The sequence below is a fragment of the Oncorhynchus clarkii genome, chromosome 17 (genome assembly GCF_045791955.1).
Source record: "Oncorhynchus clarkii lewisi isolate Uvic-CL-2024 chromosome 17, UVic_Ocla_1.0, whole genome shotgun sequence".
In the NCBI taxonomy this organism is placed as follows: Eukaryota; Metazoa; Chordata; class Actinopteri; order Salmoniformes; family Salmonidae; genus Oncorhynchus; species Oncorhynchus clarkii.
Window position 1 is genome coordinate 54,723,972 of NC_092163.1, and position 144,179 is coordinate 54,868,150.

Here is a 144,179-nt window from a genome sequence, read left to right on the forward strand (position 1 = left end):
AACGTCGGTGAACTCAGATGGAGCCCTTGGAAAGATGGTAAACAAAATTATTATTTTCGGATATAAAGACGACGCTGTATCATCAAAAAACAGATTGCAACTTGCAAAACATCCGGGAAGAAAATTACAGACGGAGGCGCAACAACTTCCAACTTTGTTCGACATTTGAAGTTGCACAAAGAACAGTAAGTCATGGCTATTATTACTTTACTAGTGTATCATGTAGGCTAGCGTAACGTTAAATAAATGAGCCTCCACATAGTCAGTCAGTGCGGGAATGTGATCATTGCACCCAAGATTGAGCTACAACCGGCTAGGCAGTTGGTAGCCTAAATCCTGCCTGATGTTCTTAAAACAAGGTTGGGCGATTGTGTACAAGCCTACATCGCCCATAGCGATCCTCGATAGTCGATCACTATTGGGGTGTGGGGGGGTATTTCTCATGGCTATATATGGAAATGGAAATATAAAGTATATTTGGAAAGTAATACATTTATAGATATTTTTAAAAGCATTCATGATTTGCGTAAATGTAATATACTAACTATTACTCTTGTTAAAAATATGAAATTGTATTACATTTGGTGAAGAGCACATTATGAGTTGTTTAAGACTCGAAATTCAAAGTTAACTTGACTTGATACTTGACGGTCTTGATGTGAGACTTGTCTCAGACTTGCCTGTCTTGACTCGGGACTTGACTTGGGACTTGAGTGCTAAGACTTGAGACTTGCTTGTGACTTGTAAAACAATGACTTGGTCCCACCTCTGCTACCTAGACTAGCCTACAACACCACAATACAATGATCGTACCTAGTCTAGCCTACAACACCACAATGATCCTTCCTAGTGTAGCCTACAACACCACAATGATCCTACCTAGACTAGCCTACAACACCACAATGATCCTACCTAGACTAGCCTACAACACCACAATGATCCTACCCAGTGTAGCCTACAACACCACAATGATCCTTCCTAGACTAGCCTACAACACCACAATGATCCTACCTAGACTAGCCTACAACACCACAATGATCCTACCCAGTGTAGCCTACAACACCACAATGATCCTACCTAGACTAGCCTACAACACCACAATGATCCTACCTAGACTAGCCTACAACACCACAATGATCCTACCCAGTCTAGCCTACAACACCACAATGATCCTACCCAGTGTAGCCTACAACACCGCAATGATCCTACCCAGTGTAGCCTACAACACCACAATGATCCTACCCAGTGTAGCCTACAACACCACAATGATCCTACCCAGTGTAGCCTACAACACCACAATGATCCTACCTAGACTAGCCTACAACACCACAATGATCCTACCTAGACTAGCCTACATCACCGCAATGATCCTTCCTAGACTAGTCTACAACACCACAATGATCCTACCCAGTGTAGCCTACAACACCACAATGATCCTCCCTAGACTAGCCTACAAGACCACAATGATCGTACCTAGTCTAGCCTACAACACCACAATGATCCTACCCAGTGTAGCCTACAACACCACAATGATCCTACCTAGACTAGCCAAACAACACCGCAATGATCCTACCTAGACTAGCCTACAACACCACAATGATCCTTCCTAGACTAGTCTACAACACCACAATGATCCTACCTAGACTAGCCTACAACACCACAATGATCCTACCTAGACTAGCCTACAACACCACAATGATCCTACCCAGTGTAGCCTACAACACCACAATGATCCTTCCTAGACTAGCCTACAACACCGCAATGATCCTACCTAGACTAGCCTACAACACCGCAATGATCCTACCCAGTGTAGCCTACAACACCACAATGATCCTCCCTAGACTAGCCTACAAGACCACAATGATCGTACCTAGTCTAGCCTACAACACCACAATGATCGTACCTAGTCTAGCCTACAAGACCACAATACAATGATCCTTCCTAGACTAGCCTACAACACCACAATGATCCTTCCTAGACTAGCCTACAACACCACAATGATCCTACCCAGTGTAGCCTACAACACCACAATGATCCTCCCTAGACTAGCCTACAAGACCACAATACAATGAATAATTGCATTCTTGTTTTTAAGTGAGTACAACAATCTAGCCTACTCTAGATTGCTGTGAAAAATAATTTAATTTGAGTGTAGATGTAGCTGTTGATTATAATAAGGTGACACCCGAAAGCCAGATGGAGATGTGTAAATTAGACATGCATTCAGTCCTTATATTACTGCAGCATATGCTGCAGCAAATGTATGGTCCACAATGGAAATAAGTCCCCGACTTCATTGTGCAATCCCAGGAACTTTCAAAATGATTTGTGTATATATGTATTTTTTTTAACCTACAGATAAAATCAATCAATCAATCCAAACTGTACAGAGTAAATTTGATGAATGGAAAGAGACATCTGTTACAATACACCAAAATGATATTCAAAGATTCAATAGTGGGCAAGCCTACAAGGTAGGGAGGGATGTGCCTACAAGGTAGGGAGGGATGTGCCTACAAGGTAGGGAGGGATGTGTTTTCTGTTTGTCAAGATTTACATAGTCTATTTATTGTGGTGTTGAAAACGCAAACCATGTCAGTATGTTTTGTTCATTGGTTGTGTGATGCATTGGCACAGAAAAATGTTGGTGGAAAATCTGTTGCATATATTTTATAGAATTCCAAATATGGCACCAAAATGTTGAAAATCTGATTTCCCCTAGCTGATCATTTTCTTCAACCGGCTCTGATCTTTATGTAATGAAACAGACACGGAGAGGGAGCTCCTGTCTGGTGGTCGGCCCTCAACCTTCAACCTTCTGTCCCGTAGCCCTGCCATTGACTGTGCTACAAAAGCAAAGTAGATATCCAACTTTATAAACACAGGGTCTCTACAGTTATTGTTATTTATGGTCGTAAACATTATTTGAGTTAATTATATCAAATCAAAGTTTATTTGTCACGTCCACCGAATACAACAAGTGTAGACCTTACAGTGAAATGCTTACTTACAGGCTCTAACCAATGGTGAAAAAAAAGGTGTGTGTGTGTGTGTGTGGGGGGGGGGGTAAGTAAAGAAATAAAGCAACAGTACAAAGACATTTGAAAATAAGAGAAGCAAGGCTATATACAGACACCGGTTAGTCAGGCTAATTGAGGTAGTATGTACAGTACATGTAGGTATGGTTAAAGTGACTATGCATATATGATGAACAGAGAGTAGCAGTAGCGTAAAAAGAGGGGTTGGCGGGTGGTGGGACACAATGCAGATAGCCCGGTTAGCCAATGTGCGGGAGCACCGGTTATTCGGGCCAATTGAGGTAGTATGTACCTGGATGTATAGTTACAGTGACTATGCGTATATGATAAACAGAGAGTAGCAGCAGCGTAAAAGAGGGGTTGGGGTGGGGGCACACATTGCAAATAGTCCGGGTAACCATTTGGTTATCTGTTCAGAAGTCTTATGGCTTGGGGGTAAAAACTGTTGAGAAGCCTTTTTGTCCTAGACTTGGCACTCCCGTACCGCTTGCCATGCGGTAGTAGAGAGAACAGTCTATGACTGGGGTTGCTGGGGTCTTGGACAATTATTAGGGCCTTCCTCTGACACCGCCTGGTGTAGAGGTCCTGGATGGCAGGCAGCTTTGCCCCAGTGATGTGCTGGGCCGTACGCACTACCCTCTGATTATAGACCGAGTCACTGGTGCTTCTTGCTTTAATTTTTGCTTGTAAGCGGGAATCAGGAGGATAGAGTTGTGGTTGGATTTACCAAATGGAAGGCGAGGGAGAGCTTTGTACGCATCTCTGTGTGTGGAGTACAGGTTATCTAGAATTTTTTCCCCTCTGGTTGCACGTTTAACATGTTGATAAAAATGAGGTAAAACTGATTTAATCTTTCCTACATTAAAGTCCCCGGCCACTGGGAGCACCGCCTCTGGGTGAGCAGTTTACTGTTTGCTTATTTCCTTGTCCAGCTGACCGACTGTAGCCTTTGTTAACTTAAGGCTAGGTGTCGTGCTAGCGGAACAACTTCTGGTGAAACTAGAGGCCGCGCAATTCAAATAAATAATCCATAAAAGTTCTGGATATTACATTTATTGGTAGAACTGATTTAAGTTTCCCTGCATTAAAGTCTCTGGCCACTAGGAGCGCCGCCTCTGGGTGAGCGGTTTCCTGTTTGCTTATTTCCTTATACAGCTGACTGAGTGCGGTCTTAGTGCCAGCATCTGTTTGTGGTGGTAAATAAATAGCCACGAAAAGTATAGCTGAGAACTCTCTAGGCAAGTAGTGTGGCCTGCAGTTTATCACAATATACTCTACTTCAGGCGAGCAAAATCTAGAGACTTCCTTAGATTTCGTGCACCAGCTGTTGTTTACAAATATGCACAGACCGCGCCCCCCCCCCCCCCCCCCCCCTTCGTCTTACCCGAGTGTGCTAGTCTATCCTGCCGGTGAAGCGTATATCCAGCTAGCTGAATATACATGTCGTCATTCAGCCACGGTTCCGTGAAACATAAGATATTACAGTTTTTTTGTCCCGTTGGTAGGATATTCGTGATCGTACCTCGTCTAATTTATTGTCCAATGATTGCACGTTGGCGAGTAGTATTGACGGTAATGGCAACTTCCTACTCGTCTTCTGCAGGTCCTGATGAGGCATCCGCAGAGGAGGAGGGTGTTCAATTTATTTCACAGCACAAGGGGAGGGTCATGTGAAAATATTTTTTATGTTGTGGAGGGGGTTCATTATTTTACGACACCTTGAATTGGAACCCCCCACCGTCCAGTAAATGTCGATCTGTCCCTAAGAGAGGGAAGAGAATGAGGAGGACAAAGGAGATGAAGATAGAGAGCAAGATAGAATAGATTGGAAAGAGGGAGAGAGAGTGGTAAGCAATGTGTATGACTGATTACTCCGTCAGGTTGTGTTAGTGTGAGTAAAACACTCCAGCATCACTCTGCATCTGTGTGTGTGTGTGTGTGTGTGTGTGTGTGTGTGTGTGTGCGTGTGTGTGTGTGTGTGTGTGTGTGTGTGTGTGTGTGTGCATGTGTGTTAGTATGTTACGCAGATTCCTGCAGGTTTTTAATGAGGAGGAAATTGCTTCGCACGCTGCCTGCGCCTCTGTAATTTCTGACGCGCTGAAAGAGAGAGAAAACAATTGTGTAGCGTGCAAAGTAATATTGCCTCTCTGGCGTGAAACGATTGTGAATTGTTGACTGCTTATTTCAGAATATAGACACTATGTTCCTGTAGGAATAGCCAAGTGCTGATCATTGATTTGGATTGAATTTAGCAACCTCTATTTATAATACATAAGGCTGATTTACTTCATTGTTTTCTCTCCACATTTACATCAGGATAGATATAGAATAAAAAGGAGACCAGAGAGGAAGAGAGAGAGAGGATTGCTATACCTCTCTGGGATAACAGAGTAGAATATCTCCATAAAAACAAAATTACATCATTTTAGCAGTCCTGATCAGGCAATTGTTCTCCAGGGGATCATGCACCTACTAGTTTAGAGGGGGCACGAAGTATGTGAGGATGGAGGGGGGGTGGTTGGAGAATTGAGAAAACACCTGAAACAGCTTTTCCCTGTAATCTAGAGCCATAATCACTATGCCTTATTCTATAAAAAAAATATGAACATGTTGATGCATAGGTTATCTAAGCTTACCCATTTTAACTTTTCAATTGTCATTTAAATGAGGGTGTCATTCTGACTCTTGTAAATCGCACATCTCAATATACTGCACTAACATGCCTAGGATATTACATCCAAATTACAACACTGTACATGGGATCATAACACACATTAATACAGGCACATATCGTGGCATCATAATTAATACACAAATAATATAATGTGCCACATTCCATTTTAAAGAACTGATTGGGTCTCTGCTTGACACCAACAAATGCCCCATAATATCTGGCCCTGTGCCCTCCCTAATTCCAGGCATTGAACATTTCAGCAGACTTTTAGCACTTCATAACTGGCTACCTGACTATTGTAGCTCTTTGGGTGTAACATTCATTAAAAATGTTAATACCTTCTGGAAACAAAGGTCATATTATAAAGAGGATGGGATCCACCCAAATCTTTTGGGTTCCTGGATGCGTTCACATCATTATAAGGCTGTGTTGAGACAATTACTTATCAATGACCCAAGCCCATCTCAGCTAATCCCTACCATTGTGTCGCTGAGTTGTCATAATGCTTCAGCAAATGTACATTATCCCATGGGCGTTGGTAGATGGTTTGGGATGAGTCTGGCTGCAGAGTGAAGGAAAATCAGCCAACAAGAGCTCAGCATATGTGGGAACTCCTTCAAGACTGTTGGAAAAAAATTCCAGGTGAAGCTGGTTGAGAGAATGCCAAGCATGTGCAAAGCTGTCATCAAGGCAAAGGATGGCTATTTTAAGAATCTCAAATATAAAATATACTTTAATTTGTTTAACACTTTTTTGGTTACTTCATGATTCCATATGTGTTATTTCATAGTTTTGATGTCTTCACTATTATTCTACAATGTAGAAATTAGTAAAATATAAAGAAACCCCTTGAATGGGTAGGTGTTTTACCGGTAGTGTACGGGAGAATGCTATTCATTGACTACAGCTCAGCGTTCAACACCATAGCGCCTTCAAAGCTCATCAGTAAGCTAAGGATTCTGCAACTAAACACCTCCCTCTGCAACTGGATCCTGGACATCCTGAAGGGCCACCCCCAGGTTATTAAGGGTAGTCAAGCTGATCCTCTACAATGGGTGCCCCTCAGGGGTGCATGCTCAGTCCCCTCCTGTACTCCCTGGTCACCCACGAATGCATGGCCAAGCACGACTCCAACACCATCATTACGTTTGCCGACGACACAACAGGTAGGCCTGATCACAGACGATGAGGCAGCCTATAGGAAGGAGGTCAGAGACCTGGCAGTGTGGTGCAAGAACAACAACCTCTCCCTCAACATGATCAAGACAAAGGAGATGATCGTGGACTACAGGAAAAGGAGGGCCGAGCACGCCCCCATTCTAATCGACAGGACTGTAGTGGAGCAGATTGAGAGCTTCAAGTTCTTTGGTGTCCACATCACCAATGAACTGTCATGGTCCAAACACACCAAGACAGTCGTGAAGAGGGCACGACAACGCCTATTCCCCCTCAGGAGACTGAAAAGATTTGTCATGGGTCCTCGGATCCTCAAAAAGTTATACAGTTGCACCATCGAGATCATCCTGGCTGGTTGCATCACCGCCTGGTATGGCAACTGCTCGGCCTCTGACCACAAGGCACTACAGAGGGTAATGCATACGTCCCAGCACATCACTGGGGCCAAGCTTCCTGCCTTCCAGGACCTCTATACCAGACGGTGTCAGAGGAAGGTCCTAAAAATTGCCAAGGACTCCAGCCACCCTAGTCATAGACTGTTCTTTCTGCTACCGCACGGCAAGCACCAAGTCTAGGTCCAAAAGGCATCTTAACAGCTTCTACCCCCAAGCCATAAGATTCCTGAACAGCTAACCAAATGGCTACCCGGAATTCCCCAGGGCAGCTGTATAGGCCCCTTATTTTTTTCAATCTTTACCAATGACATGCCACTGGCTTTGAGAAAAGCCTATGTGTCTATCTATGTATGCGGATGACTCAACAGTATACATATCAGCTACTACAGCAACTGAAATGACTGCAACAATTAACAAAGAGCTGCAGTCAGTTTCAGAATGGGTGGCAAGGAATAAGTTACTCCTAAATATTTTAAAAACTAAGAGCATTGTATTTGGGACAAATCATTCCCTAAATCCTGAACCTCAACTAAATAATGTGGAGATTGATTAAGTTGAGGTGACTAAATTGTTTGGAGTAACCCTGGATTGGTAACTGTCATGGTCAAAACACGTTGATACAACAGTAGCTAAGTTGGGGAGAAGTCTGTCCATAATAGAGCACTGATCTGCATCCTTAACAACACTTTCAACAAGGCAGGTCCTACAGGCCATAGTTTTGTAGCACCTGGACTACTGTTCATTTGTGTGGTCAGGTGACACAAAAATTGTCTCAGAACAGGGCAGCACAGCTGGCCCTTAAATGTACACAGAGAGCTAACATTAATAATATGCATGTAAATCTCTCATGGCTCAAAGTGGAGGGGAGATGGACTACATCACTATTTGTTTTTATAAGAAGTGTTGACAAGCTGAATGCACTGAGCTGTCTGTTTAAACTACTAGCACACAGCTCAGACACCTATGCATACTCCTCAAGACATGCCACCAATGGTCTCTTAACAATCCTCAAATGAAGAACAGACTATGGGAGGCTCACAGTACTACATAGAGCCATGGCTACATGGAACTCTATTCCACATCAGGTAACTGATGCAAGCAGTAGCATCAGATTTGAATACTGGTATTACAGAGAAAAACAAAACATGTTTGTTTTATTTACTAATCAAGACTGAATCAATAACCTACATAGCTTGATCAAATTAATTTACAAAAATACCTCCTGTGAGTCCTGCCCATCACCGGGAGCTAAAATCAAATCAAACACTGTGTGTCACTCATTCTGCACTCTATCTCCTCCTCCACTGACAATATTGTCTGCATGCACTAGAGCCCTCAAACTCAACTCTGGACCTCGAAGCCACAGTTCCACTGCCTTTGTGCCCCCTATGAGCATGACGCCTCTGATTGTTCTACTGCTGAAGGATATGGACACACACACCTCTCTGTTTATTTATCTGTCTGTCAAAGCCAAGATTCTGCTCACCTGGAGTGAGCTCACCTGATCTGAATCAATGTCTGAAAAGAGAGGAAGAATGAGAAACAGATCTCAAGGCCCAGATTGGAGAAAGGGCCTCAATATCAGACCTGTTACTAGTGGAGCAGTGACATCTCCTGGCTGAGCTACATACTGCAGATCTATCTTTTTACTGTGAAAAGACTGACCTTTCAACGTCACATAATCACCTTACCGATCAACACAACTCATATGTGAACAAATCATCCAACACAAACCAATAGATTACAGAGGTGAATTTGAATTGATGAAATATAAAGCCAGACAATGTTGTACACAGGTGGGTCATTTCACCAATCAGATGCCTTTTGAGCAGTGTAACCTAATTTCTTTAATAACATTTCTTATCTCACCTAATTGTAACAGCCTGTCATAAAGAGCACATGTTCAATTTAATAAAAATAAATAAAATCCCATCTCAAGAGGTTAAATTTAAAAAAGGACTATAGTAAATGCCTATTAAGTGCCAAAAAAGTAACAGGGTTGACGATTTCATCAAAAAAAATCGACCACAAATCCCCATGTGACAGGGAGAATGGAAGCTTGTTTTATACAACAGAGAGAGGCAAATGAATGCAAGCTCACTAATCACATGAAATAAATCATAATCTTCAGAAATGACTTTGCCAATGTAACAAAATAACAAGGGAGTTACAATGATGGTGAAAACGTGGGGTGTGTTGGGGTTAAGTGGTTTAAAATCTTCACAGAAGTCACAGAGGATACACAGAGGGACATTTCCAAATGCTGAATGTTGCCACTTAAGCAAGCCTTTAAGGCTTTTAAAATGCAATATTTGTGCACAATCTCTACTTAAAATATCAAAAGAGCGTAAAAGGCACTCATTTCGTGGAACAACCCAGGTATAGTGATAAGAACACTTGTCCACTGACTCCATTTGGCATGGGAGTAATATATCAGTGTGCAGCTCCCAGACGTCTAGACGCATCCTATTGAGTTGTGAGGCTCTTTGAGCGGCTCGTATCAAAGACTCTGCGTATCCCGTCACTTCTTAGTCTTACACGTTTATCTCTTCCTGAGATCCATTCTCCCTCAAAACTACTGAGAAAAACTGGGCAGTCACTGCAGTTCTGGGCGGACGGAGGCTCAGATCACTGACAAGGGTTTTAATGGTTTTTGGTTTGAGATAAGGGATGTCTAATAAAACGGCAGGCTTATCACTGTACCACAGAGTTGGATCCCAGTCCTCACAGCCACAGCCTCTAATCCAAGCCGGAGAAATAGTCAGAGATAGGGTTGATCCCTTTGTCTTACAGAAACCTACACACTCCCATCACTTACCAAAACAAGGACAATGTAGGCCTACAAAAGCTGACACACTAAGGGGATTGAAAAGAGATTATGTTGGTACTGTTTATTATTTTAGAGACACTAAAAAACACTCTACGGGTTTAAATCTGTAAAATGTAACACTGATCTTGATTTTGTTTCATATTACATTTTTCAGAACACAATATCTACTATATCTTTGTTTTTGCTTGCTAGACTTACAATGTATAAAACGCTCTGAATAATTCTCCTTCTCTTATGTTACTGCTATGTGTTCTGTTCCTCATTGGGAATGTTTGGTTTTTCCTTCTGGCTTTCATCCCTTTTCCGTGAAACGCTGTGTGTTCTCTATTCTTCAGCTCGCTGTTCTGTTTGTTCAGATAACGAGCACACAGCCACTCACATCCTGCCTACAGAGACACACTGAGGGATTTTATTCTGAGACTACTACGTGTGTCCCAGTTTTAGCAATATGGCCTATTTGTGTACAGCAATCTCTCACTGCAACAACTCGCCCCAATGCTTGGGTTATTTTAAACAATGCATGTGTTGGTCCCCTGGAGTGTTTTTATCAGCACGCACATGTGTCGTGTGTTTGTGTGACGCGTTGCCATGGGAGGCCAACCCTCGCTACACTAATTTGTCAGCTCTGTGGGTTGCATATCTGTTTGTGTGTGTGTACGTGTGCGTGCATGCGTATGTGTGTGCACAAGTGTGTGTAGATGTTTGTGTAAACAGTACATTTTAATAAGTTGAAGTAAATGAATGCTTGTTGGATACTCTCTGAACTGTCCCATGATGCACTGCTGCTCCCGTATTTCCCCTACCTGTCACTTCTCCATTCTCTCTCTCCTAGCTGGCTGTCTCCTGTCACCTATCCAGGGAGCTGCCATCTGTCTATCTGTCTGTCTGTCTGTCTGCCATCAACATCTGAATGCCCTCTCCCCTGGGACTGAGCCACCTCTGGCTGCCTGTGAATGAGCAGAATGGCAGCCAACAGATACAGGGTAGAAAATCCTCACTTGGTCCACAGACTAGAATCCCCATGCAGATTACAGTTACTTACTGCTGGGCTAAAGGCATTTAAAGGCCTTATCTGACATGTTTTCACTTGCTTTCATCTCCACCTTCATTGTCTTGGACCCGGCATTCTGCAGCTACTATAATCTTCTACCCCCATTCATATCTCCATGAACCTTCAAAACACTCCTTTGAAAAACAACTCCCCCTCCTTAATGAACAAATTACCATACAAAAGCCTGGTACCACCCAAGACGTCACTACACTGCATCTCATCACAGGCTTGAGATTGCCAAGCCTTTCTGATTCCACTTTGTTCGGCTCCATGATCAAAGCGGAACAGGGCAGACAGTTAGCGAGACGCCCCCAGACAGAGAGACTTGCCTGGGGCACACTCTGTTCTGTGCATGGGTAATGTGTTCTTTGGTTCTCTACTCTACAGTGTGTGTGTGTGTGTGTGTGTGTGTGTGTGTGTGTGTGTGTGTGTGTGTGTGTGTGTGTGTGTGTGTGTGTGTGTGTGTGTGTGTGTGTGTGTGTGTGTGTGTGTGTGTGTGTGTGTGTGTGTGTGTGTGTGTGAGACGTGTGGGGCTGAGAGTAATGCTCTACTTTCCTTCTCCTCAGTTAAGCTCGAAAAAAAAACACACAGATGGGTCTCAGTTTAGAAACACACAGAGGGAGTTGCTATAAAAAATAACCATATCATGACATTTGATTCTTGGCCAGTAAATTAACCCTCATTGAGTCATGCAAGACTGCCATCAGCATTGATGCCTAGACAGCAATGGGATTGAATGGGGTCCTGTTAGCATGATAAAGTCAAGTGTAATTGCATCAAGTGTAATTGGGTGAATCATCCCTCTTACTGAGAGATGTGTGTGTGGGCGATACTGTAGTTATTCACTCCACAGGAGTTCTACTCTCCAGGCCTCAGTTCTGGCCGATGGATGAAAGAGAGTGTTGTTTTGACTACCCAATGATGTTGCCTCCCACCATTGATCCACAACACTAAGTGTGAGAGGTCCCAACCAGACACAACCACCTCCTAGGCACTTCATGTTGATCTGAAACAATTTGATAGCTATATGGTAGTTGCTGCATTTTCCCCTCCAGAATCTACAATGTACCTTTGGGCTATGGGCTATTTCTGGATGGGGCCTCTCTCTCCCATCATGGTGGATGACAGTGTGATACGTGTGTGTGTGTGTGTGTGTGTGTGTGTGTGTGTGTGTGTGTGTGTGTGTGTGTGTGTGTGTGTGTGTGTGTGTGTGTGTGTGTGTGTGTGTGTGTGTGTGTGTGTGTGTGTGTGTGTGTGTGTGTGTGTGTGTCAGTGGCGATAGGTGCCGTTCAAGATTTGGGATGACATTTTTTTGTGTGAGCATGGCCTTACAGTATTTCTATCACAGCATATTGGATGACTGTCATTCATATTCCATTAGCCCAGCTTAATGTATACAACATCGATAGGTTTAAGCTACAACATGATACTCGAATTTGCCCTATACCCATCGTAAGGTTGTTAGTTGATCTGATCACAGTTCACTTACATACCAGCCACATACAGCTTCAGCCTTGTTCTAAAATAGATTCAATTATTGTTTTTCCTATTCAATCTACACACAATACCCCATAATGACAAAGCGAAAACAGGTTTTTAGAAATTTGTGCAAATGTATAAAAAAAACAAAAACAGCAATACCTTATTTACATAAGTTTTCAGACCCTTTGCTTTGACTCGAAATTGTGCTCAGGTGCATCCTGTTTCCTTTCATTATCCTTGAGATGTTTCTACAGTACAACTTGATTGGAGTCCACCTGTGGTCAATTCCATTGATTGGACACTTGACAATGCATGTCAGAGCTAAAACCAAGCAATGGGGTCAAAGGATTTGTCCGTAGAGACAAAAGACAGGATTGTGTCGAGCCACAGATCTATGGAAGGGTACTGCAGCATTGAAGGTCCCCAAAAAAAAACAGTGGCCTCCATCATTCTTAAATGGAAGAAGTTTGGTACCACCAACACTCTTCCTAGAGCTGGTCAACCGGGCAAACTGAGCAATCGGGGGGAGAAGGACCTTGGTCCGGGAGGTGAACAAGAACTTGATGGTCTGATCTACAGAGTTCCTCTGTGGAGATGGGAGAACCTTCCAGAAGGACAACCATCTCTGCAGCACTCCACCAATCAAGCCTTTGGTAGAGTGGTCAGACGGAAGCCACTACTCAGTAAAAGGCACATGACAGCCCACTTGGAGCTTGCCAAAAGGCAGCTAAGGACTCTCAGACCATGAGAAACACGATTATCTTGTCTGATGAAACCAAGATTGAACTATTTGGCCTGAATACCAAGAGTCACATCTGAAGGAAACATGGCACCATCCCTACGGTGAAGCATGGTGGTGGCAGCATCATGCTGTGGGGATGTTTTTCAGCGGCAGGGACTGGGAGACTAGTCATGATCAAGGAAAATTGAATTGAGCAAAGTACAGAGAGATCCTTGATGAAAACCTGCTCCATAGCACTCAATACCTCAGACTGGGGCGAACGCTCACCTTCCAATAGGACAACGACCTTAAGCACACAGCCAAGACAACGCAGGAGTTGCTTCATCACCAGTCTCTGAATGTCCATGAGGGTCCCAGCCAGAGCCCGGACTTGAACCCAATCAAACATCTCTGGAAAGACCTGAAAATAGCTGTGTACCGGCGTTCCCCATCCAACCGGACAGAGCTTGAAATGATCTGCATTGAAGAATGGGAGAAACTCCCCAAATACAAGTGTGCCAAGCGTCATACCCAAGAAGACTTGAGGCAGTAATCACTGCCAAACGTGCTTCAACAAAGTACTGAGTAAAGGGTCTGAATACTTATGTAGATGTAATATTTCCATTTTATTTCAATTGTTCTAAAAACCTGTTTTTGCTTTGTAATTATAGGGTTATGTGTGTAGATATATGAGGGAGAAAACTATTTAATACATTTTAGAATAAGGCTGTAATGTAACAAAATATGGAAAAAGTCAAGGGGTCCTAATACTTTCTGAATGCACTGTTCGTACATATCCCAACCAGAAGCCATGGATTACAGGCAACATCCGCACTGACCTAAAGGCTAGAGCTGCCTGTTTCAAGGAGCGGTACACTAATTCGGAAGCTTCTAAGAAATCCTGCTACGAACTCAGACGAGCCATCAAACATGCAAAGTGTCATTACAGGACTAAGATCAAATACTACTACGCCGGCTCTGATGCTCGTTGGATGTGGCAGGGTTTGAAAGCTATAACGGATTACAAAGGGAAACCCAGCTGCAAGCTGCCCAGTGACGCGAGCCTACCAGACGAGCTAAATGCCTTCTACGCTTGCTTCGAGGCAATCAACACTGAACCATGCATGAGAGCATCAGCTGTTCCAGACGACTGTGTGATATCGCTTTCCGTAGCCAATGTGAGTAAGACCTTAAATTAGGTTAACATGGTCGCAGGGGCCAGAAGGATTACCAGGACAAGTACTCAAAGCATGCACTGATTAACCTTTCCCTGACCCTGTTTGTAATACTTACATGTTTCAAGCAGACCACCATATTCCCTGTGCGCCAAGGTAACCTGTCTAAATTACTATTGCCCCATAGCACTCACATCTGTAGTCACGGAATGCTTTGAAAGGCGGGTCATGGCTCATATCTACACCTCATTCCAGACACCCTGGACCCACTCCAATTTGTATACCGCTCCAACAGATCCACAGATGACGCACCCTCTATTGCACTCCACACTGCCCTCTCCCACCTGAATAAGAGGAACAGCTATGTGAGAATGTTGTTCATTGACTACAGCTCAACGTCCAACACCATAGTGCCCTCCAAGCTCATCAATAAGCCCAGGACCCTGGGACTGAACACCTGCCTCTGCCACTGGATCCTGGTCTTCCTTACGGTCTACTCCGTAAGTTCTCTGATGACACAATGGTGGTAGGCCTGATCACCAACAACAATGAGACAGCCTATAGGGAGGAGGTCAGTAACCTGGAAATGTGGTGCCAGCACAGCAACCTCTCCCTCAACTTCAGCAAGACAAAGGAGCATGATCGTGGACTCCAGAAAATGTGAGCTGAGCATGCTGAGCACAGCCCCCTCCTCATTAACGGGTCTGTAGTGGAGTGGGTCGAGAGCTTTAAGTTCTTCTGTGTCTACATCACTAAGGAATTAAGTGAAGAAGGCGCGACAACGTTTCTTCCCCCTCAGGAGTCTGAAAGGTTTTGGCATGGGCCCTCAGATCCTCAAAAAGTTTGACTGCTGCATCACCACTTGGTATGGACACTGCTTGGCATCCGACCACAAGGCGCTACAGAGGGTAGTGCGAATTGACCAGTACATCACTGGGGCCAAGCTCCCTGCCATCCAGGACCAATGCACCAAGTCTGGAACTCATAGGACCCTGAACAGCTTCTAACGCCAAGTCATAAGACTGCTAAATAGTTAACCAAATAACTACCCGGACAATCTGCATTGACCCCCTTTGCACGAACTCTTTTGACTCATGACATACGCTGCTGCTACTGCTTATTATCTATCCTGTTCCTTAGTCTACCCATACCTATATGTACAAATCTATCTCCATTACCTCGTACCCCTGCACATTGACTCTGTATTGGTACCTTGTGTATATAGCCAAGTTATTGTTACTCATTGTGCATATATTCCTTGTGTTATTATCTTTCTATTATTTTTCTATTCCTCTTTGCTGTGTTAGGAAGGGCCCATAAATCAGCATCTCACTTTTAGTCTACACCTGTTGTTTACAAAGCATTTGTTTACGAATCAAATATATGTGTACAATCACGCAGTACAGTGTACAGCAAGAAGTTTAGCAGTTCCACCGGTGGGCCCCGGAGCCAATACATTAATAAAACCAAAAGCTTACCTTGACTTGGAATAGTTGTAGTGTTGGATAGCCTTAGCCAGCTAGCTAACATACATAGCATTCCTCTCTGTTTGAGTCAGGTTGTTGAGTAGACTAAATGAGCTGCATTAGCTAGCTAAGTAAGTGAAAGGTAAACTAAGACAAAAAATATACAAAATATAGCTAGCTCTCTCTCTTCTGCATCTTATTTTTTAAAGAAATGTATTTGTTCAAAACTGTTGCCTTTCTCTCTCTTTGAGTCATCTTGAGTCAGCTAGCAAGCACTGCAGTGTGGTGACACTTTATGCACTGCAGTGCTTGCTAGCTAGCTGTAGCTTATGCTTTCAGTACTAGATGTAATTTTCTAATCCTTTGATTGGATTGGACGAGATGTTAGTTCATACTGCAGGAGCTCTGATAGGTTTGACAACGTCCTCTGGAAGTTATCAAATTACTGTGTAAATCTATGGAAGAGGGTCAGAAGAACCACGAGCCTCCTAGGTTTAGTATTGAAGTCAATGTTTGGAAAATAGCTGTCTTCCGGCTACACCATGGAGCTACCCTAGATGGTGCTGTTGAGGCTACTGTAAATTTGCAAAACAGTACATTTTAATCAGTTATTTAGTGACTTCCTCCTCTGAGGGGCCTCCATGTGTGTGTGTGTGTGTGTGTGTGTGTGTGTGTGTGTGTGTGTGTGTGTGTGTGTGTGTGTGTGTGTGTGTGTGTGTGTGTGTGTGTGTGTGTGTGTGTGTGCGCGCGAGTGTGAGCGAGGAGGCAGGAATAAAGATAGAGTGAGGAATAGTACCATTAGCAGGTTAGGTCCCATGCGGCCCTCCAGATAGCAGAGCAGACAGAATGAGTCCACTTGTTTAACTGTGAGTATGTAGGACACACTGTTCCATCATACATAACTGGAGGGAGGGAGGGAGGGAGGGAGGGAGGGAGGGAGGGAGGGAGGGAGGGAGGGAGGGAGGGAGGGAGGGAGGGAGGGAGGGAGGGAGGGAGGGAGGGAGGGAGGGAGGGAAAGAGACAGAGAGAGAGAGAGAGAGAGAGAGAGAGAGAGAGAGAGACTCAACATGTTGTAATTACTTGATTTGAGTAATTAAGTACAGATGAACAGAAGTGTAATTATGAGGAAAGCTTTGAGCTTCATGATGTAGGCCTGCTGTAAAGTTGAGAGGCATTCCAGATCAAGAAAATGTTGTCTGGTTACGCATCCACATCGCTCCAGCCAAATAACGTTTCTTCTCCATGATGAATGTATGTAGCCATAGATCAGCTGAAATGAAAGGAAAATGTGCTTACAGAGTACATTATGACACAAATAAAGAGTTAAATCAATGGCACTGAACTGATGCACAGAAATTGACAGAAAAAGTTGACAGTTAAACAGATAAACAAAAACAAAAACAAATGTTGGCTATGAGATTGAAATGAATCATTCCAGTAGGCCCTACTGGCATGTCCTGAGTTGCCTTGAGGGGGGAAACATTCAATTCTCAATGTTTATTATGACAATAAACATCAAACAGAGCTATATACAGTGGTGACCTGTCATTCAGGGCAGTTTGGTCAGAGCCCCACCTGTTATGAGCCCCACCTGTTCAGCAATAAATAAATAAAAATTACAACAAAAACAAAAAAACATATATATTTATATATATATCTTGATGTCTTCACTATTATTCTACAATGTAGAAAATAGTTTTTTTAAAATAGAAAACCCCTTGAATGAGTAGGTGTGTCCAAACTTTTGACTGGTACCGTATATATGACTGTTTTTCTTGCCTGTTTTGCATGTTATTTTGGCATTAATACGTGTCATTGAGTTAATAAAGCCACATACAAATATGGTCTCTTTTTTGCATTCTTGAGTAAGGCAGCTCCAAAATGTAGGTGTTTCAGCCAAGCTCAGTGTTTTCTGTGGTCATGGAGCAGCCAGCGGAAAATACGGAGTGTAGGGGTTGGTAATGTTCTCTAGCTGCGTCGTGAATGGCTCAGTGTTCTGTCACTCATGGGGACAATACGTCACAACAAATTCTACAGGGAGAGCTAGAAAATTCAAGCGCCTTGGGTGATGCCATGAATTTACATTAGAAGTACCCATCCAAGAGGGCTCAAGGTCATTGCCACAGATTAAATTACGTCAAATCACATTATATCTACCATAGCTTTCTTTGGACTGATCATATCAACGTCATACTTTCAAAATCTTAGCTATCAAGCTAGACAAGCAGTCATCATCATGAATCAAGTCGACAATCTACTGGCAAATCCTTTTCATCCTTGTCACATGAAGAGAAATTACATATAAAATGTATCATTGCTCATCGGCCATTGGACATAAACATTAAACATCAGATTGGAAATTGTATGCTCTCTCTAATTCTCTCTTTCTTTCTCTCTCTCGGAGGACCTGAGCCCTAGGACCATGCCCCAGGAATACCTGACATGATGACTCCTTGCTGTCCCCAGTCCACCTGACTGTGCTGCTGCTCCAGTTTCAACTGTTCTGCCTTATTATTATTCGACCATGCTGGTCATTTATGAACATTTGAACATCTTGACCATGTTCTGTTATAATCTCCACCCGGCACAGCCAGAAGAGGACTGGCCACCCCACATAGCCTGGTTCCTCTCTAGGTTTCTTCCTAGGTTTTGGCCTTTCTAGGGAGTTTTTCCTAGCCACCGTGCTTCTACACCTGCATTGCTTGCTGTTTGGGGTTTTAGGCTGGGTTTCTGTACAGCACTTTGAGATATCAGCTGATGTACGAAGGGCTATATAAATACATTTGATTTGATTTGATTTGATTTAAATTCAACAATGAGTGGTTTGGAAGGAATCAGTGACTTACTGCAAGCTGGTCATCCAACTCGGAATTCTAAGTCAGGAAGTCAGGCTTCTTTCTAGAGCTCCGACCTGAAGATCACTAACATCATGATTCAACCTTGTTTTTTTTCGGAGTTCCCAGTTGTTTGATGACAAAATATGCCCACAAGAAGGACCGCGTGCCACCTTCCTGTTCAAGTGAGCACAGCACAACAAGGTGAGTCCAAAAATAGGCATAAGGCTTGTATGTCTTGTATGCTGCTACATAAATAATGTAATATGCTAGGGAGATATGTATACTCTAGTTAAGAAAGTAATACTAAGTGTATGTTGTGTAGTAAGATGTTAGTAGCCCATGTGCCTCACCCTAATAATGTGGTCCCTTTTCCCCTCATAACTTAGGCTACTGTTCTGACTTGGTGGTGCACGTGTAGCCTATAGCCTGTTTTTAAAGAAATGTAATCATTGAATATTGCCCCCTTTATTTATCCTACGGTTCTGACTTGGTGTACATGGAGAATAGTGTAAGAACTGCCCATGTTCTGAATTATGTCAGTGTCCATTTCAAAACTGCTGAACAAATAGTTATATTGACCACATCCATCCTAGCCCGCTCATTAAGGTCTTAATCGAAATTACGGATTGCCTTTTATCTGCTCGTCGTTCCCTTATGCCATAGTTTGTGCATATCAACTGTCAGTAGAAATCAGATTTGATTAAGCAAGTCCGCCATATCAGCTATGTTTTTTTAAAAGGCAGTAAATGAATGAACTGTTTCGCTGCAAGTCGAGGCTCAGCTGATAGCCAGGTGTAGCAGTGGCAAGGATTCACTCCATGGTGCTGAAAAGAAAGCTCTGCTGTTGGGAAAGCTTTATGTAGGCACCGTGCACCGTGCATGTATTGTTTAGTGTTGTGTAGTGGCTTTGCTGGCATGCATCCCCCCAAAAATTAGGTGTTTGCCCCACCAATATGTACATGCCAAAATCCCCACGCGCTGTATGTACTCACTTATAAAACATTTATGAAGGGAAAAACATTTCAGTGATTTTCTTTGTATGAAAAATGGCTGTTAGGCCTACAATTAAAAGGTGTAAAAAGTGTGTCAGCGTGTGTCAGAGTGCGATGTGGGTTATCGGCATGGCACAGCGGCCGACCCTCCTTATTCCACAATTCATGTATGAATGACAACCAGTAGGCTACGGCGAAATCAGAAATTCCTATTTCAAGTGTGACCCACATAATGACGAAGGATGGAAGTGGTTGGGCTTATTTGAACATACATTTTTAGAGTGCGCTACTACCAGTGCCTGTTTTACTGCGAAAACACACTGCTAAACCAGCGAGAAGAGAGGAAGGAGGGAGTGTCTATTTCTCGGGTGGATTATTGCACTGAAGCTTCTCTCTCCATCTCTCAGCCTTCCCAGCAAAGACGCAGACGGAGAGAATATCTGGGAGAAATCGGACAGCGTGAAGATAGAAAAGTAAGTGAGAAGGATTATTTGAAATATTGTCGCTTAATGTGACCGACCTGTCATTGCAAGCGCCGTGTCCGCTTTGTGTTTAACTTTTCTGAGGCCAGTGTGTGTGTGTGTGTGTGTGTGTGTGTGTGTGTGCAACCTGGACTCAGGTGTAGACTTAACATAGTAAACGTGAATCCGGGACACTCCAATTAGTATGATATGTTATGTTTGGTATGGTTTGTATTAATTTGTGGATGTCGATCATCCATTTCTTATGATATGTTACGAATTCCAATGTGTTGTGGCTAACGTTAGGTATGTGGCTACGTGGCTAACACTAACGTTAGCTAACCTTAGCTAGGCTAGGAGTTAGAGATTGGGGTTAAGGTTAGGGTTAAGGGTAGGAGAGCTAACATGCTAAGTAGTTGCAAAGTTTGGGTTGCTAGATGTTGGCGTTATATGCCCGCCCGGTAAATAGTTGCCGGTGATGAGATTCGGACACGCAACCTTTGGGTTGCTAGACGTTATACGCCCGCCCATCATCATCATCCATCCATCCCGACCAACCTACCCACTTTATCTTTTTCCTTAATTAACCTTCTGTCTTATGTACCCATACCAAAAGTAACATATACTAATTTTAATTTCCTGTATTTCTGTGTACTATGTTACAGCTAGTTTATGTGACCATGCTGGTGAGTGCACCTCAATAAATCACAGATAAGTGTGCGATACATACAGTAGCTTATAAACCTATTATTAATTGCACTAGACCTATTATCTCTTTTCCAGTTCTAACTTGTTATTTTTTACAAGTGGTAAGATGATGATGATGATGATGATGATGATGATGATGATGATGATGATGATGATGATTGTGGTAGTAGTGACGAGGTTGGTGTTGTTGTTGGTCATGACTGTACTCTTGGTAGTGATAAGGAGAATAGTGCTGAAAAGGAGAATTAATAATGACTCATGCCATTTTCAGTCTGAAAGGTAATTTGTATGCTGACTGGCTGGCTGTGTAACCCGGACTCAAACACACGCTATACAGCTAGCAGCAAGGCTGGGAGATCTGGGTCACCCACTGAGTTGAATAGCGACTGAAATCCTCTCCTCTCTTTACTTCTTCTCTCCATCCTCCACTCCCATTAGCATCTATTAATTACCTACAGTCATGAATGCCCTATAAATCAATGGACCTGTGCATTGTGCATGGAGATACTTGTGGTTCATGCTAAATAAATACAAACAATTTTGAGGCCATTGTAAAGTTGCTCTGGGTAACTCTCCTTATTGAAGACTGAGGCCCATGACCACTCTGCCAAAGTTAACAGCTCTGGAGTTTGGCCTGTCAGTCTGCTACCTCTCACTGCTGGGAGCCTTGGCAGTCCCCTTCCCCCTCACCCCTCTCTTTTTTGTCTCTATCTTGCTGGCCCAGTCAGCACAGCAGAGAGTGACACAAGAGAGTCACGTTCTGCTGACACGGGAGAAATAGTTAGACTGGTTCTGTAGGCTCTCTTTCTTTCCCCTTATTCCCCCTCTCATTCTCTCTCTCTCTCTCTCTCTCTCTCACACACACACACACACACACACACACACACACACTCACACACACACCCCCACACACACACACACACACTCACTCACATACACACAGTAGTAGTAATTAAGTATAAAATCCTATAGGGGGTACTGTGTCCCTGGCTCCCCTCTGTAATAGAACTACCATCGATACCTCTACTTGTTCTTCCATCCCTTTATTGCTCTATCAGTCATCTCACTCTCATTCTCTACCTTAGCAATACTCCATCTTTTATCCCACTCCTACTCAATACTCCCCTCATCTCTCTTTCCTTCTTTCCCACTCTCTTTACTCTCGCTCTTTGCCCTCTCTCTTTCTGCGCTCATGCCTTTTCCAGGCTGCCACATTGGCATTTCTAATGGTTCTCCCACCCAGCAGCCAGTGTGTACTGACTGAGTGTCTGTGTGTTTGTGTGTGTTTGCAGGAGTAGTGTACAGTGCAGTAAGCCTGCAGTGTTTATGTTTTATTATTATTTCACCTTTATTTAACCAGGTAGGTCAGTTGAAAACAAGTTCTCATTTACAACTGCGATCTGGCCAAGATAAAGCAAAGCAGTGCGACAAAAACAACACAGAGTTACACATAAACAAACGTACAGTCAATAACACCAAAATAGAAAGATCTATGTACAGTGTGTGCAAATGTAGAAGAGTAGGGAGGTAGGCAATAAATAGACCATAGAGGTGAAATAATTACAATTTAGCATTAATACTGGAGTGATAGATGTGCAGATGATGATGTGCCAGTAGAGATACTGGGGTGCAAAACAGCAAGAGGGTAAGTAATAATATAGTAGTCTGAGGTAGTCTGGTGTGCTATTTACAGATGGGCTGTGTACAGGTACAGTGGTCGGTAAACTGCTCTGACAGCTGATGCTTAAAGTTAGAGAGGGAGATATAAGACTCAAGCTTCAGATATTTTTGCAATTCATTCCAGTCATTGGTAGCAGAGAACTGGAAGGAAAGGAGACCAAAGGAAGTGTTGGCTTTGGGGATGACCAGTGCAATGTACCTGCTGGAGGGCATCCTAAGGGTGGGTGTTGCTATGGTGACCATTGATCTGAGAGAAGGCGGGGCTTTACCAAGCAAACACTTATAGATGACCTGGAGCCAGTGGGTTTGGCGACGGATATGTAGCGAGGGCCAGCCAACGAGAGCATACAGGTCACAGTGGTGGGAAGTATATGGGGCTTTGGTGATAAAACGTATGTCACTGTGATAGACTACATCCAGTTTGCTGAGTAGAGTATTGGGGGCTATTTTGTAAATGACATCACCAAAGTCAAGGATTGGTAGGATAGTCAGGGTATGTTTGGCGGCATGAGTGAAGGTTGCTTTGTTGTGAAATAGGAAGCCGATTCTAGATTTAATTTTGGATTGGAGATGCTTAATGTGAGTCTAGAAGGAGAGTTTACAGTCTAACCAGACACCTAGGTATTTGTAGTTGTCCACATATTCTAGGTCAGAACCGTCCAGAGTAGTGATGCTAGTCAGGCGGGAGGGTGTGGGCAGCGATCGGTTGAAGAGCATGCACTTAGTTTTACGAGCATTTAAAAGCAGTATGTCTGACTGAGTATAAAGTCCATTGGTCTGAATAACAGAATGCCTGCAGCATGTGCTGTGCTGTGATTTTTTAATTATTTTTATTTAACCTTAATTTAAGCAGGGAGTCATGCTGACACCACAGTCTCTTTCACAGATGAGATCTGCATGAACAAATCAATAAACAACCATGACACTATACATACTGCATTTATATACACAACAATTACACAAGGATGTTTGGAGATTTTTCTCCACATTTGATGCTCATAAAAACTAAAAGCAGATTTACCTAACTCATGGTGATTGAAGGGATCTCCAGGGTTAGCCATCCCTGAGACCGTGTCTGGTAACTTATACGTCATGATGATTACATCATATATATCTATACAGTAGCAGCTCCAGTGTCTTCCATTCTTTGTCTCGATGCCTACATATATGAAGACTATATCTGTTTGGCCAACGTTAAACATGGGCAACAGGTAGCCTAGCGGTTAAGAGCATTGGGTCAGTAACTGAAGGTTGCTGGTTGAAATCCTTGAGCTGACTAGGTGAACATTATTTTGATATGCCCTTGATCAAGGCACATAACCCTAATTGCTCCAGGGTTGCTGTCAATAATGGCTGATCCCTGGCCTTGACCCCACTCTCTGAGGGTGGCTCAGGGGGTATATGATATGAACAAATAATATACAATTCACATGCTTATAATACACACTTGTATATGTGTGAAATAGGACAAATGCACCTATCTTATAATTAAAAAGGAATATTAGCTTATTGTTGGGATGGGTGTCGGGCCTTATATTCATTTATAGGGACATGTTCTAGTCTAGAGACATGTTCTAGTCTACAGTGGTCTGTTATTTGGCAGATAGGGTGTCATTCTATCTCAGCTTTTGATATTCTCAGCTCTCATTGTGACATCATCACCTCTTGGTCATTCCGCCTTGCATCCGCTTGTGCAGCCTGTATGCATGCTGCTGGGTTGCTATGGAAACAATTGGTCTGCTTTTACAGCAGCTGTTTACCGAAAAGCATGCGAGCGAGAGAGCACATTTACTCACACACAGACAGCACACAGACACACACACATACACAAACACATGTGCGATGCCAGGAGGGCGAGACAGACAGCGCCTGATTCTACATTGTAAAAACAAATATCCTGTTGTGTTTACTAGCAGCCAGTTACCTGTAAGTAACTGTAAGAAAAGGGTATATTAAGTTACCATACATTTTTACAGTAATTTACAGGTACCTGGCTGTCAGTAAGTTACTGTATAAACAGCAGAGAGAGAGAGAGCTGACTTGGCCTCCTCTCATCGCTGCCATTGTGTATTGACCCAAGGCTCATCAGGTCAAACCCCCTGAGTGAGAGAGAGACAATGAGCTGTTAGATATAATTAGTCATGTGGATAATCACTTAGTGGCCTTTAATCTAGCACCACTAACACGCCTGATTCTACTAATCAACTGCAGGGCCTTGATTAGCTGAATTTCTGTGTGTTAGTGATGGGCTGTAACAAAAGTCTGCACACCCTGTAGGTGTCCAGGTACAGGGTTGGTGACCACTGCCCTTCACTGAGTACAGTAGCTCCAAGAGATGCATTTCTCATTGTTATTGATTTGCTGTTTGTGTGTCAGTTGCTGATACAAATGGGAAGATGTAGCTGAAAGTCAGTGTGTTTCTGTGTGTGAACATACTGTACAACAACAAGTATTGAAAGAAAGTTATTGCCTCAAGCTAACAGTGGAGACATTTAAACCAAACATCTAGGTTGTTGTTCTTGTCATCGTTTTCATTGAAAACACATTTTCTATTATCAGGAAGCAGGAGAGCATTGCGGATACTAATGAATGCAGGCAGAACCGAGTGAGAGGGAATAGACGAACACTGAAATTCCTTGATACAACTTTTGTAGTGATGAAACATGAGGATGAGATTTTGTAATTCCTATATTTGTCCCTGTGGAGAGAATGTTTCTCTTGCTCTTCAAATAGTTCTAAGCCGTAACGGTAGCCTGCAGGGTGGGGTGACACTGTGACTACCTTCTTGCACTGTACTGTGCTGTAACTCTGTAAACAAAGAGTAATAGCATAAGCAGTATACTGCTGTATAGCAAGTCCCCAGGCTGATAAAACACCAGTGTAGAACTGCAGTCCGGAGTAGTGTATTAAAAGATACTACATGAACAGTTCTACGGTAGGTTTGTATATATCTGGATCTCGTCTCTGTCTGGGTCTCATGGGGCCAGCACCGTTATTGTACTGTGTTGCAAGTCAGTGAGTCATCCACCTTAGTGTGGACAGCCTTGTATGAGTGGAATAAAGCCTTGTTGGACTGTGTTTGTGCTGCATTGAATTGGATTTGATGACGACGTTAGAGCAGCAGTTTTATAGCCCTAGCATTGATTGGCTCTCCTGGGTGTCCGTTTATTTAAACCCAACCCAGCATGAACACTGTTGTTGGAACTGCTGTACGAGGGGACAATTTGTGGATATAAAGGGAACGAGCCGAGGGAGACTAACTAATTAAAAGTTTGGAAAGAGATGCATGCTGATTGTGAACGATTTACGTGGGTGCTGGTGGAACTTCTGTTGATCTCAAAATGTTCAAGCAGTTAATTAAAGAAAGATGTGGTGAAGCAAAATCGGTTACAGATTGCAATTAACATGCTCTGCAAGGCACAACAGGAGAAAGCAATCCTGCCTCGTTAACAAGACTCTGCCTGCCTGGGTCAGAGTGGAGAACAACACCACTGCTTTTATTTTCTGTTATGCTTTTCTTTAATCCATGATTAAAACCAAACAATATACTGACTGGGTGGAACTCTGTACCCTCACAACAACACATGTCACTGTTTCTATGGTAACCCATCCCTGCACTCAAATGTTCCAAAGAGAATAAAAAATATTCTAAAGAAGTGTCTCTCTCTTCCTTTTATTTGTCTGTTTGCGATTGGAAGAAAGGTATGACAGCCTGACGAGAGAGAGAGCAAGAGAGAGAGAAAGAGAGAGAGAGAGAGAGAGAGAGAGAGAGAGAGAAAGAGAGAGAGAGAAAGAGAGAGAGAGAAAGAGAGAGAGAGAGAGAGAGAAAGAGAGAGAGAAAGAGAGAAAGAGAGAGAGAGAAAGAGAGAGAGAGAGAGAGAGAGAGAGAGAGAGAGAGAGAGAGAGCGCAGACAAAGACAGAAGGAGGGATGAGGGAGAGACAGAGAGACAAAGAATCTGTCTACTGCATATACACACTTTGACAGTAGTGGGAACTCTTTAGGGAATATAGTGCATATACACACTTTGACAGTAGTGGGAACTCTTTAGGGAATATAGTGCATTGTGGTCAAACAGTGAAAATGGATGGAGAGACTAACTAAACTTCCGTTGTTGAATGTGCCAAACCCACACAAATTTGTACTGAAGTAAGCCAATTATGTTTGAGTGACCAATTATGTTTGAGTGAACATCCAATCTGTTCAAAAGTAAATTGCTGTAGGCAGTGGCAATTTTAGCATGGAAATGTTGGTGGGGCCAAAAAAATAACAAGTGGGATGCATGCCAGCAAAGCCACAACACTAAACAATACATTAATTGCACTATAACGTTGACAAACGGTGCCCACATACTGTTAGGACCTACATAAAGCTGTCCCAACATCAGCCTTGTCTGGCAGCGAAACAATTCATTCAGCCTCATTTACTACCTTTAAAAAAAACATAGCTGTTATGGCTGACTTGCTTAAACAAATGTGGTTTCTAATGACAACTGAGATGTACAAACTATGGCATAAGGGGAAGACAAGAGGATACAAGGCGATCTGTAAATTCGATTAAGACATTAATGAGCGAGCTAGGACGGACGTAGTTAATATAACTATTTGTTCAGCACTTTTGACATGTACAGCGACAGAATTCAGAACATGGGCCGTTCTTACAGTGTTCTCCCTGTACACCAAGTCAGAACCGTAGGATAAATAAAGGGGACATAATAAGCAGACAATGAAAGCTCTTAGAATATTCAATGATTACATTTCTCTAAAACAGGTTGTAGGCTACATGTGCACCACCAAGTCAGAAAAGTAGGTGAAATTAAGAGGCGTAAATAGACCAAATTATTAGGTTGAGGCATATGGGCTACTAACATGTTACTACACAACATACACGTAGTATTACTTTCTTAGCTACAGTATACATTTCTCCCTGGCATATTACATCATTTATGCAGCAGCATTCAATACATTTTTGGACTAAACTTGTTTTGCTGTGCTCACTTGAACAGGAAGGTGGCGCAGGGTTCCTTCGTGGGCAAATTTTGTCATTAGAGTCTGGCATTCTTTGGATTTATGGTGCTTTCAAAACAACTGGGAACTCTGGAAAAAAACAAGGTGAATCATGATGACGTCATTGATCTTCAGGTCGTAGCTCTAGAAAGAGGCCGGATTTAGATTTGGATTTGGATGACCATTCAAAACGTATTTTCCCAGTCGGAGCTTGTTTATTCCCGACTTCCCAGTTGTCTTGAACTCACTGTCAAGTTTTTGCAGTTCCGAGTTAACAGTCGTTTTGAGCGCGGCACAAATCATGCTTCATTGACAGGATGGGTAATGTTGAATGTTTATCATTTTAAACTTGGAAAAGAGCCCCTTAATCCCAGATTTGGGATCACAGCCACTCCACTGAATAGCAGGCTAGTGATTGCTATGCAATGCTTGCAGTTAGCCACTGTCACTGATTCCTTCCAAACCACGCATTGTTGAATTTGCGATTTCCAACTTGTGTAATGTTTATGTCCAATCGCCGATGAGCACCGATACGTTTTATCTATAATTTCTCTTCATATGACAAGGATTAAAAATGATTTTCCAGTAGATTGTCGACTTGATTCATGATGATGACTGAAAGTATGATGTTGACATGATCAGTCCAATCAAAGCTACTGTACATATAACGTGATTTGGCCAATGACCTTGAGCCTTCATGGATGGGCACTTCTAATGTAACTCTATGGCAGCACCCAAGGGGCTAGAATTTTATAGCTCTACCCTTAGAGTTGGCGGTGACGTAGTGTCCCCATTAGTGACAGAACACTGAGCCTATCACGGCGCAACGCTCCATATTTTCTGCTGGCTTGCCCCACCACCATATAAAGCACTGAACTAGGCTGAAACACCTGCATTTTGGAGCTGCCTTACTCAAGAAAACAACAAAGAGACCATGTTTGTATGCGGCTTTATTAACTCAATGCTATTTTTTTTTTTTTTTACATTGTTTACAAACTGATATGTGACTCGTATTAATGCCAAAATAACATGCAAAACAGGCAAGCCAGAAAACAAGTGAATGACCGGTCGCCACTGGCTGTAGGTTGCTTTGATTAGAAGCATCTGCTCAATGACCATATAATGAGTCATTGGGAAATTAGATGAGGCCTCTTTGTCCTTCCTGTTCCAAACTAACCATCCCTCTCTCTCATTTCCTGCAGGACCCAGTCTGAGCCAGTAGTAAACTCCAGTGGAAGAGCCTCTGCCTGGGCTTTGCGGACCTTGCTTTACCCCCTATCTTTCCACCTGGGTCACTGGATCTCCTGACAACACCACTTTCGTAGCTCTTCCCCAAGACAGGGCTCTATACCCTGGGGTGCTAACCCTGTCCATCTCCCTCTGGTTCCCTGGACCCACTTCACCCTCACCTCTCCCCCAGCAACCCTTCCCTTCCCTGGGCTGAGATAGAGATGTCTGTGCCCTCGGCCCATGAGTTTCACTGGCAGAGCCTGGCACGGCTGCCCAGCGGGCGTGTCTACCACTCCCTGGCGGAGGTGGGGGGGCAGATGTACATGCTGGGGGGCTGTGATGCTGCAGGGAGGCCCTCCCCAGCCTTAGAACTCTACTCTCCAGAGGTAGGTTGGCGCACACACACACACACACACAGGATTAAACAAAGAACACACACAGTTCAAATATAACAGGTCTAAACAACCATGTAATTACACTTTATTGATTGTTGTTATCAGGGGGACCGGTGGCTGAGCCTTCCCCCCATGCCCACCCCTCGGGCAGGTACAGCCGTGGCGGTGCTGGGCAAGCAGATCCTGGTGGTGGGCGGTGTAGGGGATGACCAGCGCCCTCTGAAGGTGGTGGAGGTGTACAACACAGAGGAGGGGAGGTGGAGGAAGAGGAGCGCCCTCAGAGAAGCACTGATGGGGGTGGCCATCATTGTGAAAGGTGTGTAGGGTGGGGGTTACTCACTGTTCATAGTTAGTTGCACATTCTATACATGACCAGAAACATGTTTTGGCTCAGTTTTTACCTCCTCCCCTCCCTCCTCTCTCTCTACCCCCCTCTCGCTGTCTTTGTCTCTCTTTCTCTCTCTCACCTCTCTGTAGATGGACGTGCGTTGGCTGTAGGGGGTATGGGTGCAGACCTGCTCCCCCGTAGTATACTGCAGCAGTATGATATGAGGAAGGACGTGTGGGCACTACTGCCCCCTATGCCCACACCGCGGTATGACGCTACCGCACACCTGCTGGGCAACAAGATCTACGTGGCAGGTAAGGAAAGGGTGTGTGTGTGTGTGTGTGTGTGTGTGTGTGTGTGTGTGTGTGTGTGTGTGTGTGTGCATGTTTGCATGTGTAATGGGAAGGAGGAAAGGGGATACCTAGTCAGTTGCACAATTGAATGCATTCAACCGAAATGTGTCTTCCGCATTTAACCCAGCCCCTCTGAATCAGAGAGGTGCGGTGGACTGCCTTAATTGACGTCCACATCATCAGCGTCCCCAGAGTATACTAAGTGTGTGTGTTCTCCCTAGGTGGGCGTCAGTGTAAACGCACGTTGAAGGTCTTCGAGGTATACGACTCAGAGACACGCTCCTGGACTACACTACCCAACATGCCGTGTAAACGTTCGTACGGGGGCATGTTCTGGGACAGTTCGGGGAGGCTGTGTCTGCTGGGGGGGCTGAGGAAGGGAGGAGGCCACCAGAGCTCCAAATTCACCAAGAACGTCAACATCTTTGATACTAACCAGGGTATAGACCACCAAGAACACACACACACAAACATACAGTGCCTTGCGAAAGTATTCGGCCCCCTTGAACTTTGCGACCTTTTGCCACATTTCAGGCTTCAAACATAAAGATATAAAACTGTCTTTTTTTGTGAAGAATCAACAACAAGTGGGACACAATCATGAAGTGGAACGACATTTATTGGATATTTCAAACTTTTTTAACAAATCAAAAACTGAAAAATTGAGTGTGAAAAATTATTCAGCCCCCTTAAGTTAATACTTTGTAGCGCCACCTTTTGCTGTGATTACAGCTGTAAGTCGCTTGGGGTATGTCTCTATCAGTTTTGCACATCGAGAGACTGAAATTTTTTCCCATTCCTCCTTGCAAAACAGCTCGAGCTCAGTGAGGTTGGATGGAGAGCATTTGTGAACAGCAGTTTTCAGTTCTTTCCACAGATTCTCGATTGGATTCAGGTCTGGACTTTGACTTGGCCATTCTAACACCTGGATATGTTTATTTTTGAACCATTCCATTGTAGATTTTGCTTTATGTTTTGATTCATTGTCTTGTTGGAAGACAAATCTCCGTCCCAGTCTCAGGTCTTTTGCAGACTCCATCAGGTTTTCTTCCAGAATGGTCCTGTATTTGGCTCCATCCATCTTCCCATCAATTTTAACCATCTTCCCTGTCCCTGCTGAAGAAAAGCAGGCCCAAACCATGATGCTGCCACCACCATGCTTGACTGTGGGGATGGTGTGTTCAGGGTGATGAGCTGTGTTGCTTTTACGCCAAACATAACGTTTTGCATTGTTGCCAAAAAGTTCAATTTTGGTTTCATCTGTCTTCCACATGTTTGGTGTGTCTCCCAGGTGGCTTGTGGCAAACTTTAAACAACACTTTTTATCGATATCTTTAAGAAATGGCTTTCTTCTTGCCACTCTTCCATAAAGGCCAGATTTGTGCAATATACGACTGATTGTTGTCCTATGGACAGAGTCTCCCACCTCAGCTGTAGATCTCTGCAGTTCATCCAGAGTGATCATGGACCTCTTGGCTGCATCTCTGATCAGTCTTCTCCTTGTATGAGCTGAAAGTTTATAGGGACGGCCAGGTCTTGGTAGATTTGCAGTGGTCTGATACTCCTTCCATTTCAATATTATCGCTTGCACAGTGCTCCTTGGGATGTTTAAAGCTTGGGAAATCTTTTTGTATCCAAATCCGGCTTTAAACTTCTTCACAACAGTATCTCGGACCTGCCTGGTGTGTTCCTTGTTCTTCATGATGCTCTCTGTGCTTTTAACGGACCTCTGAGACTATCACAGTGCAGGTGAATTTATATGGAGACTTGATTACACACAGGTGGATTGTATTTATCATCATTAGTCTTTTAGGTCAACATTGGATCATTCAGAGATCCTCACTGAACTTCTGGAGAGAGTTTGCTGCACTGAAAGTAAAGGGGCTGAATAATTTTGCACGCCCAATTTTTCAGTTTTTGATTTGTTAAAAAAGTTTGAAATATCCAATAAATGTCGTTCCACTTCATGATTGTGTCCCACTTGTTGTTGATTCTTCACAAAAAAATACAGTTTTATATCTTTATGTTTGAAGCCTGAAATGTGGCAAAAGGTCGCAAAGTTCAAGAGGGCCGAATACTTTCGCAAGGCACTGTACATGTAAGTGCACTGATTCCCTTCTTCAGGAAGACAATAAAGTCCTATTCTATTGTAAAAGCCACACTGCAAATCTGAGAGAGAATTAGGAGAAAGACCACTCTCTACATGTAGAATTTAGAACACACATACAAAGACAAACAGTGTGTGTGTTTATTTTTATTTTTTTTTACCTTTATTTAACTAGGCAAGTCAGTTAAGAACAAATTCTTATTTTCAATGACGGCCTAGGAACAGTGGGTTAACTGCCGCCCCGTGTGTGTGTGTGTGTGCGTGCGTGCGTGTGTGTGTGTGTGCTGCACACACACATCTCATATTCCTGGAAAAAATGAATTATTTTTCGTCTCACAGAAAGAAATCTCTGAATAACAAAATATCAAATTGAGAAGAGACCAGGGAGAAAACATCGATAAGTCATTTCAGACAGCAGGGTGTTTTGTCACGCATTTTCTATTTTTGTATTTTTCCCAAACAAAGTCAAATGAAAGGAGCAGTAGGAGTCTGAATACTAATCTAACACCTCAGTGTGTCTGTCTGTCTGTCTGTGTTTTACTCCAGATATATTATACATTCATTTACTCTACCCTCCTCAGACACACACATACACACACATACACACACAGACACACACACATACAGACACACACACATACACACACATACACACACATACACACACAGACACATACACACACATACACACATACACACACAGACACACACACACACACACACACACACACACACACACGGTAAACAATAAGACCCATTCACACCCCCTCCCAATCTAATCTAAGTGGAGATGAGATGGGAGACCAGCTATAGCTAGGAGGGAGATGTTTCAATTACAGGATTCAGAAACAGATTGCTTTATTATCTTTCCCCACAGAGTCTACAACTCACACACAGGGAATCTGGGATATTATACCCTGTATCACAATCATGGCTATACTTATCCATTCTTTAATGTCCTTAGAGAATGTTGACTGAAAACCAGTGTGCAAAATAGCAAAAACAATCAGCATCCCCTGGGGTGCCCAGGTCTAAGTTTGGGAAACGCTGTACTATGGGGAAATATAATCACGTACCAAGCTGACCCCAAAGGAAATGAAATTAAACGGCACATGGCCGAACTGAACTGACCACCCAGAACTGACCCCGCCAGATGCATCAGTCTGGGTGTTGAGCACATGGCCGAACTGTACTGACCCCGCCAGATGCATCAGTCTGGCTGTTGAGCACATGGCCAAACTGAACTGACCCCGCCAGATGAATCAGTCTGGGTGTTGAGCACATGGCCGAACTGAACTGACCCCGCCAGATGCATCAGTCTGGGTGTTGAGCACATGGCTGAACTGAACTGACCCCGCCAGATGCATCAGTCTGGGTGTTGAGCACATGGCCGAACTGAACTGACCACCCAGAACTGACCCCGCCAGATGCATCAGTCTGGGTGTTGAGCACATGGCCAAACTGAACTGACCACCCAGAACTGACCCCGCCAGATGCATCAGTCTGGGTGTTGAGCACATGGCCGAACTGAACTGACCACCCAGAACTGACCCCGCCAGATGCATCAGTCTGGGTGTTGAGCACATGGCGCGCTGCCTAGTGACTTTCCCCTGTCGCAGCCGTAAGAACAGCTACACTGGGAGAAGTGACATCCAAGAGATAAAACCTCACAAAAGATCTCCATAATCCAGTGGGAGAGGCGCTGTTTAGAGAGCGCCCTGCCGCGAGCTGGATTAGCAAAACAGACAAAACCTTGATCACATAACCGGATATCCTGGGTCTGTTCAACGTACCTGCGTAAAGCTCGCACCGAACACAGGGCATGTAACCTCTGTTGCTCTTCAGACCCCTAGACCTTTCCCACATTTTGTTACGTTACAGCCTTATTTTAAAATGGATTCATTTGATTTTCCCCCTCATAAATCTACACACAAAACCGAGACGACGTACACCTTTCAGGAACCGCACCACCAGGGGGTGAGCCCCCAGTGAGGTTCCATCAATTCCCACATGACACGCCGATACAGTGCACATGTACACTTTTAAAGTGGAGAATGCTTGTAAAGCCCCTATAAGAACATAAGTATGCCCCTCACAGAGCAGTGAAAAGTCCTTTATCTTGGCACCAGAGCTCAAACGCTTGTCACTGATACACATACAGCCCTCTCGTGGAGGGCGCCCTTGCAGACTGAACGCTAGGAATAACATTCAGAGGTAAACCTCGAGCCATCAGATTAGGCCCATAGGAACCCAATCTCTAGCCTCGCTTGACAAACAGGGACAACAGGTCCCTGGGACAACAGGTCCATGCGCAACAGGAGTTTCCACGGGTCCCCACCTAAAAGGCGAATGATCTCCGTGAACCAAGGCTGCCTGGGCCAATGGAGAGCCACAACAATCAATGGTAAACCCTTCCGGGGGACCCACTAAGGAAACAAATAAAGGAGGGTCTGGGGCCACTGGTGTGCCAGAGCGTCGGTTCCCAACGGGGCACTCATGTCCTCATCAAGAAAAACAGATGACACTACGCCAGCACTCAGTGCTGGTTGGGCCTTATCAACAAAAGCCTCATGGGAACAACTTCCATCACAGAAGCCATCATCCCCAGCAGGCATAGGCACTGGTGAAAACGCCCTGTGACCGAGACAAAATTTGTCTAAGCAGAGCCGGAACCCGGACACCGTCCGTGAGTCTAGCTCGAGACCCAGAAACAGAATGCGCTGAGTCAGACAGCTCTTTTTCTAGTTTCTTATGAAGCCTAGAGACTGAATACGGGACAGTAGCTCCCAGTCAATCGCTGTAATAGCCGGCAGCTCGTGAACATTCTGTTTGTAGATTCTGGAGATGCTTGTTGAGGGCACATTCTCTAGAATGAGACACAAAGTCCCCTTTTCGTAACCAGGAGTACCGGCTGAACCAGCAGTCCCAGATCTTCAACACAGGAACCACTCAGATTGCCTGCTTCTGGAGATGGAGGATATTTCCTCCCTCAAAACGGGCACTGAGGCCTCGGGAACAGTCGACATGACAACGCTGCAGAAGTGTGGGGGACGCACAACCAATTGTAGCCTGTACCCTGACATCACTGTTCACATGATCCAGGGTGACACTGCGCATGCCAGCCATTGGTTGGAGCTGACAGTGAGAATCCTGTGTAGTGTCATCTGAAGTGACTGGGAGAGATTGGTTCTTCTTTCATTCGCACCACTCTTGACGACCATGTGACTGAACTTAGAGAAGGAAGACTTCATCTAACTCACATTCAGGAGTTAGATGAAGTGTTTATGTGCCAAGGTTTGCCTACCGATCGTCCCACTCTGGGTCCGGTGACCAGTGACATACCTCATTGGTTTAGGCGGTAAGATGCGTTCCGGTAACCGGCTGGCACCCAGCACTGGACCGCATGCATTAAAAATAGACCCAGAAAAAAAACGTTATCATGGAGGTTACCCTACCGACCAGTCATAGGTATTGGCGACAAAGCGCCTTGTAACCTAGCTGGGAAAGGGACAGACAGCTCTGAAACAGTGAACCTTTCTATTTTAACAGGCAGCTCATTTGGGGGCTCATATGAACCCCAGAGACTGTGTGTGGGATAATAGCATGGTCGTGTCCAACCCTCCTCGTTCCCGCGACTCCGCTACCAACAACTAAATGCCTACAGAGCCAATAACCTGTATCACTAGACACCTCATAGGGACTAGTGAGGTACAGACAGGAATCAGCAATGAATCACAGTAATGAGCCACCTATGGAGGAGGGGCGCCCCCTTGTGGACAGTGTCCCATCTTGTCACTTACCCTGGGGAGATTGATATTCCCCTTGAACCCTGTGAATACTGTGGAAGGCGGGGTAACAAAGGGGGCAAAAAAAAGTGTTAAACAATTCAAAATATATTTTACATTTGAGATTCTTCAAAGTAGCCACACTTTGCCTTGATGACAGCGTTTCACACTCTTGGCATTCTCTCAACCAGCTTCACCTGGAATGCTTTTCCCACATATACTGAGCACCTTTTGGCTGATTTTCCTTCACCCTGCGGTCCATCTCATCCCAAACATTTCAATTGGGTTGAGATCGGGTGATTATGGAGGCCAGGTCATCTGATGCAGCACTCCATCACTCTCCTTCTTGGTCAAATAGCCCTTACACTGCCTGGAGGTATTGGGTCATTGTCCTGTTGAAAAACAAATGATAGTCCCACTAAGGGCATACCAGATGGGATGGTATATTGTTCCAGAATGCTGTGGTGGCCATGCTGGTTTAGTGTGCCTTGAATTCTAAATAAATCACAGACAGTGTCACCAGCAAAGCACCTCCACACCATCACACCTCCTCCTTAATGCGTGAACCACACATGCAGAGATCATCCGTTCACCTACTCTGTGTCTCACAAAGACATGGCGGTGGTAACCTAAAATCTCACATTTGGACCCATCAGACCAAAGGACAGATTTCCACCGGTCTAATGTCCATTGCTCGTGTTTCTTGGCCCAAGCAAGTCTCTTCTTGTTATTGGTGTCCTTTAGTAGTGGCTTCTTTACAGCAATTCGACCACGAAAGCCTGATTCATGCAGTCTCCTCTGAACAGTTGATGTTGAGGTGTGTCTGTTACTTGAACTCTGTGAAGCATTTATTTGGGCTGCAATCTGAAATGCAGTTAACTCTAATGAACTTATCCTTTGCAGCAGAGGTAACTCTGGGTCTGCCATTCCTGTGGTGGTCCTCATGAGCCAGTTTCATCATAGCTCTTGATGGTTTTTGCGACTGCTTCATGGCATTTTCCAGATTGACGGACCTTTGTGTCTTAAAGTAATGATGAACTGTCATTTCTCTTTGCTTATTTGAGCTGTTCTTGCCATAATATGGACTTGGTCTTTTACCAAATAGGGCTATGTTCTGTGTACCAACCCTACCTTGTCACAACACAACTGATTGGCTGAAAAGCATTAAGAAAGGAAGAAATTCCACTATTTAACTTTTAACAAGAAAAACCTGTTATTGAAATGCATTCTAGGTGACTACCTCATGGAGCTGGTTGAGAGAATGAGTGTGCAAAGTTGTCATCAAGGCAAAGGCTGGCGACCTTGAAGAATCTTGTTTAACACTTTTTTGGTTACTACATGATTCCATATGTGTTATTTCATAGTTTTGATGTCTTCACTATTATTCTACAATGTAGAAAATACTACAAAGAAAGACAAACCCTTGAATAAGTAGGTGTGTCCAAACGTTTGACTGGTGCTGTACATTAACTGCACCACTTACTATAATATCTCCAGTCCCTGCTAGTTTAGCTATCTGTTGTAGAGCAACTAAACTCTCTGTTCTGTCTTCCTGCTAGTGTGTTAGTGTGTTCCCCTCACTCTGAATCTGAAGGGAACTTACTTACTGCTGAATATGATATGTTTAAAACAAGTTATTTAGAGGAAGCCCCTGAGAGTGCCAGCCAGCCACCACATCAACAACAAAGGCCTTGGCAGAGGAGTGTGCCCGTCGCCAGCTGTGCTCTGCCTTATTCCCTTTCAAGTTCAAGTCTGGGCTGGCATCAAAACAGTTTATTAACACAGTGCTTTTATATGCTGGTTCAGTTTCTCTCTCTCCCTCTGTCTCTCTCTGTGGAGCTGTGGAGCTGATTGTGATGCCAGAAATACTTAACGTCCTACAGACAGATGAGGCACAACATAAAGGCTTAAAAAGAGGACTTGAAAAACGCACTGTGTATCCTCCCTATTTGCTGTTTCCCTGAAATAGTTTCACCGTCTTTAGCCACACAAGTGTTTCCCTAAGTAGAAGTGTAAATAATATGCAATTTTACTCCAAAGGTCACCTCCTGCCAGACTGCAGGAGGGAATAATCTGTTTTTTCTCCTTTGAAGCGATTAAAATGTACCGACTTGTTGGTTTCATAGTGAAATTGTCTCTTTCTTCTTATTTCCAATATCTTGGGCCTTGACCTGATAGTTTGGTGTGTGTGCGTGCATTGTGCCCAGGTGTGAGTGCGAGGACATTTGTATTCATGGTGAGCACAGTATTACTGAGTTGTGATGCCACCAGTATTCAAGAACACCAAATTGTAGCTTGCAGAATCGGCAGAACAAAGAAACATGTTTTCTGCAGTGGTCAGAGTGGATTTTACAACACTTCAATGCCTCCACTATAGAAAGTGGTTGACACTTGCACACAAAAATGTTAACATCCTCCTCTTCTGTCCCCCCAGGGTCATGGCTGAAGTCAGAGGACACGGTGGCCATGAAGACTAAGAGGGCTGACTTCGCCTCAGCTTTCCTCAGGGGCAGGATGGTTGTAGCAGGAGGACTTGGTGAGGGAGGGAGTGTGAATGTGCGTGTATATGTGCCTGTATTTGTGTGTTTTTGTTGACACCTAGTTGGTCTTGACAATGTGTGATGGCCGGGTGTGGTCCCCAGGTCACCAACCCTCAGTTCTCGACACGGTGGAAGCCTTCCACCCTCAGAAAAGGAAGTGGGAGAGACTGGTTCCTATGGCAATGCCACGATGCTCCGCCTCCTCCATCGTCATCAGGGACCGCCTGCTGGTGGTTGGAGGAGTTAACCAGGTGCTGGAATATTGCTCTGCATGTTGTCACACACATAACATTAACTAACTCGCTTCTGTACATCGCGCTGGTTTGTACAATTGACCTTATTTTAGCACCCAAAAAATGTAATACTCCCAGCTCAACTGTAATATCAATACCATTGTAAAGCAACATTTTCCCCTTTCCAACAAAATCAATGACAAGACCTTCATGATGCCCATCTCCACATGATCCCATATGGCAATGAGCTCCGTCGGGTCTCTTTAAAAATGGCGGTTGGGGAAGCGAATCCTCTTCCGTGATAGTGAAAAGGACAGATGCGTATTTCACCCGATCTGTCCAATTTATCACCTCTAAAATGTAAATAAAACACTATAAAGAGTTTATGTAATGTGTCATTACATACCTATTTGAAGGTTTGTGTCGAATTTGAATCTGGTTTTTAGGGCGCCACTAAAGTTATCTTCAGAAGTAAACAGTGAGAGTCATGATGGCTTGTAAGTGATGAAGCAAAAAATGACTAGATATCCGCCGTACCTTGTCCCGGTTCCTTTTCTTGTTTTTAATCTGAGAGAGAAGTGCTACCCCTGGTGGAGAGAGGCTGTACGACACAGAATGAGTTGCATTGTGCTTCACGTCATGACACGTCACAATTTAACGTTCAGCGTCAGTCTTTTCCTCCGCAGATTTGTACAGAATGGGGTTAGTCACCGTTACACACACTTGTTTTTTTGACTGTCTGTCTCTGTCTGTCTATAAGGTCCCTAGTTCAGCCCATGAGATCCTGTACGTAAAAGAGGAGGAGTGTCTGTAGGCTCAAGGACATGCCCCTTACATGATGATTGACAGCAGGATGACAGCAAGAAGATTCCTGGAACATTCTATTCAAGATCAGTGGCTCCAGTGCTTTCAGAACGGCTGTTGACCTTGGACAAGTGCAATACTTTACAAAGATCTACAGCAGAATAGTAAGGAAGGGGAAGTCATGCCACAAACACAGAACATTGCTCTCTGCTGGGTTGTCTATACACACTCAAACAAACACAGATTAGATCCCACACACAGAATTGATCCCAATAGTAATCATACTGACTCACAGCATCCAAATATACTCTACACAGACGAGGAGCTGGCTTTCTCTGTAAATAAGTTATATATACGAGTTTTAGTAATGAGAAGATTCCTCTGCACTGTGTGTGTGATATCCCTTTAAGGCAAGGCTCTCCAACCCTGTTCCTGGAGATCTACCCTCCTGTAGGTTCACTCCAACCCTGTTCCTGGAGATCTACCCTCCTGTAGATTCACTCCAACCCTGTTCCTGGAGATCTACCATCCTATAGGTTCACAACCTACAGGACGGTAGATCTCCAGGAACGGGGTTGGTGTTAACCTACAGGACTACAGGACAGGGTTGGTGTGTAGATCTCAGGAACAGGGTTGGTGTGAACCTACAGGACGGTAGCTCTCCAGGAACAGGGTTGGAGAACCCTGCTTTATAATTATCTTAGAAAGCTTAGAAAGGTCTTCAATATTTTTAAACTTTTACATATATTGTTGTAGACTTACTGATTGCCTTGCATTAAATGTTTTCGACAGGAAATATAGATGATATCTTAACAGTAAGTAAAGGCTAAAGTAAGGTAAAACAGTTTGTTTTGTTACTTAGAGTTCTGTATATATATATATGTTGTATAGGAAATGTGTGCAGTTTGTCAACAGTTTGCTGTTCATACTGTAGATGCAAATGACCTCATGTCAGTGTCCACCCATTTCTAGGGCCTAAAGTACAGTCAACTCCTGACGTACAGTATGCAGTTGCTTGGACTGGCATGAATATTAGCACTGTTTCCAGCTCCACTTAACTGGAGCATGCCGATATCCTGAGCCGATCCAAATCATGTATCTGAAAAACTACCCTGTACGGAAACAGAGTGCAATTATCCAAAGTTGACTGTTCCACACATTTGATAGTGTAGCCTTTGTATTGGCTATGGCAATATGAATTCTATTGGTGTGATATCATACTTTCATATATTAGTCAATGAGTATATAGTGTATATATCAAATGGTGTATATTCAGTTGTGTTATTCAATCTTATTTAGGTTTTGTTTGGGAGAAAGAGCTCTTTAACATCCCAATATTAGAAAATATGTTATACTCATAGCTGCAATAATAATCGTTGGTTCATATGTTAGGGTTTGTCATTAGTGCACTGTGTATTGGCAATTGATTGATGTGAAATATCATTCATGAATAGCTTCATTCTCAGGATGTGATTTAATAAGCACAAACTAGTAGATGGATACTTCTACAGTCAGTATGGGTTCAATGAGATATTCTTCTAAATTGTTTAGAAAATAAAACAACAGAAGTTTAAAAAAAACAATCCATAGAGTGCATCCAGTTCCTACCTGTATCTAGTGTGCTTATATCTATATCATTTTTGTTTAATTGTTATCAATTCTCTGCATCTGGTTGGTGTTGAAAATGGCCTTGCAATCTCACTATTCACCACTAGATGGCAATTAAACAACATATAAACTATAAATTGTGGGAGATTTAAAACATTCTAAACAGGCTTACAATCCTCACAGTGTTGGCACCATCTACATAGCCACCATTTATGGTGTACGTATCCTTTTGTTCAACAGTCGTTGTGGTTTGACAGTATCAATAGGCAGTGGTGGATTTACCATTAGGCAGAAGAGGCAATCACATCATCAAGGGGTCTCGTGAAACTATACTAGTAATGTTTGTTTTTTCTCCGCTCGAGGCCCTGCCATGCTCCGTCTCAAGGCCCACCAACTGCTGCTGCCCCCACCCTCCTGACAGAGTTCTCGTGCATTGTTCCACATGATATGATTGCAAATGGGACTTTCATTGAAATTAACATGCAACAATGAGGTGTTTTCAGAGCGGAGCCAAGAAAATAAAAATGTCATTTTCATTTTAACAGAAGAATGACCTAAGTTAATACATTTCTTTAGTAAAAAAGACAGCTGCTGCTGATAGAACATGTGCAGCCCACGTATCTGATGCGGTCAGGTCATAAAGAGTATGGCATGTCATTTGGCCAGACAGCATCCAATACATGGGCTACATATAGTAAGACAGAGGGTGCTGTTTTGCTCACTCTAATTTTTGGATACTGGAATTATTGTGGGTGAATGTGAGAAGGTAGCCTACTTTTGAAGTGATTTGTTTGACAATCAGATGAAAACCTCATGATTGTGTTCATGGCACATTAAGGGGGGGGGGGGGGGGGGGGGGGGTCTGGGCTCAGGCTGGCCTTTGCCTGGGGCCCCTGGCAATAGGTCAAAGCATGATAAAACAAATGATCCAAGTTCACACTAACTATGCAAACACACGCTCAGTTTTGTACCTTCTCCCTCAAACTCAATGACCCAGTGAATTTATAACTGCGCCCTGAAACACTTGTCTTTAGAAAATACTAATTCCTCACCAAGGTGAGAAAAATAGGCAGGTTGACATTTACTGGGATGAGTCTTGTCCTGGAGGCAGAACTGAGCAATTCCCGCTAGATAGGCCAGCTGGAACATAAAAATTGGCTATATTGTAAAAATTCTAAAAATCTTAATTTAAGGCTAGGGTTAAGGTTATGGTTAGGTTTAAAATCAGATTTTCTGACTTTGTGGCTGTGCCAGCTAGTAAACTTTCTGCAGAGCTGCCTCCTGAACAAGATTCATGATGAAAAATGCTAACCTGGGAAAAATAGGTGGAACATAAGCATTACTCTTACATTTTTAAGCCACTGATTTACAAGCCCTGTTTGACACACCATCGATTCAAAAGCAAGAGTTCTAGAATGTTGGAATGAACCATTGTAGAATGTTGGAGTGAAATTGAGTTTTAGAATGTATTGTGAACAGTTGAAATAAACATGTTATAAGCATCAATTACATTTTTTATTTATTTATTTATTTATTTCACCTTTATTTAACCAGGTAGGCAAGTTGAGAACAAGTTCTCATTTACAATTGCGACCTGGCCAAGATAAAGCAAAGCAGTTCGACACATACAACGACACAGAGTTACACATGGAGTAAAACAAACATACAGTCAATAATACAGTATAAACAAGTCTATATACGATGTGAGCAAATGAGGTGAGATAAGGGAGGTAAAGGCAAAAAAAGGCCATGGTGGCGAAGTAAATACAATATAGCAAGTAAAACACTGGAATTGTAGATTTGCAGTGGAAGAATGTGCAAAGTAGAAATAAAAATAATGGGGTGCAAAGGAGCTAAATAAATAAATAAATAAAATACAGTAGGGAAAGAGGTAGTTGTTTGGGCTAAATTATAGGTGGGCTATGTACAGGTGTAGTAATCTGTGAGCTGGTCTGACAGTTGGTGCTTAAAGCTAGTGAGGGAGATAAGTGTTTCCAGTTTCAGAGATTTTTGTAGTTCGTTCCAGTCATTGGCAGCAGAGGACGGGAAGGAGAGGCGGCCAAAGAAAGAATTGGTTTTGGGGGTGACTAGAGAGATATACCTGCTGGAGCGTGTGCTACAGGTGGGAGATGCTATGGTGACCAGCGAGCTGAGATAAGGGGACTTTACCTAGCAGGGTCTTGTAGATGACATGGAGCCAGTGGGTTTGGCGACGGGTATGAAGCGAGGGCCAGCCAACGAGAGCGTACAGGTCGCAATGGTGGGTAGTATATGGGGCTTTGGTGACAAAACGGATTGCACTGTGATAGACTGTATCCAATTTGTTGAGTAGGGTATTGGAGGCTATTTTGTAAATGACATCGCCGAAGTTGAGGATTGGTAGGATGGTCAGTTTTACAAGGGTATGTTTGGCAGCATGAGTGAAGGATGCTTTGTTGCGAAATAAGAAGCCAATTCTAGATTTAACTTTGGATTGGAGATGTTTGATGTGGGTCTGGAAGGAGAGTTTACAGTCTAACCAGACACCTAAGTATTTGTAGTTGTCCACGTATTCTAAGTCAGAGCCGTCCAGAGTAGTGATGTTGGACAGGCGGGCAGGTGCAGGTAGCGATCGGTTGAAGAGCATGCATTTAGTTTTACTTGTATTTAAGAGCAATTGGAGGCCACGGAAGGAGAGTTGTATGGCATTGAAGCTTGCCTGGAGGGTTGTTAACACAGTGTCCAAAGAAGGGCCAGAAGTATATAGAATGGTGTCGTCTGCGTAGAGGTGGATCAGAGACTCACCAGCAGCAAGAGCGACCTCATTGATGTATACAGAGAAGAGAGTCTGTCCAAGAATTGAACCCTGTGGCACCCTCATAGAGACTGCCAGAGGTCCGGACAGCAGACCCTCCGATTTGACACACTGAACTCTATCAGAGAAGTAGTTGGTGAACCAGGCGAGGCAATCATTTGAGAAACCAACATTAACATTCCTCAAAATAATATTCCTCCTCTTCATCCACCACAGAGGTGATTTGTTGTGAATGGAAACCTTAGTCCTTTTAATTCTAATGCTGTAACTTAGACTTCCTGTTTGTGATGACTGCTGGTGTCCATTTTTGGTTTAAATTCACCCCCTGACCCCTCTTTGCCCCTACACACACACACACTGAGTCACCACTGCCTAATGGATTGTTTGCTTTCAGAGGAGAGAGTTTGCGTGTCCCAGGCTTGACTGTTTTCTGTGACCACTGTATTCTCCCCTGTGCTTTTTCCACATTATTAACTCGGGGTAAATGGCCTGCCTCTATGGCCCTGCCCTGCAGCAGTGAGAGAAGGAGACATTATGATGGACAGTGGGACAGCTTCAGTTCAGACTAGTCACATGTTTAACTGTTCATTCGTGACTGCTGCCAACAGGCCATGATATGGGTAGTATCCATAACTGCTGTATCCTTTCAATGGATCACAGTCATATTCTGTCAGCCCTAGGCCCCTAAATGGCTATGACATTGTCTTTTGTCAGATTGTGAAATTCTCAGTCAAAAGACTAGTATCTCATAGGAGTGATGCCACCTGTCGAAAGACAATGTGGCTACTGAGGATATGGGGAGAAAAGTGGGGAAGGAAGGAAGTCATGGCTTCACCTTCAGCTCGTCTGTGTCAGAATATGATTGGTTGAGAGCATGTGACCAAGGCAGGAAGTAACAAAATGATCAGAGCATCACAGCCATCCTGCCATGAGGAATTCAATGTAACGTTACTAACAATGGTGCCCAGGGCCGGCCCGCCCACTAGGCAGGAGTAGACCGCAACCTAGAGCATTGCTGCGCTCAACCAACACTCAATCAAAGTCATCTAACATACACTGACTGGCCAGTTTATTAGGTACCACCCCGTTCACGAAAATGGATTGTTCCTACAGACAGTGAGTCGAGTGGCCGTGGCTTGCTATATACTGTAAATCAAGCAGACAGGCATCGAAGCATTCAGTTACTGTTCGATTGAACGTTAGTATGGGCAAAACGGGAGACCTAAGCGACTATCACAGAAACCGCTGCCCTACTGGGCTTTTCACGCACAACAGTCTCTCGGGTTTCCCCAGAATGGTGCAACAACCAAAATGCATCCAGTCAGTGGGAATCCTGTGAGTGAAAACAGCTCATTGATGAGAGAGGTCGAAGGTGAATGGCAAGAATTGTGCAAGCTAACAGACAAATAACGGCGCAGTACAACAGTGGTGTGCAGAACGCCATTTTGGAACGCACAACTCATAGATCCTTGTCACGGATGGACTATTGCGGCAGACGACCACACCAGATTCCACTCCTATCAGCTAAAAACAAGAAGCGGCTCCAGTGGGCACACAATCACCAACACTGGACAATTGAGGAGTGGAAAAAGCCCACAGGGCAACCGAATTTATGACATGAGACAGACACTTTTTACATCATGTGTGTTTCCAATCAAATAGCCTAAATGGCGCCATAGAAAATACACATTTGCATCGTTGTGAATATGAATTAACATGTTAACAAACACACCATATCCTAAAAGCAGGACAATAGCCTATGGAATGAAATTAGGCTACTCATGACTGCTGTCCCGGAGTTTCAGTCATTGGGCTAAACTGTCATGATAATTAGACTTAATCATCCATTTCTTAGCTGATCATGGCGAAGAAGAAAATACGAACCGCATTTTCCAAGACAAAGTGATGCCTGATAAACTTGGGTGGGCCAATAGCTGACATACAGTAGGTGGCGTGACACGTGAGTTCCATGTTTGGGGAAGCTAAGAATTTATTCTACCATTTCTACCATCTGTGTGACAGTTTCATTTCAAATATACGTTTTTTTTCTTCTCAAAATCGTTGTTACGTGGTTAATAAAACAAATCTGAATGAAAATGATAAAAAAATCTAAAAGTTAAAATTCAACTAATGCGAGAGCACCAGCCTCTGCCTTATGGACACATTGATAGGTCTAAACCACGAGCTATTGGAAATGAGTGCACGGGACTCAGAGATAGCCTATTGGCCAAATCATCAGTAGGCGGAAAACTTCCATTGTCAACTAAGTAAAAATACATAAAAACAGTAGAAAATATCCTGATGAAAATTCAGGTTCTGTCAATCACATTCATCTGTCTACTCCGCCTGTCTGCCTCCCTTTCTGTTGGTCTTGACTTGAGCTATTGCTAGTGATGTGCAACATTGTATCAAATCAATCAACTGGCTAGCGACCTTGCAACATTGTATCAACTATTTTGGACCCTCAGAGTTTCCACACCAGTGAGCTCAGGACAGAGCTGTTTTTACACAAGGGAATAGTGTTCAAGCATTTTATGATGTTTTAACTGGGTATATGACATTTTGCTATTTCACACTGAGGCTTGGTGATTATTGAGGGGGAATGTGTTGGAAAGATTTTTCAAATACTGTGAGGAACTATTAGCTTATCATTCACAGTGGATGTAAAAAAAAAAAAAAGAGGATTTGTTGACTTACTGTGTGAGGTGAAGAAAACAATGACTGACAAGCTCAGCTTATTATTAGTGGTGGTCAGATATCAGACAACCCCAAATGGGCTCTTTCTAACATTTGCGCACAGCAGGCCAGGTAGCCTACTTTATGCTTGCTCAGGCATGCACACTGTTGACATTAACAGGACAGAGAATCAAACCAGACACAAAACCCATAGGGCCTAAATAATGCTATGAAATAAACCAAAACGCGTTTCTCACAAGTGTAGCAGGTTGTGAGCTCTGCAAACAACGTTTCCACTCTGAGAATGAGAATGGTAAATGACTGTGATTAATACATTCATTTACAGAAATACATGCATTTTTTAAAGAAGCTAATGATCCTCTGGGGCTAAGTCATGCTCTCTGGGGAAGTATTTTAATGATCCTCAGGGGCTAAGTCATGCTCCCTGGGGAAGTATTTTAATGATCCTCTGGGGTTAAGACATGCTCTCTGGGGAAGTATTTTAATGATCCTCTGGGGCTTAGTCATGCTCTCTGGGGAAGTATTTTAATGATTTCATTTTTTTCTGTAAAGACGGCGGCATATAGACCAGGACCGGGATTGTGTTGGTGCCCATCCCAGATCTTCAGGGAAGTGACAAGAATTACTTTGTTTCAACTGTTTGTTGTTTTTCATTAAATCACATTTTATTTGTCACATGCGCCGAATACAACAGGTGTAGACATTTGCGTGAAATGTTTACTTTCTGTGCTGTCTGTGGATATCTGAATATTTTGGTCTCGTCTGTTCCTGGGTCTTTAAACTTTCATCTTAACTTTGTCTTCTGCCTGACAAAGGATTTCTGACTGAAATGCATTGGTCTTTAGTAATACTGTATTTAGTAGAGCTGTCTACAGTACATGCACTTGTATTGAATTCCCATTGTCTCCGGGAGTCGTTGAACATTTTTAGTAGTCAGTTTGCTCCTGGCTCTTTGAAAAGATCAGAATTGACCAGAATGTCAAATAGACATGTTGCATCATTATTTTAAAAGTGAAATTATAAACCCATATCTGGGGCATTTCCTGATAGAATTCTGAGACCCTCTGAGCTGTGTGTGTTTGTCTCACTTCCAACACACCGACAGCGTCATTGCGCAAAATAGTTGCAGCATCATCTGGATATGTGTGCAACAAAAGTTCAACAATAAGCTTTTGCTACCGTTTCTGTCAAGCGGTCTACCACCGACCTCACTGCAACTGCCTCTGCAACGCAACGCTGCAAGGCAAACCCAGCGTTTCATTGGAAATGAATGTAATTCTGGTGTACCAACATGCAATGATGCTGTCGGTGTGATCTAAGCATCTGGGTAAAGTACAGACTACTGTCTATAGACCTCAGAGACAAACAATCCCCTTCACAAACATACTATCACAAACTCAGCAAAAAAAAGAAACGTCCTCTCACTGTCAACTGCATTTATTTTCAGCAAACAGCTGAGACAAAAGGAACAAGTTCCACAGGCATGTGACTAACAACAATTGAATAACGAGTCCCTGAACAAAGGGGGGAGGTCAAAATCAAAATTAACAGTCAGTGTGTGGCCACCAGCTGCATTAAGTACTGCAATGCATCTCCTCCTCATGGACTGCACCAGATTTGCCCGTTCTTGCTGTGAGATGTTACCCCACTCTTCCATCATGTTCCCGGACATTTCTGGGGGGAATTGCCCTAGCCCTCACCCTCCGATCTAACAGGTCCCAGACTTGCTTAATGGGATTGAGATCCGGGCTCTTTGCTGGCCATGGCAGAACACTGACATTCCTGTCTTGCAGGAAATCACGCACAGAACGAGCAGAATGGCTGGTGTCATTGTCATGCCAGAGGGTCATGTCAGGATGAGCCTGCAGTAAGGGTACCACATGAGGGAGGAGGATGTCTTCCCTGTAACGCACAGCGTTGAGATTGCCTGCAATGACAACAAGTTCAGTCCGATGATACTGTGACACACCGCCCCAGACCATGACGGACCCTCCACCTTCAAATCGATCCCCCTCCAGAGTACAGGCCTCGGTGTAACGCTCATTCCTTCGACGATAAAAGCGAATCCGACCGTCACCCACGGTGAAACAAAACCGCAACTCGTCAGTGAAGAGCACTTTTTGCCAGTCCTGTCTGGTCCAGCGACGGTGGGTTTGTGCCCATAGGCACAAGGTGTTTTTCAGAGTGAGTAGAAAGGTCTCTTTAGTGTCCTAAGTTTTCATAACTGTGACCTTAATTGCCTACCGTCTGATAGCTGTTAGTGTCTTAACGACCGTTCCACAGGTGCAAGATCATTAATTGTTTATGGTTCATTGAACAAGCATGGGAAGCAGAGTTTAAACCCTCTGTGAAGTTATTTGGATTTTTACTAATCATCTTTGAAAGATAGGGTCCTGAAAAAGGGACGTTTCTTTTTTGCTGAGTTTATATACTGTATATGCATAACTGTTTAATCACAATTTGCACCGTACAACATCCCACCTTAGCTGGCTATGGAACATACAGTATGAGATCTTCTTGATCAGATCAACCTTTACCGTTGCTTCCATCTCTGTGGTCTCAACTGTCTAACAGCAAAAGCTAAAGCACCATCTCCCCTCCTCCCTCTGTGTACTGTACCTGCCCTGGGTTTACATCTGCCAGGTACATGGTAGCCCACACCTGACCCTGAAACATGGGTCAGATACAGAAATACGGGCCAGTCAACACTCATCCTATACATATGCAACAAAACGTGTTCTACATATTCCCTGGGGTTATACAGAAGAGAGGACATTCATGCTTGAGTGAGGGCAGAGTGTGTCCTCATCCACTAAGGTTAAGGATCACACCCCTCCACCCCCTAGGACCAACCCCCTAACGGTCATCTATGATTCTGCTTCCTTGATGGTAAGAAGATGAATGGTTATGAGATGCATAAATTAAGTTCATTCACTCACACACACACACACACACACTCACACACACACACACACACAGAGAGAGGTGTGGTGGTTAATGGGTGAGGTTCCTTGTTAATCTCTTACATGATGCAGGTTGACAAACTGCATCATTTCCTGTCAGTGAGTTTGGTGTGAATGAGTGATGTTGTCCACTGTAAATGTTTATCGCTGACCTAACTCTAAAGTACATTATAGACATAACCACTTTCCAAGTTTCCATCTTGACTAACTGACTGGCTGACTGATTTGTAGATCCATCAGTTACGGTACTGTGCTCTGTATGTGGTTGGTGATGAAGTGGCCTGGGTTGCTTGAAATTGTGATGTTTTATGCTAGCTAGTTTTTAAGTCGTGTTCAGATTTGAATGACTGTACATTTTTACCAGGAAAATCAAATAAATCTATCGTATTACAGTTTTTTCCAACTGCTTACACAAGTTTTTAAAACAATCTCCTTTTTTTCAAAACTCTACACACAATTCCCAAAACTGCACACACAAAATGCAAAATGCCCCACATCTCATTCAAAATGTAACACTGTATTCAAAATGCCATAAACACATGTCAGAGTGAAGCATTTGCATCAAATGGCAAACACTGCTTTCATAATAGTACATTTTTGGATATACCATGTAAACACTGTTGTTCTAAATCTAAAGCTCTTTGGTCTTTCATAGGCTTATATCTACATTTCAATACAATGTTCTACAGTGAAAGTAATCTGCTGAGAGGGGTAACAAGTACACTGTAAACACCAATGCAATGTTCTACAGTGAAAGTAATCTACTGAGAGGGGTAACAAGTACACTGTAAACACCAATGCAATGTAGAAACAGAAAATATTTATTAGGCCAAACATTACTGTTGTATACAGTAGCATACAACAAAACCATAAACAGATGTAAACAAAAAGTATATTCTTTAGAATACAGTAAAGAACACAATTGTGTGTGTGGGGTCCCGGAGGGGGCAGTCCAGGAATTGGTGGTGGTGGGGGGGGGTGTCACCAGTGCTAAGCTACGCTTCATCTCTTCTCCGGCCTGGGTCTGGACACAATACTTCGTCCACATCACAAGATACGTTTTCTCTTGCCAAACATCAAGGGAAGTATCTCCTAGCGTGGCGTATCCAACCTTGGACAGAGGCAACCTCTATGTCCCCACATGGAGGGAAGTATCTCCTAGCATGGCGTATCCAACCTTGGACAGAGGCAACCTCTATGTCCCCACATGCGTCCTCCATTGCCTGGAGAAGCGGCATGCGGGCATAGGGTTGGCGATCATTCACTTTCCAGCGCCAGGCTGAGAATAATTCCTCTTTGGGATTTAGAAAAGGTGAATATGGGGGTAGGTACAAAACTACAAATTGTGGATGGGTGGCAAACTAGTTTTGGACCAGAACAGCCTGGTGAAAACTAACATTGTCCCATAAAACCACAAATATAGCAGGCTCCTGATCTGGATCAGGGACAAGCATTGTGTAAATTGCATCCAGAAAAGTGAGCATATGGCCGGTGTTGTGTTGTACGGACCCAGTGTGGCATTGTGATCGAGGACCCCGTTTTGAGTGATGGCAGCACACATGGTTATATTACCCCCACGCTGTCCAGGGACATCGATAATGGCCCTCTGTCCTATTACATTTCTTCCGCGGTGCCTGGTTTTGGTGAGGTTGAAGCCAACCTCATCCACATAAATAAATTAATGGCGAATTACATGGGCATCCAGCTCCAATACTCTCTGTAACAGACAAAAGGATATACAGATGAGTAAATATGGTACTGGAAGTAGTGTTGCATACATACCTCTACAAAGTCATGTCGCATATTCTTGACTCTCTCAAATGGCACCTTGTAAAGTTGTTTCATCGTCACTCGGTGCCGTTGGAGGATGTGTTGTGTGGTCGACAGGCTTACAGCATTGATGTTGTTAAATATGGTGTCATTATTCAAGATATGCTCTCTTATCTCTCGATTCCTAATTGCATTGTTGGCCAAAACCATATTTATAATTGCAGTCTCTTGTACATCTGTAAACAAGCGTCCTCGTCCTCCATGATGTCTTTGCCTTTCCACTCTGTAAAGAATTCAAACACAGTATGTGTTCAGCAGAGGAACTGTAAACAATGTAAAAAAAAAATGTAGTACAGCATGATAACCAACCTCATTCATTCAATGCAGTAAATGGATGGCTTAGAGTTACAAATGTTTATGCAATACTATGCAGTCATACGTATTTTACAGTACATTACTGTAATGCTAAAATAGTCATTAGATAGTTGCATACCTGTTCACATTTCTGAAGGTTCGAATTATGGACGCCACTGTAAATCGAATCAAGTTGGGCTGGACTCTCAAACCGTGGTTGATCACATGATCAACAAGTGTTGCCCTAATCTCATCAGAGATGGCTCTCCTTCCTTCTCTTCTTTGCTTTTGCCCTCGTCCTCTTCTTCCTCTTCCTCTCCTCCTACTTATCTTGCTCTCTGTCCATTGTTGTCCAGTTGTTCAAAACAGGTAATCTGACCTTTGACCTATTTATAGGCCTATACTACAGTAAAGCAGTGATTGGTTAGTGATCAGTTAAGCTATTAGTGTTTGCACATGTGAGGAGTGTGTGTGTGACCTGGTGAATAAGTGTAGCATTTTGATTGGTTGTGTTTGGAAAAGGAAAGCAAGTCACTTCCTGTTAGATTTTTGTGTTTTAGGTAGAGAATTGTGTGTCGTGTTTTGAAAAAAGTGTTTTATGCAATTGACAACTGAGTCAAAGGCTGAGAAATAGCTTATGGTTTTGGATATTTGGTGTGTAGTTTTGCACTTTGAGTGAGAGGTTTAAAAAAACGTGTGACATGAAAAGATTTTGTGTGTAAGCAGTTGGAAAAAACTGTAAGTGATTCCTTTTAACAAAGTTACAGTGAAGCGGCAGGTAGCCTAGTGGTTAGAGTGTTAGACGGTTAGAGCAGGTAGCCTAGTGGTTAGAGTGTTAGACGGTTAGAGCAGGTAGCCTAGTGGTTAGAGTGTTAGACGGTTAGAGCGTTGGGCGGTTACAGTGTTGGACTAGCAACCGAAAGGTTACTATCTAGTGATTCAATTTCTATGGGGCCTCCGAAAGGTTGCAAGATCGAATCCCCGAGCTGACAAGGTAAAAATCTGTCATTCTGCCCCTGAACAAGGCAGTTAACCCACTGTTCCTAGGCCGTCATTGAAAATAATAATTTGTTCCTAACTGGCTTGCCTAGTTAAATAAAGGTTCAAAATTTTTTAGAAAATGTAACTTTGAAAGAGCACAAGCAAATATGTTCAGCCAGATTGTGCAGTGTGAGACAAAAAATATCCACAAACCTGATGGTTGAATTTGCTTATTTGGGCCTCTGAACTTTTAAAGGAGGTAGTGAAGGGGGGGGGGGGGCAGGTCAGCGGACAGCTATTCACCAAGGCCCAAGGGAAGGTTCCAAATCTCCCCTGACATTCTTCTGGGCTCAAAGAAACACAGGGACAGAACTGGCACAGAACTGGCACAGACTGCCCCCCGGTTGCTACGGAGAAGCGCTTTCCTGAAGCTTTGCCAGGGTGAATGCTGTTTTTTGTCCCTTTGCCACCTCACTTCCTGTTGGAGAATATGGAGGAGACAAAAGAAGGAAGAGAATCATTAACCCTCTGAGTGCCCCTACTGTCCAACCAGAACCCCCCAGCAGTGCCAACACCATCTCTACAGTCTCACCACCCACTTTGGTTACCTATTTCTGTCCTCCGGCAGCAAATGTCATTATTTTTAGCTGTACTAAAACAAACATTCATACACCAGTGTAACCGGGCAGACAGAGGGATGGCGCAGGTTTTTGAGTAATGGAGGCTTTCAAGAAAGGAAAAACTCCTGCATACCTCCAGTAGTTGTATTGACTGGTTAACAGACTGACCCGGGCCAGATCTTTCCATACTCTCTGTGTCTGATCGGAGAGCTTACACTCTCTAACCATGACCCTGTGGTGTCAAGATATGTCCTCAATCCACCGGGCCTGTGGCTGATAGGCTAGGGAGCAACAGCGATGCAATTACAGGAGGCCCCATAGAAATTGAATCACTAGATAGTAATTAATGATAGTAATTAATAGAACAGTAATTATTTTATATTAGCGGCCCACGACTTCACATGCTGGAACTCCAGACAGAGACAAATGTATCATTTGTTAACATGATGTTTCATGTACATTTCAGTGGCCTATAATGGCCTATATTTGCCAATACAGTCAGATCTACTCTACTTTACCCTACACCCAACCTCCCAATTCCTTTAACACTCAGAATTTCAAGAAAGGTGTCTGATGAAAGCTCAGAAGTGGGAGAATGTGACCATAATTGTAGTATGAAATAAATGTCATGCTCTAAATCCAAAGCTAAATCATTTTAAATGATTAAGGGAAACCCTGTGAGTTTCCATATTCTCTGAAATCCTGCAAGGACTCAAATGTGTGTCAAGTAGGTCTATCAGGCCCCCATATGCCTGAATACATTCCAAATGGAAATCTACTTGACTGAATGAAGTCTACAGATGCACATTCACCCCGGATACACCCACACCATTGATTGACCCACACGTTGAAGTTTAATTTCTGTATGAGAGACACCCCACTGGGCACACACTGGTTGAATCAACATTGTTTCCACATCATTTCAACAAAATTACGTTCAACCAAATCAAATAAAATGTTATTTGTCACATACACAGCAGATGTTAATGCGAGTGTAGCGAAATGCTTGTGCTTCTAGTTCTGACAATGCAGTGATAACCAACAAGTAATCCAACCTAACAATTCCAAAACTACTACCTTATACACACAGTGTAAAGGGATAAAGAATATGTACATAAAGATATATGAATGAGTGATGGTACAGAATGGCATAAGCAAGATGCAGTAGATGGTATCGAGTACAGTATATACATATGAGATGAGTAATGTAGGGTATGTAAACAAAGTGGCTAGTGATACATGTATTACATAAAGATGCAGTAGATGATATAGAGTACAGTATATACATATACATATGAGATGAGTAATGTAGGGTAGGTAAACATTATATTAAGTGGCATTGTTTAAAGTGGCTGGTGATATATTTTACATCATTTCCCATCAATTCCCATTATTAAAGTGGCTGGAGTTGAGTCAGTATGTTGGCAGCAGCCACTCAATGTTAGTGATGGCTGTTTAACACTGATGGCCTTGAGATAGAAGCTGTTTTTCAGTCTCTCGGTCCCTGCTTTGATGTACCTGTACTGACCTCGCCTTCTGGATGATAGCGGGGTGAACAGGCAGTGGCTCGGGTGGTTGTTGTCCTTGATTATCTTTATGGCCTTCCTGTGACATCAGGTGGTGTAGATGTCCTGGTGATGCGTTGTGCAGACCTCACTACCCTCTGGAGAGCCTTATCGTTGTGGGCGAAGCAGTTGCCGTACCAGGCGGTTATACAGCCCGACAGGAGGCTCTCGATTGTGCATCTGTAGAAGTTTGTGAGTGCTTTTGGCGACAAGCCAAATTTCTTCAGCCTCCTGAGGTTGAAGAGGCGCTGCTGCGCCTTCTTCACAACCCTGTCTGTGTGGGTGGACCAATTCCGTTTGTCCGTGAGAGGAACTTAAAACTTACTACCCTCTCCACTACTGTCCCGTCGATGTGGATAGGGGGGTTCTCCCTCTGCTATTTCCTGAAGACCACAATCATCTCCTTCATTTTGTTGACGTTGAGTGTGAGGTTATTTTCCTGACACCACACTCCGAGGGCCCTCACCTCCTCCCTGTAGGCCGTCTCGTCGTTGTTGGTAATCAAGCCTACCACTGTAGTGTCATCCACAAACTTGATGATTGAGTTGGAGGCGTGCATGGCCACACAGTCATGGGTGAACAGGGAGTACAGGAGAGGGCTCAGAACGCACCCTTGTGGGGCCCCAGTGTTGAGGATCAATGGGGTGGAGATGTTGTTACCTACTGTCACCACCTGGGGGCGGCCCGTCAGGAAGTCCAGTACCCAGTTGCACAGGGCGGTTGTCGAGACCCAGGGTCTCGAGCTTGATGACGAGTTTGGAGGATACTATGGTGTTACTATGCTGTAGTCGATGAACAGCATTCTCACATAGGTATTCCTCTTGTCCAGATGGGTTAGGGCAGTGTGCAGTGTGGTTGCGATTGCATCGTCTGTGGACCTATTGGGGTGGTAAGCAAATTGGAGTGGGTCTAGGGTGTCAGGTAGGGTGGAGGTGATATGGTCCTTGACTAGTCTCTCAAAGCACTTCATGATGACGGAAGTGAGTGCTACGGGGCGGTAGTCGTTTAGCTCAGTTACCTTAGCTTTCTTGGGTACAGGAACAATGGTGGCCCAATGGTGGAATAGACGTTGACTTGACGTCCAGTGGGACACCAATTTTATAATAATGTTACAACTCAGAACTCCCTCGTAGTGTGTGTGTGTGTGTGTGTGTGTGTGTGTGTGTGTGTGTGTGTGTGTGTGTGTGTGTGTGTGTGTGTGTGTGTGTGTGTGTGTGTGTGTGTGTGTGTGTGTGTGTGTCTTGCCGGTCGGGCCAGTCTCTGCTTCCTGTCCCACTGCTCTCAGCTCAGTTCAGCATGTCTAGACTCACTGACCCCCTCCTCTGCCCGTCTGCCTCTGTCCTTCTCTCACCTCAGACGCACCACAGATTCTGATTAACCATTGTGGTTTTTCTGGTTTTACAGATATGGGCACGGCTAGTCTTTTTGACAGGGTTGTCTCGTACAGCACTATCATTGTGAGAGAGGTCACACAACCCCCCTTCACAGAGTCATTCATTCAGCCCCGGCTCGCACTTGCACACCACAATAGAACAGGCTCCTTCCAGAGCACAGCACACATACAACAGACTCACTATGGACAACAGGATCAGCCATCTTCTGAGGACACACATCTGTGTTAACCTGTGTGACGTGGAGCAAGTGAGCATACAACATCTCTGCACAAGTATAATATCATCTCTCTCTCTCTCTCTCTCTCTCTCTCTCTCTCTCTCTCTCTCTCTCTCTATCTCTCTCTCTCTCCCAAACACACAATGCACAGAGAGCATAACTAGCCTGGCAGATTTGGCAGAGGTAATTGACATGTGACATGATGACATCGCATCAATGTGTCCCCAAGCAGCCATCATCCAAACCACAGAGACACCCTGCTCCTGTTTCTCTAGTCCAGGGATGGCAACTTTGATTTGGGTGGGGCCACTAAAAATCTGAACTCATCATGAGGGGCTGCGGTTGCTCATGGGTCTGCGTACCCACATTTAGCAGCCCCCCTCTTGACAGCGGAGAGAACATTTTTACATTTTAGAATACATTTTGTGCAATTCTACACATTTTGCCATTAGGCGTAGAGACAATGTTGCAGCTTCTAAGCAAGCTTGATGCAATTCTACACATTTTGCCATGGGGCAAAATTCTAGGTTTTAACACACCTCCAGTCTGTGTACGGGCAATTTGACCAAGAAGGAGAGTGATGGAGTGCTGCATCAGATGATGTGGCCTCCACAATCACCTGACCTCAACCCAATTGAGATGGTTGGTAATGAGTTGGACCACAGAATGAAGTAAAAGCAGTCAACAAGTGCTCAGCATATGTGGGAACTGGAAAAACATCCCAGGTGACGACCTCATGAAGCTGGTTGAGAGAACGCCAAGGGTGTGCCAAGCTGTCATCAAGGCAAAGGGTGGCTACTTTGAAGAATCTATAATCTAAAATACGGTTGAAGTCGAAAGTTTACATACACCTTAGCCAAATATATTTAAACTCAGTTTTTCACAATTCCTGACATTTAATCCTAGTAAAAATTCCCTGTCTTAGGTCAGTGAGGTTCACCACTTTATTTTAAGAATGTGAAATGTCAGAATAATAGCAGAGAGAATGATTTAAATAAGCTTTTATTTATTTCATCACATTCCCAGTGGGTCAGAAGTTTACATATACTCAATTAGTATTTGGTAACATTGCCTTTAAATTGCCATTCCTCCTGACAGAACTGGTGTAACTGAGTCAGGTTTGTAGGCCTCCTTGCTCGCTCACACTTTTTCAGTTCTGCCCACAATTTTTCTATGGGATTGAGGTTAGGGCTTTGTGATGGCCACTCCAATACCTTGACTTTGTTGTCCTTAAGCCATTTTGCCACAACTTTGGAAGTATGCTTGGTGCCATTGTCCATTTGGAAGACCCATTTGTGACCAAACTTCCTGACTGATGTCTTGAGATGTTGCTTCAATATTTCCACATAATTTTTCCTACTCATGATGCCATCTATTTTGTGAAGTACACCAGTCCCTCCTGCAGCAAAGCACCCCCACAACATGATGCTGCCACCCCCGTGCTTCACGGTTGGGATGGTGTTCTTCAGCTTGCAAGCCAAACAGTTCTATTTTTGTTTCATCAGAGCAGAGGACATTTCTCCAAAAAGTACAATCTTTGTCCCCATGTGCAGTTGCAAACCGTAGTCTGGCATTTTTATAGAGGTTTTGGAGCAGTGGCTTCTATCTTGCTGAGCGGCCTTTCAGGTTATGTTGATATAGGGCTTGTTTTACTGTGGATATAGATACTTTTGCACCTGTTTCCTCCAGCATTTTCACAAGGTCCTTTGCTGTTGTTCTGGGATTGATTTGCACTTTTCGCACCAAAGTACGTTCATCTCTAAGAGACAGAACATGTCTCCTTCCTGAGCGGAATGACGGCTGCGTGGTCCCATGGTGTTTAGACTTGCTTACTATTGTTTGTATATATGAACGTGATACCTTCAGGCGTTTGGAAATTGCTCCCAAGGATGAACCAGACTTGTGGAGGTCTACAATATTTTTCTGTCTTTGCTGATTTCTTTTGATTTCCACATTGTGTCAAGCAAAGAGGCACTGAGTTTGAAGGTAGGCCTTGAAATACATCCACAGGTACACCTCCAACTGACTCAAATTATGTCAATTAGCCTATCAGAAGCTGCTAAAGCCATGACATAATTTCCAAGCTGTTTAATTAAAAACGTCTTATCGCTGGGGGGCAGTATTGAGTAGCTTAGATGAATAAGGTGCCCAGAGGTGCCCAGAGTCCCTGCTCCTCAGTCCCAGTTGATAAGGTATTATCAAGTATTTTTGGATAGATAACACTCTGAAGTTTCTAAAACTGTTTGAATGATGTCTGTGAGTATAACAGAACTCATATGGCAGGCAAAAACCTGAGAAAAAATCAAACCAGGAACTGAGGTTGGTCAATTTTCAACTCAGCCCCTATTGACGTTACAGTGGGATATTGTTCATGTTGCACTTCCTAAGGCTTCCACTGGATGTCAACCGTCTTTAGAAACTTGTTTGATGCTTCTCCTATGAAGGGGGGCTGAATGAGTCAGAGGTCTGCCAGCAGTCATGCGCTGGTCACGCACATTTCACATGAGAGGTATCTCACGTTCCTTTGCTTTTCTGAAGACAAAGGAATTCTCCGGTTGGAATATTACTGAATATTTATGTTAACTACATCCTAAAGATTGATTCCATACATAGTTTGACAAATTTCAAAATTCAAAATTCTGTAACGGAACTTTTTGACATTTCGTCTGCAACTAGTGAACGCTCTTCGTGGGTTTTGATTTGTTTACCAAACGGATAACAAAAGTAGCTATTTTGACATAAATTATGGACATTATCGAACAAATCAAACATTTATTGTGGAATTGGGATTCCTGGGAGTGCATTCTGATGAAGATCATCAAAGGTAAGTGAATATTTATAATGTTATTTCTGACTTCTGTTGACTCCAACATGGCGGATATATGTATTTGTTCTCTGAGCGCCGTACTCAGATTATTGCATAGTTTGCTTTTTCCGTAAAGCTTTTATGAAATTTAACACCGCGGTTGCATTAAGGAGAAGTGTATCTAAAGTCCATGCATAACACTTGTATTTTCATCAACATTTATAATGAGTATTTCTGTAAATTGATGTGGCTCTCTGCAAAATCAACGGATGTTTTTGGAACTAATGAACAAAACACGCCAATGTATACTGAGATTTTTTTATATAAATATTAACTTTATCAAACAAAACATACATGTATTGTGTAACATGAAGTCCTATGAGTGTCATCTGATGAAGATCATCAAAGATTAGTGATTCATTTAATCTCTATTTTGCTTTTTGTGACTCCTCTCTTTGGCTGGAAAAATGCCTGTGTTTTTCTGTGGCTTGGCTCTGACCTAACATAATCGTTTGATTAACAACAAGATTACCTTTAAAATGGTATAAGATAGTTGTATGTTTGAGGAATTTTAATTATGAGATTTCTGTTGTTTTGAATTTGGCACCCTGCACTTCCACTGGCTGTTATCATATCCATCCCGTTAATGGGATTTCAGCCCTGAGAAGTTTTAAAGGCACAGTCAACTTAGTGTATGTAAACTTCTCACCCATTGGAATTGTGATACAGTGAATTATAAGTGAAATAATCTGTCTGTAAACAATTGTTGAAAAAATGACTTGTCATTCCCAAAGTAGATGTCCTAACCAACTTGGCAAGTGATTGAAAAAAAACTAGTTCTAATGACTCCAACCTAGATGTATGTAAACTTTCGACTTCAAACTGTATATTTTGATTTGTTTAACGTTTTTTGGTTACTATATGTGTTATTTCATAGTTTTGATGTCTTCACTATTATTCTACAATGTAGAAAATAGTAAAAAATTAAGAACAACACTGGGGTTCAATGGCCGAGCAGCTGCACACAAGCCTAAGATTACCATGTGCAATGCCAAGCGTCAGCTGGAGTGGTGTAAAGCTTGCCGCCATTGGACTCTGGAGCAGTGGAAATGCATTCTCTGGAGTGATTGTCACCGCCATTCCAGGAGATGGTTTGAGGTGGTGTGTGTACACTGAGGCATACAGGCTGCCAGGCAGCACCATTCCAGGAGATGGTTTGAGGTGGTGTGTGTACACTGAGGCATACAGGCTGCCAGGCAGCACCATTCCAGGAGATGGTTTGAGGTGGTGTGTGTCCACTGAGGCATACAGGCTGCCAGGCAGCACCAGCAGCACCAGAGGCCTGAGATGTGATGATAAACAGTATGCCTTCCTCCATCATTCCTGCTGCTGCTAAGCCCCCTGATCCCTGTGGTGCTACTAGTTTGGGGAACTCATTAGCTGGGCACCCCTAGGGAGGGCAAGAGGGAGGGAAGAAGGAGGAAAGGTGGGAAGTGGAGGCAAGTACAGTATGTCTGCCTCTATGCCCGCATCTCTCTCTCTCTCTCTCTCTCTCTCTCTCTCTCTCTCTCTCTCGCTCTCTCTCGCTCTCTCTCTCTCTTTTCCCCTCCTCAACTTGTTTATACAGCACTCAAACCCTCCCATGGGATTACACACTGTCTACTACACAGATCTTGAATCAGAAAAATGTAACCACTGTCTTCAATCAGTTTGTGGAAACTCTTACCTGTGCTTTCCAAAGGTTTTAGCACTATGCTTCACTAACTTAAATGAAAACTCCACCCCAAAACTATCTTTTTGTAATTGTTTCAGTAGTCTATTGTTGACATAGTCCCAAAATGTTTTGCTTGTCAGCACTCAAGTTTCCAAGATATGTGACTTTCAAAATACAGAAATCATCCCTGTATGATGCATTTTGCCTCTTATGATGCAAAAACGCAGCATCACATGATAAAAAATGCATCATAAGGGGCTGATTTCTGTATTTTGAAAATCCAACATAATTTACAAAAGAAGCATTCATGAATTGGACCATTTTCCTGTCCTGCTAAGCATTCAAAATGTAACAAGTACTTTTGGGTGTCAGAGAAAATATATGGAGTAAAAAATACATTATTGTCTTTAGGAATGTAGTGAAGTAAAAGTAAAAGTTGTCAAAAATATAAATAGGTACAGTAAGTAAGGTACAGATACCCAAAAAACCCGACTTAATCAAATACTTGTTCTCCCCACTGTACAATACTGCGAACATGAAGGCTGCTTGGTCTAAAGTGGAGTAGTCATACCCTCACATCACACCCATTGGCTGTGCTGCTCATGCATTGAATCTGCTCCTCAAGGTCATCATGACACTGAAAACAATAGATACACTCTACAAGAGAGCCAAGGAAATGGTTAGGTATGTGAAGGATCATCAAGTTATAGCAGCAATCTACCTCACCAAGCAAAGTGAGAAGAGTAAGAGCACCAAATTGAAGCTACCCAGCAACACCCATTGGGGTGGTGTTGTCATCATGTTTGACAGTCTCCTGGAGGGGAAGGCATCACTCCAAGAAATGGCTATATCACAGTCTGCCGATATGGACAGCCCTATCAAATCAAATCAAAATGTATTTGCCACATGCGCTGAATACAACAGGTGTAGACTTTACCGTGAAATTCTTAGCCCTTAATCAACAGTTCAAGAAGAAGAAAATATTTACAAAGTAGACTCAAATAAAAAGTAAGAATGAAAAGTAACACAATAAGAATAACAATAGCCATCGAGAGGATCCTCCTGGATTATGTATTTTGGGAGAAAGTGGTAAGCAGCCTGAAACTCCTGAAATCTATAGCAGTAGCCATTGCATGGATTGAGGGAGACAATGCCATCCTGTCTGATGTTCAGACTCTACTTGCATATGTAAGAGAAGAAATCCGTACTGCCTTACCCACTTCACTGTTGCTCCAAGCAGAGGAAACTGCAGTTCTGAAATATATGAAAAAGTGTGAAGACTTCTGCCTGAAGCACATACGTATGTTGGACCCCAAGTATGCTGGCAAGAGCATCCTGTCTGGTGCAGAGATCAACAAGGCCTATGGTGTCATCACTACCATGTCTCGCCACCTTGGCCTGGTAGAGGGCAAGGTTCTTGGCAGTCTGGCGAAGTACACTTCCAAGCAAGTGCTTTGGGATGGCGATGCAAATTATGGCAGTCGTGCCAACTTATCTAATCAGCAACCTGGTGGAAGGGAATTTGTAGATCTGAGGCTCTTTCCCCTGTTGCCTTCATCATCCTCCAAATCCCACCAACATCAGCCACCTCAGAGCACAACTGGTCCTTGTTTGGGAACACACACACCAAAGCACGCAACAGGCTGACCAATACAAGGGTTGAAAAATTGGTGACTATCCAGGCAAATTTGAGGCTTTTTGAGCCTGATAACGAGCCATCCTCAACAAAGTTGGAAAGTGACAGTGAAGATGAGGTCTCAGAGTCAGATGTTCAAGAGGTGGACATTGAGGAGGTCCAGGGAGAAGACATGGAATCCTGAGAGAAAGTCAACCAAAGCTTTAGTTTCTAGACTATAATTTTACAGATGTATGTTGAAAACCTTTTTGGGAGATGCAACGGATCATTGGGGATCATTCAATATTCCCTTTGTTTTGTTGTTTAGTGAAATAACCCCGTGTGAATAGTCAACTCATTTAATTAGTTCAATCCGTAACTAAATTGTTTTATTTATTTATATTGGAAGGAAATCATTTGCAATTATGTCTACTTATGATAAGGTAAAATGTTTGTTTCTGTCTCCATATGACATGGTAAACATATACAACGCAAAAAAACATCTACATTTAAATGGTATTAATATTCATTTGCATATATTTTCATTAATTCTCATATATTCCCGTTAATTCCCATATATTCCCGTTAATTCCCACGGAAAGTTTCCACCTCTGAATATTCCCCAAAATGTGCAACCCTAACTGTAGCTAACACTTTATGTATTTCTTGTTACATCTCCAACCTGGTACAACCCCAACTTCAATCTGAAAACGAGTCAGTTAGCAAACGACAGGAAACAGCACTTGGCCCCTGCCTGCCATTGTGAAAACCCTGAGTGTAATCCAGCACTAACACCTATATGGGCTTTAGCGTTGTTTTTTTGCATTGTATATATTTACCATGTCATATGGAGACAGAAACATAAACATTTTGGGTAAATGTCATCTTGAGTGAAACAGATGACCCAAGATCACTACCTAGTCAGTCCACTTGACATTGGTGAAAACAGGTCACATTGGTACCTTGACCTGAGTCACATAGTTGATATCTAGCCTATCAGTTGCTGAGGTCAAATTATAGTTGATGTAATTCTGTGAATGCCTAAGTTTTAGCTCACTTTCAAGGTGTTGGAAAGTACAGATGACCTGGGCTCAATACCATTTCCCCTGTGCTATTGTCTATGATCTCTACTAGTGTACTATAAAGATATTAGAATATCATCCTAATCATGTATTGTTTATGTGTACTTCTGAATGAGCATGGTGATGACCAATCCAGTTATATAAGGATGTGTTGGTGAAAGGGTTATCTGAAAGTCCACTTCAGATGCAATGAAGAATCCAGTCTATAACCATCCCAACTCTTCGCTCCATGGGTGTTATTGGCAGGGATAGATCAAATCACTTCCGTGCTTTCGGACAGAGACGTGGCTCAACCGTTCATGGAGAAAATATAAACATTAATTTATAAACAGGGAGAAGCAGGAGGGGGCTCTCACGCACACGTGCTCACGTCATCTCTGGTGGACCCGCCTTGTGATTTCCTATGCCAGGATGTGGTTTATACAGTAGATGCGCATGTAGAGGCTCGCATGGTTCTTCTGAATGGAACAATGTGACGGTCGGAAAGTGACAGCCTTAACCACTCGGGGTTAACGATTAAGCCTGGTACGGGCCGTTACCGTACATAAGGCATGCACACCTGCGCCCACACAGGCTGCAGCACACATTATAACCGAGTGCAGGATATGAGACAACCGTTGTGTGGCGTTCAGCAGTGCCCTCTGTTCTGCTTCTGTTTTGAGTTCTCTCGTCTCCTCTGTGGATCTACGCGGTTTAGGTAAAGAACTGTCTGTTATACCTGATGTGCTGGTACCGATCCAGACCTATTGGATGGGGATGCTGACCAAAGACTATTTTCATGTTTTATTACTCATTGCCCCCCCCCCCCCCCCCTCCCTCTCTCTCTCTCTCTCTCTCTCTCTCTCTCTCTCTCTCTCTCTCTCTGTGTGAATAAATGTTTATTATCGGTAAGGGAATATTTTTTGTTGTTGTCATGGCCACTTCAGAGAATATTTCCTGCCTCATGTTAGCGTTATGTTATGGCTAGTTTATCTGTCAAGCCAGTTGCTTGAACTATTTCATTAGACATAACTGGGCTGGCTACACTTTGAGAGAAAAAATCCACATGATCTGTCATTTAATACAGCGATCGTGTTGGAATTATTACTAAAACAGGAGGGTTCCCCCTATTCAGCTACGACCAAGCTTGTACTAATTTACGCCTTTGCCATGTTGGGCTGCCGGGTATTGGTCTTGACTACTAAACAGAGCAAAGGATTGTTCCCGGACCAGGGGGGAAACCAAATGCGCACTGACGTTTCAGCGTATCCTCTACGGATGTCATAACATGCTGGGAGAGAATCAGCGTTAGAGGATGTACACCTTGATTGAAGGCAGATTATTTATAGCCGGTCAGAGGAAATGACATGTTTGGCGCTGTATCCTGTATATATCCCCGTTTGTAAACGTTCCTATAGGCAACCCCTCTTCACAACGCCAAACAAGAGTGTAAAAGCGTGGAGAGGTGTTGGCACAAAACACCGCTTTTAACGGTTAGCCGAACCTTAGTAAACTCATCTTGAAGTAGACAGCTGAAAGTAAACGCTGATTTAGGTGGGCTAGAGCCTAAGTGTTTAAGGGTTCTGTTCATCCATAGATCATGATCATGTCAAGAAATTATGCCGCTGTGGAATTAGGTAACAATGTAGGCCTATTGATATGGACATCACCCGTTTGAGGATAACATAGGCAAACAGCCTAAAATTGTATTTTTAAATATCTCACCAGTGCCTACCAAATACATTCAGTATTGCCATGACCATTCCATTGGACATTTGCGCGCAATAATGCCATTTAAAGGCAAATGGCTACAAAAGCCAATAAAACAGTTTGAATCAATTTTGTAAAGCTAATATTTCATGTGAACATGTAGCCTATGCATAAACGTTATTCTTAATCTCTTCTCTTTCAGGAGAACCGTGGCCAGAGCGCTGGAGGATAAGTACTTTTCCGCAGTTCAGTAACCCTATCCGTGCTGCAGATCTTTAAATACTCTTCATAAAATCACCACGTGGTGTAAGGTGAGACCTTCCCAGCCCCGGACACCGACTGGCGCGAGCTAGTCTTGAGAGAACTGTCAGAGTGCGTGCAGGACTGGACTGCGCTCTTGGATGACTTTCTGAAAATAACAACTGGACCTAGGCTACTTCATTTACCTTTTAAGACCAACTTTTCAATACCCTTTGGCTACCAGACGTTATTGACCAGATTATGCTATCAGATAACATTGACCAGATAACAATTTGTTTGTTTCTTTGTTTTTGATATATTTTTGGAAAATATATGTTTCATTCTTCTATCCATCTGCATACCTTGAGCACGCAGTGAATGGAGAACATACTCGAGCTTCTCCCGAAGCACCGGCAAGAGGGTACGCACGCCTGGGGGAGAGCGGCGACTCACACCTGCCTTTGCAGACGCAAGAGTAGCCTAGTTGCGCCCTTGAATCGTTTTTTTATTACCACATAATTTCGCGTTCGTGACCACACCTGAGTGCCACTCACTAGCATTTTTTAATGGGATAAATTATGTTGTGAGATCAGGTTATTAAAAACCGATCAAGGGAAATCTAAACTCAATTAAACGTCCCACACCTTTTGGCCATAGCCTATATTTCTCATTCAGTCTACTGTCCCCAAAAGCTTCCGCATGGTACTTTGGTCGAAAGATCAAGACAAACCGTTGGACACTGACATGTCATCGGGGGCGATAGAGATGAAGAAGGAAGTGGTGCCACCAGCATACCTCCACTCCAACGGTTCCGTTCACCCAGCCATCCTCACCGAGGACCCCGAGGAGATGAGACCGGAGGAGAGGGGCGAGTACGAGCTCACGGAGGTGACATCCGTCGCTGACAGGTCTGGTGAACCAGGAGATGAGGACCGGGAGATAGTGGTGATAGACTGTAGGGCGAATGCCAAGGGCCAGCGCGAGGAGGACGCTCTCCTGGAGAACGCCAGCCAGAGCAATGAGAGTGACGACATAAGCACTGACCAGAGCCCAGAGCCACCGGCGCCATTGAAGGAGACCTCCTTCTCTATTGGCCTCCAGGTAGTCTTACCGTTCCTGCTGGCCGGGTTCGGGACAGTGGCGGCGGGTATGGTGCTGGACATCGTTCAGGTGAGGAGAGACTATTTTGATGTTTATTGCTAATCGGGATGCTTGGGACGACCTAATTCCGACGTCACCCCATTGAAGAAGACATTTTAAACAGTTAAGGTAATGGTTAGGGTTTAGGGTAGGGTTGTCCCTAGGATTCTGATTAGTGTCTACCCTGTTTTGATTCACACCAATTTATTTCTGATGTGACAGGTAACATGGTCAGATAAAAACTCCTGAACCTACTGATTCAATCTGCAGTATGGACTAAGAAACAGAATGTTGAGACATAGTTCTTTTCCACCTGTAGGCTATAGACAACACTATTCCCTGTGTCAGGAACTGTACTGTAATGTGCTTATGCTACCTCATCCACAATCTAGTAGTCACTACAGTCCCAGTCCTATTAAGACAATAAGGGCCCAGTGTTCAGCCAATTGCTACAGTTGGGTTGTTAGTCATGCTTGTCACTGACACAAGGGAGGGAGGAAGTGGAATAGACACTGTTGCCTGTCTGATTGATTTAGTCACATATATTATTATATTAGTATGCATAACTAAACCTAAACTGAATAGCATTGCAATGTTTGGCCTAAGCTGCTGTCATTGTGTGATGATGAGCGATGACTACTAAGGGGCTGGTCTTGGGCATGTTTCAATGAACTGCTTGGTTCGAGTCAGATTGGCCCAGCGCCCGTCAATCCCTTTCCTGCCAGCCAATGTGACAGCTCAGCTCTGATGATGGACAGAATGGGAGGTTATCGGAGACCATGGGAGTATCTACGTAACATATGACCCCTTCACCCCCCACCTGGCACATGTTGGAACACAGTCTGTTCTTGGAAGGGGGAGGGGAGGTTGAGGAGGTTGAGGAGGTAGAGAGGACAGCTGGGCCGTTTAATAAAGACTTGTCTGTTGATTTATCTGACATATCTGTGAATACTGCTGAGACAGAGACTCAAACACATAGGTTTATCCTCATGGTTCCGATTAAAAAGAATATAGCAGAACAGAATAGAATAACACATAGAGTGGAACAGAGGATAGTATAGTGGTTATTTCAGCCACTGTAGCTGACTGTAACCCGAAGGAGACCAACAACAGAACCGCTGGGTTCTGAGAGCCACAGGGAAAACAATTCAACTAACTTATAATTACTCTCCTTCCCACTTTCCTGTTGACTTGCCTGGTGTAAACTGGGTGTGGGTGTTATTGTTGGTATGTGTGTGTGTGAACACATGGTGTGGGTGTTATTGTTGGTACATGTGTGTGTGAACACTTGCGTACAAGTGTGTACAGTGTAAAAATACAGTCCTGGGCACCTGGCAGGTCATATATTTCTTTAAGGTCAGCCTCTGCTACAGATAAAGCTGGAGGTGCCTGGTTGCTGGGAGACCAAGCGCTGGCTCCGACTACCCATTTTGATGCCAACATGGTGTACCCCAGGAACTCTGGACAGAGAGAGAGAGAGAGGGGGAAGGAGGGAGGGAGAAGGAGAGGAGAGGGGTAAGTAGGGAGTGGAATGAACACACAGAGAGAGAGAGAGAGAGAGAGAGAGAGAGAGAGAGAGAGAGAGAGGGAAGGCAGAGAGGTGGGAAGGAGGGAGGGAGAAGGAGAGGAGAGGGGTAAGTAGGGAGTGGAATGAACACACAGAGAGAGAGAGAGAGGGAAGGCAGAGAGGGGGAAGGAGGGAGGGAGAAGGAGAGGAGAGAGGTAAGTAGGGAGTGGAATGAACACACAGAGAGAGAGAGAGAGAGAGAGAGAGAGAGAGAGAGAGAGAGAGAGAGAGAGAGAGAAGGCAGAGAGGGGGTAAGGAGGGAGGGAGAAGGAGATGAGAGGGGTAAGTAGGGAGTGGAATGAACACAGAGAGAGAGAGAGAGAGAGAGAGAGAGGGTGAAGAGGTAGAAAGTGCCTACCTGTGAGGTGGGAGTGGTTCTAGTGTTATAACTGTTGTTATAAGGACAGATTACTGCCTTACTGTGGTTTAAAGCCTGCACTCTCATGCCGTTAACCATGTCATGCCCTCTAATCAGGAATTGTTCACTCAGGAATTGTTCAACCAGCGCTCAGGAATTGTTCACTTCAGAATTTCTCTCTCTCCTTGTCTGTCTACCTCTCTCATTTTATAATTTGTTCATATCATGCTGATTCATCTAAGCAATTGTTGATCTCAGAGTCAATAACAACAGAAAGATAAAGATAAGAGAAAGTTATATCATTCCCTATGTGAAGAGACATAGTAATGACAATGTTGTTCAGTATAGTAAATGGTTCTAGAAGCTTGTCTAGTAGATTCTATCACATTCTAATTCCTCTCCCTTGACACTGCTAACTGCTAACTCAGCTAATCCCCTTCTGCCCTTGCAGGACGCAATTCTCTCTCTCTCTCTCTCTCTCTCTCTCTCTCTCTCTCTCTCTCTCTCTCTCTCTCTCTCATTAATTAAGCAAGCTGGCTCTGACTCAGATGTATGGTAGATGCAAAATATCTCATCCCCTCAGTGTGTGTGTGTGTGTTGCCCCTTGGCTCAGCTTCTGGAAAGGTAATGGTGGCCCAGGGTGATGCATGTACATGTTCTCAACAGCGTTCTCTACCATGTCTGTGTAAAATGTGACCCACCTCTTTAACTTCACTTAGTTTCCCCCTTTACACACAAACACACAAACATATGCACACACACCCTCTAGCCCAAATCCGCCAGAGTTGCCCAGGATAGACAACACAGGACAGTGTGGAAAAGGAAGGGACTGATTTATAAATACACTAGATGATTGATAATGGGTGCTGTGTTGAAGCCGAAAATGACTCCATCTTGCCACTCCCCCACCATGGCAAAAAATATTTAGAAATATAGAAATAGAAATATATTTATTAATATCTACATTAGTTTTTGCCACATTTACAGTGGGAAGAAAAAGTATGTGAACCCTTTAGAATTACCTGGTTTTCTGCATAAATTTGTCATCAAATTTAATCTGATCTTCATCTAAGTCACAACAATAGACAAACACAGTTTGCTTAAACTAATAACACATCAAGCAATTATATGTTTGCATGTCTTTATTGAACACACCGTGTAAACATTCACAGTGCAGGTTGGAAAAAGTATTTGAACCATTGGATTTAATAACTGGTTGACCCTCCTTTGGCAGCAATAACCTCAACCAAATGTTTTCTGTAGTTGCAGATCTTGTGAATAGTAAACTCAAATGTTGTGAGTGTTTTTTATGGGGCAGGGCAGCTCTAACCAAAATCGCCAATCACATCTCATTGATTCGACTCCAGGTTAGTTGACTCCTGACTCCAATTAGTTTTTGGAGAAGTCATTATCCTAGGGGTTCACATAATTTTTCCAACCTACACTTTTTCCAACCTGAATGTTTAAATTATGCATTCAATATAGACAATAAAAATACAATAATTTGTGTTATTAGTTTAAGCAGACTGTGTTTGTCTATTGTGGTGACTTAGATGAAGTTCAGAACAAATTTTATGTCAAATTTATGCAGTAATCCAGGAAATTCCAAATGGTTCACATACTTTCTCTTGCCACTGTATTTTATTACAGCCACCTTAATGCATACATTTCAATTATATTATGTGTGCTAAACATTAAAAAAGAACATAAAAAAACATAAAACATGAAAAAAAACATAAAAAATATCAAATCATTTTCCTTAAAGTATAATTTTGAGAGATTGGGAATGTTACTGTCCCCACTAAAACAACAACAATACTTAAATACTTGAATCATTTCATTTAAATACTATAGAATTCCATGAATTACTATGGAGGACAGCTCCTACTGGGGGGTGCCAATATGGCCGACTCGTGGCTTTAAAGCCTTTCAATGGCCAAAGTTTTGCATCAACAAACCATGGTTTATAAACGTCATTGGTTCAGTACTGTCTTTCAACCTCAAGACACAGTGTCCCAAGACTGTCTGTCAATGCCAATCCATGAGCAGTGGGCTTGCTGAAATGGCCCTAGCTGAAATGGTCCTCTGAAATGGACACTTACTGTCAGTGGTAAAAATATTTGGAAGTACTTCTTAAGTACTGTAGTTTTTTGGGCTATTTGTACTTTATTTATTCATATTTTTGACAATTTTTACTTTTACTCCACTACATTCCTAAATACAATATCTACTTTTTACTCCCATACATTTTGCCTGACACTCAAAAGTACTCGTTACATTTTACACAATTTAGAACGTTTTCCACCACTGGTTACTGTAGGTCATTGAGAGGACTGGTCACAGATTTGTTCTTCGTTGGATGTGATTTTTGTGTTTACATTCCTAGGTATGTCAAAGGTCAAGACTGGTGCAATGGTTGTTTTTATGTTTGTCTGGAAGGAGGGTGATGCTTCCAGTAGAAAGGGAGAACACCCCACCCCAGATAGTGTTAGACACAGTTTATTGACATTCACAGATTAAATAGTGTAAATATGTGTGGTAACTTGTTTGTCTGCTGGTTTGTGGAATTTATCCTAGCTATCTGTCTCTCATCCGTCTTTCTGTCTGCCTTACACTGTGGCATCGGATGACGTGCAGATGACCAATATAAAACAGCAAGGCGAGACGTGGGTTCAGCCTCAGTGCCTCAAAAACAGACAAACAATCTAAAAATATAGGAAAACGTAAACAGGAAAACACAATCAACACAAAGGCCTCACAACAGCCAAGCCCTTTCTGCCCAAGGGAGGCCATTTTCGGTCAACCACATCCAGGGTTTCTACAGGAGCCAGTGTGAAACCAGAGTGTGGTCTTGGTCGCCTGTGGGAAACCAGAGTGTGGGCTTGGTCGCCTGTGGATCTGATTTAGCCTCATAATCTGGTAAATCCAGCGGTCTCTCTCATTTTAATCTGGAATGTTATCCACAGAAGATAATAAAGATATAATCTCTATGGTGCTAACAGTCATTTAATTGATCTGCTAAGCTCTTGTCACACACACTATCATGAATGACAAAATGGATGTCTCTCATCACCTCCCTCCCTTCACGTGCTTTCCTTATTTCCACTAAATATTTGCTTTAAACTTACATTTTCTGCCAGATCAGAGATCATTGAGGAATGGGCACAAGGAAAGGAAGCTTGTTTAGTTTATTGAGATCGAGCCAGGTTAGAGTGCAGTGCAGCACCGTCCCACAACTCCCTGCTCCTCTCCAGAATGGATCATCTGATACATACAGTGGGGTCTGACATTATTGACACCCTTTTTAAAGATGAGCAAAAATGACTGTATAAAATAAATAATTCAAACACTGAGCTATATCGTGTGTTCAAAAATATTGGTAAATGATGTTATTTTATACAGTGCCTTGCGAAAGTATTCGGCCCCCTTGAACTTTGCGACCTTTTGCCACATTTCAGGCTTCAAACATAAAGATATGAAACTATTTTTTTGTGAAGAATCAACAACAAGTGGGACACAATCATGAAGTGGAACGACATTTATTGGATATTTCAAACTTTTTTAACAAATCAAAAACTGAAAAATTGGGCGTGCAAAATTATTCAGCCCCCTTAAGTTAATACTTTGTAGCGCCACCTTTTGCTGCGATTACAGCTGTAAGTCGCTTGGGGTATGTCTCTATCAGTTTTGCACATCGAGAGACTGACATTTTTTCCCATTCCTCCTTGCAAAACAGCTCGAGCTCAGTGAGGTTGGATGGAGAGCATTTGTGAACAGCAGTTTTCAGTTCTTTCCACAGATTCTCGATTGGATTCAGGTCTGGACTTTGACTTGGCCATTCTAACACCTGGATATGTTTATTTTTGAACCATTCCATTCTAGATTTTGCTTTATGTTTTGGGTCATTGTCTTGTTGGAAGACAAATCTCCGTCCCAGTCTCAGGTCTTTTGCAGACTCCATCAGGTTTTCTTCCAGAATGGTCCTGTATTTGGCTCCATCCATCTTCCCATCAATTTTAACCATCTTCCCTGTCCCTGCTGAAGAAAAGCAGGCCCAAACCATGATGCTGCCACCACCATGTTTGACAGTGGGGATGGTGTGTTCAGCTGTGTTGCTTTTACGCCAAACATAACGTTTTGCATTGTTGCCAAAAAGTTCAATTTTGGTTTCATCTGACCAGAGCACCTTCTTCCACATGTTTGGTGTGTCTCCCAGGTGGCTTGTGGCAAACTTTAAACAACACTTTTTATGGATATCTTTAAGAAATGGCTTTCTTCTTGCCACTCTTCCATAAAGGCCAGATTTGTGCAATATACGACTGATTCTTGTCCTATGGACAGAGTCTCCCACCTCAGATGTAGATCTCTGCAGTTCATCCAGAGTGATCATGGGCCTCTTGGCTGCATCTCTGATCAGTCTTCTCCTTGTATGAGCTGAAAGTTTAGAGGGACGGCCAGGTCTTGGTAGATTTGCAGTGGTCTGATACTCCTTCCATTTCAATATTATCGCTTGCACAGTGCTCCTTGGGATGTTTAAAGCTTGGGAAATCTTTTTGTATCCAAATCCGGCTTTAAACTTCTTCACAACAGTATCTCGGACCTGCCTGGTGTGTTCCTTGTTCTTCATGATGCTCTCTGCGCTTTTAACGGACCTCTGAGACTATCACAGTGCAGGTGCATTTATACGGAGACTTGATTACACACAGGTGGATTGTATTTATCATCATTAGTCATTTAGGTCAACATTGGATCATTCAGAGATCCTCACTGAACTTCTGGAGAGAGTTTGCTGCACTGAAAGTAAAGGGGCTGAATAATTTTGCACGCCCAATTTTTCAGTTTTTGATTTGTTAAAAAAGTTTGAAATATCCAATAAATGTCGTTCCACTTCATGATTGTGTCCCACTTGTTGTTGATTCTTCACAAAAAAATACAGTTTTATATCTTTATGTTTGAAGCCTGAAATGTGGCAAAAGGTCGCAAAGTTCAAGGGGGCCGAATACTTTCGCAAGGCACTGTATTAATACAGTTGCTCAGAGAAAGATATCTTATTTAACAAGAAATACTTATTTTTAAAGCTAGGGGTCAAAATTATAGATTGTAGATTGTTTGTCTGTTTTTGAGGCACTGAGGCTGAACCCACGTCTCGCCTTGCTGTTTTATATTGGTCATCTGAACATCTTCCGATGCCACAGTGTAAGGCAGACAGAAAGACGGATGAGAGACATATTCCTTAATTAATTGTTTTTTCTGTTTTTTTCTGAAAATTGCATTGTTGGTTAAGGGCTTATAAGTAAGCATTTCACTGTAAGATCTACACTTGTTGTATTCGGCGCATGTGGCAAATAAAATTTGATTTGAGGCCTGACATTCTCCTGTAGAATTCTCTGATACAGAGCAGAATTCATGGTTCCTTCTATTAAGGAAAGTCGTCCAGGTCCTGAGGCAGCAAAGCATCCCCAAACCATCACACTACCACCACTACGCTTGAATGCTGGTATGAGGGTTTTACTGTAGAATTCAGTGTTTGGTTCTCGCCAGGCATAATGGGACCCATGACCCCTAATCCCAATTGAGATGTTGTGGCAAGACTTGAAACGAGCAGTTCATTCTTGAAAAGCCACACGTGTTGTTGAGGTAAAGCAGTTCTGCATGGAAGAGTGGGCCAAAATCCCTCCACAGCGTCGTGAGAGACTGATCAACAACTACAGGAAGCGTTTGGTTGCAGTCATTGCAGCTAAAGGTGGCACAACCAGTTATTGAGTGTAAGGGGGCAATTAGTTTTTCACACAGGGGAATTGGGTGTTGCATAACTTTGTTAATTCAATAAATGAAAAAAGTATCAATTTTGTTTATTTGGTAACTTAGGTTCATTTGATCAAATATTTGGTTTTGGTTGAAGATCTGATAACATTCAGTATCAAAAATATACAAAAATAGATACAATCAGAAAGGGGTGAAGTACTTTTTCACAGCACTCTATATGCACAGCGGTTTCATTTAAGCAACAGTGGGCAAACGGGGCTGCATTACCTAACTCTGCAACCTGACCCCTTGGACGGCATACCACAGCCTGTATGCCTCTGATACATCATGATACTGACTGTCCACAGAGTTCGCAGAACTGGGGCTGGTCATTGGGGAGTGAGGGGGTTGTTGGCTGGGCTCCACTGTTCCATTGGAGATAACAACATATATCACAGCTGGAGAAGAGAGTAGAGAGAGGAGGAGAGGGTGAAAGGTGGGTAAGGAAAGGAAAAGGGGGTTTATGGAAGAGAGGCAGAGAGAGAGAGAAGTGGGTTTGGGAAGATAGAGAGATTGGGGAAAAGATTGTGGGTAGATAGGAAGGGAACGAGAGAGTGAATTGGGTTAAAGGGTAGAAATGACATGGGGGGGGGGGGGGTCTAGGGGCACGAGGGGAATCAGAGCTGGGGTGGCAGAGTGCCAGGAGGTAGGGTGGTGGGGTCCCTGCGGAGTCGGCTGCTTTAAAGAGCCCAGGCTGCTGACCGACAGAGAGCAGCGGTGTTAACCTCCCACTGGGCACAGACAGTTCAACATATATTTTGGATTTACAAAATAGATGTTCAACTAACATGAATTCAATGTGAAATCAACCAAAAATTGCACCGTGTCATTGGATTTAGGTTAAAAGTGGGTTGAAAAACAGATGAAATTCCCTTAGGTTGATGACTTTTGGCAAATTCAATCAGTGTTCACATCAAATTATTTTGTTAATAAATGTGGAAACGACATTGATTCAACCAGTTTTTGCCCAGTAGGCAGGACAACGTCATCTAGGTATTATTCCTCTCCTCTTTTCTCCTCTCCATTCTCTCTTCTTCTCTCCTCTCCTCCTCTCCATTCTCTCTTCTTCTCTCCTCTCCTCTCCTTTCTCTCTTCTCTTCTTCTCTCCTCTTTTCTTTTCTCCTCTCCATTCTCTCTTCTCTTCTTCTCTCCTCTCCTCTTTTCTCCTCTCCATTCTCTCTTCACTCCTCTCCTCCTCTCCATTCCCTCTTCTCTTCATCTCTCCTCTCCTCTCCATTCTCTCTTCTCTTCTTCTCTCCTCTCCATTCTCTCTTCTCTCCTCCTCTCCATTCTCTCTTCTCTTCTTCTCTCCTCTCCTCCTTTCCATTCTCTCTTCTCTTCTCTCCTCCTCTCCTTTCTCTGACAGCCTCTCAGTATTGATTAAACTGTGGGCTGGCTGGGCTGAGCTGTAAGTGCTGGGGGCCAGTGGGACTGGCTCTAAATATCAGCACTTTCTCTGTTGATGGATCAATGTTCAGCCCCAACCTTATACCCCAGACTTATACCCCCGTCCCAGCCTTGGCTAACCCAGCCCATCCCTAGCTATTTACCCCAAACTCATCCTCATACCCTAGCCCCACTCTGCTTCTCCTCCCATTGCACTGGGCTAATGGAGAAACACCAGAGATGTACTTCACCCCACCCAGTCTTTTGAAAAAAATATATATATTTAACTAGGTAAGTCAGTTAAGAACAAATTCTTATTTACAATGAAGGCCTACACCGGCCAAACCCAGACGACGCTGGGCCAATTGTGCGCCGCCCTATGGGACTCCCAATCACAGCCGGTTGTGATGCAGCCTGGATTCAAACCAGGGTGTCTGTAATGACGCCTCTAGCACTGAGATGTAGTGCCTTAGACCACTGCGCCACTCGGGAGCCCAAAATCATTAGTTCAGGGACTCATAGAGACCATCTCAAGGGCTGGAAAACAGCCAAAGAGGGGGCCAAAGTGGGCCAGTAATCAACTCCAGTACCACAGAGTCATCCACTGAATTTACATTTGATTCTATAACACCTTAGCTGCGTGAGCACATGCATTTGTGTGTATGATTTATTTATTTCCACAAGCCTAAATTACCTTTCAGATTGACACTGAACAAAAATATAATGCAACATGGGACAAGTGTTGGTCCCATGTTTCAGGGTGCTGAGGAGTATTTCTGCCCTTTTGTGGGGGGAAAACTCATTCTGATTGGTAGGGCCTGGCTCCCCAGTCGGTGGGCCTGGCTGCCAAGTGGGTGGGCCTGGCTGCCAAGTGGGTGGGCCTATGCCCTCCAAGGCCCACCCATAGCTGCACCACTGCCCAGTCATTTGAAATCCATAGTTTAGGGCCTCATTTATTTATTTCAATTGACTGATTTCCTGATATGAACTGTAACTCACTAAAGTCTTTGAAATTGTTGCATGTTGTGTTTATATTTTTGTTCAGTATAGCTGCTCTTGCTCCTGGCTGACTTTGCCTCAAGTTGTTCGCTGTGGAAAGGTAGGGTAATTGTGCTGAGGCAGTGAGGTAGCAGGCAGATGGAGGGTTACATTAAAACACTGTGGGTTGCAAGTACTGTACGAAAGGTGATAATAAAATGTCCTCTTGTCCACTGTTGTTCCGCGGAGAGAGAGAGGCTGGTGGAGAGAGAGAGCAAGAGAGAGAGAAGGCGCGGGTGGAGGTTGAGAGAAGAGAGGGAGAGAGAAGTGGCAGAAAGAGGGTGGTGAATTGCTGTAGTGTGAGGTCAAAATGACCTTGCTCCTCTCCAGAGTGAATAAGATCATATGATCCCAACGCAGTCTCGACAAATAGAATATTATTAAGATGAGACAGAGATCAGGTTTCAGATTGAATCAATATCAAACTCAATATCAGCAAGACATTGTCGACCTCAGCAGTGTCCAGTGTGATCCGCTGTTGGGTTTGTAATATAATGAGATATTGTAGCATGAAAACTCAGTGATAACTGCATCACGATAACTGTTTTATCACAATCGAAATCAGACTTTATACTAATTTGTAGGTCAGTAAAGGTTATTTTGTTGTGTAGGTGGCGTGTTGTATTGTGCAGTAGTGGTGCGTTGGTAAATTCCCTGGGGAAGACAAGCCAGGAAAAAAGCCATATTGCAACCTGTTGTGATAACTGCATTGTTTGTGCAATTAACCTTTCTAGGACTGGGGAACCCCTCGCCAACAGCCAATGAAATTGCAGGGCGCCAAATACAAATCAACAGAAATCTCATAAATCAAATTTCTCAAACATACAAGTATTAGGCACCATTTTAAAGATACAATTCTCGTTAATCCAGCTACAGTGTCTGATTTCAAAAATGCTTTACAGCGAAAGCTCCAAAAACGATTATGTTAGGTCACCACCAACTCACAGAAAAACACAGGCATTTTTCCAGCCAAAGAGAAGAGTCACAAAAAGCACAAATAGAGATAAAATGAATCACTAACCTTTGATGATCTTCATCAGATGACACTCATAGGACTTCATGTTACACAATACATGTATCTTTTGTTCGGTAAAGTTCATATTTATATCCAAAAATCTAATTTTACATTGGCATGTTATGTTCAGTAGTTCCAAAACATGCAGTGATTTTGCAGAGAGCTACATTAATTTACAGAAATACTCATTATAAATGTTGATGAAAATACGTGTTATACATGGAAATATACATAAACTTCTCCTTAATGCAACCGCTGTGTCAGATTTCAAAAAAACTTTACGGAAAAAGCATAATCTGAGTACGGCGCTCAGAGCCCAAAACAGCCAAAATATCTGCCATGTTGCGCAGTCAACATTAGTCATAAATAGCATTATAAATATTCACTTACCTTTGACGATCTTCATCGGAATGCACTCCCAGGAATCCCAGTTCAACAATAAATGTTTGATTTGTTCAATAATGTCCATCATTTATGTCCAAATAGCTTATTTTGTTAGGGCAAATCCAAACGCTTGTTCAGGTCCAGTCGGACGAAAAGTTCAAAAAGTTATATTACAGGTCGAAGAAACTTGTCAAACTAAGTATAGAATCAATCTTTAGGATGTTTTTAAATGTTCAATAATGTTCCAACTGAAGAATTCCATTGTCTGTAGAAAAGCAGTGGGAATGAGAGATACCTCTCATGTGAACACGCGTGACTGAGAACGAGGCTGCTGCCAGACCCCTTAGTCAAACAGCTCTCATTCGCTCCCACTTCACAGTAGAAGCCTGAAACAACGTTCTAAAGACGGTTGACATCTAGTGGATGTCGATAGGGGCCGAGTTCAAAAACTACAAACCTCAGATTTCCCACTTCCTGTTTGGATTTTTTCAGGTTTTTGCCTGCCATATGAGTTCTGATATACTCACAGACATCATTCAAACAGTTTTAGAAACTTCAGATTGTTTTCTATCCAATAATAATAATATGCATATATTAGCATCTGGGACTGAGTAGGAGGCAGTTCATTCAAAAGTGAAAATGCTGCCTCCTATCCCAAAGAAGTTAACCCGTTTGTTCATACGCCACTGTCATATACAGTACAATAAGGCAGAGACAACAAAAAGACAACAGTCACACAGTGGCGGAATAAATTCAACCACACATACATTTGTTTCATCACAAAACCGGAGAGCAACATCCGTCTGCTGAAGTTCACAATAGCAAGTATTCCATCTAACAAAGAGTGGTCAAGCAAGTTAATATTTCCGACAGTTTACTAAACAATTACTGATTTAGAACCACGGGGAGTTACAGCAAGTCAGCACGAAGACAACTGGTGCACTTCCTCTGCCATTCCAGAACCATTCCCACTGGGCAAAAACTGTTTGAATGAACATTGTTTCCAAATCATTTAAATAACAAAACATCAATGTGATGACGTTGAATCCACGTGGAAAACTGATTGGATTTGCAAAAAGTCATCAACGTCAGGGAATTGCTTATTTTTATCACCCAACTTTTACATTTTACATTTGTGCCCAGTTGGTTTCAACTTAAACGTAATCAAATCAACTAGGCTATATATACTTATCCTAATACAGTGAAAACAAACTTAAACACACCAAAGACAATTTAGTCCTATCAACTAGACTGGCTGAACTCCAAAGCAATTGTCCTCTCTTTTATGTTGCCAAAATGGTCTATTACTGTCAAACAATAGTACACACTTTTAGTTTTAGCCAGCTAGACTAGGCTAGCTGGCTAAAACACTTGCCAGGCCCCTGACTTCCTTGATTTGGCATGAACCAGTTAAGTTAGCTGCGTCAGGACCACCCACAGTTGAGCTCAGCTGAACACTGATTGGATAATTATTTTATATATTTTTTTATGAATGAAGGTCAAATGCTGGAATCAATTAATGAAATGCTACGGTGGCAACATGTCATACTATTTTTGTCGAGACAGCATCATATACTTGGGCTACACATACTGAGATAGCGGGGCGCTGTTTCCCTCGCTCGGATGATTTCTCCGGTGAGAATTGAAGGACAATTATGAAAAGACAGAGAGACGAAAAATAAGTTGTTATATAATAAAAATGGTTTTAATGATCACATTTTTGGGGAAGCCTGGCTTCCCTTGGCATCCATGAATACACACCTGGTATTGTGTTGTGTGTAGTTGTGTAATTGTGTGTTGTTGTGTTGCAGCACTGGACGGTGTTTACGGAGGTGACAGAGGTCTTCATCCTGGTCCCGGCGCTGCTGGGGTTAAAGGGCAACCTGGAGATGACATTGGCCTCCAGACTATCAACAGCAGTGAGTGTGTTTTGTTGTGGTCTCTACATTTGGCAACCATTGTGTTGCTATACTGTTTGGATTAATCAGGCGCAGCAGAGTGTAACACTAGAAACCATAACATTATCATAATGTTCTTGTCAGATTAATCAGGCGCAGCAGAGTGTAACACTAGAAACCATAACATTATCATAATGTTCTTGTCAGATTAATCAGGCGCAGCAGAGTGTAACACTAGAAACCATAACATTATCATAATGTTCTTGTCAGATTAATCAGGCGCAGCAGAGTGTAACACTAGAAACCATAACATTATCATAATGTTCTTGTCAGATTAATCAGGCCCACTGGTTTTAACAATACAGTTGTGGCAAAAAGTTTTGAGAATGACACAAATATTAATTTCCACAAAGTTTTCAGTGTCTTTAGATATTTTTGTCAGATGTTACTATGGAATACTGAAGTATAATTACAAGCATTTCATAAGTGTCTAAGACTTTTATTGACAATTACATGAAGTTGATGCAAAGAGCCAATATCTGCAGTGTTGACCCTTCTTTTTCAAGACCTTTGCAATCCGCCCTGGCATGCTGCCAATTAACTTCTGGGCCACATCCTGACTGATGGCAGCCCATTCTTGCATAATCAATGCTTGGAGTTTGTCAGAATTTGTGGGTTTTGGGCCTCCCGGGTGGCGCAGTGGTTAAGGGCGCTGTACTGCAGCGCCAGCTGTGCCATCAGAGTCCTGGGTTCGCGCCCAGGCTCTGTCGTAACCGGCCGCGACCGGGAGGTCCGTGGGGCGACGCACAATTGGCCTAGCGTCGCCCGGGTTAGGGAGGGCTTGGTCGGTAGGGGTGTCCTTGTCTCATCGCGCACCAGCAACTCCTGTGGCGGGCTGGGCGCAGTGTACGCTAGCCAAGGTGGCCAGGTGCACAGTGTTTCCTCCGGCGCATTGGTGCAGCTGGCTTCCGGGTTGGATGTGCGCTGTGTTAAAGAAGCAGCGGCTTGGTTGGTTGTGTATCGGAGGACGCATGACTTTCAACGTTCGTCTCTCCCGAGCCCGTACGGGAGTTGTAGCGATGAGACAAGATAGTAGCTACTACAACAATTGGATACTACGAAATTGGGGAGAAAAAGGGGTAAAATTCAAAAAAAAAAAAAAACAAAAAAAAGAATTTGTGGGTTTTTGTTTGTCTACCCGCCTCTTGAGGATTGACCACAAGTTCTCAATGGGATTAAGGTCTGGGGAGATTCCTGGCCATGTTCCCTGAGCCACTTAGTTATCACTTTTGCCTTATGCAAGGTGCTCCATCATGCTCCATCATGCTGGAAAAGGCATTGTTCATCACCTGTTCCTGGATGGTTGGGAGAAGTTGCTCTCGGAGGATGTGTTGGTACCATTCTTTTTAGTCATGGCTGTGTTCTTAGGCAAAATTGTGAGTGAGCCCACTCCCTTGGCTGAGAAGCAACCCCACACATGAATGGTCTCAGGATGCTTTACTGTTGGCATGACACAGGACTGATGGTAGTGCTCACCTTGTCTTCTCCGGACAAGCTTTTTTCCGTATGCCCCAAACAATCGGAAAGGGGATTCATCAGAGAAACTGACTTTACCCCAGTCCTCAGCAGTCTAATCCCTGTACCATTTGCAGAATATCAGTCTGTCCCTGATGTTTTTCCTGGAGAGAAGTGGCTTCTTTGCTGCCCTTCTTGACACCAGGCCATCCTCCAAAAGTCTTTGCCTCACTGTGCGTGCAGATGCACTCACACCTTCCTGCTGCCATTCCTGAGCAAGCTCTGTACTGGTGGTGCCCCGGAAAAGTTTGTTATTTTAATCACTCACTTGGAACCTCTCAAGTGATTGTTCAACAGTCAAAAGTCATAGGTCATGATTGCTAAATGTTATTTATCTTGGGTTGTGACCTGACCTCTGGCCAACATTCCACTCCCCTGCTCTACTGATCCAACACAGCTATCTGATCCAGCGTCAACCTGCCCTAGGTGTATGGGAGTGTGTAATCAGTTTGGACACCTGTTGACCTGTCTCCTCTCCAGACGTAACAATGTCTGAAGGATTGTGTCAATGGGAAAATATTTTCAGAAGGGCTGAATATCTCACACATACACTTTATCAACAACAACACTTACCAACCTGACAACCAAGTGTTGTTTTGCATTTTCTCGCTAGACTTTAGTCAGTTGAGTTTTGTACTGTATGTTTCTGGTTTCGTAAGACATTTGACAGGCTAACTAACCGTAACAGATCCCAGCTTTCCTGTTATTTCTCTGGTTTAAACTGATTTCTCTGATTTTGCTCAACGTTTAACGCCATGGGTCTGTTGTACCTGCCACCAGGCAAGTGTTTAAATCTCTATTAGGCTCTTAGATCATGAGCTAACACTCAGCTAACCACACCATTAGAACAACACAACACTATTGTCCATTGTAGGCAGCAGGCAGAGGGGTCATTGGGACACTGGTGTTGTTAACAGGAGGCGCTAGCTAGCCTAGCCTCCTATCCCTGGAGCTATGTGGTGCTAAATGCGAATTAGTCCACTGCTGCTCTTAAGTACACCAATCCACACATTCCTTCCATTGGCTTGTGGGAAAACAGGCTGACAAACACAGCAGAATGTGATAAGCTTTTCCAGTTCTTTCCTGTCCTGATTATTAAAGACATGCACCGGAATTTTGGCGACTAGTGAGTCATTTTTAAACCTCCCGCTTTGGACAGGATGTGTCTATGAGCAGAATTACTGTTTTATGTCAATTAGCAACACAATCCCTAGTTTGAAAGCAACTGTTTACTGGAAGCTGTACAGTGCCATTTTACACCACATGGGTCCTTAGCAATTGAAGTTCCAGTGAATGAGGTTCAGCCCATCTGCATTTGAGTGACAGCTAGCAAGATGCACAAACAGTTGAGTGAGAGAGAGAGAGCAATGATGTGGTGCACATATCTGCACATATACAGTATGACGTAGTACGCAATTCATTATAGGGTTTCTTAAGAAATCATGGCATGTGTTTATTGATATTACTGTGGTGGGTATACGTACCCCGTTCCAGGATGAGAAGCTTCTCCATTGCGTTTCCTGGCTGTTTCCTTGTCGAGGCTATTTCTTTGCTGAGGCTTGATGACAAGGGAGCTTAGTGTGTATTGTGTGGCAGGTGACCTGAGTATGTAATGTGTATGGTATGATAGACTCCCCGTATATCCCAGAGTTATTATTTTTCTTTGAGGATCTTGGCTGGCCCCGGTCGGCCACGTTTCTTTCCATGGCATTACTAATTATCAGCAGATTAAGCCGACTGTAAGTTTCCTAATGCACTTATCAAATAAAAAAGAACCCCCAGGGGCTAAGGCAGAATGCCATACACATGACAACGCTTCTCCTTGAATTGCTTGTTATTTTGGTCTGCTGTAACTTGTCATCTTTGTTTAAAGAGTAGGAGAGAAAATGAGGCTAGTATAATTCTCTCTCTCTCTCTCTTTCTTTCTTTCTTTCTTTCTTTCTTTCTTTCTTTCTTTCTTTCTTTCTTTCTTTCTTTCTCTCTTTCTCTCTCTCTCTCTCTCTCTCTCTCTCTCTCTCTCTTTCTTTCTTTCTGTCTCTCTTTCTGCCCCTCTATCTCTCTCCCTCCCTTTTTTTCCTTCTTACAAACATGTGTTTTTGTAACTCTCTATGATCCTTGTTTGTGACCCTAATTGACTATAAGTATTGGAATAATCATATTTAGTGAATGACTGCAGGCATGCATAATCACATTAGCTACCACATAGTGTTGAGAGCCAGCTTACTGCATCATGTCATCTGTCTTTTTTTACATAGCTGGGTAATCAATGCAAGGATTAGTGGAAGAGAGGAAGGAAGGAGAGATGGGTTTCAAAAACAGCTGCTGACTCAGTCTTCCTCTTATTAACGCTCTGCCACACACACACTCGGATACTCACAGGCACACACAAATAAAAATACTGCCATGCTGATACTGAGGCAGAGTTGCTGTAACTGAATCAGGATCACATGAGTGGCAGTAGTGTTTAGTACTAGCCCCATATGTGTGTTCACATTGGGAACAGAAGCTCAAGCTGAGACCTAGATGCCAATGTGGTCTGGCTCTGAGCCAACTTCTCCATTCAAACTCTCTCTCTCTCTCTCTCGCTCCCCTCTCTCTATCTCTTTCATCTCTCGCTCCCCTCTATCTCTCTCTCTCTCTCTATACTCACTTTCACTCTCACTCTTGCTCTCTGCTCTCTCCTTCAAACATGTTCTTTTCTCTCCTTCCAAAGCATTCTCTCTGTTTTTGGCAGTCATATGGCTAGTCACTAGAGCTTGATGTAGTGTTGGGGGTGGGGGGGAGAAGATACTCAGCATTTCACCCTGTTTGAATACTTAGAAAAAGCATCCTTCCTTCTGCCTTTCAGAGGAGTAGCCTAATCACAGATCTAATATGATATTAATTAATTTGCATAGCTCATCCAGTTGTATGTATAGTTGTGTAACAAATCTGTAAAGAGCATCCACAGTAACGATCAATTTTACATCATGCCATCTTGTTTCCTACATAACTGGGTAATCAATGGAAGGATCCGTGAATGAGAGGAAGTAAAGAGAGATGGGTTTCAAACACAGCCACTGACTCAGTCTTCCTCTATCAGCTCTCTGCTACACACACACATACACACCTGTCCTGCTACAGCTCTAAGGGCCTTTTCCCCGACACATTAAGCCTAGTCTTGGACGGGGAAGTATTTTCATTTGAGATCCTCCATTGATAATGCTTCTTAGTCCAATCTTAGGAGCTAGGGTTAAGGTTAGGGTTAAGGTTAGGGTAAGAGTATGGGTTAGGTTTAGGGTTAGGGGTTAGGGAAAATAGGATTTTGAATGGGACTGAATTGTGTGTCCCCACAAGGTTAGCTGTACGTGTGTGTGTGTGTGTGTGTGTGTGTGTGTGTGTGTGTGTGTGTGTGTGTGTGTGTGTGTGTGTGTGTGTGTGTGTGTGTGTGTGTGTGTGTGTGTGTGTGTGTGTGTGTGTGTGTGGAGAGAGATGAGATAATTGGAGTCGGCCACAGGGTGAAGGGGTCAGAACTCCAGAGCTCCTTTGTCCAGAGAACTGACTCCTGATTGTTCTGACAGAAGCCAGGGCCAATGGCACAGCGCTCACACACACACATTGACACACACACATACTCAAACACACACGTGTTCATGTACACTTTCACACTCAGGCGAACACATTCTATGTTTTTGAAACATCATGATTCTGGTTACCTTTTCTGGATTCAAACCGTGGCCAGTCAGATGGTAGTGTGTTGTGGTCGTGGACTCATGGTCTCCTGTGTTATAGTTGTGTTATGGTTGTGTTGTGGTCATGGTCTCATGGTCTCCTGTGTTATAGTTGTGTTATGGTTGTGTTGTGGTCGTGGACTCATGGTCTCATGGTCTCCTGTGTTATAGTTGTGTTGTGGTCATGGTCTCATGGTCTCCTGTGTTATAGTTGTGTTATGGTTGTGTTGTGGTCATGGTCTCATGGTCTCCTGTGTTATAGTTGTGTTATGGTTGTGTTGTGGTCATGGTCTCATGGTCTCCTGTGTTATAGTTGTGTTATGGTTGTGTTGTGGTCATGGTCTCCTGTGTTATAGTTGTGTTATGGTTGTGTTGTGGTCATGGTCTCATGTGTTATAGTTGTGTTATGGTTGTGTTGTGTGTATGGTCTCATGGTCTCCTGTGTTATAGTTGTGTTGTGGTCGTGGTCTTGGACTCATGGTCTCATGGTCTCCTGTGTTATAGTTGTGTTATGGTTGTGTTGCGGTCATGGTCTCATGGTCTCCTGTGTTATAGTTGTTTTATGGTTGTGTTGTGGTTGTGTTATGGTTGTGTTGTGGTCGGGGTCTCTTATGGTCTCCTGTGTTATAGTTGTGTTATGGTTGTGTTGTGGTCGGGGTCTCATGGTCTCCTGTGTTATAGTTGTTTTATGGTTGCGTTGTGGTTGTGTTATGGTTGTGTTGTGGTCGTGGTCGTGGACTCATGGTCTCATGATCTCCTGTGTTATAGTTGTGTTAAGGTTGTGTTGTGGTCATGGTCTCATGGTCTCCTGTGTTATAGTTGTGTTATGGTTGCGTTGTGGTTGTGTTATGGTTGTGTTGTGGTCGTGGTCGTGGACTCATGGTCTCATGATCTCCTGTGTTATAGTTGTGTTAAGGTTGTGTTGTGGTCATGGTCTCATGGTCTCCTGTGTTATAGTTGTGTTATGGTTGTGTTGTGGTTGTGTTATGGTTGTGTTGTGGTCGGGGTCTCATGGTCTCCTGTGTTATAGTTGTGTTATGGTTGTGTTGTGGTTGTGTTATGGTTGTGGTTGTGGACTCATGGTCTCCTGTTTTCTAGTTGTGTTATGGTTGTGTTATGGTTGTATTATAGTTGTGTTATAGTTGTGTTGTGGTTGTGTTATAGTTGTGTTCTGGTCGTGGTCTCTTATGGTCTTCTGTGTGTGTCTCTCTGTGCAGGCTAATGTTGGTCAGATGGACTCAGCAAAGGACATGTGGAAGATGATCGTTGGAAACCTCGCCCTCATCCAGGTACGAAACACTATGGAACATCCCACAACACCTAGATGGAACACTGGGGAACACAGAACAACATTCAACATTTTCCCAAACAAAACAGGTCACAGATATAAAACAAAATATGCCCAATCATTGTGTTACCATACATGAACAGTGTCAGATGTAAAAGTGCTGAATCTGTGGTTCATGGAACCCCTCAACCCCAGACTTTGGATCCCCAACAGTCACGTAACCTGCTAGATGGATCCCTGCGTGCTGGGTCAGCTCACCAGGGGGTTACAGGAAACTGACACACACACACACACACACACACACACACACACACACTACAGTTTACAGTAACCCTTCCCTCCCTTTCTCTGCCTCCTAGGTCCAGGCCACAGTAGTAGGGTTCCTGGCATCCATCGCAGCAGTGATCTTTGGCTGGATCCCAGAGGGGAACTTTAGACTGGGACATGCTATCTTGCTGTGTGCCTCCAGTGTGGCTACCGCATTCATCGCCTCTCTGATACTAGGTACCACTAGGAGGATAGGAGACAATAATCTTTAATACTGATTGACGTTTTTCAGACTGTAATTATTCATAGGCACATGGTAACCCTAGATACGATTTGACAGCGGAAAATTGATAATATCAACTCAGCAAAAAAAGAAACGTCCTCACACTGTCAACTGCATTTAATTTCAGCAATTTTTACGAATTATCTTTGAAAGACAGGGTCCTGAAAAAGAGACATTTCTTTTTTTGCTGAGTTTATGTTACAAATTCCATAAAACTGATTATGATTGGTGGGTTTAACATTAAGCCCCTCTTTCTGTCTGCAGAGATCATTATGATTGGTGGGTTTAACATTAAGCCCCTCTTTCTGTCTGCAGGGATCATTATGATTGGTGGGTTTAACATTAAGCCCCTCTTTCTGTCTGCAGGGATCATTATGATTGGTGGGTTTAACATTACGAACCCTCTTTCTGTCTGCAGGGATCATTATGATCGGTGTGATCATTGCAGCCAGGAAGGTGGGCATCAACCCTGACAACGTGGCCACGCCCATCGCTGCAAGTCTGGGAGACCTGATCACCCTCTCTCTGCTGGCTGGCATCAGCACAGGATTGTACAAGGAGCTAGGTACGACACACACACACACACATACACACACGAAAGATACAGCAACAACACACACACACACACTTGTGATACAGATACAAACACAGACACACAAACACACACTTGTGATCTCAGAATTAAATAGAACATGTATATATAGTGCATAGTATCGCTATGCTTGAGATACAGATACACACACACTCAAACACACTCATCACAAACACCCACTTTACGTTACACCAGGGGTGGGCAACTCCAGTCGTCGAGGGCCTGATTGGTGTAACAGTTTTGCCCCAGCTAACACACCTGACTCCAATAATCACCTAATCATGATCTTCAGTTTAGAATGCAGTTTGATTAATCGGCTGTGTTTGCTAGGGATGGAGAAAAAGTGTGACACCAATCCGGCCCTCAAGGACTGGAGTTCCCCACCCCGACTTTACACCTATCTGTCTCACCCCAGGGTGTGAGTGTGGCAGTAAAAGTCCCATTAGAAACACTTTAACTCACCCCTTAATAACTGCTAGACTCTTAAAGTAAGGATCTTATTTTAACATAGGCCTACTTGAGGTTTGGCTCCACCACTAACCTCACAGTGGTAGGGGATGTATGTATGTCTGACTGTGTGATCCCATAGCTACAGTGAGGGGAAAAAAGTATTTGATCTTTTGATCTGCTGATTTTGTACGTTTGCCCACTGACAAAGAAATGATCAGTCTATCATTTTAATGGTAGGTTTATTTGAACAGTGAGAGACAGAATAACAACAACAAAAATCCAGAAAAACACATGTCAAAAAATGTTATAAATGGATTTGCATTTTAATGAGGGAAATAAGTATTTGACCCCCTCTCAATCAGAAAGATTTCTGGCTCCCAGGTGTCTTTTATACAGGTAACGAGCTGAGATTAGGAGCACACACTTAAAGGGAGTGCTCCTAATCTCAGTTTGTTACCTGTATAAAACACACCTGTCCACAGAAGCAATCAATCAATCAGATTCCAAACTCTCCACCATGGCCAAGACCAAAGGGCTATCCAAGGATGTCAGGGACAAGATTGTAGACCTACACAAGGCTGGAATGGGCTACAAGACCATCGCCAAGCAGCTTGGTGAGAAGGTGACAACAGTTGGTGTGATTATTCGCAAATGGAAGAAACACAAAAGAACTGTCAATCTCCCTCGGCCTGGGGCTCCATGCAAGATCTCACCTCGTGGAGTTGCAATGATCATGAGAACAGTAAGGAATCAGCCCAGAACTACACGGGAGGATCTTGTCAATGATCTCAAGGCAGCTGGGACCATAGTCACCAAGAAAACAATTGGTAACACACTACGCCGTGAAGGACTGAAATCCTGCAGCGCCCGCAAGGTCCCCCTGCTCAAGAAAGCACATATACATGACCGTCTGAAGTTTGCCAATGAACATCTGAATGATTCAGAGGACAACTGGGTGAAAGTGTTGTGGTCAGATGAGACCAAAATTGAGCTCTTTGGCATCAACTCAACTCGCCGTGTTTGGAGGAGGAGGAATGCTGCCTATGACCCCAAGAACACCACCCCCACCGTCAAACATGGAGGTGGAAACATTATGCTTTGGGGGTGTTTTTCTGCTAAGTGGACAGGACAACTTCACTGCATCAAAGGGACGATGGACGGGCCATGTACCGTCAAATCTTGGGTGAGAACCTCCTTCCCTCAGCCAGGGCATTGGAAATGGGTCGTGGATGGATATTCCAGCAAGACAATGACCCAAAACACACGGCCAAGGGAACAAAGGAGTGGCTCAAGAAGAAGCACATTAAGGTCCTGGAGTGGCCTAGCCAGTCTCCCGACCTTAATCCTGTAGAAAATCTGTGGAGGGAGCTGAAGGTTCGAGTTGTCAAACGTCAGCCTCGAAACCTTAATGACTTGGAGAAGATCTGCAAAATCCCTCCTGAGATGTGTGCAAACCTGGTGGCCAAATATAAGAAACGTCTGACCTCTGTGATTGCCAACTAGGGTTTTGCCACCAAGTCATGTTTTGCAGAGGGGTCAAATACTTATTTCCCTCATTAAAATGCAAATCTATTTATAACATTTTTTGACATGCGTTTTTCTGGATTTTTTGTTGTTATTCTGTCTCTCACTGTTCAAATAAAACCTACCATTTAAATTATAGACGGGTCATTTCTTTGTCAGTGGGCAAACGTACAAAATCAGCAGGGGTTTAAATACTTTTTTCCCTCACTGTATGCCGTCTAGTGTTAGCTCATCACCACACTCTGCGGCATGTGATTCAGAAAAAGGTGTTTTTTATTGCCCCCACGAGCACACATAAATACATGGAAACACTCACGATTTCCCATTCACACCCAGTCTGAGTTTCTATATTGAGCTGATGAAGTGTGTGTTATATAGCATAGCGATGATGTTAACCCCTGTGTGTGTGTGCGTGTTCTCTTATAGAGTTTAACGACTATGCCAACCCGTTGGTGTGTGCTGTGTTTGTGGCAATGACCCCTCTGTGGGTGCTGATCGCTCGGAGGATCCCGTCCACCAGAGAGGTGCTCTACTCAGGCTGGGAACCTGTCATCATTGCCATGGCAATCAGCAGGTACAAGACCTATGTTGAGCCACTCTCTCACCTGTGTCTCTTGTGTCTCGCCCCTTCTCTCCTCTCTCTGTGCCTAACTTTCCTCTCATCTGTGTATCTGTTCTCTAACCTGTCTCACCCACCTCACATCTGTGTCTCTGTTCTCTAACCTGTCTCACCCACCTCTCATCTGTGTCACTGTTCTCTAACCTGTCTCATCCACCTCTCATCTGTGTATCTGTTCTCTAACCTGTCTCACCCACCTCACATCTGTGTCTCTGTTCTCTAACCTGTCTCACCTACCTCTCATCTGTGTATCTGTTCTCTAACCTGTCTCACCTACCTCTCATCTGTGTCTCTGTTCTCTAACCTGTCTCACCCACCTCACATCTGTGTCTCTGTTCTCTAACCTGTCTCACCTACCTCTCATCTGTGTCTCTGTTCTCTAACCTGTCTCACCCACCTCACATCTGTGTCTCTGTTCTCTAACCGGTCTCACCTACCTCTCATCTGTGTCTCTGTTCTCTAACCTGTCTCATCCACCTCACATCTGTGTCTGTTCTCAAACTTGTCTCACCTACCTCTCATCTGTTTCTCTGTTCTCTAACCTGTCTCACCTACCTCATCTGTGTCTGTTCTCCAACTTGTCTCACCTACCTCTCATCTGTGTCTCTGTTCTCTAACCTGTCTCACCTCTCATCTGTGTCTCTGTTCTCTAACCTGTCTCACCCACCTCTTATCTATGTCACTGTTCTCTAACCTGTCTCTCCTACCTCTCATCTCTTCTGTCTCACCCGTGTCTGCTCTGTGTCTCTGCTCTGTTCTCTAACCTGTCTCACCCACCTCTTATCTATGTCACTGTTCTCTAACCTGTCTCTCCTACCTCTCATCTCTTCTGTCTCACCCGTGTCTGTCCTGTGTCTCACCTCCCCTCCTCTGTGCTCTCCTTAGTGTTGGGGGTCTGATCCTAGATAAGACTGTGTCCAACCCCAACTTTGCTGGTATGGCTGTCTTCACTCCTGTTATCAACGGTGAGACTCCTGGCATTGAAATACCCAGCACATAACCACTCATACACAACCACTGATACGAGACCCCTCATAGACTATGCCTGTCTGTCTCATGCGTGTACTGTGATGTGCTCTGCCAGGTGTGGGAGGTAACCTGGTTGCAGTGCAGGCCAGTAGAATCTCCACCTATCTGCACATGAACGGTATCCCAATGGGAGAGCCTGACCCGAACCCCAGAAAATGCCCCACTCCCTGCACCTCCTTCTTTGGCTCACGTGAGTATTGATTGGTTTTTATGTTAAGGGTAAATGTTTACTGATGCAAGATTGCAATCAAAATGTTGGTTTGTTGAGTGTTATTATGTAAACACGTCTTTCTTGCCCCTCTCTCTCAGATGTGAACTCTCGTTCGGCGCGGGTGCTCTTCCTCCTGGTCGCTCCAGGTCACCTGGTCTTCCTCTACACTATCAACTCCATGCAGGGAGGACACACCACTCTAACGTCCACATTCATTGCCTTTTATATGGCAGCTGCTCTACTGCAGGTACACGCACACGCACGCACCACTCACTCACATGCACCCCCCCCCCCCCTTCCCCTCCCCTCCTCACCACTCTCCCTCTCTGTCTCTAGGTGTTGATCCTGTTGTACCTGGCTGACTGGATGGTCCACTGGATGTGGAGTAGGGGGATGAACCCTGATAACTTCTCTATTCCTTACCTGACGGCCCTGGGAGATCTGCTGGGGACCGGCTTCCTGGCCCTCTGCTTCCATGTCCTCTGGCTCATTGGAGACAGAGACACCGACGTGGGAGACTGAACACACACACACCTGGACAGCATACATACACAACGGAACTGTACAGTATCTCCCTTTAAACATCTGAACCACAGAACAGCTGAATGACTTTCAGACCCAGACCTAACCCCTGACCCTTTGACCCCAACCTCCTCCCCCCTCCCCTCACTGGGTCTCAGACTACTCAACTCTTTCTTTATTTGACTAAATAAGAGAGTTCTACTACTATTGTTTTTTATTATTATTACTACAATGATTATGATTATTATTGGTAATAGTGAATTTGATATGAATCTATATCTGTTTTATCTTTGGGCAGATTAATCCTCATTATTTTCAATGGGGACATTCTCCCTTGGGCCAGTCACGTTGGCCACATTTGTAAAGATGAGATATATTTTAAAGACTTGGGAAGACAGACAGCAAAAAAACTCACACAAGCCTAGAATGCTTTATCACCAAGTGCTATATATATATATATATAAAGAGATGAATTAATGATGAGATAAGGGGCCGATTCCGATCCGAGTTACGCGCCTGTAAATGCAAGTGAATTCCCTTTTTATGCACTTTTCTCTGTACGCGTATTCTGACCTTGAATTTAAGCATGAGAATAGCATGATATTCACCCGCTATTCATTCAGGGTGGAGATCTAAGAAATGCAGGTGTGGTGGAGGTGGAGGACACTGTATTCTGACCTTGACTTAATTCCACCACCTTTACGCGCAAGGAAACCAGGAGTAAGATTGAGCGAACCTGCCGGTTCCAAGTGGAAAAAGCGTCTACTTTCTTTTTCCCAATAGAAATAACAGCTTTCTCCAATAACTATACATTGTAAATTGATAAGAGTGGTTGATAAGAGCTAGATAAATGAGTAATCCATTTGGAGAAGGGGATTGTAAATACACACAGCAATTGTTTTAGATGATTCTTCCTTATGATCCGTGGAGACGAATATGAAACCAAACTGAAAATCATATCAACATGACATGTATTGTGGCCCCTTTTAGGCTATAAATAGATGTGCTGTTATTCCACAGTTGTATTGTGTGCCTGTAATGGTCTGGGTGTAGCTGGTGCAGAGTCAGGCGCAGGACAGCAGAGATGAGTAACACAAGTAACTTTACTCAAATATTCGTAATACTGAGCCCACAATAACGTACTGAACATACATAAAACAATCACGCACAAAAAACATGGGGAAAACAGAGGGTTAAATAATGAACATGTAATTGGGGAATTGAAACCAGGTGTGTAAAACAAAGACAAAACAAATGGAAAATGAAAGGTGGATCGGCGATGGCTAGAAGGCCGGTGACGTAGACCGCTGAACGTCGCCCGAATAAGGAGAGGGACCGACTTCGGCGGAAGTCGTGACAGTGCCCTCATAATTTGCGTAGATTAAATTTGGAGACCCAAGCTTTAGGCTTCTATAGGGCTGAACCTGCCCAGTTGATATAAGCGCTTTAAAATGTTTTAATTATATGCCCTGGCTTTTCTCCATTTTATTTTACAATTTGTATCATGTTAAATATTAGCCACTATCGGGAGCCATCATCAGTAATACACACATACATTTATAACTGTCACTTTAGTGCTAGTTCTTCAATTTGTACCTTACCCTTTGCATCATTCCAATCCGTTTACCTTTCCTTCCTCTGTCACATCCGTGAAGTTGTTCCTGAGGGTCGCTAGCATTACTGGATCATATTAGGTTAATGCTGTCCAATAATTAGGGACATGTAGCCTATTTGAATCATTATGGAACTCGGACCACACGTAGCAGTTTGACCATTGTCATACAGTTCCAATATTTGTTATTAAATTATTTATTTATTTTTATGTTACCCCTTTTTCTCCCCAACTTTGTGATATCCAATTGATAGTTACAGTCTTGTCCCATTGCTGCAACTCCGGTACGGACTCGGGAGAGGCGAAGGTTGAGAGCTGTGCGTCCCCCGAAACACAAGCCAACCCTTGACACAATGCCCGCTTAACCCAAAATCCAGCCGCACCAATGTGTCATAGGAAACACCGTACACCTGGCGACTGTGTCAGCGTGCATTGCGCCCTGCCCGCCACAGGAGTCGCTAGAGTGCGATAGGACAAGAACATCCCTGCCGGCCAAACCCTCCCCTAGCCCGGACGATGCTGGGCCAATTGTCCCGGTCACGGCCGGCTGCGACAGAGCCTAGACTCGACCCAGGATCTCTAGTGGCACAGCTAGAATCACAATGCACTGCCTTAGACCACTACGCCACTCGGGAGGCCACCTTCCAATATTTAATGGATTGTACTTGATTCAGGATAAATTAAACTACTGTATTTTTGATTCATCAATATGTTTAGTGTGTAAAGGCTCTCCAAACCATTTTTTTCCTTATGATTCATACATACTTTCCTAACCCTAAAATGTGCCCAAATAATCTACACAATCACAGTATTTCTAAATCTATCAGTTGGTGCTGAAAAGGAGACGAATATGCATATACACTTCCGGTCAAACGTTTTAGAAGACCTACTCATTCAATGTTTTTTCTTTATTTTTACTATTTTATACTTTGTAGAATAATAGTGAAGTCATCACAACTAGGAAATAACACATATGGAATCATGTAGTTACCAAAAAAGTGTTAAACAAAACATATTTGAGATTTGAGGTTCTTCAGATAGTCACCCTTTGCCTTGATGACAGCTTTGCACACTCTTGGCATTCTCTCAACCAGCTTCATGAGGTAGTCACCTGGAATACATCTCAATTAACAGGTGTACCTTCTTCAAAGTTAATTTGTGGAATTGATTTCCTTCTTAATGCGTTTTAGCCAATCAATTGTGTTGTGACAAGGTAGGGGTGGTATACAGAAGATAGCCCTATTTGGTAAAAGACTAAGTCCATATTATGGCAAGAACAACTCAAATAAGCAAAGAGAAACAACATTCCATCATTACTTTAAGACATGAATTTCAGTCAACAAGGAAAATGTAATAACTTTAAACATTTCTTTAAATGCAGTCTCAAAAACCATCAAGAGCTATGATGAAACTGGCTCTCATGAGGACCACCACAGGAATGGAAGACCCAAAGTTACCTCTGTTGCAGAAGATAAGTTCATTATAGTTACCAGCCTCAGAAATTGCAGCCCAAATAAATGCTTCACAGAGCTCAAGTAACAGACACATCTCAACATCAACTGTTCAGAGGAGTCTGTGTGAATCAGGCCTTCGTGGTTGAATTGCTGCAAAGAAACCACTACTTAAGGACACCAATAATAAGAAGAGACTTGCTTGGGCCAGGAAACACGAGCAATGGACATTAGACCAATGGAAATCTATCCTTTGGTCTGATGCGTCCAAATTTGAGATTTTTGGTTACAACCGCCGTGTCTTTGTGAGACGTGGTGTGGGTGAACGGATGATCTCCGCATATGTGGTTCCCACCGTAAAGCTTGGAGGAGGAGGTGTTATGGTGTGGGGGTGCTTTACTGTTGACACTTTCTGTGATTTATTTAGAATTCAAGGCACACTTAACCAGCATGGCCACCACAGCATTCTGCAGCGAAACACCATCCCATCTGGTTTGGGCTTAGTGGGACTATCATTTGTTTTTCAACAGGAAAACGACCCAACACACACCTCCATGCTGTGTAAGAGCTATTTGACCAAAAAGAAGAGTGATGGAGTGCTGAATCAGATGACCTGGTCTCCACAATCCACCGACCTCAACCAAATTGAGATGGTTTTGGATGAGTCGGACCACGTGAAATAAAGCATCCAACAAGTGCTCAGCATATGTGAGAACTCCTTCAAGACTGTTGGAAAATAATTCTAGGGGAAGCTGGTTGAGAGAATGCCAAGAGTGTGCAAAGCTGTCATCAAGGCAAAGGGTGGCTTTTTGAAGAATCTCCAATATAAAATATATTTTGATTTGTGTAACACTTTTTTGGTTACTACATGATTCCATATGTGTTATTTCTTAGTTTTAATGTCTTCACTATTCTACAGTGTAGAAAATAGTAAAAATAAAGAAAAACCCTTGGATGAGTAAGTGTTCTAAAACCTTTGACAGGTAGTGTATTTAGATGGCTTTCTTTCATTGATCCCTTTATTCTGAACCAATGTATTCTAATGAGTTGGTTGACAAAATTCAAATTTCAAATACCCCGTATTTAAGGGATGTCTTAAGACAAATGTACTGAAAACCGTATTGATTGAAAACAGCACAAGAAAATCTGTTGGCCAACTAGCGGTGGGGTTTTTAGCAGTTTAATTAAATGTATTTAGCATGCTCAAGGGAACCACGTCTGCAAAGCCCGTTTCGTACCTGCATAAGGTAAGTCTGAATACCAACTACTGAGCAGTGCGTATCAAAGGCATTCATTTCCTAAGTCGGAATCGGTCCCTATGTGAACAATGTTTGATGAAGGGGAGTGCACAGGGCCTTAAATGACCATCCCAATTTGCCTTGCCTTTAGAGTAGTGATTCAGTGGGGTATGCTGCACAGGGACCCGGATCAGAATGTATAGACCTGAATCCACTTAGGTAACAACCTTCCATCCCAGTCAGTAGACTGAACACTAACCTGAACAGAAACAGGAAGTGTTAACATCTCTGGGTAGAAGTTGCTTTTTAAGCACAGATCTTGGATCAGCTTACCCTTCCCAAATCCTAACCTGAACCATTGGGGAGAGATGAAAACATACCTAACCATATATCAGCAGTGAGAGGCAACTTCAAACTATTCTGTGGACAGAGGTCACTAACGTGGTGCCAGGTCGTAAGGTCAGGTGCCAGGAACCTCTATACACAATCATGTTTCACACTCAGTTGGAGGGTTGTTTCTTGAATTAAAGTCAGCCCAGTTCTTGCCAATCCTGTCCTTAGTGGTCCCTGGGGCGGCAGCGCCCCACAACTAAGTGTCAACACTTCCTTGTTCTCCCCTAAATCCCCCCAAAGGGCTATGATAGTGAAATGTCTTAAATTAGATTGTTGTTTCTTTGTTTACTTTTTTTGCACACAAACACTTAGCCCAAATTTCTGTCTCTATGTTTGTCCGGCCTGCCGAAGTTTCTGGCAGGATGACGGTTATGCACAAACATAGCTGCAGGAAGTAGGGGTGCTGAGGGTGCTGCAGCACCCCCTGATAAATCTGAGAAAACTAAAATAATATTTATAAAAATGTTAATGTGTCTTCGTTGCCTCCTCCCCCTGTCAACAAGCACCCCCAGCCCAAAACATCTTCCTGCGGCCATGCACACATAGGTTTCACCGAGGTTAGAGTGGCCTTACTGGGAGGCCAGAGAGAGACCAGAGAGGGTAGAGACAGCTCTTATTGAGAAAGAGGCCTGTCTAGGTGAAATCTGCTCTCCTAATTGTATGACATGTTTTCCAGCGCAAGAAATTAGGAGAATCTGTAAAAAAAGATGGCTTTACTTGTTTGGTGTGTTCTGATTGGAAGACTTAACTGGGCTTCAGTGGTGAGTGAGGAAAGACAGGATGTCAACTGATGTGAGATGAACGTTATCAAAAATTGAAGTTTGTTGAAGGATGATTTGTCAAGCCAATATTCCCACCATTATGGATATCATGTAACAAAATGTCATGTCTCTCTCTCTCGATCTCTCTGTTAGGGATATCATGTCACAAAATGTCATGTCTCTCTCTCTCTCCGATCTCTCTGTTAGGGATATCATGTAACAAAATGTCATGTCTCTCTCTCTCTCTCTCTCTCTCTCTCTGTTAGGGATATCGTGTAACAAAATGTCATGTCTCTCTCTCTCGGTTAGGGATATCGTGTAACAAAATCTCATGTCTCTCTCCCTTTCTCTTTATCATGGGATAACACACAACGTCACACACAATGTGCAGCTGACCTACAATATCTGACAGATAGACGCCATGCTTCAAAATGGTCTCTTATCCAACCCTCATCTACCTACTGTCAGTATAGACACTAATTCTCTACGCAGCAGAGCCCAGCTTGATGGTGAAATGCATGTGTTATCATCTGATGTTTATCAGGTGCTTGTTAGATTTCTATGATTTTAAGGGGCCAGCAGAATGCATGTGCAGGGCACATAATATGAATATGCAAAACTTGTGTGTCATGAATTAAGTTTCCTTCTCTTTAAAATTATAATTTTTTCCTGCTTAGTTTTGTGACCCATTTTACAAAGTAGAAGTTGAGTCTGTTAGATTTTTATTTATTTTTCCTAATCCTTCTGTCATCTTGTGTGTTGGTCATAGAGAATGATTATGTCATGTCTATAATTGAGGCAGCCCCAGTGGATTATAGTGTCACTGTGTGGAAAGTACTGTAGTATACACATAGACACCAGATGGAGAGATTGTCATACGTGTGAATATGTCATGTTGCTGATCGCCTCTGTGCTGATCGCCTCTCTGTTCACCATTCCCTTCATCTAGATTCTAGAACCTGTATCCAAGATTCTGATCTAGGACCTGTGTTTTCTAGATTCTAGAACTTGTATCTTCTTTTTTCTAGAACCTGGGTATTCTAGAACCTTTATCTTTGGTTGTAGAATCTATACCTTCTGAATACTAGAAAATGTATCCAAGATTCTATTCTAGAACCTTTCCTCTGGATTCTAAAACCTGTATCCTTGATTATATAATCTATACCCTCTGGATTCTAGAAGCTGTATCCAAGATTATATTCTAGAAAGTCCTCTGGATTCTTGAAGCAGAAGCCTGGATGTTAGTGAACCTGTGCCAGCATTCTGCCCCAGCACGGGTCAGAGGTTGTGAATACTTCTTCAGGGGAAGGAATGCTTTGTCTATTTATTTTTAGATGCACACAAAGCAAATTGTACATACTATATTTATTCTATAAATAAGGTGTTTATTTTTAATTTCCTTTTGTCTCAGTTCGCCGTTTTTGTAATTGTTTATCACATTTTCTTTTCGTTTTTTGTTAATTCTTTTTTCTTGCCTCGGGCCAGTAGAGCTTCAGCGCTAACCGCGGTAGATTAGCGGCTAAGTTAACGAACAGAACAGCGTGGTGCCTAATATCTCATGAACCTCACTGAGGGCAGGGGCCCAAACATAGGTGGCCTTAACCAATCAAGAGCCAAGCTCAAGACATAGTAACAAATCAGGAGCCAGGCTTACCACAGAGTAGCATCTCTTTAATTAGCTTTGAGTAATAACTGATGTATGTTGATTTGATGTTGTTGATTTGATGAGTGAATGAGCAGTCTAAGAGAGAGGCTGCATGGCTGTAAAGGCTGCAGTGTTTGGGAATCACTGGGGCCAGAATCTTCTATTTAGAACATAAATGAATAGATGGATATTGTAAATAGAAGGTGCTGACTAGGGCAACTCTGGGTTGGGTTAGGAACAGACTCAGTGGTGGGACGACACCGAAGTTTAGAAAGTATAACGGACTGATCAACCTTCCCCATAACCCATACCCATGTGGGCAACTCTGGGTTGGGTTAGGAACAGACTCAGTGGTGGGACGACACCGAGGTTTAGAAAGTATAACGGACTGATCAACCTTCCCCATAACCCATACCCATGTGGGCAACTCTGGGTTGGGTTAGGAACAGACTCAGTGGTGGGACGACACCGAGGTTTAGAAAGTATAACGGACTGATCAACCTTCCCCATAACCCATACCCATGTGGGCAACTCTGGGTTGGGTTAGGAACAGACTCAGTGGTGGGACGACACCGAGGTTTAGAAAGTATAACGGACTGATCAACCTTCCCCATAACCCATACCCATGTGATACACTACACTGTATCTTCAGAAAGGCATAACACACACACACACACACACACCATACATACTGTACATGCATACAGATATACACACACAAACACACACATACCTCCACTCTCTCTCTCTCTGTAACCCCATGACTGTAGTGGGGTTCTCTCTCTGCAGTACTTTCTAAATGGCTGGAATTAAAGGACTATATCATTTCGTACCACTCTTCAGTAATCCTATGGTCTTCTGTGAATCCCTCTGTCTTTGTGTGTGTGTGTTATGCCTTTCTGAAGATGCAATGTTATGTATGACATGGGTTATTGAGTGTCCTTGTGATAGAGGGGAGTAGCTCGCTCTCTGACACACACACACAGATGTTTGGTGCTGTCATCTAGTTCACAACCAAACACACACACTGGGTCCTGGTTCTCTTATCAGAGATACAACTGTCTCAGTGCAATGTATCAGCTCAACACTGAATCTTGGAAGACAACTGTTTTTTTTTAGAAATTTAACCTCAGTAGATATGGATTTGAAAAGTGAAAGAAATGACCTAGCCTAGAGCACCATACACATTTTATGATGTTTATTTAGGAATGTAATTCTACAATAATTACAATAATATATTACATTTAGTTCCCTCATGTGAAAATTTGTCGTCTCCATGAGATAAATAATGAATAAAGAGTATGAACTCATTACTGCACCTGATGTTGAGTAAGCAGTGTCTAATGTCAATCAGAATAATACAATACACACACTAGCGGTGTGCTCCTCTACAAAGCTATGAACTAGACTGGCAAAACATGTTGAGTCTGACCAAGAACACAGAAAAACCAAAACAACATTTGCATAGCTAATCCTTCTTGTCCAATATAAGTATAAGTATATAAATGTGTCTGTATGATAAGTGCCATGTTGGTAACAAACACAACAGAATAGAGTAATGGCTAAAGCTTCTGTGTAATACAGATTAAAAACCAGGTAGTTTGGGTCCTGGATGCTGAGTGGCTGAAACAGCATTTGAGCCATGTGTTTACTGTATCAGACACCACGGGTATGAATCAAAATACTTGTTTACTGTTCTATTTATGTTGGTAACCAGTTTATAATAGCAATAAGGTGCCTCAGGGGTTTGTGGTATATGACCGATATACCACAAACGCTCTGCTTTATTTACATGTTTGGTATGTTTTATATAAAAAGCCTAAGGGCTGTTCTTTTTTTTTACCCCCTTTTTTCTCCCCAATTTCGTGGTGTCCAATTGTTAGTCGTTACTGTCTTGTCTCATTGCTACAACTCCCGTACTGGCTCGGGAGAGGCGTAGGTCGAGAGCCATGCATCCTCCGAAACACAACCTAGCCGCACTGCTTCTTAACACAGCGTGCATCCAACCCGGAAGCCAGCCGCACCAATGTTCCTGAGGAAACACCGTACACCTAGCGACCTGGTCAGCGTGCACTGCGCCCGGCCCGCCACAGGGGTCGCTAGTGCGCGATGAGACAAGCCCTGCCGGCCAAGCCCTCCCTAACCCGGACGACGCTAGGCCGATTGTGCGCTGCCCCATGGGCCTCCCGGTCACGGCCAGCTGCGACAGAGCCTGGGCTCGAACCGAGAGTCTCTGGTGGCACAGCTAGCACTGCAATGTTATGTATGACATGGGTTATTGAGTGTCCTTGTGATAGAGGGGAGTAGCTCGCTCTCTGACACACACACACGGATGTGCCACCCGGGAGGCCCTAAGGGCTGTTCTTAAGCACCAGTTTACAGTTGAAGCTGTTTCCCTTTTAGCTATAGCTGTAAAAAGTGTTAGTGGCCTCAGACTATTTAGCTAGCTCGAATCAGCTAATCTGCCATGATGGATATCAGAAATTGGCTTTGCCAAAGTACCCAAACAAAGGAGAAGGAGAGCAATGAGCAGCAGCAGCAAACCACTGAGGCCACTGCAAAGCCCAACAGTGATAATTCTGCCAAGCTCCAGCTAGTTCTGTGTGCAGAGCCTACCCATCCTTTTACAAACACCGCCATAATGGCTCACAGTAGCCTCCACCTCTGACTGTTCCTGATTATCTTGGAACAGAGGAGCCAGCCCAGGTTAGCCTAGAATCATACCCTAGCCGCAGGTTCTGTCCAAAAACACTAATTTAATAGAAACTGCTTCATAGGAAGAAAGTGGCAGTAATACTCAGATACTGCATATGCTGCATTTCGTTTCACATGTGGTAAGTTCTGTGTTGGGTCCAATGATAATGCAGACAAGGCCTTCACCCAAGATGGGTATTCTAACTGGAAGAATTCTATTGATAGTACCAAAGGATTTGCTAGGCACCATCAAGCAAGGACCGTTTGAAATGCACTGCGGAAAGAAAAACCTAGTTTGAAGTGCTTGGGAATATTGGTGTCAACACTTGTTAATGATGGGCAGCTGGAAAGAAATCACATGTATTTGTCGGCAATTGTGGACATCATTGAGTTCCTTATTTCAAACCAGCAACCACTGAGGGGGACATTGGACGCGTTAGTGTCAAGAGGGCAGTAGACGTTTTCTGTCTATGATGTTATATACTCTGAAAGACAAGGAACTTGCCACGGTGTTTAGCCCCATGCCCCACAATGCCTCATACATGTCACATGATATTCAAATGACATCACTCATGAGAGATATTGTCACTGAGGAAATAGTTAAAGAAATCAGAGAATCTTGGTACACACTGATGGTAGACGGGATCCTACTGGATGTGAAAATATAGCCATTGTCACTCATTACCTGGTTTAAAACAATAACATGTGAGAGAGGCTGCCAATATGTGAGAGATGTTGCTTCAATATATCCACATCATTTTCATACCTCATGATGCCATCTATTTTGTGCAGTGCACCAGTCCCTCCTGCAGAAAAACACCCCCACAACATGATGCTGCCACCCCCGTGCTTCACGGTTGGGATGGTGTTCTTCGGTTTGCAAGCCTCCCCCTTTTTCCTCCAAACATAACAATGGTCATTATGGCCAAACAGTTCTACTTTTGTTTCATCAGACCAGAGGGCATTTCTCCAAAAAGTACAATCTTTGTCACAATGTACATTTGCAAACTGCAGTCTGGCTTTTTTATGGCGGTTTTGGAGCAGTGGCTTCTTCATTGCTGAGCGGCCTTTCAGGTTATGTTGATATAGGACTTGTTTTACTGTGGATATAGATACTTTTGTACCCGTTTCCTCCAGCATCTTCACAAGGTTCTTTGCTGTTGTTCTGGGATTGATTTGCACTTTTCGCACCAAAGTACATTAATCTCTAGGAGACAGAATGCGTCTCCTTCCTGAGTGGTATGACAGCTGCGTGGTCCCATGGGGTTTATACTTGCATACTATTGTTTGTACCGATGAACGTGGCACCTTCAGGCGTTTGGAAATTGCTCCCAAGGATGAACCAGACTTGTCAGGTCTACAAATTTTTTTCTGAAGTCTTGGCGGATTTCTTTTGATTTTCCCATGATGTCAAGCAAAGAGGCACTGGGTTTGAAGGTAGGCCTTAAAATACATCCACAGGTATACCTCCAACTGACTCAAATGATGTCAATTAGCCTATCAGAAGCTTCTAAAGCCATGACATAATTTTCGGGAATTTTTCAAGTTGTTTAAAGGCACAATCAACTTAATGTATGTAAACTTCTCACCCACTGGAATTGTGATACAGTGAATTATATGTGAAATAATCTGTATGTAAACAATTGTTGTAAAAATGACTTGTGTCATGCACAATGTAGATGTCCTAACCGACTTGCCAAAACTACAGTGTGTTAACAATAAATTTGCAGAGTGGTTGAAAAACGAGTTTTAACGACTCCAACCTAAGTGTATGTAAACTTCCGAACTTCAACTGTATTTAGGATGAACCATGACTACACTACAGTGTATACATATAAAGTGGGTAAAACAGTATGTAAACATTATTAAAGTGGCTAGTGTTCAATGACTAATTACACTGAATAAAAATATAAACGCAACATGTAAAGTGTTGGTCCCATGTTTCATGAACTGAAAGATCCCAGAAATGTTCCATACCCACAAAAATATAATTTCTCTAAAATGGTGTGTACAAATTTGTTTACATCCCTGTTAATGAGCAATTCTCATTTGATAAAATAATCCATCCACCAGGCAGGTGTGACATATCAAGAAGGTCATTAAATAGCATGATCATTACACAGGTGCACCTTATACTGGGGACAATAAAAGGCCACTAAAATGTTTCGTTTTGTCACACAATGCCACAAATGTCTCAAGTTTTGAGGGAGCATGCATTTGGCATGCTGATTGCTGGAATGCCTACCAGCGTATTTACCAGATAATGTAATGTTCATTTCTCTATATGCTGGCGTTGTGTGTGTTGGTGGTTTGCTGATGTCAGCGTTGTGAACAGAGTGCCCCATGCTGGCGATGGGGTTATGGTATTGGCCGGCATAAGCGGACAACGAACACAATTGCATTTTATCAATGTCAATTTGAATGCACAGAGATACCGTGATGAGATCCTGAGGCCCATAGTCGTGCCGCCATCACCTCATGTTTTAGCATGAGAATGCACGGCCCCATGTCTCAAGGATCAGTACATAATTCCTGGAAGCTGAAGATGTCCCAGTTCTTTCATGGCCTGCATACTCACCAGACATGTCACCCATTGAGCATGTATGGGATGCTCTGGGTTGACCTATACGATAGCATGCTCCAGTTCCCGCCAATATCCAACAACTTCGCACAGCCATTGAAGAGGAGAGGGACAACATTCTACAGGCCACAATCAACATCCTGATCAACTCTATGAGAAGGAGATGTGTTATGCTGCATGAGGAAAATGGTGGTCACACCAGATACTGACTGCTTTTCTGATCCACGCCCCTACCTTTTTTAAGGTATCTGTGACCAACAGATGCACATCTGTATTTTCAGTCATGTGAAATTCATGATTAGGGCCTATTGAATTTACACTGAACAAAAATATGAACTCAACATGTAAAGTTGAGGGACTGGGCAATTGGCATGCTGACTGCCAGGGAATTGAATGTTCATTTCTCTACCATAAGCTGCCTCCAACGTCATTTTAGAGAATTTAGCAGTACGTTCAACCGGTCTCTTAACCGCAGACCACGTATAACCACGCCAGCCCAGGACCTCCATATCCGGCTTCTTCACCTGCGGAGTCGTCTGAGGCGACCGCGTAGCCATTTTGTGGTGAAAAATGTATTCTTATTGGCTTGACCTGGCTCCCCAGTGGATGAGCCTATGCCCAACAAGGCCCACTCATGGCTGCACCCCTGCCCAGTCATGTGAAATCCATAGATTTGGGCCTAATTCATTTATTCCAATTGACTGAGGTCCTTCTATTAACTGTAACTCAGTCAAATCTTTGAAAATGTTGCATGAAGCATTTATATTTTTGTAATAGGGCAGCAGCCTCTAAGGTGCAGGGTAGAGTACTGGTTGGGATCCAGCTCGTGCTACAGAATCCTACTCATTAGGCTACTCTACGTGCTTAATTTACATCCCCTTTGCTTTTAGCCGACTTTGCTGTAGGCCTCCAGCTCATGCCCTGGGGGCAGCCCGGTTTCAAATCCAATGCAATCAACACTAACACGGTTCCCTTAATTGCCCGGGCATTAATCAAATCCCATCATTCATTTCCTCGCTTCCTTTTTCAATTTAATGTATGGACAATAGTGGTTAGAGTGTTGGACTAGTAACCGAAAGGTTGCAAGTTCAAATCCCCGAGCTGACAAGGTACAAATCTGTCGTTCTGCCCCTGAACAGGCAGTTAACCCACTGTTCCTAGGCCGTCATTGAAAATAAGAATTTGTTCTTAACTGACTTGCCTAGTTAAATAAAGGTAAAATAAAATACAAAATGTGTAACAACATTCAGGTAACCTGAGTTATATTAGCTAATTATCAAGGTCAATGTTTTTATTTTAAAAGTAACTCAAGTAACTATTTCAGTACTCTTTCCACCCCTGCTAGGAGAGCAGTGGAAGTTGATAAAAAAACATTTATTGATTGATAAAACCAATGGGTTTTATAGATAGAAAATCCATTTTACAAACCAGGTTTCCATCCAACCTTTTTATGCGAGTAAAGTGCATGTCTGATAAAAAAAATCATGACAGGCCTGATGGAAACAAAATATATGTTGTTAAACTTTCCACGTGACAAATCAAAATACGCCAAACAAGGTGGGATCTTTTTATGTTGTTAAATGAATTCTGCTCCATTCCTGCCATTATTGAAAGAGATCGTGATACCTCGCATCTCAAAATAGGGCTAATTAATGTTAGATCCCTCACTTCAAAGGCAGTTATAGTCAATTAACTAATCACTGATCACAATCTTGATGTGATTGGCCTGACAAACATGGCTTAAGCCTGATGAATTGACTGTGTTAAATGAGGCCTCACCTCCTGGTTACACTAGTGACCATATCCCCCGTGCATCCCTCAAAGGCGGAGGTGTTGCTAACATTTACGATAGCAAATTTCAATTTACAAAAAAAAAAAAAACCTTTTTGTCCTTTGAGTTTCTAGTCATGAAATCTATGCAGCCTATTCAATCACTTTTTATAGCTACTGTTTACAGGCCTCCTGGGCCATATACAGCGTTCCTCACTGAGTTCCCTGAATTCCTATCGGACCTTGTAGTCATAGCGGATAATATTCACATTTTTGGTGACTTTAATATTCACATGGAAAAGTCCACAGACCCACTCCAAAAGGCTTTCGGAGCCATCATCATCTCAGTGGGTTTTGTCCAACATGTCTCTGGACCTACTCACTGTTACAGTCATACTCTGGACCTAGTTTTGTCCCATAGAATAAATGTTGTGGATCTTAATGTTTTTCCTCATTATCCTGGACTATCGGACCACCATTTTATTACGTTTGCAATCACAACAAATAATCTGCTCAGACCCCAACCAAGGAGCATCGTGCTATAAATTCTCAGACAACCCAAAGATTCCTTGATGCCCTTCCAGATTCCCTCTGCCTACCCAAGGACTTCAGAGGACAAAAATCAGTTAACCACCTAACTGAGGAACTCAATTTAACCTTGCGCAATACCCTAGATGCAGAAGCATCCCTAAAAACTAAAAACATTTGTCATAAGAAACTAGCTCCCTGGTATACAGAAAATACCCGAGCTCTGAAGCAAGCTTCCAGAAAATTGGAACGGAAATGGCGCCACACCAAACTGGAAGTCTTCCGACTAGCTTGGAAAGACAGTACCTTGCAGTATCGAAGAGCCCTCACTGCTGCTCGATCATCCTATTTTTCCATCTTAATTGAGGAAAATAGCAACAATCCAACATTTATTTTTTATACTGTCGCAAAGCTAACAAAAAGCAGCATTCCCCAAGTGAGGATGGCTTTCACTTCAGCAGTAATAAATTCATTAACTTCTTTGAGGAAAAGATCATGATCATTAGAAAGCAAATTACGGACTCTTTAAATCTGCATCAGTTTGTTATATCTGGAGTACTTCTCTTGTCTTATCCGGTGTCCTGTGTGAATTTGCTCTCTCTAATTCTCTCTTTCTTTCTCTCTCTCGGAGGACCTGAGCCCTGGGACCATGCCTCAGGACTACCTGGCATGATGACTCCTTGCTGTCCCCAGTCCACCTGGCCGTGCTGCTGCTCCAGTTTCAACTGTTCTGCCTGCGGCTATGGAACCCTGACCTGTTCACGGGACGTACTACCTGTCCCAGACCTGCTGTTTTCAACTCTCTAGAGACAGCAGGAGTGGTAGAGATACTCTGAGGTGCTGACTTGCTGCACCCTCGACAACTACTGTGATTAGTATTATTTGACCATGCTGGTCATTTATGAACATTTGAACATCTTGGCCATGTTCTGTTATAATCTCCACCCGGCACAGCCAGAAGAGGACTGGCCCACCCCTCATAGCCTGGTTCCTCTCTAGGTTTCTTCCTAGGTTTTGGCCTTTCTAGGGAGTTTTTCCTAGCCACCGTGCTTCTACACCTGCATTGCTTGCTGTTTGGGGTTTTAGGCTGGGTTTCTGTACAGCACATTGAGATATCAGCTGATGTAAGAAGGTATATATATATAAATACATTTGATTTGAATTATGCGAGAAATGTCAGTGGAAACGCTTATATGTGCAAATATTGCTATAATAACCGTCATATCAAAGTAAACTTGGAGTCACTCGACTACATGTTGTGTGACACTCCCATTACAACTTGTCTTGAATGTATGCAGTTTATTAGGCTACAGATGAAATAAGTTATGATGAAAGTATAAATATCGAGGGTCTCATTCTGGTGACATGATCATCGATGCTTGCTGCCTTTTAACAAATAATAATAATCTAGCTCTTTTGCCAAAAATAATCTCATCATGTATGTAGGCCAGGGTTACCCAACTCCCCAACTTGTTGTATCCCCAGACAAACTCACCTGATTCAACTCATTGAGGGCTTGATGATTAGTTGACACGTTGAATCAGGTGTGCTTGTCCGGGGCTACAACAAAGATGTGTGCTGTTGGGGGTACTTAAGGACTTGACTTGGGAAACACTGATGTAGGCTATACCCGCAAGGTGTTGGCTAGAGCGTACATGCCAGCCAATACCAGGGTGTGAGCTATATAACTCAACATTTCTTGTGATAAAACCATAGTAGAGTTGAACATGCAATGGAAACCCACTTAACTTGTATTTGTTATTCTGTACATGGGAATTCAACCTCAAAAGGTATTTGTATGTGCACTACGTCATCACGCACAGCCTTTTATCTGTAACAAGTCAGTTTGATAAACTCATCTCTGGTGGGAAAATGCACATACTGTTTTCATGCAGATTTTAGAATATTCATATTAAAATCTGTTCCCAATTGAATGGAAACCTAGCTACAGACAGAAAAATGGATAAGGCTTTTATAGATTTCAAAATGGCCTCCTATGAGTTCAAGGTCCAATAACAATGGGAATACAATTTTTTAAATTGTGATTGCTGAATGAGTTTCCTTCCCTCAGTCATGACTTGTGACACTATAACTGAAATGAGCTTGAGTGAGCCTAAATTAGCAAATATTTAGGGTATACATTATTTGTTTTACACCCTATAAAATATATTGAATGCCATTACATTGCTGGTGCTGGTATTCGACTGGTATTTGCATTACAGCACTGACACACTCTGACTAAAATTGGTACTTCTAATCATATTGAGAAGAATAGGGGGCGCCCCAGACCAAGTTATTGTCAATGTCTGGGACCAATCAATAGGCCTAAAATGTTGCTTAAAAACAATTACATGTTTCTTCCTGATCAAAAGTAGATCCTCATTCAAGGTAATGAATTTCGCCTTTCTCATGTTATTTGATAATGACTCTTTGGATATGCATACACCCACAGAGTTTATTTGTCACAATACCGAAAAACGAAAACGGCTACTCTGACGCTCTTCGACTCCACTCGGACAAACTCGGGCTTAGAAAGTTGGCATGCTCCCTCCCAGTCCGCCGGTTGCTCGGAGCTCGCGGTTATGCGCGTCTAGCGTCGGATGATTACGCGAGGGCGGTGCCAAGTAGGAGATAAGCGACGACGAGAACCTCACCGGTAGTTGCATCCTTTGCTTTAACCATTTATAAGCACCTTGTTTAGCTACCGTTAGCTGTTTATACCAACCAGCTCACAAACAATTGCTGTTGTTGTTTTTTGTATGTCCCGAATTACATTCATATCTGTCAAGAATTCGAAACGGAAAATAAACCACATTATGGAGACAGAGATACACGTGCCTGTGGGGTCGCCGGTAATTCGAAAAATCCCGATTTTCGTGGAGGAACATAACGTTACCGATGGGGCAATGAAGCTGATAAAGCAGCTTCGGCCAGCGTGGGACATAAACCATGTCAAGACCAAGGTAAGTTCGACATCTCTCCACTGAATGATGCGCCAACGCCATGGCCCATCGTCACTAGCTAGCTAACTAAAGTTAGCATAACTATCAGACCAGTCCAGGGGCCTTGATATATTCCTCGTCCCGTGCATACATTTAAAACATCTATTTCGTGCATCACACTGGCTTTTCTTGCATTTAGTTACTTCGTTTGTAGTTATTCAAGCTGAGTTCTAAGCTAGTGGTGTTAGCATTTAACTAGCTGTCAGTCACTACGCCGTTCTTGGAGACTTAAGTCGAATCAACAACGAATGTTCATGTCTGTATTCTGTGCTCCATGGATATGTTGACAAAAAGGTCATACGTCTCCCTTCGTGTGGTTTGCCGGCAGACTAGACGCTTTGTTGCGTATTGCTGCCTTTCACAGTTTGGAAAGTGCATTACACATTTGTTCACAAAAAGAAATTGCACCGCCGTCTAACTGTATATACTATACTACCAGTCAAAAGTTGACACACCTACTCATTCAAGGGTTTTACTTTAGTTTGACATTTTTTAAAACATTGTAGACTAATAGAGAAGACATCAACTATGAAATAACACACATGGAATCACATAGTAACCAAAAAAGTGTTAAACAAATCAAAAAATATTTTATATTTGCCTTGACAGCTTTGCACAATCTTGGCGTTCTCTCAACCAGCTTCATGAGGTAGTCACCTGGATTTCAATTAAAGTAGCAGGTGTGCCTTGTTAAAAGTTCATTTGTGGTATTTATTTCCTTAATGTGTTTGAGCCAATCAGTTGTGTTGTGACAAGGTAGGTGAAGTATACAGAAGATAGCCCTATTCGGTAAAAGACCAAGTCCATATTATGGCAAGAACGGCACAAATAAGCAAAGAGAATCGACAGTCCATCATTACCTTAAGACACGAAGGTCAGTAAATCCTGAACATTTCAAGAACTTTGAACGTTTCTTCTAGTGCAATCTCAAAACCGTTAAGCGCTATGATTAAACTGGCTGTCATATGAGGACCGCCACAGGAAAGGAAAACTCAGAGTTACCTCTGCTGCAGAGGATAAATTCATTAGTTACCATCCTCAGAAATTACAGCCCAAATAAATGCTTCAGAGTTCAAGTAACAGACACATCTCAACATCAACTGTTCAGAGGAGACTGCGTGAATCAGGCCTTCATGGTCGAATTGGTGCAAATAAACCACTAAAAGGACACCAATAAGAAGAAGATACTTGCTTGTGCCAAGAAACGCAAGCAATAGACAGTAGACCAGTGTAAATCTGTCCTTTGGTCTGATGAGTCCAAATTTGAGATTTTTGGTTTCAACCGTGTCTTTGTGAGACGCAGAGTAGGTGAACGAATGATCTCTGCATGTGTGGTTCCCACCGTGAAGCACGGAGGTGTGGTGGTGCTTTGTTAGTAACACTGTCAGTGATTTATTTAGAATTCAAGGCACACTTAACCAGCATGGCTACCACAACATTCCGCAGCGATATGCCATCCCATCTGGTTTGTGCTTAGTGGGACTATCATTTGTTTTTCAACAGGACAATGACCCAACACACCTCCAGGCTGTGTAAGGGCAATTTGACACAAAAGGCAAGTGGAGTGCTGCATCAGATGACCTGACCTCCACAATTCACCGACCCAAACCATCTCAATTGGGTTGAGGATGAGTTGGACCGCGGAGGGAAGGAAAGCAGCCAACAAATGCTCTGCATACGTGGGAACTCCTTCAAGACTGTTGGAAAAGCATTCCAGGTGAAGCTGGTTGCGAGAAAGCCAAGACTGTGCAAAGCTGTCATCAAGGCAAAGGGTGGCAACTTTGAAGAATCTAAAATATAACATATATTTTGATTTGTTGAACACTTTTTTGGGGGGGGTTACTACATGATTCCATATGTGTTATTTCATAGTTTTGATGTCTTCACTGCCATTTTACAATGTAGAAAATATTACACTAAAGAAACCCTTGATAGGTGTACTGTGTGTATATATACTACTATCCCTAACACTACTTGGCCCCAACAGATCTTACACCAGGCCTTCAGCCTGGGAAGCTAGAACCCCTTCTGTCAAAACCCCTTGTAGTTTTTCTGCATTAAAACTTCTTGGCGCACCCATCCCTTTAGCGGGATCATTTTCATCAACACCCGCTGAATTGCAGCGCGCCAAATTCAAATTAAATTACTAAAAATATTTAATTTTCATGAAATCACAAGTGCAATATAGCAAAACACAGCTTAGCTTTTTGTTAATCCACCTGGCGTGTCAGATTTCAATACAGCCTTTCGGCGAAAGCATAACAAGCGTTTATGTAAGAACATCTCTCTCCTTAGACAAAATATTACAAACACTAGCAGCCAAGTAGATTGGTCACGAAAGTCAGAAGAGCAATAGATTAAATTGCTTACCTTTGCTCTTCAGATGTTTGCACTCACGAGACTCCCAGTTACACAATAAATGTTCCATAAAGATTACTTTTATATCCAAAATACCTCCATTTGTTTGGCGCGTTATGTTCAGAAATCCACAGGCTCGAGCGGTCACGACAACGCAGACGAAAATTCCAAATAGTATCCGTAATGTCCACAGAAACATGTCAAACGTTTTTCATAATCAATCCTCAGGTTGTTTTAAAAATATATAATTGATAATATATCAACTGGTACTGTCGCTTTTTCAATTCGTAGAGGGAGAGACAATGGCTGCCCCACTCTGTACCGCAAGCAAAACTCTGCGAACACCCTCTAATAAGAACATCTAATAGTCAAAGGTTAATGAAATACAAATGGTATAGAGGGAAATAGTCCTATAATTCCTATAACTACAACCTAAAACTTCTTACCTGCGAATATTGAAGACTCATGTTAAAAGGAACCACCAGCTTTCATATGTTCTCATGTTCTGAGCAAGGAACTGAAACGTTAGCTTTCTTACATAGCATATATTGCACTTTTACTTCTCCAACACTTAGTTTTTGCATAATGGGGCGGCAGGGTAGCCTAGTGGTTAGTGTTGAACTAGTAACCGGAAGGTTGCAAGTTCAAACCCCCGAGCTAACAAGGTACAAATCTGTCGTTCTGCCCCTGAACAGGCAGTTAACCCAATGTTCCTAGGCCATCATTGAAAATAAGAATTTGTTCTTCACTGACTTGCCTAGTTAAATAAAGGTTAAAAAAAATAATAAAAATTAACCAAATTGAACATGTTTCATTATTTACTTAAGGCTAAATTGATTTTATTGATATTTAGTTAAAATAAGTGTTCATTCAGTATTGTTGTAATTGTCATTATTATAAATAAATAAATGTCGGCCAATTAATCGGTATCGGCTTTATTGGTCCTCCAATAATCGGTATCTGCGCTGAAAAATCATAATCGGTCAAACCTCTACTCTGAACCAATTACATTAATTTGGGGACATGTCGAAAAGCATTAAACATGTTTGCTATTTTACCTGAAATGCACAAGGTCCTCTACTCTGACAATTAATCCACACATAAAATGGTCAACCGAATCGTTTCTAGTCATCTTTCCTCCTTCCAGGTTTTTTCTTCTTTGAACTTATATGGTGATTGGCATCTAAACTTTCATAGTATTACCACGACGACCGACAACACAGTTCGTCTTTCAATCACCCACGTGGGTATAACCAATGAGGAGATTCACGTGGGTATCTGCTTCCATAAACTAATGAGGAGATGGGAGAGGCAGGACTTGCACCGCGATCTGCGTCACTAATAGAACTGACTTCTATTTTAGCCCTTGGCAACGCAGACGCTCGTTGACGCAATAATTTAATAATATAGATTCCAAAATGTCTTTTGCACGATCGCGCACAGGACGCGAGCGGTGTAGTCAGGGTATAACACTCAAACTCACCCCAGTTATCACTTCTTTCAGTGGCGCTCTACTCCGGAGATCAAAGCAGGACACCACTTTTGTCCAGAGACTCGAAACGAATAGCACCCTCTCCCTCTGCGCAGCAGGCACACCTCTGGGTACTTTGACCGAATTGACAGACCCCAACTTGTTCTTCACCCAGCCTGATACCACAAACAAATCAGCCAAAAGGCATGGATCCACTTTCTCTGTGAATCGTATTCCCACTGGGCCATAGTCGTCTCAGGCATTTTCCTGATCATTTGGGTGGCTTGGAAGCCTTCACCTCACCTGACGACGTAGGTTCTTTCTCCTCATTTTTGTCAGGATTAATTTCAAGTTCACTCTGTCGACTGGCCAGGGTCTTCTGGTGCGTAAAATGCATTTTTCTCTCCTGTACTTGATCCAAAGGAGAAAGTACTCTGCTTATATTTCAGTCAGTTCGGGTTTGGACCTCGTGCCTTTTTGCCTCACTTCTACTTGCCATCCACCCATTATTACCTCGCCTGGTCCTCGGACATGACTTCCATCTCCGTTTGGGACTTCAGGAAACTTAGTATTGAGTCGCCCACTGATGCCATGCTTGCTCATCCAGACGTCGTTCCAGAACAACTCCATCTGAGTGAAGCATCATTCATACCTTTACCTTTCAAGATGTGGCATATTTTAAGAACATGTTTGAAGGACACAGTTAATTTATAGCAAAGATGGCTACTGATGGGTCGTTATAAACATTGCTTTTAGAACTGAACAGATTCCAAATGAAACAAGACACTCAGATGCAGAGTGCATGTTTCATGTCTGAATGCCATTTTTAATTCATCATTAAATCTTGATTAGCAGCATAGCAAAATGATCATTAAATTTTTGTTTTCTCCACAAAACTCCTTCGAGACTTCAGTCAAATAGTTTGATTGGACAAGATGTCACATCTAAATGGACGAATGTGAAAGCTGTATTTTCAGGAGAGCACAAAGTGGTTGTATCAAACGGTCCTGGCCCCACTGATTGAGGGAGCTCCTTCGATATCAGAGACCTGCTCACAAACGATTTCAGACATTGACACTTACACACGTTATTCACAACCTATCAAGGAAGATATCTGCGCAAAAATATTTCAATTGAATTCAGTTGATCAAAATGCCATGATTATAAAGTGAACACCAGAGTGAACAGTCAAAAGCTCCTAGCTAGCTATTGCATTTGCATTCCCCACTGCCTCAATAGCTTCACGTAAGTACAGGCACTTTGTAAGCTGTCCTCTCAGATAAGATGGACAGTGTAGTGGCAAAACAGTGTGCGTTTCCAGACGATTTCAGTACCCTGTGAGTCACCATTGTCAGATAACCACATCATATCCCCATCCTTAATTGCCTCACTTCTGATCCCCGACAAACACCTAACTTGGGCTACACACTCACACACCCACATAAGACACAACTCACCCCCAGCTACACACTCACACACCCACATAAGACACAACTCACCCCCAGCTACACACTCACACACCCACATAAGACACAACTCACCCCCAGCTACACACTCACACACCCACATAAGACACAACTCACCCCCAGCTACACACTCACACACCCACATAAGACACAACTCACCCCCAGCTACACACTCACACACCCACATAAAACACAACTCACCCCCAGCTACACACTCACACACCCACATAAGACACAACTCACTCATCTCCATACCAACTGGAGTTATGATGTCCATTGATAGACACTCTTACTGACAGTTGTGGCTGCTTTGTGGGATATATTGTTGTCTCTACCTTCTTGCCCTTTGTGCTGTTGTCAGCCCAATCATGTTTATACCATGTTGTGCTGCTGCAATGTGTTGCTACCATGTTGTCATGTTGTGTTGTTGTCTTAGGTCTCTCTTTATGTAGTGATGTGTGTTTTGTACTATATTTTTAATCCCCGTCCCCGCAGGAGGCTTTTTGCCTTTTGGTAGGCGTCATTGTAAATAAGAATTTATTCTTAACTGACTTTCCTAGTTAAATAAATATACCTAGGCCTATTTCTGACCCTGTGTGATGTCTTCCACGTTTAGGGTTCCTGTCGGGGAAAGGGGAAATGGATTATTCACTGGCACTAAGCAGTAGGTGGGCCTGCTATCGGGTGAATCTTGTATCTTGTCAGCTGTTTTATGGCAATGTGTTTGTGACGTATGATGATGACACTAATGGTACATGACACACTGGTTTCTTTCGGGCCGTGAAGAGCAGGGACGATAAACCCAAAATTTCCGACACTGTTTACTCAGGTCACTTTCAGTGATTTTTGCTGCACAACATTCCTGTAGATTGTTCGAAAACCATTATTCGGTCAACAGTAATGGCGTATGCATTATGTTGATTCCTGCTATGAAAGTATCTCTGTCCCTGTTTGGCTGTCGGCTGCTGACTCTCATTCCCCCTTCTCACTCTGTGCATGGAGGAGGGAGAGATGCATTCTGAGAAGCAGGACTGTTGCTAAAAATGCTATTGCGGGGGAAAATGCAGTGTTATTGTTTACTCCAGTTGGTGGTAGGGTTTGTGGGGAATAATAAAGGTTTATTCTAAAAAAATAACACAAAAATAAGTGTGTATATAGAGATAGATAGATAGATATATGGGGGATTGGAGGTGATGCAGAGAATTACATTGATGGAAGCAACAATCTTTCTGCAATATTAAGCTGATCCACACCTTTAAAAAATGCTGTTGCGGGGAAAAATGCTTTCAAAGCAACTACAGTTGTTCTGGAAAGTTTTTGTAAGACATTTGCCTACATTTACTGATTACTCAATTAGACTACATGGCTAGCAACAATGTCATATATAGAGTTAGCAATCTAGCTAAGGGTTTCGAGTTCCCACTTCCTCAGGTGGTGAGTAATGTAGCCTACAGGTCAATAAGCACAAAGATGTTAGCAAATTCTCTGAAGAGCTAAAAATAAATCGGATCATTCTGGATCCTATTTTGACAGGTTGCACATCAAAATATCAATCATGCATTTCCTGGATATGTTAGCTTACTTTTTTAATCATCGGCTACCATCTCACTTGTCTGACTTGGCACTGGCAAAAAAAAAAGAAATTGCAGCGCCCAGCTGCTAATGTAAAGTAACTATCCATTTAAGAAATGTTTCATCGTTGTGTTATCGAGCAAAATAGTTACCTTTATCGCGATATGACTTTTTGTCCATATCACCCAACTCTAGCCCCCCCCCCCCCCCCAAAAAAAAACAATTACGCTCAATTATTTGTTGCTGATTTATGGTTGTCGTGAAAAATTTGTCAATTTACTGGGATGTGGATTTGTGGCCATATCGCCCAGCTCTAGGGCCTTGCTAGTGAGACTAACTTCCCACTCTTGCCTAGTGCTGACAAACTTAGACATGTCTAACTCCAGTCATCCTGTGTTTGGTACATTGAGGCCAGAATGTGACTGTCTCTCTGTGTGTGTGTGTGTGTGTGTGTGTGGCTTAATCTGGGTTTGCCCCCCCCCCCCAGCCTAATACAGCCCCCACCAGGCATGGGTACGTGCGAGAGAGATGGAGGACAAACTGAGCGAGAGTGGGAGGACAGACTGAGTGGTAGACTTATACAGATGGAGAGCTGGGAGAACGTGTGAGAAACTAGTTGGAGAGAAGTGAAGGTTGGGGAGGGTTACTGGATCTGAACTGACTGAGCCACCTGGACAGGATTTGGAGGGGGTCGGGGGGCTTTCTCTTACTGTAAATATCTAGTGTCCAGTCCCAAACATCCTGCCCTCTGTCCCTACAAACACCAGAACCTACCAACACCCCAGTCACATCCCATTCCCATCACCTTTGACCTGCTTATTATCACACATTAATGCCATGTGGCCTTCTGCCAATTCTGATGTGTGTGTGCAAGAGATACTTTGTATATTTTGCGTGTTTGACTGTCTATGGCCTCATGAATGGCTAGAAACGGAGAGAAGGGTTCAGTCTCAACAGAGAAGATCAATGCTCTGGAGAAGGTTTTTTAATTTGTAGCCACAATAAAGTGATAGCCTACTAAGATATGCAGACGTTCTGTTCTCAGTCAAAGAACACGTCACCTAAAACAGAATGTTGGTTAATAATTATCCCAGTTGTGTTGGAGCTTATTGCCTGTGATATGTGGAGAAACTCCCACGCACTGAGACACGATGATCACAGGTCATAGTGGTGTATTGTGTTCTGGGTCTGTGTAGACTGTCACGGGATAAGGCAGTCCAAAGCGGTATACGTGTGTGTGTGGTCATAACATGGTGCCGGTGTGCCCAGCTCTCTGGTCAACCATGCTAGGAATGCCAGCTATGTAGGGGTGGGCGGCCAGAGAGCGGGCCAGTGTGGATGGGGCTAGTCGCTCTGCAATCTCTAGCTTTGGGTATGGATATCTGCCCACTGTAAAATCACTAGTCCAGATTGTCCACATTCCAGAGAGCATGAATATGGTAAGTCATTAGCCATTGGGTGGATCTCAATGGTCAGAAAGGAGATGGGGAAAGAAAGCCACATGTAACTAAAGACTACACATGCAGACCATGACTTCCTGTGTGTTACTTTCTCCCCCAACAGTAGTCATTGAATGAAGTGGCTGACAATGCAAACAGCTTCCTTGTCTGGGTGCCGTTAAACAAGTAGCCTAGCTGGAAAGCCCTTGCCCTTGCCACAGTTGTCCAGCTTCAGTATAGACAACCCAGAATACTGTACCTATCTCAGCTCATAAGATAAGCTAGTCAGACCTTCTAGGAAATGACTGTTGTGACTCCTTCTCATGGTCATCTAGGCCTATGCTTCCTGATATGACTTCTGGCAAGGACAGGCTTGTGCCTCGACTGACCTAGTGACAGTTAACTAGAGTAGACTCGACTAAACTATACCTTCATTGGTGGGGAAGGGGGATACCTAGTCAGTGTCTTCCCCATTTAACCCAACCCTCTGAATCAGAGAGGTGTGGGGGGGGCTGCCTTAATGGACATCCACGTCATCAGCGCCCGGGGAACAGTGGGTTAACTGCCTTGCTCAGGGACAGAACGACAGACTTTAACCTTGTCAGCTCGGGGATTCGATCCAGCAACCTTTTGGTTACTGGCCCAACACCCCTAACCGCCAGGCTACCTGATGCATTTTTGCTGTATTAATCTCCCTCCCTCCCTTTCTCAGCTCTTCACTGATGGGACCACTAATAAGCTGGTGGGTTGTTATGTGGATGCCAGTCCAGAGGACGTGGTTCTGGTGCGTGTGTATGGGAACAAGACGGAGCTGATCGTCGACCGAGACAACGAGCTCAAGAGCTTCCAGGTGCACCACACACGTTCTCAAGAGCTTCCTGGTTTGCAAACACACACACACACACACACCGTTTACAGTTCACACATTTGACACTTCAGAGCATTTCACTATCAAACTCAGGAACTAAGGGCATCCATACTGGTTGCCAAGTTCAACTCCCTGTGCGTGGACCCATATGCAGGCTACTTCCTGGTGTGTCTTATGAGGTCATCAGTGTCTAATCCTTTGCATGTCTTTCCAGGTGCTACATGCTAACGGCTGTGCGCCGCGCCTCTACTGCACCTTCCAGAATGGCCTCTGCTACGAGTTCATGCAGGGGGACGCCCTCGGAACACAGGACGTCAGGGACCCGATCTTACTCAGGTGAGGACATTTTACTAGAAAACCATCTTCAAGCTGATCCTGGTATCTGTCTAGTCTGCAGGGAAAGCCTGGTTTGATGTGTAAATATACAAGCTCCTAGCATAGCTGACTGCTAATGAGTCCAGGGGGACTGCGACTCTAGGCAGCCCTAAGCCCTGTTGGCTGCACCATGGAACTACAATAAGAACTGTGTAGAGTAAACACCATTTAAAAGGTCAAACAGTCAAGTAAACTACTTTTTCATTGATCCGAACAGGATGCAGGACACAAACCTATTTTTGGGGGATAGGAGTCATTCCGTAATGATTGTCTATTTCATCATACTTGCAGAATGATGTATTGTGTGTTTGTGTGTCCTCAGGCTAATATCCAGGGAGATGGCTCGAATCCATGCGATCCACGCACATAACGGCTGCATCCCCAAACCCAACCTGTGGATCAAGATGAGGAAATATTTCTCTCTGGTCGCCACGGAGTTCACCGAGCAAGCCTCCAACGCCAGGTAAGAGGAACCTGAACACAATACTCTGTACCAGTTAACCTGAACACACACACAAACACACACTTTGGCCCCCTCTTACTCAAGAAGGTATTTTCTTAAAACAGTTTACTGTTCATATATGTGCCGGCCAGCTGTCTCCCAGTCCTGTCCTCAATGCCTGGGTCTGCTATTAAGTCCTCTATACAGACTCCTATATAAGTGCGATCATAACAACAGGGTAGAGGTGGATTATGGAGGCGGAGGTATGCACTGGGATAACAGATGTTTGCATACCACTTATCAGCCTGCCTAGAATGCCTGGGTAATGTAGCGAGCTAATGCGTCATTCAGCCAGCCTGCCTGCACTGTACAAACACACACACATGTAGACTCAACAAGTGTGCCCCAGCCAGCACTGTCAGAGGAGGCTTCTGTCTTCTTGTGGGTGGGTACTGGCTGCTGCTCTACCCAGCCAACAGCAGAGATCTGGGTAGGCAGGGAGAAGAGAGCTGGGTGAGGCTCTGGGGACTTGGCCACTCAGTTGGCGAGAGGTGGCCTAGGTAGATGGTCCTCGGTGGTGATAGGCCATGGGGAGGTAGGTTACTGCTAGTATTGAGCAGTCCAGCCAGTAGTTGCTGTACTACTAGTGGAAGAAGGTTAGAGGTGGGAGGCCCTGGACAGAGGGGTGAGTTAACACACTGGGAGTCGGTCAATCTTCTGGATGAACGCTTCAAGCCCATTACCACACAGGACAATGTCCGTTTCCCCTCAGCACTGCTCCACTGGGCACTCTGACTCTACACAGTACACACACACGCACTCCGTGTCTGATTTTAAACATGATCCTTTTAAGATAAAGACTAGCAATAAACCAACTTACTCCCCACTTCCTCCTGTCTCCCCACTTCCTCCTGTCTCCCCACTTCCTCCTGTCTCCCCACTTCATCCTGTCTCCCCACTTCCTCCTGTCTCCTCCTGTCTCCCCACTTCCTCCTGTCTCCCCACTTCCTCCTGTCTCCTCCTGTCTCCCCACTTCCTCCTGTCTCCCCACTTCCTCCTGTCTCCCCACTTCCTCCTGTCTCCCCACTTCCTCCTGTCGCCGCCTCTCCCTTCCTGCCGCCGCCTCTCCCTTCCTGCCGCCGCCTCTCCCTTCCTGCCGCCGCCTCTCCCTTCCTGCCGCCTCTCCCTTCCTGCCGCCTCTCCCTTCCTGCCGCCCCCCCCATCTCTCCAGGATCCAGCAGGAGGTGCCCAGCCAGGCAGTGTTGGAGCAGGAGATGGTGTGGATGAAGGAGCACTTGTCTCAGCTGGGCTCTCCTGTGGTGCTCTGTCACAACGACCTGCTCTGCAAGAATATCATCCACAACAGCAAAGAAGGTGAGATATGTCATCAGTTTAGAACATCATCCTCAACAGCAAAGAGGGTGAGATATGTCATCAGTTTAGAACATCATCCTCAACAGCAAAGAAGGTGAGATATGTCATCAGTTTAGAACATCATCCTCAACAGCAAAGAGGGTGAGATATGTCATCAGTTTAGAATATCATCCTCATCATCCACAACAGCAAAGAGGATGAGATATGTCATCAGTTTAGAACATCATCCTCAACAGCAAAGAGGGTGAGATATGTCATCAGTTTAGAATATCATCCTCATCATCCACAACAGCAAAGAGGATGAGATATGTCATCAGTTTAGAACATCATCCTCAACAGCAAAGAGGGTGAGATATGTCATCAGTTTAGAATATCATCCTCATCATCCACAACAGCAAAGAGGGTGAGATATGTCATCAGTTTAGAATATCATCCTCATCATCCACAACAGCAAAGAGGGTGAGATATGTCATCAGTTTAGAACATCACCCAGGTGATCATCCACAAACTCGCATCATCCACTTAATTATAACATCCAAATGTTACTGATTCCAACCTCTCCATTTTCTCCAGGCCATGTCCGGTTCATAGACTATGAATACTCTAGTTACAACTATCAGGCCTTTGACATCGGGAACCACTTCAACGAGTTTGCTGGTAAGAGGAGATACATGGGCTGTATCTTAGTCATGACGTGTGTGTGTGTGTATATGTATGTAATGTGTGTGTGAACCTGTGTGTTTACAGGTATGAGTGAGCTGGACTATGGGCTGTATCCTAGCCGTGAGATGCAGCTGGAGTGGCTGCGTGTGTATCTGCAGGCGTACAAACTGTCCACTAAGAAAGGAGAGGAGGTCAGCGACAGAGAGCTGGAGAGACTCTACATACAGGTCAACAAGTTTGCTCTGGTGAGGAACACACACTCTCTCTCTCCATCAGATGACTTGGTAGATGCTGGGCTGAAACTTTGATTAGTTTGACCCTGTCTAACCTTTGACCTCTCTGTAGGCATCACACTTCTTCTGGGGCTTCTGGGCACTCATCCAGACCAAGTACTCCTCCATCGATTTTGACTTCCTGGGGTAAGTGTGTGTTTGTGTGTAATGGTCTCTTGTGAAGTGATGTTAAAAGCTGTTGATCTGCCTGTCTGCCTGTGGTGCATGTGAGTGAAAGGGATCATTTAATGTGGATGACAGACTGAAAGACAAACCCTGCAGCACGGTCAAGCTCTGTGGTACAAACACAGTTTCCACAAACACAGTTTCCACGAACACAGTTTCCACAAACACACACGCAGAGAAAGCTGACCAGTAGAGAAAGAGGGGAGAGGGCCTGTGAAAAGAGAAATAGCGGTCTCATCTTGGGCCTGCAGAGGTGAAACTGACCCTGGTGGTTTGAGTGTCTGCAACCCAATCAGTCCTGCAGTGACGACAGAACTGTCCCCCCCCCCCGGTCACCTGTATGAATGACATATTGCTCTTGACAGTTTAACAACCAGTCAATTGGAGCTGTCTGGGCTATTGTTATGGCTGCTATTGGATACTTGGTGCTCTCATTAAGTCAACATGGAACTCTCTTCCGCTCTCTGTCAACACTTCCTTTCCCTATCTCTTCCCCCCCCTCCCCATCTCTCCTGCAGGTATGCTGTGCTGCGCTTCAACCAATACTTCAAGACCAAACCTGCAGTGATGGCTCTACAGATCCCAGAATGACAGGAGAAGAGAGGGACCCCATCACTGGCACTGACCAGTGGAGCAGACACACTTTGAGCAGGAGAGGGCTGTGCTGGGGGATGAGGGACAAAAGTTGGGGTTGAGCATTATTAATGGGGTCGAGGGGTGGGGTAAATAACAGTTAGAGGGCCGAGTGTGGATGGACCACAACATTTTTTCCAAACTCGGTCCCTGGCAACAAGCGCAAATACTATTTAATTCCTCTTCAACTCTGTCCACCTCTGTCTCACCAGTCAAGCTCATCAAGATTCCCCAAAACAGCCTGGGGTGGTCTGTGTGTAAATGTGTCTTTATTTATTTATTCTGTGAAGAATTGATTGACCTACTGATGTAAGATTAATTCCCCAGGCAGACGGGTAGCTGAAACACTAGCTGAGTCCGGGGGCATTTGGTGCCAACATGGAGAACAGTGTGCAGACAGTTCTGTATTTATGGGCTCTTGAGTTTTCCCTGTGGTTGTGTTCAAGGCGTGTAGTGTAGGAGAGAGGGCAGCCAGCTTGTCCTTAATGTAGGCACTGATCTGAGAGGATTTCTTAAGCAATATGGTCATGGTTTCACCATGAAAATAGTGTATTCATTCAACTCAGATCTACACGAAGTGGCTAGGGGTTGACGTAGAACTGACGTTTTAGTTGCTCTGCAGTGAAGGTGGCATTGCCGTGTAGGTTAGAGGGGCTAGCCATGGCAAGACAGTGATATGGTCCTTTAATAATGTCTGTGACAGCAGAGCTGCCTCTGTGGCCAGGAGCAGCTTTGCGTCACTGGTGCTAGACTTTAAACCAGGGCCCTGTTCTCCCTCTTTTCCACCACTTTAGCTTTTATAGTTATGGTGACTCGCTCTGTTAAACTTTGCACTCAGACTACTCTGAAAATCACAACCTCAATCACCCCTGCCTTCCCCAGTATCTGACCCCTCTTCCTCCCCCTTTCTCTCACCTCTCTCTGCCCTATTACACTTCCTCCTCTCTCGACTCTCTTGATTGGCTGAGGTGGTGGAGGGACTTTTGCCTGAAGTGCACATATTCACTGTAACATCCCAACCTCCATCCATTCAGTCATAACTTCCCTAAAAAGGAGCCAGAATCTTATACAATAGGTTATTGCGTAAACTGTCAGAGCCAGTGCTTTAAAGGGTGTGGAATCACTAACCCCAATGTTGTTCTGAAGCTTATCAGGATGTGAGTGAGGTGGCCAAGGACAAGACAGCAGGGTGAAGTCCACACTGAGCCAGCAACCACTTCCTTCTCTGACTGACATCATGATCTTTGGAGGAACTCTAACACCTTTCTTTATCCCTTCCCCCCTCCCTTCCTCTCCAGCCCTCTCAGATCAGAAGATCAACATGTAAGGGAAAGTAGAGGAGAGCCGTATTAGGATATCATAAGCCTGTCCTGTGATCCCTGGCTGTCTCCTGTTATTGACAGGGTTAATAATTCACCAATATAGGAGGCTGCCAACTCTATGAAGGTGTTGAAGAGAAGGACTCTTGTGATGAGTCACTAGCGATGCTTGCCAGGCCTCTTAGTGACAGTTCCCCTAGCACACTCCAAAATGTGTTGTCTGGCTACACGGTGAGACTGATGAGCAGCCTCTTGGCTCTCAGGAGAGCTTGCCTTTTTGTCCCTTGTCACTAGCTGTACAGGCAGGCAGGGAGGGTAGATACCATTTTCACCAGCTCTTGTCCTGGAGAGCTACAGTCTAGACACATGATTCAACTAATCATCATTATCCTGGTTCATTTAATCATGTGTGTTAGTGCTGGGCTGGAACAAACCTGCACACCCTGTAACTGTCCAGGACCAGGGTTTTTGACTACTGGAATAGTGTTAAGCAGAGCATCTGCAACATAGCAGTAGATTGATGCAACAAATGGAAATGACTCATACTTGATGTAGGATTGTGTCCATTCTATACAGTACATTTCTATCGGCAACATTCCAAACCATTTGTCATTGAGTCAGCGGAATTGGTTGAGAGAATCTTGGTGTTTCCTAAATGGATGGTCAAGGCCCTCTTGTATGCATTTTTAAAGGCCGTTATGGACAGAGATGACACTTTGAAAGGCTTCAGGTGAGTCACAGCTCACCACCAACTGTTCTATGTCAGCCCAGGGTTGAACTAACAGGTGACCAAGTGCAATGAATTCCTGTTTATCGTAGATGTACATATGTGAATGTGTTTCCTTTGAGTTGACCGTAACATTTCAGTGAGACTCTTAACTGTATTCCTGTTAGGGTGCATCTCAACCGTCTTAGAGTGGATTCCTTTCCTTCATCTACACTAATAGGAAACAATTAGATGGATGACAAATGAATCCACCATATTGCTTTCATCCTGTTTTCAGACGTGTGGTGCTTAAGGAGAGAAGAGGGAGACACTAGGTGGAGACTGACCATAAGAGTATGAGGGAGACACTAGGTGGAGACTGACCATAAGAGTATGAGGGAGACACTAGGTGGAGACTGACCATAAGAGTATGAGGGAGACACTAGGTGGAGACTGACCATAAGAGTATGAGGGAGACACTAGGTGGAGACTGACCATAAGAGTATGAGGGAGACACTAGGTGGAGACTGACCATAAGAGTATGAGGGAGACACTAGGTGGAGACTGACCATAAGAGTGAGGGAGACTGACCATTAGAGTATGAGGGAGACAAGGTGGTCGAATGTCAAGATGTTCTATGCACCAAAGCACTCCTGGTGGTCTGTGGTTACATTCAACTAAACTAGTCAGACACTAGATTGCCAAGCTACAACAAACAGAAGTGGCAACATAGGTTAATGGTTGAGATTTGTGATTAGAAAGCAACAGCCTACTTCATGCTAGCATGGCCAGATAGATGACCAAATGTCTGCTTCCTGAATGCACAACCAAAAATAACCCTGGGTTTCATGGAAATGCACCCCACTTATTGAAGTGGTAGACCAACTACGGCAGGCTAGGGCTGCTTTCCTATTCTTAAATATGCCCTTAACTCCCTTCACAAAATGTAAACGATATGCTTATTGCTACTACTAGTCGTTTTAGAAACTCCCTCCAGCCTAACACCTATCCAATCCTCTCAGATCTTTGAGGCCAAGCCAGCAGGAGCGGGTTCAAGAATTGCAGTGCCAGTAGGTCTACTAGTAAAATCTATAAAGTAGAGTTTTTATACACTACTACAGCACATGCCTTCACTGGACAAACGTTGGAAGAGCTTTTGAATGTGTCCTAGAAGACTTTACATTTGAAGTAAAGGAAGTAAGTTCCCCATTTAGAAAAATAGCCAATAATACACACGTAGGAAGTTAAATGTGCACTAATGTTGGACTTGATTTTATTCTTTCAACATAACCCTGTGGATATGTGCTGACTATGGAAGGGTTACATCCTGACGGTGGTATTTGTAGACTAGAGATGTGTTGAAGGGTGTATTCATGTTTTCATTTGACCTTTTCTATATACACATACCAAAATGGTTAGCTTCATAAGGCTTGCAGTTCATTTGCAAATAACTTAAACACTACAGAAAACTAGATTCTACTTTCTCCATATTTTCTTTTTTGACTGTTGAATTTTAGGTGAGTGTAGGGAGTCAGCGGTTGTAAATACTAAGAAATACTGTGAATCTGACTGTACAGTGATCCTCCACACTTGAGTGCTGGGGAGAGTAACATTGGTCAGTAAATATTTCCATTAAACGTTGAACTATTTGTTGTGTATGTGAGTGACAGAACACCAACCTTGAAGGGGTAATACGTTTTGGCTTCACTAGTTTCCTGCGACCTGTCTGGCCCTGGGAATACCACCAAGGGGCTCCACTACTGAAGATATCTAATACACTGATGACATGAAGTGACCTATCACTGCCATTGCATTTCTATAGGAGTTGACTTGTATGCATTTGGTCAGTAATATATGATTTATGACCGTGTATTTGCCTTCTAGTTTCACTATAGGCCCGGCTGATAAGCAACTGTTTATGTAAGGTCCTAAATATCGTTACCATGATGAGGACTGGGGGTGGAAATTCACCTTGGTAACCTCAGTCAGTATGGTAAGTCATTATTGGACTGCACTCATGTGGGGATATAGGAGCACGTGATTGCAGCTGAACACACAGAAAAGATAAACAACCAAATGTATTATTTTCCAAAAAACAAAACCACAACTTAGAAAACATACAGAAAAGGTACACCTTTAAATTACACAGGCTCTTATAAACAAAATAAAATCTATCTATATTTACAACAGCAGGGGTGACAACAGGTGACAGTTCTCTTCTGGGTTTCTGTCATAATTAGATAAACATGTTTCTCTGATACAGTCTCTATACAGTGCCATCCCCTTGGCTCTGGGTTGAAGTTAAGGACAACATTATAGGCAAAGATGTAAAACTGACCATAGATCAGTGGCCACTTCATCCTGCTCACCAAGCAAGGCTCACCAAATGCTTTACAACAGTGTAACAGCAACTAACCACAGGCCTGCCTCAGTTAACAATACGATTACACCACAAATCTGACCTCTTCTGTCCAGTACATTGTGATGAAGGCTGTATCCCAACAGTCAAATGGATTCCTATTCTGTTTTTCTCCTCCATCTACACTGATTTGAAAACCTTCATTTCACCTGTCCAGTTCTTTCAGGTCAGCGCAGATGGAGACAAAGCGACATTAAGACTATTGAGATGGAGCACTGTTGTGTCAAGGCAAACTGCAGTACATGGACAGAGCAACAGCTGGGGTCAAGACAAACTGCAGTACATGGACAGAGCAACAGCTGTGCTCAAAGACAAACTGCAGTACATGGACAGAGCAACAGTGGGGTCAAGACAAGAGGCCAGGGTGTCAGAATACACAGACAAAGGGTTCAGGCCAACCTTTGCGTTCAATACCCACACGCACACTCAAAGAAACACACATTTTACAGAACATTTGTATAACATTCTGTGACAAGTACATTGTAAACCCGCGTTCAAAATAAATTGATTGAAAGACATTATGCACACATCACATACAGCTTGTACACAACTAGAGAACAGAGAAGGATGAGATCAATCTAGAATAAGGGCTTGGAGGGAGATTCCTTAGACATTCCTCCTCATTACACTAGATGTCACTGCTGATCAACTACTATCGCAAGTGCAAAAACTGAAACACTGGGTGCACGCTGATAGTCTAAAGTGGCTTCCTTTACTCCACCTGCACCGATGTGAAAGAACTTGACAAGTGAAAAACTCTCGCACAAGGAATCCCCCATAATGCCTTGTCCTGTTTTGTTGTCAGTGCATATGAAGGAGAGGATATAAGGAGACAAGTTTATACTTTAGACTACTTTGGTGCAGCCTGAGTCTGTTTGGAAAGGAGATGAGGGTTCAGTGAAAGTGCATTCTGACAGAGTGCATCTCATTACCTATGCTATTAATGGGGGTTATTCAACCTCTATCACCACAGACTAGGTCATCTGTAAATATTGGTAATAAAAAATGTTTTAAAAAATCTTACTTTCTAGCGATCGGGATATTTCATGGTGCTGTGCCCATCCCAAACAGCAGAGGGCAGCACTCTCCGTCAGAATCCAAATCAGATCAGATTACATGTCGTTAGGGAGAGATCAGATGTTTCATACCCTGGCCCTAATATTTTTAAGGATATGGTCTAGAAATAATAGATGTGTGTTTAGGGGAAACATCATTGGTGACAGTAGTCTAATCCAGTGCACCTCAACTCATTCCACATTGTGAATGTACCTTTATTACGAGCAACATGGACAGACCAATCTATGATTCATGACCAATGATATTTTAGATTCAGCTGTCAGACACCTTTAACGTCGTAACAAACAACTGTCTCCTACTAACCCTAACATGTCATGGGCTCTGCTGACATGGTCATATCACATGGCTAAGATATAACCGTTGAACTCTGACACACTTGATGTGGACCAAGATCCCCTTCATCACACACACACACACCTTTTCATTCAGTTGTCTACACACACACACTCCTTTCTCTCTGTCCCTCCCTCCCTCTCAGTCAGTCAATGAGAACTAGCTCTCCCTTACTCCTTTATCCCTATTAAAAACTCTCCCTTCCTCTCTCCCTCCCACTCAGTCAGTGAGGAGAACTAGCTCTCCCTTACTCCTTTATCCCTATTAAAAACTCTCCCTTCCTCTCTCCCTCCCACTCAGTCAGTGAGGAGAACTAGCTCTCCCTTACTCCTTTATCCCTATTAAAAACTCTCCCTCTCTCTCTCCCTCCCACTCAGTCAGTCAGTGAGTGAGGAGAACTAGCTCTCCCTTACTCCTTTATCCCTATTAAAAACTCTCTCTCTCCCTCTCTCTCTCCCTCCCACTCAATCAGTCAGTGAGGAGAACTAGCTCTCCCTTACTCCTTTATCCCTATTAAAAACTCTCCCTCTCTCTCTCCCTTCCACTCAGTCAGTCAGTGAGGAGAACTAGCTCTCCCTTACTCCTTTATCCCTATTAAAAACTCTCTCCTCTCTCTCTCTCCCTCCCTTCCACTCAGTCAGTCAGTGAGGAGAACTAGCTCTCCCTTACTCCTTTATCCCTATTAAAAACTCTCCCTTCCTCTCTCCCTCCCACTCAGTCAGTGAGGAGAACTAGCTCTCCCTTACTCCTTTATCCCTATTAAAAACTCTCTCTCTCCCTCTCTCTCCCTCCCACTCAATCAGTCAGTGAGGAGAACTAGCTCTCCCTTACTCCTTTATCCCTATTAAAAACTCTCCCTCTCTCTCTCCCTTCCACTCAGTCAGTCAGTGAGGAGAACTAGCTCTCCCTTACTCCTTTATCCCTATTAAAAACTCTCTCCCTCTCTCTCTCCCTCCCTTCCACTCAGTCAGTCAGTGAGGAGAACTAGCTCTCCCTTACTCCTTTATCCCTATTAAAAACTCTCCCTTCCTCTCTCCCTCCCACTCAGTCAGTGAGGAGAACTAGCTCTCCCTTACTCCTTTATCCCTATTAAAATCTCTCCCTCTCTCTCTCCCTCCCACTCAGTCAGTCAGTGAGGAGAACTAGCTCTCCCTCACTCCTCTCTCCTCTGTCACTCTCCTCCCCCTCGCTGTACGGTGGTCTCTCCCTCTCTCTGTGGAGGGGAGTGGGTGTGATCTGCCCGTCAATTCTGCGAGGAGGCGGAGCCTCCAACCCTCGTGGCAGGTAGTGCTCCAATAGCGCGGGGTGGAATGGCACCGTCGGCATGGAGACCGTTCCACCGCCGCCTGGGTATTGGCCCTCGCCTGGGGCGTAGTGCAGCTTCTGCGGCTCTGATTGACTGGAAGACAGACAGAGACGGGACGTTGGTGCTGGAATGTACAACAATTCCCAAATCCTTGTCTAAATCTGAAAGGACTGGATAGGTGTTTGCCCTGAGGCATGGTTGTATGTAGGAGTCTACCACCATGTCTCAGGACATGTTCATACCCAGAGAAGAGGACTGGACTGAAGAGAACAAACCCCTCGAAGCTGCTGTTACTCAAGAGCAGTTTTACAGTCATAGTGAATAAAACTCTGCTCTATTGTTGTCTATGAGAGAAGACATAACCAGCTGTAGGCCTGCATTTCTATTTAACCACAGTGGGTTTGTTTGTGTTCTTACAGAAAAAGCACGAGGGACTAGAGCAGAGTTTGTTTCGCTAAGAGCTCTCTGCATAATATCAACTCAGGTTCTCTTCACTATCAGAGCCAATCTCTAACAGATCATCATCTCCAGTGTGTGTTACCTGTGTGTGTATGCCCCTCTCTGCTCCTGTCTCCTGCTCTTCATCATGGCTTTGTACTCGCCCACCCTGAGTCTCCGCCCCTCCACGATGCAGGTGCGTTTGGGGCGGGGCTTGTATTTGTAGTCGGGGTAACGCTCCAGGTGCTGTCGGCTCAGCCTGGCCTGCTCCTCATAGTAGGGCTGCTTCTCCTGGTTAGACATAGACTTCCATCTAGTTCCTGGAGGGAAGGAGGGACACAGACAAAACAGAGAGAGAGACAATGTCAGACTAAAGAACAGAGGACTTTCTGTACAAGAATACATGGGCTTTTCCTAGTTAGGAAAGGGGGGGAGGGGCAGCATTGGAGACGGGGATGCATTGGAGTGGGTCGAGAGCTTCAAGTTCCTCTGTGTCCAAATCACTAAGGACTTAAAATGGTCCACTCACGTGTGCACAGTTGTGACGAAAGCGAGACAGAACTTCTTCCCCCTCAGAGGTTGAAAAGGTTTGGCATTGGCCCTCAAATCCTCAAAAAGTTCTACAGCTGCATCACTGCTTGGTATGGCAACGCACCGCCCTCTATCGCTTGGCACTACAGAGGGTGGTGCGGACAGCCCAGTACATCACTGGGGCCAAGCTCCCTGCCATCCATGACCTTTATATCAGGCGGTGTGAAAGGAATGCCCGGAAAATCATTAAAGACAGCAACCAACCAAGCCATAGACTGTTCTCTCTGCTTCTGCATGGCAAGCAGTATGGGTGCATTTGGTCTGATACCAACAGGTTCCTGAACAGATTCTATGCCCAAGCCATAAATAAGACTGTAGCCGTTAGCTATTTACCAGTGAGTTGACCCTTGTAAGTTAGTTTTTTTGCTCCGTCTATGCACACTCACACACAATCATCATATACGCTGCTTTTTATCTGTTTATCATATATCCTGATGCCTAGTCACCTTACCCCTATACATATCTACCTCCATCACTCCAGTATCCCTGTCACCTAACATACAGTTGAAGTCGTAAATTTACATACACAGATTGGAGTCATTAAAACTCATTTTTCAACCACTCCACAAATTTCTTGTTACCAAACTATAGTTTTGGCAAGTCGGTTAGGACATCTACTTTGTGCATGACACAGGTCATTTTTCCAACAATTGTTTACAGACAGATTATTTCACATATAATTCACTGTATCACAATTCCAGTGGGTCAGAAGTTTACATACACCAAGTTGACTGTGCCTTCAAACAGTTGTGGCCAAAGGTTTTGTGAATGACAAATATTCATTTCCACAAAGTTTGCTGCTTCAGTGTCTTTAGATATTTTTTTGCATGGCAAAGAGGGACTTTGCAATTAATTGCAATTCATCTGATCACTCTTCATAACATTCTGGAGTGTATGCAAATTGCCATCATACAAACTGAGGCAGCAGACTTTGTGAAAATTAATATTTGTGTCATTCTCAAAACTTTTGGCCACGACTGTACAGCTTGGAAAATTCCAGAAAATTATGTAAATGGCTTCTGATAGTCTCATTTACATAATTTGAGTCAATTGGAGGTGTACCTGTGGATGTATTTCAAGACCTACCTTCAAACTCAGAGTGTCTTTGCTTGACATCATGGGAAAATCAAAAGAAATAAGCCAAGACCTCAGAAAATAAATTATAGACCTCCACAAGTCTGGTTCATCCTTGGGAGCAATTTCCAAACGCCTGAAGGTACCATGTTCATCTGTATAAACAATAGTACGCAAGTATAAACACCATGGGACCACGCAGCCGTCATACCGCTCAGGAAGGAGACGTGTTCTGTCTCCTAGAGATTAACGTACTTTGGTGCGAAAAGTGCAAATCAATCCCAGAACAACAAAGGACCTTGTGAAGATGCTGGAGGAAACAGGTACAAAAGTATCTGTATCCACAGTAAAACAAGTCCTATATCGACATAACCCGAAAGGCCACACAGCAAGGAAGAAGCCACTGCTCCATAACCGCCATAAAAAAGCCAGACTACGGTTTGCAACTGCACATGGAGACAAAGATCATACTTCTTGGAGAAACGTCCTCTGGTCTGATGGAACAAAAATAGAACTGTTTGGCCATAATGACCATCGTTATGTTTGGAGGAAAAAGGGGGAGACTTGCAAGCCGAAGAACACCATCCCAACCGTGAAGCATGGGGGTGGCAGCATCATGTTGTGAGGGTGCTTTGCTGCAGGAGGGACTGGTGTACTTCACAAAATAGATGGTATCATGAGGAAGAAACATTTGGTGGATATATTAAGCGACATCAGTCAGGAAGTTAAAGCTTGGTCGCAAATGGGTCTTCCAAATGGACATTGACCTCAGGCACACTTCCAAAGTTGTGGCAAAAAGGCTTAAGGACAACAAAGTCAAGGTATTGGAGTGGCCATCACAAAGCCCTGACCTCAATCCCATAGAAAATATGTGGGCAGAACTGAAAAAGCGTGTGTGAGCAAGGAGGCCTACAAACCTGACTCGGTTTCACCAGCTCTGTCATGAGGAATGGGCCAAAATTCACCCAACTTATTGTGGGAAGCTTGTGAAAGGCTACCTGAAACATTTGACCCAAGTTAAACAATTTAAAGGCAATGATACCAAATACGAATTGAGTGTATGTAAACTTCTGCCCCACTGAGAATGTGATGAAAGAAATCAAATCTGAAATAAATCACTCTACTATTATTCTGACATTTCACATTCTTAAAATAAAAGTGGTGATCCTAACTGACCTAAGACAGGGAATTTATGCTAGGATGAAATGTTAGGAATTGTGAAAAACTGAGTTTAAATGTATTTGGCTAAGGTGTATGTAAACTTCTGACTTCAACTGTATCTACCTCCATCACTCCAGTATCCCTGCACATTGTAAATATAATGTTGGATACTGACCCTGTATATAGCTTCTTACTTTCTCCTGTTCTTCTCATTTCTAATTTTATTTCTCGTATGTTTTTTGTTCTACCTTCTGTTATTTTTACTACTACATTGATATGTATTACAGTATTGTTGGGTTTAGAGCTGGCAAGAAAGGCATTCCACTGAACTTGTGCTCGTGACATTAAGACTTGAAACCAGTTGGACACAGACTTTCAGAGAAAGGAGTTGAACTACGTTCGATGGGGAGGGAGGGGACGAGGAGGGAGGGAGGGAGGGAGGAGAGGAAGAGGAAGAGGAAGAGGGAGAGGGAGAGGGAGAGGGAGAGGGAGAGGGAGAGGGAGAGGGAGAGGGAGAGGGAGAGGAGAGGAGAGGGATAGCATGAGTGTCTCCAGTGCTCCACAATGGAATGGAATGTGAGTGTTTGGTCAGAGGAAAGGGGTGCGTGGCTGTATTTGTGTGTGTGTGTGCGTGTGTGTGTGGGCGGGGGGGGTTCCTGTCACCGGGGGAAGCAGGTGGCAGATCGTGCCCTCGCTTGTCCCCTCTGTGCCAGGACTACAGGAGGTGACACACCCGGAATAGATACACACACACACACAAACAATATTTATACAAAGACTATACACAAACACACAATTACAGTGCTCATTGACTGACAGCATGTGTGTGTTTTGCATGTCAATTCAATTTCATACGACTCTATTAATCCCAATTAGTGCATGCTTTATGTCCCGTGTGTGTGTGTGTGTGTGTCCATGCTCACCCAGTATCTTGCTGATGGAGGAGTTGTGCATGTCAGGGAAGGCCTGTAGTATACGTCGCCTCTCGTCTTTGGCCCAGACCATGAAGGCGTTCATGGGCCTCTTGATGTGGACGGAGGAGGGGGGACTGCGAACCTCTGCAAACAACCCCACACCAGGAGCAGACAGGGGGCCTGCAGGAGGGAGACAGTCAGTGGCCAACAACAAATCTACTTTCCTTCAAGTTCACTGGTAAAAGAACAGGAAAGGTGAAAACAAATACTGGACAAGAAATCCTCCATGTTGCTTTCCCCTGCTCTGTGTGTTCAGATCAGTGTAGAGGAAAGGAGAACACATTTAAGCTCTAGACTTACTATGATGCTTGCCCTCTACCATCTAAACCACATGTTATTTTTGATCAGGCAGTTTTGGAGGGCCTACCCTCAGAGTCACTGCTGTGGTGGTCCTCGTTGGTTTGGCGGGTTTGTCTGTTCTCTCCCCGGTCTTGGTGTGGCAGCCTGTCGCTGCGACCAGACTCCTTATGCTCCTACACAGAGACAGAGAGAGTTATACACACACACACACACACACCTGACAGACACAGGCCTACACCTGTACCCACATGGGAACACAAATTTGAATGTTGTGGCCATAAAAAATAAAAAGAGGTCTGAAGAGAGCATTTATCATTATCCGTCTCTCTCTCTCTGTGTGTGTGTGTGTGTGTGTTGGACAGCACTCTTTCTGGCTGAGCAGGGAGAGGTTTCTCATGTCAGCCGGCATTTGAAAGCAGGGGTGGAAACGCAAAAGCAGGAAATAGAGGGATGAGGAGGAGAGAATTGTGTTTTCAACCTGAGGGCAGGAAAGAGAGGATGGCGGAGGGGTGAAAGACATAAGGACTCTCCTCTATGATGGCACCAAATGCTCCACATGACATTGTCACTGCTGAAGATAGGACTTGTCTTGGAGATTTTGGTGCCACTGTGGAGTCCATGAAAAGTCTACATTTCAAACACACATGGCCGAACACTGTATCTATGACTCTGGAGAGAAAAGAAGGAGGAGAGAGAGAAGGCGGAGAGGAGGGGAGCGGTGTGTTACAGTGGACAAAGGAGAAAGGTGAGTCATCACCAGTGTTTATAAGAACACTGTTATGAGTTTACAGCAGCTGTTGTTCCTGCTTGAGGACATGGCTGAGACTTTCTCAGTGTGTGTGTGTGTGTGTGTGTGTGTGTGTGTGTGTGTGTGTGTGTGTAGCTGAGACATTCTCCAGTCTATAACAGCCACTGTGAGACCACGGATCCCTGTAACCCTAAACCTGGCCCTGAACCCACCCACGACCCTAAGCCTGCGTGTGTGACAGGAGAGAGTGACTTTAGACAATGGCTTACCATCCTGGCAGTGCAGTCTCTCTCTCGCTCCCTCTCTCTTCCGCCCGGCCCATGACTCCACAGCAGCTGCTGGGCATCGTGGATGGCCTGGGTCACCACATCCCCCTCTCCCAGGAAACCTGTGAGTGAGTGAGTGAGTGAGAGAGAGTGAGTGACAGAAAAAAAGAAAGAAAAAAAAATCAGGGAAAAATTGTCATTCAAAGCTCAAATAGGCAGGGCACCGACAACGGGTTGCAAATGTCAATATAAAAGTGAGTCAAAGTATCGGAGTACAACCTATTGCATCTGAGAGGAAACGGGGATGGTAGCGCACAAGCCCTGAAGTCAAAGGAGGAACAGGTTCTCTCACCACACACACACACAGTCAGGGTGTTGACATGTCTGAAGCTGAGGAATGGCATGAGCGGAGGTAGGCGTGTGTGTGCGTATACATAAAGGCAGTTAATTAGGTACACCCATCTAGTACCGGCCCGTAACCCCTCTTTGCCTCCAGAACAACCTGAATTATTCGGGGAGTGGATTCTACAAGGTGTGACTTTCAAATATTGCTCAATTGGTGTCAAAAGACCTAAGGGGTGCCAGGAAAACATTCCCCACACCAATACACCACCAGCCTGTACAGTTGACACCAGGCAGGATGGGACCATGGATGGACTCATGCTGCTTACTCCAAATCCTGACTCGGCCATCAGTATGATGCAACAGGAACGCAACAGGAACCAGGATTCGTTGGACCAGGCAATGTTTTTTCACTCCTCAATTGTCCAGTGTTGGTGATCGCGTCTGGTGCCGCTTCTTCTTGTTTCTAGCTGATATGAGTGGAACCCGGTGTGGTCGTCTGCTGCAATAGCCCATCCCCGAGAAGGACCGCCAAGTTGTGCATTCCGAGATGCCATTCTGCACACTACTGTTATACTGCGCCGTTATTTGTCTGTTTGTGGCCCGCCTGTTAGCTTGCACGATTCTTGCCATTCTCTTTCAACCTCTCTCATTAACTAGCGGTTTTCGCCCACAGGACTGCCCATGACAGTGTGTTTTTTGTTTGTCACACCATTCTTGGTAAACCTTTTGGCGCGTGAAAAGCCCAGTAGGTTGACAGTTTAAGATACTGGAAATGGCGTGCCTTTCATCGACGATCATAACAGACTCAGTTGCTTAGGTCACTCGTTTTGCCCATTCTAATGTTCAATCAAACAGTAACCGGTTGCTTAGGTCACTCGTTTTGCCCATTCTAATGTTCAATCAAACAGTAACCGGATGCTTAGGTCACTCGTTTTGCCCATTCTAATGTTCAATCAAACAGTAACCGGATGCTTAGGTCACTCGTTTTGCCCATTCTAATGTTCAATCAAACAGTAACCCGATGCCTCGATGCCGATTTGTTTACTTTATATGGCAAGTTACGGCCTTGTGACTGTCTGTAGGAGTGAACCATGTGTAGCATTTTCATGTACCTAACAAACTGGCCGGCGTGTGTGTGCGCACTACCATTTTAAAAAGTTTGAGGTCACTTAGAAATGTCCTCGTTGTTGAAAGAAAATGTAAAAAAATGTCCATTAAAATAACATGAAATTGATCAGAAATACAGTGTAGACATTGTTAATGTTGTAAATGACTATTGTAGCTGGAAACGGCAGATTTTTAATGGAATATCTACATAGGAGTACAGAGGCCCATTATCAGCAACCATCACTCCTGTGTTCCAATGGCACGTCGTGTTAGCTAATCCAAGTTTATCATTTTAAAAGGCTAATTGATCATTAGAAAACCCCTTTGTAATCATGTGCACAGCTTAAAACTGTTGTTCTGATTAAAGAAGCAATAAAACTGGCCTTCTTTACACTAGTTGAGTATCTGGAGCATCAGCATGTCTGGGTTCATTTACAGGCTCAAAATGGCCAGAAACAAAGAACTTTCTTCTGAAACTCGTCAGTCTATTCTTGTTCTGAGAAATGAAGGCTATTCCATGTGAGAAATTGCCAAGAGACTGAAGATCTCGTACAACCGCTGTGTACTACTCCCTTCACAGAACAGCACAAAAAAATGCTGTGATGATTATGTTATTTTAAATGGACAAAAAATGTGTGCTTCTTTCAAAAAGAAGGACATTTCTAAGTGACCCCAAACTTTTGCATGTAATGTATGTGTGTGTATACTGACCTAGGTTAAGTGCAGGCCGTGAAGGGCTGTCTCTATGGTTGTCCCTGGGTCTGTACCCACCCTGAAGAGTCAGCGAGCCCAGCTCAAAGATCTGTGGGCTGGGGCTCTTCCCCATGTCCATCCCCTTGGGCTTGGAGGTCAGATTCAGAGGCTGGCTGGCTTCCTAAGGGGATGAAAGACAAAAGAGTAGACAATTAGTGGTGTGTCAGCCCAACACAAAAAAACACATTCCGAATACACTGCTTAGTTCAGTCAATATAAACGCACACACAACTTCCAATTCTCATCAAAGTAATTAAAAAAACACACCCATGTATGGGGTGGGTGTGTGTGTTAGGGTTATGAATGACAGATTTGGTGTGTCACAGCTTTCCTTTCACACCACTGTAGTGTTTCTTTAGTCTAGCCTTTCTTTTGTCTGTGCTTTCTCTCTCCGGTCTTTCTTTTGTTTAGTGATTGTCTAGTGATTTACGTGATGCCCTTTTCCACTTGTGCAACAGTGCAGACAGAGCATGACTGCATTGTGCACGCAAAGGCACACACACACATACACACACACACACAACTGTGAACAGGGTGTGGTGTATTTGTTCAGTTGTTCACTGTCCCAGATACCAGAAACATGCATTGTTCATTTGGAGTGCATTGTTTTGACAGCATTTTTCAAAGATCTCCCAGCCTGTATCTGTAGTATTAAGAGAGATGGCTTCTTAGGTACATACATACCTCAGGCCTTTACCAAAAACATGACATGCTTATCAAAATACAAATATCCATGTACTATAGTGCTGTATTAGGCATGTAACCTGTGCAACGGTTGCAGCTGTTAGGTGCAGTGCATTCGGAAAGTATTCAGACCCCTTCACTTTTTTCAAATGTTGTTACGTTACAGCCTTGTTCTAAAATTGATGAGGAAAAAAAAAATCTGAAAGAATCTACACACAATACCCCATAATGACAAACCAAAAACATTTTTGCAAACGCTTTGCTATGAGACTTGAAATTTAGTTCAGATTTCCATTGATCATCCATGAAATGTTTCTACAACGTGATTGGAGTCCACCTGTGGTAAATTAAATTGATTGGACATGATTTGGCACACACCTGTCTATATAAAATGTCCCACAGTTGACTGTGCATGCCAGAGCAAAATCCAAGCCATGAGGTGGAAGGAATTGTCTGTAGAGCTCCGAGACAGGATCGTGTCGAGGCACAGATCTGGGGAAGGGTACCAAAAAACATGTCTGCAGCATTGACGATCCCCAAGAACATAGGTGTCTCCAACATTCTTAGAAGTTTGGAACCACCGAGACTCCTCCTAGAGCTGGCCACCCAGTCAAACTGAGCAATTCAGGGTTTGGCGTAAGCAACACGAGTCCATGGCCCCAAAGAGAGAGAAAGAAATTATCTCAGGTCTGATGAAACCAAGATTGAACTCATTGGCCTGAATGCAAAGTGTCACGCCTGAATGAAACCTGGCACCATCCCCACGGTAAAGCATGGTGGTGGCAGCATCATGCTATGGGGATGTTTTTCAGCGACAAGGACTGGGAAACTAGTCAGGATCAACGGAGCAAAGTAAAGAGAGATCATTGACGAAAACCTACTCCGGAGCGCTCAGGACCTCAGACTGGGATGAAGGTTCACCTAACAGCACAACGACCCTAAGCACACAGCCAAGACAACGTCAGAGTGGCTTCGGAACAAGTCTCTGAATGTCCTTGAGTGGCCCAGCCAGATCCCAGACTTGAACCCGATCGAACATCTTGACCTGAAAATAGCTGTGCAGCGATGCTCCCCATCCAACCTTACAGAGCCTGAGAGGATCTGCAGAGAAGAACGGGAGAAACTCTCCAAATACAGGTGTGCCAAGCTTGTAGCATCATACCCAAGAAGACTCAAGGCTCTAATCGCTGCCAAAGGTGCTTTTAAATAGGAATATAATTCCTTTAACAGCGCTTCAACAAAGTACTGAGTAAAGTGTCTGAATACCTATGTAAATGTGATATCCGTTTTTAATATTTATTACATTTGCAAAAATGTCTAAAAAAAACAGTTTTTGCTTTGTCATTATGGGGTATTGTGTGTAGATTGATGAGGGGGAAAAAACTATTTAATCCATTTTAGAATAAGGCCGTAAAGTAACAAAATGTAAAAGTCAAGGTTCTGAATACTTTCCGAATGCACTGTATAAAGCACAGAAACAACATTAACCTGTCTTTATTGACACCAATTCCAATTCACCTTATTTTATTCCATCTGGAAAAGGTCTTACTGTACAGTATAGTATAGTTTTAGTATAGTAATAGATGAAAAGCACTACCTGACGGAAGGTACCACTGGGCCTTTTCACAGGGGTGGAGTGAGAGTTCTGCAGCAGCTGCATGGGATAGTCCACTGCAAAATAAGAAGGGGGAGATGAAAGCTTCACAATCTCTGTCAGAAGGGAACAGAATCAATAACATCTAGACATTATCTGTACTATCATCATGCCGACTCCACCACAGATTGAAGTGTATGAGCAGGGGAAAAGGGGGTTTGACTGAGGTTACTGACCACAATACAATCTGAAAGGGACTGCTGCTACTTCTATAGCAACTTATACAGTACATAGCAACAAGAGAAACAAAACAGAGGTGCTACATTTACCATTGTTTTGTTGTTTCAGATTGACATTGATGATACATTAAAAGTCTGCAGAGATCACTTGATGTCAGCATGTTACTTTTTTGTTTTCATAGTGTATGAGAGGATTGAGTGTTTATAATGAACCAGTGAGTAATCTAAACCATGTCACAGCCCACCAATGGGCCCCAATCTACCCTCCTTTTTTGGAAGCACTGCAGCGGGGCCTTGGAATTAATGGAGAGGATGGCTGCCGTTTTACTGGAGCCATCCTAACCAATTGTGCTATTTGGTGTGTTTTCACATCGTTTGACATTTATTTTGTACATAATGTTGCTGCTAATGTCTCTTATGACTGAAATGAGCTTTGAGGATATCAGAACAGCGATTACTCACATCGAACTGGACGAAGATTTTATCTTTAATGAGTCCGACGCAAAGGATTTACAGCCCCTCCGAGACCAGGCCTAAATCGCCATCATTCACGTGAAGAAAAGACGGAAATACAAGAGGCGGTGATCGGGGTGCCTTGTAAGAATTTGTCGGTGAGTGGTTAACCCGCCTTCACCATCCGTTCTATTGGCCAACGTGTAATCACTGGAGAATAAACTGGATGATCTCCGTTCGAGACTCTCTTAACAACGGGACATTAAAAACTATAATATCTTATGCTTCACCGAGTCGTGGCTGAACGACGACATGGATAATATACAGTTGGCTGGGTTTTGTGCATCGGCAGGACAGAACAGCTACGTCTGGTAAGATGAGGGGTGGGGGTCTGTTTGGCAATAACAGCTGGTGTGCAAAGTCTAATATTAAGGAAGTCTCGAGGTATTGCTCGCCTGAGTACCTCATGATAAGCTGTAGACCACACTATCTACCAAGAAAGTTTATGTATTTTTTCGTAGCCATCTATTTACCAACACAAACCGATGTTGGCACTAAGACCGCACTCAACGAGCTGTAGAAGGCCATAAGCAAACAAGAAAATGCTCATCCAGAAGAGGTGCTCCTAGTGGCCGGGGACTTTAATGCAGACAAACTTAAATCCGTTTGACCTAATTTCTACCAGCATGTCACATGTGCAACCTGAGAAAAAAAATAAATAATAATAATAACTCTAGACTACCTTTACAAAGCTCTCCCTCGCCCTCCATTTGGCAAATCTGACCAAAATTATATCCTCCTGAATCCTGCTTACAAGTAAAAACTTAGGCAGGAAGTACCAGTGACTCGCTCAATACGGAAGTGGTCAGATGACGCGGATACTACACTACAGGACTGGTTTGCTAGTACAGACTGCAATATGTTCCGGGATTCATCCAAAGGCATTGAGGAGTATACCACCTCAGTCACCGGCTTCATCAATAAGTGCATCGATGACGTCGTCCCCACAGTGACCGTACATACATATCCCAACCAGAAGCCATGGATTACAGGCAACATCCACACCGAGCAAAAAAGCTAGAGCGGGTGTGACTCACCTGGCTTGCAGGGGATTGGCTGCAGAGGCATGGTCATCTGGTTGTCGGCAGTGACAGGGAGTTGCTGGGTGTTGGGGTGGAAGGCTGGGATCATCACGTAGGGCATGTTAACCTGCTGAGACCAGGTCAGACAGAGGGCACAAGGTCAGTCCCACTCAGAGTTACCCCAAAGTTACTTCTAAATTCTTGTTATGAAAATAGCATGTCATTTGTAGAGGTCTCATCTCACCTGGATCTGTTGCTGAAGCAGGTTGATTTTGTGCTGCTGCTGGATCAACTGCTGCTGCTGTTTGGCAATCTGGAATTAACCACACAAAGCTTAGTCCAGGTACACTCAGGTTATGGTCAATGTTATGGTTTGGGGGTCAGAGTGTGTGAGTTGTGCCAGGGGTCAGAGGTCAGGATCACCTGTTCCTGCTGCTGTCTGGCCAGCTCCATCTGCTGCTGTTGTTTCTCCAGCAGCAAGGCAGCCATGTTCCTCTGCTCAGAGTGGGCTCCCAGCAGCTGCTCCCTCAGACCACCCAGCTGGTTGATCATCAATAACAACTGCAGCTCCTTCTCTGCCAGAGACTCTGGAGTGCCTGGGAAGGAAGGAGGAGAGAGAACAAGAAAGAGAAAGGAGTACAAACATGATTATACATAGAGACACAATTAGATATAGGAAGCAGACGGGCAGGCAAGCAGAGACTGACAGACAGGTGGAGAGACCGGAAGGACAAAGCACTGATGGGTGAGAGGTAAAAGGTGAAGGGTTAGGGGTAAAAGCTCACCTTTCAGGTGGTTGCCTCCCAGGGGGCTTTTGTCCAGAAATTTCTCCCTCCAGTCCACACTCAGAAGCTTCTCTATGGTGGGCATGACTGCCAACAGGAAACAGTTACTTGTTGTTGTTCAGCCACCATATTGTATGAACAATGGAATTAGATTGTGTACGTGTATGAATCAATGCAGTAGTTCAAATTTCAAGGTCTGCTACTTTGTAAGGATTCCAATAGAAAGGTACTTTGTGTACTTTCTCTTTAAAAATAAAAACAGCCAAGGGAAATGTAATGCAATTCTGTAGCCAATGAACAGGAACACAAACATGAGCACACAGAGCTAAGGCAAACTCTTCTGGCCTTCTCAGAGTCTAAATGGGATGCATTGTAAAAAAAAAACTCAACACCTTCACCTCTATCAATGTACAGGAGAGATCTCTATAGAGCAAAGTGATGATCAGAAACAGATTACACTGGGGCGCAGACGAGGTGTAGGTTTGCCATACCTTCGCTGACAGTGGGGTGCATGTGTCCCTCTGGTCGATGGTTGTACCCCCTGCTGCCCCCCTTCATCCCAACAGGACTCTGTCTGAGAAGCTGTTCCTTACCAGGAGAGCCCTCCTACCAAGGACAGGGGAAAACATTGTAAGAACACAATCATATAGCTAACAAACTGTAGCTAGCTTGTCTGTGATAAACATAGTACAACCAGATCTGCACAAGTGCCTATAGGCAAGGACTAGTGGGATTGGGAAGCAGACCTGGATACACTTTTAAAAAAGATTGTTTAAACATTAAAATTAAAATGGGATAAGTTTATTACTGAGGGTGAGCGGGAGAGGGGAGGAGTCAGCTGTCTAGACTCCGGTCGTTCCATTGGCTGATGTCCTGACCAATCACAGGCAGGAGAGGAGAGCTGCTCTGCCCTGGTGTGGGCTCCTCCCCCTTCTCCTCCAGACTCCTCCAACTTCACACTGACGCCCACCATGCTGACATCACCGCTGGCATGGAGATGCAGCGCTGGGGGACTGGGCTCCACCATTCTGGGAGGAAAATGGGCGGGAAAATAAAAATAGTGGTGTGAGGGGGCGGGGGGCAGAAGAACCGTTCAGGTGAATAGATAGGCTTGTTCACATGGACTATTCCCCCTCAGGAGACTGAAAAGATTTGTCATGGGTCTTCAGATCCTGAAAAAGTTCTACAGCTGCACCATCGAGTGTTGCATCACTGCCTGGTATGGTAACTGCTCGGCCTCCGACCGCAAGGCACAGAGCGTAGTGCGTACGGCCCAGTACATCACTGGGGCCAAGCTTCCTGCCATCCAGGACCTCTATACCAGGCGGTGTCAGAGGAAGGCCCTAAAAATTGTTAAAGACTCCAGCTACCCTACTCAGACTGTTCTCTCTTCTC

The 144,179-nt window shown here is 43.6% G+C and overlaps 4 protein-coding genes across 6 annotated transcripts in view; 3 read left to right on the plus strand and 1 right to left on the minus strand.

The window, feature by feature from the left end:
• Positions 1-20,250: 20,250 nt before the first annotated feature.
• Positions 20,251-39,920, plus strand: LOC139369836 (kelch domain-containing protein 8A-like). The gene is made up of 8 exons (XM_071109114.1): positions 20,251-20,310; positions 28,894-29,307; positions 29,422-29,632; positions 29,794-29,958; positions 30,219-30,437; positions 38,324-38,425; positions 38,532-38,680; positions 39,423-39,920. The coding sequence occupies exons 2-8, from the start codon at positions 29,143-29,145 to the stop codon at positions 39,474-39,476; spliced, it is 1,065 nt and encodes a 354-aa protein (XP_070965215.1). The 5' UTR covers positions 20,251-20,310; positions 28,894-29,142; the 3' UTR covers positions 39,477-39,920.
• A 24,001-nt stretch (positions 39,921-63,921) lies between these two features.
• Positions 63,922-94,556, plus strand: LOC139371134 (solute carrier family 41 member 1). Of its 2 annotated transcripts, XR_011627208.1 has the most exons (12): positions 63,922-64,343; positions 65,538-66,745; positions 80,080-80,187; positions 86,669-86,740; positions 87,099-87,243; positions 87,708-87,854; positions 90,282-90,429; positions 91,360-91,439; positions 91,559-91,693; positions 91,813-91,961; positions 92,051-92,799; positions 92,882-93,491. XR_011627208.1 is itself a non-coding variant. In XM_071111222.1 (11 exons), exons 2-11 carry the CDS (start codon positions 66,275-66,277, stop codon positions 92,234-92,236), a joined length of 1,641 nt encoding a protein of 546 aa, XP_070967323.1. In that variant the 5' UTR covers positions 64,067-64,343; positions 65,538-66,274; the 3' UTR covers positions 92,237-94,556. The 2 variants fall into 2 exon arrangements, 1 of the variants encoding a protein (XP_070967323.1); XM_071111222.1 differs by having other exon boundaries at positions 64,067-64,343; positions 92,051-94,556.
• Positions 94,557-109,515: 14,959 nt separating this feature from the next.
• Positions 109,516-126,704, plus strand: LOC139371135 (ethanolamine kinase 1-like). Its single transcript, XM_071111223.1, has 9 exons — positions 109,516-109,872; positions 118,930-119,067; positions 119,300-119,421; positions 119,783-119,923; positions 121,134-121,276; positions 121,850-121,933; positions 122,024-122,184; positions 122,285-122,358; positions 122,916-126,704. Exons 1-9 carry the CDS (start codon positions 109,669-109,671, stop codon positions 122,986-122,988), a joined length of 1,140 nt encoding a protein of 379 aa, XP_070967324.1. The 5' UTR covers positions 109,516-109,668; the 3' UTR covers positions 122,989-126,704.
• A 2,997-nt stretch (positions 126,705-129,701) lies between these two features.
• Positions 129,702-144,179, minus strand: part of LOC139369837 (transcription factor SOX-13-like) — a 43,395-nt gene continuing 28,917 nt past the window's right edge. Inside the window, exons 2-14 of one of the 2 annotated variants that reach the window (XM_071109116.1) lie at positions 143,593-143,812; positions 143,276-143,390; positions 142,785-142,871; positions 142,423-142,595; positions 142,244-142,312; positions 142,015-142,126; positions 140,229-140,302; positions 137,906-138,068; positions 135,746-135,864; positions 134,796-134,901; positions 134,378-134,548; positions 130,732-130,948; positions 129,702-130,283 (exon numbers count right to left, since the gene is read on the minus strand). In XM_071109116.1, the coding sequence (XP_070965217.1) occupies positions 130,010-130,283; positions 130,732-130,948; positions 134,378-134,548; positions 134,796-134,901; positions 135,746-135,864; positions 137,906-138,068; positions 140,229-140,302; positions 142,015-142,126; positions 142,244-142,312; positions 142,423-142,595; positions 142,785-142,871; positions 143,276-143,390; positions 143,593-143,811 (1,899 nt within the window). In that variant the 5' untranslated portion in view covers position 143,812 and the 3' untranslated portion in view covers positions 129,702-130,009. Of the gene's footprint in view, positions 130,284-130,731; positions 130,949-134,377; positions 134,549-134,795; positions 134,902-135,745; positions 135,865-137,905; positions 138,069-140,228; positions 140,303-142,014; positions 142,130-142,243; positions 142,313-142,422; positions 142,596-142,784; positions 142,872-143,275; positions 143,391-143,592; positions 143,813-144,179 lie in introns of both variants that reach the window. The other variant, XM_071109115.1, reaches the window with a different exon arrangement.

Bases quoted from the DNA above. Each gene is read 5' to 3' on its own strand.
- LOC139369836 (XM_071109114.1), top strand. From the start codon at position 29,143: ATGTCTGTGCCCTCGGCCCATGAGTTTCACTGGCAGAGCCTGGCACGG. The intron at 29,633-29,793 runs GTGTGTAGGGTG...ACCTCTCTGTAG, and splicing joins GGTGGCCATCATTGTGAAAG to ATGGACGTGCGTTGGCTGTA. The intron at 30,438-38,323 runs GTATAGACCACC...CTGTCCCCCCAG, and splicing joins CATCTTTGATACTAACCAGG to GGTCATGGCTGAAGTCAGAG.
- LOC139371134 (XM_071111222.1), top strand. From the start codon at position 66,275: ATGGTACTTTGGTCGAAAGATCAAGACAAACCGTTGGACACTGACATG. The intron at 66,746-80,079 runs GTGAGGAGAGAC...GTTGTGTTGCAG, and splicing joins TGGTGCTGGACATCGTTCAG to CACTGGACGGTGTTTACGGA. The intron at 91,694-91,812 runs GTGAGTATTGAT...CCTCTCTCTCAG, and splicing joins CACCTCCTTCTTTGGCTCAC to ATGTGAACTCTCGTTCGGCG.
- LOC139371135 (XM_071111223.1), top strand. From the start codon at position 109,669: ATGTCCCGAATTACATTCATATCTGTCAAGAATTCGAAACGGAAAATA. The intron at 121,277-121,849 runs GTGAGATATGTC...CATTTTCTCCAG, and splicing joins CATCCACAACAGCAAAGAAG to GCCATGTCCGGTTCATAGAC. The intron at 122,359-122,915 runs GTAAGTGTGTGT...TCTCTCCTGCAG, and splicing joins ATCGATTTTGACTTCCTGGG to GTATGCTGTGCTGCGCTTCA.